This window comes from Perognathus longimembris, chromosome 3 (genome assembly GCF_023159225.1).
Source record: "Perognathus longimembris pacificus isolate PPM17 chromosome 3, ASM2315922v1, whole genome shotgun sequence".
Classification (NCBI taxonomy): domain Eukaryota; kingdom Metazoa; phylum Chordata; class Mammalia; order Rodentia; family Heteromyidae; genus Perognathus; species Perognathus longimembris.
Genome location: NC_063163.1, coordinates 112,707,510 through 112,838,364, shown reverse-complemented (window position 1 = coordinate 112,838,364; position 130,855 = coordinate 112,707,510). Strand labels below are relative to the sequence as shown.

Genomic DNA, 130,855 nt, shown 5'->3' with positions numbered 1-130,855 from the left:
TTCGCATTTCCTGGGATTCATTGAATTAAGAAATCACTGTGGTTGTGTGGTCATCTGGCCAGTTCTGGGCAGCTCTGCTTTTACTTCAGTTAAATGAGGCACACCTAAACCTTTACCTCCACAGATAGTAAAGCTCACGTGTTAGTCTGTTCTGACGCTTCTACATGAAAAATGCCTTGAGTAAACGCTTTTATTTTTTTAAATTTTTTCCAGCAGAGAGCTCGGTTGTGAATGGCGTTGTTGGCTAGCAGAGGCTTGCTGGTGTATGTGTAGCTCTGAATGTTGCCTTCGGTTTTTCCAATCTACTTAACTATGTGATTCATGCGGCAAATGAAATCAGGAAGCAGAAGAGCGTGGAAGCCAGAGTGTTGTCCAATTAATTTGTCTTCCTGACCCTTGGGTTTTATTTCTTGTGTCAGTGTTTACATTACATATTTACTGTATTTTCTGTGGGAAAAAAAAGGTTAAATAAATCATGGCAGTTTGATTCTTTTTTCTCAAGTTATTTCTATTGATTTTTGTTGTGCTTTTAGCTTTTAGATCTTCTGGAAATTGGGAATGGATGGAACTTAGCTCCCATGCCTTAGGCTTCTTCCAGCCAAGTAGCCCAGAGTCCTGTCCTGAACCCTTTGGGAAGCTCAATGAGAGTGAATGTTACTTCACCCACAGAAGAACCAAACACAGCAGAAATTCATGTTCAGACACTATGCTGAAAAGAAAAGTTCCCAGGACCATTTTTGATGCTCTCTGGATTATGAAAGTCTTCATAGAAATCCTGATCCACTTTTATTTGATATTTGGGTAATTTTTTTCCCCCATTGTGAGATGTCAGAGGAATAAAACTTAATGAACCTACTTCATACCCAACCACTTATAGCACCCATGTGATTTTGTACCCTTGGTCATTTTGCTTCCCAGGGGACCTGAAACTATTGAGTCTTGGGTTGATTTATTTCTCCCCCATGTTATCTTAGCAAAGGATGCTTTTGTTAATTTGGTTTTAGGAGTGAGACATCTACAGCATCCATTTCCTTTCTCGTGTAGAATTTCATCTTTTTCTATTTATCTTTTACTTTATGGATGAATCTCCTGAGAAGCCTTTCTGGATTTCAGAGCCCCTGTGATGACTTTATCTGGACCCTTTTGAGTGCATTGTGCCTTGAATAAATGCATAGAACTTTTTTTTGCCAGTCCTGAGGCTTGACCTCAGGGCTGGGGCACTGTCCCTGAGCTTTTTTTGCTCAAGGCTAGTGTCCTGTCACTTGAGCCACAGTGCCACTTTGAGCTTTTTCTGTGTATGTGTGTGTTTCTGAGGAATCAAACCCAGGGCTTCATGCATGCAAGGCAAGCACTGCCACTAAGCCACATTCCCAGCCCAGAGCATAGTACTTTATTGTAGGCACCTTGTAGACCTACCTCCCAAGAATGCTGTTGGCCAGTGAGAGGAAGATGTCTGTGTATTCCTTAGCTCAGCAGTTTCCTGGACATTTTGGAACTGTGCATTTTTATTGAAGAAAAGTAAAAAGACACCAAGAAATAATATTCACCTGTTCTCCATTTGGCACGGAATTCCAGATCACAGCAAGTATAACAAGTTGAGCCGGGCACTGGTGGCTCACACCTGTAATCCTAGCTACTCAGGAGGCTCAGATCTGAAGATCGAGGTTCAAACCCAACCCAGGCAGGAAAGTCCATGAGACTCTTATCTCCAATTAACCACCAGAAAACCAAAAGTGGTGCTGTGGCTCAAATTGGTAGGGCTCAGGGACATTGCCCAGGCCCCAGAGTTCAAGCCCCAGGATTGAAGAAAAAAAAAGTATAACAAGTTGTAAGTTTTGGAGAACTCAAAGGACAATGTGTGTAGCAATTCTGAACAACACAGGCTTCTGTGAGGAAACAGATTCCTCAGAGTAGCTTCTAAAAGGAGGGACAGTACTTGTACTGAATATTATTCAGTACTTGTACTGAATATTTCTGTTGCTTTGTCTTGGGAGAGCCAGATTTAACAGGAGACCTAAGGACGTCTGGATCAGAAAGCCTTTCCTGTAGATGAAAGGCGCTCCTCGGTCCTACCTTGCATGTGTCCTACTAGGAAAAGAGCTGCGTGCTGGTGGCTCATGCCTGTAATTCTAGCTACAACTCTGGAGGCTGAGACCTGAGGTTTGAGGCTCAAAGCCAGCCCGGGCAGAAAAGTCTGCAAGGCTCTTGCCTCTATTTAACCAGCAAAAAGCTGAAAGTAGAGGTGTGGTTCAAGTGCAAGAGTACCAGTCTTGAGTGAAAAAGCCAAGCAAGAGTGCAAAGCCGGCTGGGAATATGGTCTAGTAGTAGAGTGCTCGCCTCATTGTATACATGAAGCCCTGGGTTCGATTCCTCAGCACCACATGTATAGAAAAGGCCAGAAGTGGTGCTGTGGCTCAAGTGGTAGAGTGCTAGCCTTGAGCAAAAAGAAGCCAGGGACAGTGCTCAGGCCCTGACCTCAAGCCCCAGGACTGGAAAAAGATAAATAAATAATAATAATAATTGAGTTTAAAAAGACTCTGCCTGAGTGTGAGCTTTTATTGTTTTTTTTCTTTAAGTGAACCTTCAAGTATCTTCTTAAAGTACTTCAAGGTAGATGTGGTTTTAATTTATAGTCTGTCATTCTATACCTAGAGATAAGTATAAACTAAACTGGTGGCATTCTCCTGTCATCTCAGCTACGTGAGAAACAAAAAATAGGAAGATCAAGGTCCAGACTGGACCAGGCATAATGCAAGACCATATTTGAAAGACATACTTGAAGCTACAAGGGCAAGAGGTGTAGCTGAAGTGGTGTAGAGTCTGCCTAATAAGCATACAGCCCTCAGATCAAACACCAGCACCGGAACAAAGTTAATCCAGGTGACTCTGCTGGTCTCAAGAGCCTATGAGAGTGTGATTTGGGTTGGACTTCCTCCAACTAGCGTTTTCCTCAGAGCCACATCATGAACAACTTCTGTCAGTACTTGCTCTTTGCTCTCTGCCTGCCTGAAGAAGCAGTATTTGGCAGTGGGCACTCTTGGCCTTTGGCTTGTTATTTTAATTCGCACATCCAAGTTACCGAGCGAGTAGGGTGTGCTTTCTGTTTTGTTTGCGAGCAGCTCCAGCAGCATTGTGCTCGGTGCTAGAGGAACTATAGCCTGCAAAACAGCAGTTCTCAACCAGAGCTACACCAGACAGCCACTGGGGGTGCTTGTTGAAAGTTACCCCTGTGGTTAACCGCCTCAGGAATTCTGAGTTAGGAGCTAGGGATGAGCACAGATGACAAGAGTTGGGAAAGAAAAAAACAAAACACAAAAAACTCCCTAGATTTTTTTTTCCTAATATGTAGCCATAGCTGAACACTACTGCTCTTGATGTAGACTGAGAGGCAAACATGACAAAGATCAAAGATAAGTGTGCGGGCAGATTGTTGCCTTGTCTAGTTCTGACCTCTGAGCATGCATGCCTCCTCTGTTTGGACCTTCACAGGCCTCTACCTACTCAGACCTATCAAGACTTTCCTGCCCCTACCTCTAAGCCCTCTTGAGCCCCTCTTGCGAGCGGAACCATTAATATGACATTCAGATACACTGGTGTTAGCAATTCACTGCGTTTCTTCTCCCATAGGCCCTCTTATTTCAGTACATTGAAGGATAACCCATCTGGAAAAAAGAAATGACTCCGATATTGGTGATTGCGCACCTATTCAGTTCCATTGGGTGGACTGGTTGATTAGGTGGGAGGAGATTGAGCAGCTATACCTGATCTCAGGAAAACTCTCTGGCTTTCAACCTCATGGCTTAGCCTGTCCAGGTAAGGTCTGGTCCTACAGCTGCATTGATTAAGGCAAGGGACCATATAATGTGGATGGATATGAAGCCCTTTCTCCTGTACAGGACCACTAGTCTTTAAAATGTATGCAGCTCTACTTATTGAAGATGTCTGGTGAAGACACTATTTTGCCTTTATTGTTTTACTGCAGAAAGAGCTCCCAGAAGCTGCTGCCAGGAGAGAACCAGCCTCAAGTGTATTCACTCAGCCGACACAGATACCAGCTACTCTGGGGAGATGGCTGCTCCTCTTTCCTGGGTCCCTATTAACAGTGGGTCTTGGGTCTTCCTGGTATTTCCTATGGGGCGGGGGGGGGGGGGGGAGTTCCCGTTCTTTTCTTCCCAGGGAAATATTTGTGGCCATATGTAGGAAAGGAGCCCAGTTTTTCAGTACTACATTTATGAAAGAATCTTAGGAATTTTCCTCAGACCTTCCCCTTTTCTTGGACCTTTTTGCTATATTTGTATTCTTACAGTCAGCAGTTACTGTAGACTTTTTAAAATAGAGTTTAAATTTTCTATCTATTAAAAAAATTGCTTTTGTAGCTGGGTGCTGGTGGCTCACACCTGTAATTCTAACTACTCAGGAGGCTGAGATCTGAAAACCACAGCTTGAAGCCAGCCTGGGCAGGATAAGTCCGTGAGACTCGTCTCCAATAAACAGCTCAGAAAAAGCTAGAAGTGGCACTGTGGTTCAAATGATAGGGTGCTAACCTTGAGCACAAAGAAGATCAGAGATAGCGCCTGCCCTGAGTTCAAGCCCTAGGACTGGCAATCAATCAATCAATACAATTGTTTTGGCTTTGCTGCCTGACAAAGGCAAGCTTCTGTGTTGTCATAGAGGCTTCCCCTAATGTCCAGCAGAGGGCATCCTGCTCTCAGTTAAAAATTGCAGAGCTCTTTAATCCTCCTGCAACTTGTGCTTAGTATTTGTTATACTCCTGGTGTCATTTCCACTAAGTTGGGAATCTTTGAGTTGCATGTTTTAGAATCTGTATCCCTTCCCTTGCACACTTTCGTATTGCTGAATTTTCCAGCGTTTCCTAGGGAGAATATAACTTCTCAGGGTATGAAATGCCCTTCACAGCTGTGGTAGATGATTTAAGTTGACACTTCTCCGTTAATTTCAGTTCTGTTTGCAATGGCCTTGGTTTATTGTAGATCATAGGAAATGTGGGCCTTGTTGAGAGGGAGAAGCAGCCATTTGCCTGTTTTCAAGTTTTCCTTTCTTTTCCTAACTTTACCGCTGTTATCCTGCTAACATTGCCCAAGCAGGCCAGAGGCTGGATGGCTGGACCCGGGTTCGGCCTTCAGATGTTAGCATAGTGCTTGAGGGAAAGCAATGACGTTCGGCAGGGCTTGAGCCTCTGGCCTTGGAGTGCTTTTCATTGCTCCCACGCCCGGACCACGGGGAGAAGGGGCAAAATTTCAGCAGGAAGTAGACTTTGTATGTGAAAGTAGAGGATGACCACCAAGTCACACTTAGCCCTCGAGGAACAAGTTCCAACCTGTTGGTTAAATGGTGAGCAGCTCCTTCTTATTATACGACACCATCCTCTGAGCTTAACTTAAAGAACAGATGGGAACTCTGTGGGGTTTTAGCTGGTGTTTTGTTTGTTTACATGTTTTAACACTCTCTAGATTGTCTGACTTACTTTATGCAGAAATATTACCAAAAAAACAAACAAACCCAAATGCCTATTTGACCTTTGGGTTTGGGATCTCAGTGGGACAGCGCTTGCCTATCATGTTCAAGGCCCTGGGTTTTATCTCTAATACCACAAAATAAATGAAACAGTGGCTGGGCACTAGTGGCTCATGCCTGCGATCGTAGCTACTCCGGAGGCTGAGATGTGAAGATGGTGATTTGAAGCCAGCCCGGGCAGACAAACCCCAGAAGACTCTTACCTTCACTTACCCATCAAATGCCAGAAGTGGTAGATCACCAATCTTGAAACCAAAAGCTGAGGGACAGTGCCCAAGCCCCATGTTCAAGCCCTAGTATTAGTGGAACAAAAGAGAAGAAAAAGAAGAAGAAGAAAAGCATTTGCTTTATGCTAGGTATATTTTAAATCGCCTTTTCTCACAATAACCTTATAAAGTGATAGCTATTAACCTCTCTCTATAGATGGCAAAATCGATGTTGGGAGATTATATGTCTTGCTCAAGACAATTCAGGGTTCAAATCCAGTCTGGTTTCATACCCTGCCGTCCCGTACTACTCTCTGGCCCACCATTTCCTGTGCTGCATTGAGCTACCCTTGTATCTATGGTGACTTTATCTGGTGCTGATACTGGGGCTTGAACTCATAGAGCCTGGGTGCTGTCTCTTAACGAGCTTGGTCCACTGCTGGCTTTTTGGGGGGTAGGTAATTGTCTCATGGACTTTCTGGCCCTGGCTAGCTTCAAACAGTGGTCCTCCATCCTTAGCCTTGTGAGTACCTAGGATCACAGGTGCGAGCCCTTTAGAGTCCACGGCGCTCAACCTCCTTTTGGATGAAGAGGGAACCCAGGATTACAGTGATCAAGAACAGGATCTCATCAAGGGGTTCCACTCTATCACCTTAACCCACTTTCACTAGGTGGATTCTGGGAATCTACGGTTGCCTAGGAAGCACGGTGTGCGAGGCCATGCATACCATAGAGGCTTTGCAGAACACGGGAACCCCAGCTCATTCTATCCATGCCGCCATTTCAGACAGGGGACTGGTTTCTTAAAGTCCTACAAGTCAGTGTCGATTCCAGTTTCTAGTTCCAGTTGCAGCTGGGTTTCTGCTGAGCTGTGAATGGCATGGCCCAGGGACCTTGACCCTTGCCGGTCTTTTCTTAGTCCTGTGACTTTTCTCCTAACGGTGCCGCCAAGCAGAGCAGAAAAGGAAGTGTGGAAGGAATGCTGTCTTCAGGGGAGGCCACAGGGAAAAGCTTTTGGTGAGCCCTGCTTTTTTGAAGTCCGACCTCTCTCTAGCTGGAGCCTAGAAGCAATATTCCCAGCTGCTGACCGCTTCTGCCTATGTTGGCTGGGCCCAGCGCAAGACATGGTGATAAGAGGCTTACAAGAATAAGAGAGAGGGGCTGGGAATATGGCCTAGTGGTAAAATGCTCACCTTGTATACATGAAGCCCTGGGTTCGATTCCTCAGCACCACATGTATAGAAAAAGCCGCAAGTGGTGTTGTGGCTCAAGTGGTAGAGTGTAGCCTTGAGCAAAAAGAAGCCAGGGACAGTGCTCAGGCACCAAGTTCAAGCTTCAGGACTGGAAAAACAAACAAAAATAAGAGAGGGGAAGGAAATCAGGACTCTACCCTGTGGTCAGAGCAGGCCTGCACAGGGAATAGCTGGCCAGAAGTCAGTGCTGCTTCGATGTCTATAAGTGCTAGGGGTAAGACAAGCCAGTCTGTAGTGTGGGAACCAGGAGGCAAAAGGAGTGTTTGGCTCACCATTCAGTGGTATTGTGGACTAAGTCTTGTAACAGCAAAAGGTGATAGTGGAAAAAATGGTTGATATTTGAGTAAAATTTGGAGTTTAGTATAAAACAAAGTATAAGTACTATCAACTCCTCTTTCCATGTCTGTGTACCAGGTACACAGTTATGCTATCATATCCAACCAGTGTTATTAGTTGTGTGTGCCTTTTAAAGTCTTCCTTCCTTCTTTCCCTCTCTCCCTTCTGACTACTGTCCCTGAGCTTCTTTTGCTCAAGGCTAGCACTTTTGCACTTGAGCCACAGCCCACTTATGTCTTTTGGGGTAGTTAATTGGAGATAAGAGGCTCATGGACTTTCCTGCCTGGGCTGGCTTTGAACCACGATCCTCAGATCTCAGCTTTCTGAGTATCTAGGGTTCCACTGGTTCTGGGTGCTTCTCAACATGTTTGATGTACAGTTTTAGAGGAACTGAGCAAGTCTAACCCTGTCTTCCCTTTCTTCACACTGGATGAGGGAACTCCATATGCATGTCTGAACGCAGCACTTTTGGACGGGGAATGTCACCTCTCCTGAGGGATGCCTTCAGTCCCTAGCCTCATCTCAGATGTTACCTCTGGTGCTCCCTGGTCGTTAGTTTCTTGCGGGTGGAAAGCAGGGGGAAAGGGGAAAGAGTGGTGGAAATACAGCTCTGTGCCCTGATACTGTGTTGCAGTGCTTGGCTAACTTCCAGGAGTCCAGCGAGAGACGAATCTTTGCAGCCTGGCAAAAGCCATAGCTGACGGCAATCGAGTTGCTTATTGACGAACAGTTGGAGCTGTCATTTGCTTTTCCTAACAGAGGTCACCTTCAAGGACTCTTCAGGTTCTATCTGAGCAGTTGCTTGTTTATTGACATAGAAATGGTTTTTCCAGACGAACCTTTCAAACGAATGACTTTCAAATGTCACTGCGCATTAGATTCCCTAAGGAGTAAAATGTCTGGCTCCATTCTTGAGGACTCGAATTCAGCAGGTCTGGGGTGGAGGCCAGGAAGAGTCTGTGTGTTTTTCATTTTTAATCTTGGGTACTTGGTATTGAACCCAGGGCTTTTGTGTATATTAAATACACGCTGGGCGCTGGTGGCTCACACCTGTCATCCTAATTACTTAGAAGGCTAAGATCTGAGGATTATGGTTTGAAGCCAGCCCAAGCAGAAAAGTCTGTGAGAGACTCTTAATCTCTAACCACCAAAAAGCCAGAAGTGGAACTGTGGCTCAGGTGATAGAATGTCAGCTTTGAGCACAAAAGCTAAGGGACAGGTAGCTTCTAGCCTCCGAGTTTAAGCTCCAGAACTAGCACCAAAAAAAAAAAAAAAAAAGAAAAATAAATAAAATAAACCTGCAGTTTATCACGGAGTGACAACCGCAGCCCCGGGATTCTGTAGTTTTCATAGACTTCAGGGACTCGGATGGTCAGCAAACGTTCCCCCAGAACACTGCCTTAGAATTTGGCCCAGTTTTCAAAATAGCTTCTTTCTCCTGGAGTCTGCTTTAATCACTTTCTTCATAGGAGAATTTATTAGCATTGCTATGTTTATTACTTGTTTGATTCTCCTAGCATCACAGTAACTAGAGCAGGAACCAGGTGGTTAGCTCCATTTTATTGGGGTGAGGAGGCGGAGGGTGTGATTGAAGCATTGGGAAAGGTAGGTCACTGTGAGTCACAGATGGTGAGGAATGAAGTCCACAATTGATGACTCTTCAACCAAGCCATTCTCTTGGGCCTCTTTCTCAGCTGGTGATTTCATATTTAATAATAGTTATTCTGTAGGCTTCCAATTCAGTGTGCTTGGGTAAGCAAATCATATCTGAGTTTTAAGTAAGGTAGCCTAGCATCCGTGTTCCCGGTGTTTTGTTTTTTGTTTTGTTTTGGTAGCATATTGTGGCTCTTCTGAGCTTGAGCTAATATTCAGATGAAAGGTGTGGAATAGACTTCATCCGCGTCTCTCTGTGCCTGCTTCCTTTATCAAGTTGGAAAATGGTAGGTACTATAGACCTGGATCCATTAACAATGTTCTTTTCTTTTCTTTTTTTTTTTTGCCAGTCCTGGGGCCTGAACTCAGGGCCTGAGCATTGTCCCTGGCTTCTTTTTGCTCAAGGCCAGCCCTCTGCCACTTGAGCCACAGCGCCGCTTCTGGCTTTTTTGATATATGTGGTGCTGGGGAATCGAACCCAGGGCTTCATGTATGTGAGGTGAGCACTTTAGGCCACATTCCCAGCCCCTATCAATCCATTTTTTAAAAGAAAAAAGAATCCTGAAAACTTTCAGTCACCTTGTTCTTATTAAATGTTACTAAGATTTACAAATATAAACCAGGAATCTTGTCTTCTTTATTTATTATTCTTATATAGCTAAAAATTAAAAACCCAGAACCAATTTACAAATTAACTACAAACAAAACCACAAGACTAATAGTATTCAAATTTGTAATGTTATAGTAATTAAACATGACAAATGATGTCTTTCGCTAAAACTAAACCAACCCTTGCATTATGACTATGCTACTGCCTGTTGAAGCTCAACTTTATTTTATTTTTTTCTGGTGTAGGGGCTTGAACTGAAGACCTGGGCACTGTAAATGCTCAAGGCTAGCACTTTACCATTGGAACCACAGCTCAACTTGGGGCGTTTTTTGTTTGTTTGTTTTGCCAGTCCTGGGCCTTGGACTCAGGGCCTGAGCACTGTCCCTGGCTTCTTTTTGCTCAAGGCTGGCACTCTGCCACTTGAGCCACAGCGCCACTTCTGGCCATTTTCTGTATATGTGGTGCTGGGGAATTGAACCAGGGCTTGATGTATATGAGGCAAGCACTCTTGCCACTAGGCCATATCCCCAGCCCCAACTTCGGGCTTTTTGGTGGTTAATTGCACATAAGAGTCCTGTGGACTTTCCTGCCCAGGCTGGCTTTGAACCAAGATCCTCAGATTTCAGCCTCCTAAGTAGCTAGGATTACAGGTGCGAGTCACCAGCATCCAGCAAAACTCAGCTTCTTCTTTTTTTTTTTTTTTTTTTGCCAGTCCTGGGGACAGGTCTCAGGGTTTGAGCACTGTCCCTGGCTTCTTTTTGCTCAAGGCTAACACTCTGCCACCTGAGCCACAGCGCCACTTGTGGCTTTTTCTGTTTATGTGGTGCTTCATGCATTGAAGGCCAGCACTCTACCACTAAGCCACAGACCCAGCCCAAAACTCAGCTTCTTTTGAATACAACAAATGTGCACCATGAAATGATCTAATATGTTTCTCTTCTCTTTAGAACTATGCAGACAGAACCATGATGCCACTGGCTTTCATTTCTGTGTATAAAACCATGACTTCCTTTCCTTTCCCTGTTTCCTTTCCTTCCCTCTTCCCCTTCCCTCCTTTCCCCTGGCAAGTGCTAGAATATCTGAGACACATCCCCAGGCATTTTCGCTCTGGTTATGTTTGAGATAGGGTCTCAAATTTATGCCCAGGCTTGCCTAGACTACGACTTTCCTTTGTAGGATTTGATCCTACAGGGATGACAAGTATGAGCCACCACACCCAGCATTTTATTGGTTGAGGTTTTGAGAACTTTCTGTGTTGGCTGGCTGACCTCCAACTTTTTTGTGCGGATCATGGGGCTTGAACTCTGGGTCTGGGCACTGTCCCTGAGCTCTTCAGCTCAAGGCTAGCACTCTACCACTTTGAGCCACAGAGCCACTTCTGGTTTTCTGGTGATTCATTGGAGATAAAAGTCTCATGGACTTTCCTGCCCCGCCTGGCTTTGAACTTCCATCCTCAGATGTTAGCCGCCTGAGTAGCTAGAATTACAGGCGTGAGCCACGGGCACCGGGCTGACCTCCAATTTTGATCCTCCTGATTTCTGCCTCCCAAATAGGATTTCAGACTTGAACAATCCTGCCTGGTCATATTTTTGTTTTTCATTTAAAATCCAACTCTGTTCTTTTCTTACCATCTCAGAATAAATAGCACTGAAACAACATGCAAATATAGCTACTAAATCATGTGACAAAACTGATTTAAAGTACTTGTCACAATCCAGAATATGCTTATGTAGCTCTAAAAAATTATTGAAATGAAAGCCAGTTTAGTAACCCTAGAGAATGTACCCATCGACCTAACATGAGGAAACTGTTGATTCTATTGATTCTAACTATTGATGCACTAACTTTTACTATCAAAGGTTCTGTCTACTGTGTATACTGCCCAGAATCTCATGCTTTTTTTTTTTTGGAAAAAGTATGTATTCCTAATTGCATTTATTGATAATGTTGTTGTCATAAAAACCAGACATGGAAAGATATTTTAAAGCTTTCTGTCATCATGTGCAATTATCTTTCCAACTTGCTTAAGTTCCAGTCCAAAACAAAAGACAGGGCCATCCTAGTTATTTTATGCTGCTTAAGAAGGGTGAGGGGGCTGGGAATATGGCCTAGTGGTAAATCGCTCACCTCATATACATGAAGCCCTGGGTTCGATTTCTCAGCACCACATATATAGAAGAAGCCGGAAGTGGCGCTGTGGCTCAAGTGGCAGAGTGCTAGCCTTGAGCAAAAAGAAGCCAGGGACAGTGCTCAGGCCCTGAGTTTGACCCAGGACTGGCAAAAAAGAAAACAAAAAGAAGGGTGAGTAAAACGCTTTCAGTAAGAACATTTTGTGCATTGTATTTATACACGGACACGTTGAACTGGAACCCCTTTGTACAGCTAAAGACAATTTATATATATATATATTTCATGTCTATTTTAGTATGTATCTATGTTTGAGGCTTCTAGGCCTTCATCTCCTATTGTTCCCTCTTGTGGGGGACCTCTTGGAGGTCTAGAGGGGCCAATCTAGGCTTTCTTTTACAAGGCAAGTAGCCGCCCCGTCTAATTTGGAAGCATTAAAGCTTGTCCTGGTTTTGCTTGATTGTTGTACTTCTTGCATGCTAAAGAGCTAAAAAAAATTGGGAGGAAGAAAATACAACAGAAGGCACCATTCCAGTCCCAAACTGAAAAGAAACACGACAACAAGAGAGCAGCATGGCTTCAACAGCTTGCACGGGGGAAAAAATATTGACTGGGGAGTTTGGACGGCACTGTTGGTTTTCCCTCGCCGCCCGCGTTGTTTGTGTCGCGGAGCGGAAGCCAGCCACGGTTCCGCAGGGGCCGGAGGCGGCGGCGGAGGGCCCGGGCGGCGCGGGGGAGGGGCGCGGCCCTGCCCCCCTCCCCCCCTCCCCGGCCGCGGGCCCCGCCCTCACCCGGCCCAGTCCGGAGATCGCTGCCCGTCCCGCTCAGGCAGGTCCCCGGCTCCTCGGGCCACCGCGGGCAGAATGAATCCCTGCCCCTGCTTCTTCTGGCTAGGGAAAGGACAGAGGGGATCCATTCGCTTCCTCAGCCCATCCGTCTTCTGGGGTTCACACCTACAACTGCAGTGGGGGTCCGGCGGAAGCCCCCATCATCAGAAGAGGGACTCAACCCCCAAAACTTCGCACGGCTCTGGGGAGAGCCCACGCGCTGCCTGCCTGGAGGGGCGGGGCTTGTGCGCGGGGCGGGGCCTGGGCGCGGGGAGGGGCTTGTGCGAGGGGCGGGGCTCGGGTGTGGGGCGAGGCCTGGGTGTGGGGCGAGGCCTGGCTGTAGGGCAGGGCCCGGGAGCGGGGCGGGGCCTGGCTGTGGGGCAAGGCCCGAGAGCGGGGCGGGGCCTAGGCGCGGGGCGGGGCTTGTGCGAGGGGCAGGGCTCGCGCGTGGGGCGAGGCCTGGCTGTAGGACAGGGCCCGGGCGCGGGGCGGGGCCTGGGCGCGGGGCGGGGCTTGGGCGCGGGGCGGGGCCCGGGCGTGGGGCGAGGCTTGGCTGTAGGGCAGGGCCCGGGAGCGGGGCGGGGCTTGTGCGCGGGGCGGGGCCTGGCTGTGGGGCAGGGCCCGAGCGCGGGGCGGGGCCCGGGCGCGGGGCGGGGCTTGGGCGCGGGGCGGGCGACGGCGACCCGCCGTAGGAGAAAGAACATGGCGGGCGCAGCGGGTCCCGGGGCCGGCCTGGGGGCAGCGGGCGGCGATGGAGACGACTCGCTGTACCCCATCGCGGTTTTAATCGACGAGCTCCGCAATGAAGACGTGCAGGTACTGAAGTGGGGCTGGGGGGCTGCCGGGCTCCACGGGCCCGTGCCGGGAGGGGAGGAGGCCGGGCGGCCGTGGGGGTCTGAGGGAGTGGAGGGCCCGCTCGGGAGGCGGGAAGCCGCCCGTCCCGCGCCGGCCTGCGCCTTCTCCCGGCCTCCCGGAGGCGCCGGCTGCCTCCCGGGGCGGAGGGGAGGCCGGCTTCCCGCCTCGCTGCGCCTCCCGGGCCGCGCCGTGTTCCCCCCGCGGCGCTCGGGGGCGCGGGCCCGAGGGCTGCGGGGCGCCGGGGGAGCGGCTGCAGCGCCTCGGTCGCAGGTTGCCAAGGAGGGCCTCAGGTGCCGGGATGCCCGGTCCCCCTGTCCCGGCGTGGAGGGCGGGGTGGCCGGTGGATGCCCCGGCTCTGTCAGCTCCCCGGGAATTCTTCTTTGTGTGTAATCCTGCTTCATCCCGGCGCTGCGCTCTCCCTTACAGAGGACCTCAGTTCCCCGGGGTCGTCACTCGCTCATTTCTTGCCTGGGACCTTCAGGGTTTCATGGGAGAAATCTTTCTCTGCCCTCGTAATGAGTCTGACTCCTGACTTTCCTTACGAATGAAATCTAAAAGCAAAGTTATCCTCATTTTTATGCCTTTGATCTTAATTGCAGCCATTTCTTTACCCTCCTCCCATTTTCTTTCTTTTTTTTTTTAAAGCTCCGTCTCAATAGTATTAAGAAGTTATCAACAATTGCTCTAGCACTGGGAGTAGAAAGGACCCGAACTGAACTGCTGCCATTCCTTACAGGTATGTGTCCCTGTTTAAAGGACATAGGACCATATGTAGAGGCTCATGCCTGTAATCCCAGCTACTTTTACAAGGAAGATGGAGATCCTGAGGATATCTGGGGCAAAAAGTTAGCTAGATTACATCTCAGTCAATGAGCTGGTCATGGTGAGGCACTGCTATAATCCCAGCTGTATAGGAATTACAGATACGGAAGACCAGGAAGATTGAAATCCAAGGCCCAGCCGGGCATGAAAAGAGACCCTGTCTGTAAAATCACCTACAGCAAATACACTTGGAAGCATGGCTCCAGTAATAAAGTGTTTGGCCAATGAGTACAAGGCCCGGAGTTCAAACACTAGTGCCTCCACAAAAAGTAAAAGAAGGACATGGCGTTCTATTTCCCAGTGGCTTTCAAAACTTTGACTATTTGCTAGAGTTTGTTACCTACAGTATCATTAAGTACTAAATTGAATGCCAGAAACAGAACAAATGTATATAGTGATGTTATGGCTAGGTATATTCAAACGTTAACCATTTGGTTATAAGTTAAATTGGTTTGAGAGTATGAGTGTGTTACTAATTGTGTAAAACAGGTTTATTCAGGAAGGCTACTGATGGAAAGAAGGAAGACAGTGCTGTTAGGATTGTGGCTGGACATCTCATGATCTCTTCCTACTTCTGAGTGAGTGTCCCACCCGGGGCTGTCTGTGCTTGCTGATGAATACCTGCTGATTCTCCTTGGCAGATACGATTTATGATGAAGATGAAGTGCTATTAGCTCTCGCTGAGCAGCTGGGGAACTTCACGGGCCTGGTGGGAGGTCCTGACTTTGCCCACTGTCTGCTGGTGAGTACTTGGCGACTGCCTACTTCTTCTAGAACTTTATAGTATAGGCAGTATACTTTAGCCCTTTTTCGTGTGCAGATCTTGTTTAGTCATGTTAATCATTGAGAAAAAAATAATGTCGACACTTGGTATTTCTTTTCCTGGCTGAATTAAAGAACTTCTCTCTGCCTCTGTACATGTAATAGTTTAGGGGCAGGGAGGAAAAGATTTATTTTCCTGGTTATGTTTAAAAAAATTTTTCCCTCTAAAGCAGAAAGTTTTGATTTTCGTGTGTGTGTGTGTATGTGTGGATCCTGCAGCTTGAACTCAAGGCCTAGATGCTGTCCCTAAGATTCTTTTTCTCAAGGCTAGTTCTCTACTACTTAAACCACAGGGCCAGCCACTTCTGGCTTTTTCTGAGTAGTTTATTGGAGATATGAGTCTCAGACTTTCCTGCCCAGACTGGCTTTGAACCACAGTCCTCAGATCTCAGTCTCACAAAGTAGCTAGCTAGAACTACAGGCATGAGCCACCAGCACCCAGCAATATTTTGTTTTTAATTGTGTAACTTTTGCTTTTGATGAGTTCAGTTTAATACACCTTATTGGGAACCTACTGTATCAGGCACATTGTAAGTTACAATTACTGTTGAAGACCAGTTCAAAATGGAATGAAATGTCTTTATGTATAAACAGATAATTGCTGTCTAGTCTTAAGTGGAAAAATACAAGCTGTTAAATGGAAAGCTGCAACCCCATACCAGGTACTCTAGTAGTAGACAACCAAAAGGGATCCACTTTGAGTGAACAGGGAAGACTTCTTGGGATATGATGTCTGAATTAGGTTTTAAGGATGACTTGGAATTCAGCGGTTGGACAAGGAAGTGGTGATTATCGTAGCACTTTAAATTTTCTGTATGCTTAGTGTTTTAAACTTTCTACCTGATCCTGGCTCTCATGATTCATGATTCTAGCTTGACCTCCAACCATTGTATAGCACTCCAGAGATTTTCTGTGGCTAGATACCAATTGATTTATGGAGATTGGTATGTATTACCTCCAGTATATCTACATGACTTATCTATTTGGATGTCAAACTGGTACTTGAAATATAATATACCTAAAGCAGAACTCAACTTTTTCCCCCAAATATGCTGCTTTTTGCTTATCACCGTTTACTCTGTTACAGGAGCTAAAAAGCCCAGGATGTGTTCTTTTCTTTTCTTTTTTTTTTTTCCTCTCTTGGTAGTGCTAGGTAGTGAACCCAGGGCCTCACCCACGGTAAGCAAAGGCTCTCCCACCCAGCAGCATCCCTGCCTCTACTGTCCTTATCCTTCTCCTGTAGACGCTACACACATTTTACGATTGTCCCTTCCCTCCTCCCTTACTTCTAGAGTTCCATGGTCTTTCATTTAGATTACTACAGTGGCTTCCTAACTATATAAATGTTAATGATGGCTGACGTAGGAGCTTTTGACTTTACAATGGTGCAAGAAATGTTGCACATTCGGTGGGAACTGTACTTTAGATTTTGAATTTTGATCTTTTCCGGGCTCACAGTGAAAATGCCGTGAGTAGAATACTGACCTATGTGGCACAGGTGTGATCTCCAGGGTGCCGTGTGTCCAGATTGATGGTTGGTAGGTTGGGTTTCAGTGTATTTTTCATCTATTGTATTGCCAAGTTATTGTCTAGTGGACGTAATTCCACTGGAAGTTAGGAGCATCTGTAGTTGACTTCCAGTATTCCCTTCTAGCCTTGTGGATCACTGCCATGGATTCTAGAAAATTGAGACTCCATACCTTAATTGACAAACCTTCCTGCAACATGCCTCTTTGGTCTTATCATGTATCATATGCCTTTTTGGTGCTTCTTTCTCTTCACGTTGTCCTTCTTTGTTTACTTTGTGTGTGTCAGTCCTGTGACTTGAACTCAGGGCCTGGGTGCTGTACTTGAGCTTTTTTGCTCATTGTTAGCATTCTACCACTTGAGCCACAGCTCCACTTCCTTTCTGTTCTTTGAATAAGCCAGGCTCATTGTTTCCGGAAGACTGACTTCTAACCTTTTACCTCTAATGAAATGCTATTTTGAGCTTCCTGTGTCTGGCTGTCTTTCAAATAACTTCATCTCATCTCTGACTAGCTTTCCCTAACCACTCAACTTGAAAAAGCCGGGCCACTTCTATCACCTCTTTCTGTTCTTTACAGAGTGTTAGTCACCATCTAATCGTTGTTGCCTTGCTTGACTGTTGTCTTCCTCCAGTTAACTCCCCTAGAGCAAGGTCCTTGTGTGTTTCATCTGTATTCTCTATTCCAGTGCAGCAGATCACTTATTGAAAGAATGCGCTCCATAGACTTGGAAACATGAAACTTGGAATCAAAACTACTATAGTGATCAAAGGTCAATAAGAAAAGGACTTGGTTAGAAGGGAGCAGAGCTCAAATCAAGGTTCTCTGGAGTTTGGCTTTGTCTTGTAGTGCTAGACCCCTAGGCTGGTACTACATAAGAGGAAGTCGCTGTAGGCAAGGGACAGGTCATGGAAGACTTGAACAAGTAAGAACCAGGTGATATCTCTTCTCTCCTCTCACTCTCTCTCTTTCTTCTTCTGGTATCTTTCTTCTTCGTCGTTGTCATAGTCGTCGTCGTCGTCGTCGTCGTCCTCCTCCTCCTCCTCCTCCTCCTCCTCCTCCTCCTCTTGTATTCTCCTCCTCCTCCTTCCTCCTCCTCCTCTTCCTCCTCCTTCTTTCCTCCCTCTCCTCCCCCTCCTTCCCCTCCTTCTCCTCCTTTTTCTGTGATTTTGGGGTTTAAAGCAGGGCCTTGCATTTGCTAGACAAGCACTCTATCATTTGAGTCATGCCTGGCTAATGCATATCTTTTCAATGGGCCTTGAAATGCTCTGTATGAAAGGTGAGGACTATTGAGCCTTATGTATCAAGTATTTTTGAATTACCTTATTAGGCAGGTACTCATCTTTCCTTGGAGTTGTTACTCCTGCGCTCTGTAGATCAGTTTTCCAGGTGGACTTTGTATTCTAATCTTCGTAGTTTAGCATGTGCTGAATGTGTTTGGACTGAATGCAAACCCAGAAAAGCAGAACTTCAGAGAATCAGCCTGATTTTCACTTTCCAATGAACCATGTCATATTCGTTACTGATCCATCTCTAGACACTAACCCCTTTGTACTCCCCTTCTAAAGCTGCAAACTGGTCTCCTACCTTCTCTATACTCTTCACTTGCTTTTTCTGTTAGAACCTTCTGTGGGGTATATTGGCCTTGTAGAGGTTGGTTAATTAGATGGCCTATACCTGGTAGGCAGGGTCAGTTTAACCTCCAGATAGACAGCATTAGTTTAACCTCTAGCACCTATTCGCTGGTGCTCAAAAGGAATGTGGGTTCAGCGACCCGACAAGATGTTATGTGATTGTGGTGCCTGCTGGGGTTCACATTTATGTACTTGATCTTAAGGAAATACACATAATCCTTTCTGACTCTGGCTATGTGTCATTTAAACTTAGTGACTCGACTCCCAGTAATACTAATATTGTGTCAAGTCTCTTCCACAGTGTCATTAGTAGACGCCATCTGGGAATTGCCATCTGGGACATGGGATCTTGGCTTTCCCACAGAAGTCGTGTCTTCAGGGGGACTGTACCATATGTTACCACTGTGTGAACTCAAAGTAACCATTTGGTATGAAGTAGCTCGCATTCTGGTTTCATGTCCCACTCACTTCCCTTCAGTTTCACTAAAGGTGACAGTCTGTATCTAACCGGATTTACTAAGTTTTCTTTCTGTTTTTCCTTTTTGATGCTCAGCCTCCTTTGGAAAGTCTAGCCACTGTGGAGGAGACCGTGGTTCGAGACAAGGCTGTGGAGTCCCTGCGGCAGATCTCCCAGGAGCACACGCCCGTTGCTCTGGAAGCCCATTTTGTGCCTCTGGTGAAACGCCTTGCAAGTGGGGACTGGTTCACTTCTCGCACTTCTGCCTGCGGCTTGTTCAGCGTTTGCTATCCCAGAGCTTCAAATGCGGTCAGGGCAGAAATCAGACAGTAAGCCACAGGATGTTTTTAGTATTGGGGGCTGTTGTGGACTCCTAGTTGACCGTTTACATATTACTCCCTTACCAGTGAGTGGTCCAAAGTAGAATATTAGGGTTGATGCCATTGTGAAAAAAACTCCAAAAGTCATCCAGCCGAATGTACCAATTTGTATTTTTGTTTATGAGTAGAAACCTGACCGTTGATGTTGGTAAGAGGAGACTCTCACACTGTGTGTGTGTGTGTTGGTCACATATAACCCATAGCGATGCCAGGAAATACCTTCCTCATTGTCTGTTGCAGGCACTTCCACTCCTTGTGCTCAGATGACACACCAATGGTACGGCGTGCTGCGGCTTCCAAATTGGGTGAATTTGCAAAAGTTCTGGAATTAGACAGTGTAAAATCCGAGATTGTTCCATTGTTCACTAATCTAGCTTCAGATGAACAGGTAAATCAACTTGTTTTTAAGAGCTACCAGTACATTATAAACGTCTTTTTGAGGGTTTTTGGTTCATATGGCAGGATCCTCTTTGCCAAATGAGCAAAAACCTGGCCTCGTGCGTATGACTTGCTCAGTGTCCATAGGTTTCTTCCTTAACCAGACCACAGGAAAAGGAGGTGCAGGGGGCCATGTCTAAGTCAGAGTATAGAGGGTTTTCTTTTCTAGACTCATTGGAACTACATCTAGATTTTGAGCAGAGAAGTGATAGGGCATAATTTACATTTTTGGATAAGAGATAAGAATAGTGACCAGAAGGCCAGTTAGGAGACTTTTAGAGTAAACAGGGAAGAGATGATGGATGGACCTCAAGTGGTAGTGAAGAAGGAGGGGCATCTGCATGGATCGTTTGGAGGCAGAGCCAAAGCGATTTAGCGCCATTATATTAGACTAAGGGAAGAGGAATCAAGATCTAGATTTTTGACCTAAGCAATTGGGTAGTGTCATTGCTAAGACTGGAAAGGTTCTGGGAAGGGGAAAAGGGGAGGAAATTCAGCGCTTTGGAAGAGAGTGATAGTAGTTCTTTGATTTGATATCATTTAAAAAATATACAACATCTGTACTATAGCCAAGAACCTAGTTCTGCCTTTGTTGCTTGTTCATTTGGGTAGGAGGAATGAATGTGTTGAGCATGCAGTCAATTATTGTAGACTTCAGTTTTTGAAATTTCTATTTTGGAGGTCTGGAGTCACTGTGTTCTCTCTTGATTGTGTGTGTGTGTGTGTGTGTATGTGTGTGTGTATCTAATGTATCTGTGCATACACGAAATTTTTCCCTCATTTTTCCTGGTGCTCACATATTGACAGGGCTTCAGTTCCTACTTCGATGTCTATGATTTCCAAGTCTACATTCTCAACTCCTAATTTCTGATTGGGTTTTATTTGTATATTTCCATTTGGTAAAAGGATATGAGATGTCAAATTGTTATTTGGCAGTTTGTGTCTTAGTGAATTCATTAATCCCCTTCATTTTCTCTCCCTCTCTCTCTTTTTTTTTTTTTTTTTTGCCAGTTGTGGGGCTTGAAGTTCAGGCCTGACTTCCTTTTGCTCAAGGCTAGCACTCTACCACTTTGAGCCACTATTTCTGGCTTTTTCTGTTTATGTGGTGCTGAGGAATGAAACCCAGGGCTTCATGCATGCTAGGCAAGCGCTCTACTGCTAAGCCATATTCCCAGCCCTCTCTCTTTTTGTTGTTGTTGTATCTCAGAGTTAGTCTGGTTTTGCTCCAGCATTTAGACTCAACTTTTGTTGTTACAATCTTTTTATTTGTTTTGTGAATTTTGTTTTTAAACCTCAGTCTCCTGCCTCCACTCCTCTAACTGCCACTGTGAGCTGAGTAGTTTGAAAACTGAGCTTGCAAAGTGATTGTCCTTGCCCCTTTTCTCTGCTGTGATCTGTTCTTAATCACTTCTGTAAGTGTAATTTCCATTTTTACCTCTACTATAGCTAAGCTACAGATCCATCATGCATATGTTCTCTTTGGCACTTTTTGCCTTTCGTTTCCTTAGTAGAAACTCTAGCCAAGGTTATTTGCTGTTCTCCCTTTAACACCTTCGTTTCTCTTGGTCTTCACATGCCATTCTTGGTGAAAGGAGCAAGCTATTTCAGCCAGTTTCAGACATAAAGACATGAAATTACACAGGGTGTTTTGTTCCTGTTTTTGACGCGACACCTACAACAGCATTGCTTCATGTCACATAGAGCTCTGTGTGTTCCTTTAGGATTCAGTGCGTCTCCTGGCTGTGGAAGCCTGCGTGAGTATTGCCCAGCTGCTCCCTCAAGATGACCTCGAGGCCTTGGTCATGCCTACGCTTCGGCAAGCAGCAGAAGATAAATCTTGGCGAGTTCGCTATATGGTAGCTGACAAATTTTCAGAGGTAAAATCAGTGCACTGTGTATGTGTGTGTGTGTCTGTGCGCACGCGCATGTGCGTGAGCGTCAAGTGTGTGGCAGTACTGAGAGGCGAGCTCTAGGCCTCACCCTGTTGCTCAACATTTTCTGCTCACAGCTGGTGAGCCGTACTTCTCGTTCTGGCTTTTTGCTGGTTAATTGTAGATAACGGACTAAAGGATTTGTTTGCTCTGGTTGGCTTTGAACCTCGATACTTAGATTTCAGTCTCCCGAGGAGCTAAAATTATAGGTGTGAACACTGGCATTCAACAATGTAGGCCGGGCCTACAGTGGCATTTTTAAATACTAAAAAAAAGAAACAACACTTCAAATTGAAAGGAAAAAACTTCCATATTTCTGTTGTATGTAAAGTTTCTGGATTCTTTTGAATGGAAAGTATTGTAACAATATACTTGACAATTGCACTGTTTTGTTTTAAGTTAAATATAGATATAACCTGTACAACTTCTTTTTATTTTTAGCTCCAGAAAGCTGTGGGTCCTAAAATCACCCTAAATGACCTCATCCCAGCTTTTCAGAACTTACTTAAAGACTGTGAGGCTGAAGTCCGAGCAGCTGCTGCCCATAAAGTGAAAGGTTAAGGAGTTCAATTCATGTTGCTATCTTTGTTATTCAAACTTTGTCATTTTGGTACTTTTTGTCTATGTGCTGCTATTGGGGCTTGAACTCAGGGCCTTGTGCTCATACTTGACTTTTTTGCTCAAGACCAGTATTCTGCCTCTTGAGTCACATCTCCACTTTGTGCTTTTACTGGTTAATTAGACATAAGTGTTCTCAGATTGGTCTGCTGAGTTGGCATAGGAGTCTTGAATTTGTCTGCCCGGGCTGGCTTTGAACTGAACCTGGATCCTCAGATCTCAGTCTTCTGAGTAACTGGTATTACAGGTCTGAGCCATTGTTGCCAAGAGTTTGTGCTTTTTTTTTTTTTTTTCAAATGTCCATAGCTTTTTTTCTTTATCCTAGAATGTATTTCAGTTAATAGAGATGACTTCAATGTGGGAAAATGTCACATTGTAATATAAAGTTGCTCCTTTACATTTCAGACCTAACAGCCATTTTGTTTTGTTTCTAAAAGCTTATTTATAGGCTAGGTTGGCATAGTTAGTATGCAAGGGCCAAAAGACCTTAGCTGGTTTTAGACATATGATTTGCTTTAACTTACAGTTGTTAAAAAAAAAAAAGCCTAAGCTACTTATTTGGCTATACATACATGGTTCTATGAAAACACTAGTTTTTCTATTTATCTCTTTTAGAACTTTGTGAGAACTTGCCCAATGAAGGTAGAGAGACCATAATAATGAATCAAATTCTACCCTATATAAAGGTAAATGCAACTTCAATTTACTTTATTTTACTCTGCCCTATACAGAGGTAAATGTTCTTTTTTTTTTCCCCTTAAAGTTCTTAAGGGTGGACATGGAATAAATCAGACAGATGGGTTAAATTTGTTTTTTTATTGCTTATGGGTTTGTACTATTCTTACAAGGTGCTCTTTGATCCTTCTGCCTGCCATCTAGCATGTCTGTCTCATGAAGTGGTGCTGGCTTGCAAAAAAAGTCTTAACTTTTTGTTTTATTTTAGGAGTTAGTATCTGATACCAATCAACATGTCAAATCAGCTCTAGCTTCAGTAATTATGGGATTGTCTACTATTTTGGGTAAAGAGAATACCATTGAACATCTTCTACCTCTTTTTTTAGCTCAGCTAAAGGATGAGGTGAGTGGTTATAAACTCTATTGCCCTTATAGTCGTCCTTGATTTGATGTGATTTTTGGCTTGGAGTTTCACTGAAGTAGGACTGAAACATGGAAATGGGTGTAAACACCAAAACTTGAAGTTTGTGATTCTTCTTCTGGGTATGAGGTGACAGGTTCCTCAGAAAATGAATTCAAGGATCCATTAAAGCAAACCTAAAAATGTGTGTCCATCTCTTTGCTTGGATTTTGTTTTATGTTCATTTGTTCTGATATCTTTAAGGCCCATGTATCTTCGCTTAAAAGGCATTTATATTTTATTTATTTAGTGGTACTGGGATTTTGAACTGAAGCCTACTGCTTGTCAGCAGGTGTTCTTACTGCTGGGCCCTGCTTCCATCCCTTCTCTGTGCTGGTTATTTTTGAGATAGAATCGCACTTCCTGCCCAGGCACGTGCCTAAGCCTTGATCTGCCTACTTTAGGCTTCCCATCATGACCAGGATAATTGGTACACACTACTGGGTCCAGCTTTCTGGTGAGAAAGGGGTCTCAGGAACTGTTTGCCTAGGCTGGCCTTGAACCATGATTTTCCTAATCTCAGCCTCCCCTTTAGCAAAGATTATAGGCATGAGTCATTATTAAAAAATTATCTTAGAGTATCAAAAATTATAATGATAGCAAATATTTCTTGAATGATAGATATGTGCTTGGTTTTAAGTTTTTCTTATGTATTGTGAAATGAAATCCCCACAACAATTTCATGAGGTAGATCTTATTACTCCCGTTTTTCAGATGAAGACGCTAAGACACAGATAAAATAAGCTGCCCGAGATCTATCAGCCGTGGCAGATAGCGGGTGGGGCATACATGATAGGGCTCCAGAGGCTCTATGTACTCAGTATTTACTATGTTTTAAGCTGTGTGTGTGTATATGTGTGTGTGTTGCTAGAAAATAAACCCAGGTGGCCTTACCATTGAGATACACCCCAATTATATCCATTTTTTCCCTACCTATCAGTACTTTGTAGCACTTTCAAACGTTATGACGAAGAATAGTTGGCATGAATGTTTGCATGTATGATCTTTATGGAATTATTTATTTATAGTGTCCTGAGGTGCGTCTGAATATCATCTCTAATTTGGATTGTGTCAATGAAGTGATCGGGATCCGCCAGCTCTCTCAGTCTCTCCTTCCTGCCATCGTGGAGCTGGCTGAAGATGCCAAGTGGAGGGTCCGGCTGGCCATCATTGAGTACATGCCGCTGCTGGCGGGCCAGCTGGTGAGTGCGGTGCACTGCCGGAGGGCGGTGCGGATAAGGGAGGCTCGCCCGGCCAGGAGGAGGCCCAGACAGTCTGTGATTTTATTAGATGTAGGAAAGTATAGTGGTACTTACAGGATAGTTTTTATTTTTATTAGAGCATTAGCTTTTGTCAGAAAAGTATCGTAGCTATACACTCATTTCATTTTACTGCCACCCTAATCAAAGGCCGTGTATATAATAGGATGAATTTCTTTGTATGTGTACTATACATATATTTTGTAGTATTTGAAGCCAAAGAACTAATTTATGAAAAAGAAAATGAAGTATGGTTTCAAGATAAATTAGATTTGATTTTTGTTCTAGGCAGCATCTCTGGCTACCTATATTGGAAGCAAAATGTCCTTAAAAACCACTTTAACTAAATTCTGATGAGAGAGAGTTGAGGAACCACCGTGTAGATAAACTTGTAATTGATCATTACTAATTTTATGCTGATACCACTGTGCTTAACTTTTCAAAGCTAAGTTTTCTAGCCTCATCTGTTGCTTTCTTTCATTTCCATTAGATGACCTACAGTATCAGGTTTTATAGGTCCTTAGTCCTCTTGGTAGCACTTTATATCAGTGTGTTGTAACTATTATCATGTAGTCAGTGTAAAAGTGTATTGTAACTGTAGCACAATGTATCAGTGTATTGTAATTGTTATTGTGTAGTGCGGGGAGATGACTAGTGATTGCTTCTTGGGCAGGGACTGTTTGGTGTTTCATTCCTAGTGGATGCTACAGGGCCTTTCATTAATTCGCCTTGGTTGATTGTTGAATAAAAGAACAGAGGGTTTATGAGAAGCTCGCATGTCAGTTACAGCTGCCAGGAGTCCAGTTTGTATTCCTCCCATCCTTTCAGATCACAGTGCAAGGTTTATTTTTTCCCTCTCTGACCTCTGGATTTTAGTGGTGATTTTGGTCCATTTAGTTCATGAGCATGTATCTTGTGGATGTCTGCAGCATTATGTAGTATACAGTTTGAAGTGTTCTGTTCTTCAGAATAGTTGCCAAAGTTGTCACACACCCGAGAGTCAGGGGAATCATCTTGTCCCCCCTCCCGTTGTCACTCCTGGGGCTGTCACTCTCAAGGATCGCTCTGTGGGGCAGAAAACCACAGTGGCTGATGGGCCTGTTGAAGGCTGAAACAGCTGTGCTTTTTTTTTTTTTTTTTTTTTAATAAGTTTGAGACAAGGACTTGGCTGGCACTCTATCACCTGAGCCATTCCTCCAACTCCAAATACCATTTCTTTTATCCTCTGTCCCACCTCTACCTGGCAAGTCTTGCAGGGCTGCCCTACACCAGCAGTATGGAAGCGAGGCAAATGGTACCTTTGACTGGCTGATTCCTGGGAAGGGTGACATGTAGTGATCACAGATGTTTTGTCTTACAGTTTCATCTTCTTTTCATATACTCACTTTTCTTCATATGTAAAGATTTAAAATAATTTAGCCAGATTGTAAAATGGTTCTCCACTACAGATGGCCTGACCTTAGGCCAGTAAATATAAAGTAAATATGAGTAAATATACAATTAAAACATAGAAATTAATAAGGAAAACATTCACCCTGAAATAAAGAAGAGATCCTTTTTTTTTTTTTTTTTGCCAGTCCTGGGCCTTGGACTCAGGGCCTGAGCACTGTTCCAGGCTTCTTTTTGCTCAAGGTCAGCACTCTGCCACTTAAGCCGCAGCGCCACTTCTGGCCGTTTTCTATATATGTGGTGCTGGAGAATCAAACCCTGGGCTTGATATATAAGAGGCAAGCACTACTTGCCACTAGGCCATATTCCCAGCCCTGCAAAGAGATCTTTGAGAACAAATAGTCTTAAGTTTCTGTCAAAATCTGTTCATCTGTAAGTTAAAGTTACTGAAACGATTTCCAAAGCAAGGAAACTATATTTCATCTATTTAAAATACTTTGTCAGTGGTCAGGAACTTTTGTAGAATTCAAAGAATTGAAGGATTAAATGTTAGCCCCCAGAATGAAGGAGCCAGGCCAGTACCGATCAGTGTTTGTCAAGTGGTATGGAAGTCCTGAGTGAGTGGTCTGTGTAAGTGAGCTGGGGCGTGGCTTCACCCTGGACCCTCTTGCCTGGTCAGCTGGTGCCTCCTTCCCTCCCTCGGCTGTCTCCTGTTGTCCCAGAAATTCTCTTTAGTTGGGGATATATACATATATCTATATAATTGTCCTTTCCTTACTTTTTCCCTCCCTCCCTCCCTCCCTCCCTCCTTCTTTTCCTTTCTCCCTCTCTCTTACCTTCTTTTTTTTTTGGTGCCAGCACTGGGGCTTGAAGTCTGAGCTTGCACTCTCATTCAGCTTGCTTGCTCACCTGGTCCTTTACCACTTGATCTATACTTCTAGTCCTGCCTTTTGCTGTTTAATTGAAGATAAGAGTCTTTGGGATTTGTCTGCCCAGGCTGGCTTTGAACCACAAGCCTCCCGATCTCAGCCTAGCTGTTCAGCCCCCTGAGTAGCTAGGATTACAGGTGTCAGTCACTAGTGCCTCCCTTCAGTGAGGGATAGCTTGGTGTTATTTGCCTCACCCTTAAGGATTTGTTTATGATGTTAACCAAAGAGAGAAGACAACTATTAATATTATTGATGGATATTTTCCTTGGTAATTCATTTCTTACCACATTTTATTTGGCAAACTATTTACATTGCATTTCCTGCAATGTGTTTCTGACATCTAACTGCCCTATTCCACTTTGCTAGGCCTGTGCCATCTCACTTAGGCTTTTCTTTGTGTCTTTTTCTTTTTTTTTTTTGGCCAGTCCTGGGCCTTGGACTCAGGGCCTGAGCACTGTCCCTGGCTTCTTCCCGCTCAAGGCTAGCACTCTGCCACTTGAGCCACAGCACGGCTTCTGGCCATTTTCTGTATATGTGGTGCTGGGGAATCGAACCTAGGGCCTCGTGTATCCGAGGCAGGCACTCTTGCCACTAGGCTATATCCCCAGCCCTCTTTGTGTCTTTTTAAAAAATTAGCTTATATTAGTTATACAGAGAGAGGGACTTTATTGTTTGTTTCATCGTTTATTTATGTTATTTTGGAGACAGGGTCTTGGTATGTATCTCAATATATCCCATGCAGACCACAACTTTCGTTCTTCCTGCTTCAGCTTCCCGAGTGCTTGGATTATAGGCATGTGCCATGGTGCCAGGCTCTTCATGATTCCTCGCTAGTAAAATGGATTTACAGTTTGTAAATCCCATAGTATTCCATTTCCAGCTGTTTCATAAATTCCACTTGCTTGTAAGCAAATGTTTATTAGTCTTTAGGTAATCTTTGTGTAATGTAAGTAGAGAATCTTGGTCCCTGAGCTTTCGAGATGTATATTAATGGAATGTTCTGTATCCATAGGGTGTGGAATTTTTTGATGAAAAGCTGAATTCTTTATGTATGGCCTGGCTTGTGGATCATGGTGAGTAGATGATGTAATAGATTATAGTGGGAAGCCCAGGGTTTGCCCAGGTTTTACAGTACTTATCCATTTCCTTTTAGGATGGAATTCTGGTAACTATATATTTTGCCTTTACAGTGTAGTGATGCAGAATAGGTTTGAGCAAATTCACCATAGCTTTCTCTAACTACAAACTTTCGATAGTTTCTGTCACTTTTATATTTTATGAATCTATTTTCTCCATTAAATGATTTCTTTGCCTTCTTACTTATTCATCTTATTACTCTCTCTTCCTGTCTCGTTAGGTACATACTTACTTTTTTTTTTCCTTTTGGTGGGGCTGGGGGTTTGAACTCAGAGCCTGTGCTTACCAAGCAGGCACTGTACCATTTGAACCACTGCCAGCCCAATTTTGCATTGTTTTTGAGATAGGTTATCACTTTATGCCTGGGCTGGCCTGGACTAAGATGCTTTCTTTTGTCAGTGGGTTGACAAGACAGTTGCATGCTATTGAGCCCAGCTCTTGGTTGAGATAAGGTCTTGTAAACTTATACTCCTGGGCTGCCTTTGAACTACTATCTCCCAGTCTCCACCTTCCAACCAGGTATGATTAAGGCTTGAGCCACCTTGTCTGGCTATTGCTCTTTTATGTTAGGATCTTAAGCTTGCCATTGGTGTCATAGGTTGAAAAGGGATTGAATTAGATGAAAGGCCTGATGTAATTGCTGTTTAATTGAAGATGGAGTCTTTCAGGCTGATTAGATGAAAAGCCTGAGTGGTTACATGAAGCTAGGTGCCATTTGCTCAGGCCTGTAATCTTAGCTACTCAGGAGGATGAGATCTAGGGATCTAGGATTGAAGCCAACTCAGGCCAGGAGGAAAGCGGTGAGATACTGATTCCAATTAACCACTAAAATGCCTGTAGTAAAACTGTGGCTCAAGTGGAGGAGCGCTAGCCCTGAGTGAAAAAGCTAAAGGACTGCGCCTAGGTACTGAGTTCAGTCCCAGTACTGACACACACACACACACACACACACACATACATGTGCACTGCCCCTTCTGCCCTCCCTCTCCTCCCCCCCCCCCCCCCACCACACACACAGAGAATGGCTCTTCTGAGGTGAACCATGGAATGGATGGAGTGTGTTATATGGTAGAGAAGGGGCTGCCATTTCTGGTTGAGGTGAATGGAAGGCTTACTGCCTATGTCTGGCTGGTTTGGCCGTGACGGTAGGAGAGTGTGCACTCGGGATGTGGCAGATGCTTTTTTTGGTGAGGTTTCAGATGGATGCACTGTGTATGTCCTGTTTGCCAGACAGCAGTGGGTAGGGGGTGTGCCCTGTGTGCCAGGTCCTGGATCCAGACTTGGCAGCTTCGCTGTGACCTTAGACCTGTGCCTTTGAGGACTCATGTGGCACTGTCCTATGAGTCTTGGTTCCATGTTTTTGTGCTGTTTGAGCTCCCCAGTATTCTGTATGTGCTGTATCTCACCAATGGATGCATCTCTGTATATGCTGTGGCTGTCCAGTCACTCGATGAACTCCTTAAGTGCTGTGTCTAAGCACTAGATGCATGTCTGTGTGTGCTGTCCCTAAACCCTGGATGCATCTTTGCTTGTCTATGCATACTTATGCCTGGGTACTTGGGAGGAGTAGGATAACAAATTGGCTAAATTACAGGAAAGAATTGTCCTTTAAAAAGTGCGTAAGGGCTGGGAATGTGGCTTAGTGGTAGAGTGCTTGCCTAGCATGCATGAAGCCCAGGGTTCGATTCTTCAACACGACATACACAGAAAAAGCCAGAGGTGGTGTTGTGGCTCAAGAGATAAGAGTGCTAGCCTTGAGCAAAAAGAAGCCAGGGACAGTGCTCAGGCCCTGAGTTCAAGCCCTAGGACTGGCAAAAAAAAAAGTGTTTAAGCTGGGCACTGGTGCCTTATGCCTATAATTGTAGCTACTCTGGAGGCTGAGATCTGAGGATCAAGGTTCAAAGCCAGCCCAGGCAGGAAAGTCCATGAGACACTTCTCTCTAATTAACCACTTTCAGAAAACCGGAAGTGGAGCTGTGGCTCAAAGTGGTAGAGTGCTAGCCTTGAGCAAAAGAGCTCAGGGACAGCAGCCAGGTCCTAAGTTCAAGCCCCATGATGGACAAAATAACAATAATAGTATTGTGAAAAACCCAGAGACTTTTAAGAAAGGGAGACTTACCAGGTGTTTGGTTGAGTGGACATTATTGATCCAAAGGGGTGTGGTTTAATGGTGTAGCTCAGTGCTAGAGTGCTGGCCTAGTATGCTAAGTGTTCGAGGTTTGATTCCCAGCACTAGGAGAGAAGGAAAGGCTAAATTAGGGGTGGGTGGGGGAGTGAAGAGGACTTAGACAGCAGAACCTTAGCCCACACTAGGCTAGCGCCCTGCCACTGAATTTTGTCACTAGCCTGGGGAATTTCCTTTTTGCAGGAGAAAGAAAGACAGAATCAAAGGTTGATGAGTGTAGATAGAATTAGACATTCAAAGAGCCCTTTTTTACTGCTTAGTCTGACCTGGGGGTGGGGGGAGAATGGGAGAGAATGCACACGCATGTGGAAGACACAGGCAGACAGAAGAAACAAGGAGAGAAAACAGGCAGAACTATGGGGCGGTTTGCATTCTTGTGACAACAGAATTGAGAGGAGCCAAGAACATAGTAGGCATCCGGCCAGCTGTGACGATGAGTGCAGTTGAGGTCTTGGTCCAGGCTGAGCGTGTGCGTGCTCAGACGCTGGTTCCTCTGGCAGTGGGATCGTTTCCTATCGGAATGGCATTATGGTGAGAAAAGACTTGGGCATATTAAAGCGCATTAATTAGAGGAAACACACAGATGCTCTGGTTAGCACCACCGTGGAGGGAGGAGCGTGGGAGGCCTTGGGCTGTCGTGCTGGGGGTGGGGAGGGCTGGAGCAGCTCTCTGCATAGAGGATGCTTCTGGGCATTCCCCATGGGGACCGGTTGCTTCGCCTGGTGATTTTGGTCTTGTGAGAATTGGTAGTAGATTGTATAGTTATGTAGGCTGTTGCAGTTGCTCTCAGTGCCATTCATTGCCCTGCAGGTTCTATGGGCTGGGAAAGTGGCATATTTCTCATCTGGAAGCTTATTTAGGTTGTTTATGATTGGGGCTATATTGGGGTGACATTTCTGCCCTTCCTTGAGCGTTGGGCCTGCCAAGGGAGAAGGCAAAATAAACTGTCAACATTTATCTATCGCCCTTGATTTGTTACCTATGTCCAAATTTTGGGTATTTCTGGGTCTGTAAAATGATGCGATAAAGGCCTAGCTTTGTTAAGACTGCCTGCAGCAACAGATTTTGAGAGGATAGCTTAGGCCTTTATGATTTCTATCTATAAACATTTTGTGTGGAATTATTAGATATTTAGGTAGGTGTTTACTGCAGAAGACATTTGCTATCTTGTCAACCTAAACCTTTTTAATGTAAAAGGAGCAAGTTGGTCTTAAGAGTTTTTATTTGGTTAGGTTTTTGTGTGTGTTTGCTGGTACTGGGGCTTGACTTTAGGGCCTGAGTGCTGTCCCTGAGCTTTTGGGCTCAAGGCTAGCTAGCATTCTGCCATTTGAACTGCACCTCCACTTCTGGTTTTTTGGTGCTTAATTGGAGATAAAAGCCTCACAGACTTTCCTGTCCAACCTGACTTTGAACTGTGATCCTCAGATTTCAGCCTCTCTAGTGGCTGATTATAGGCATGAGCTACCAGTGCCCAGCTTGTGTGTGTGTGTGTGTTGAATTCTTCTCAGCTATTGTCTTTGACACGCCTGCCATCTAGATATCAAAAATGCTGAGTTATTGAATCTAATAATATTGAATTTAGTTACCAGTAGTATCAATGGTGTAATAATCTGAAATACTCACTGGCCATCATGTCTGAAGCTTGCTTTAAAAATTCATTGGATGCATTGTTGCTTTTCTTATCAAGTCTAACTGTAGCTTCCAAAATGCCTGCGTTCTTGCCCACTGTTACCTCTAAGCCTCCCAGGTTTCCCTATTTTTCCTTTCTGTCTTAGGAATGTTTCTTTTCCTTCCCCTCTTGTCTCTACTAACACAATGTCCTCCATAATCTTCACGGCCCACTGCAGCGCCTCTTCCCTGAAGCCTCCACACGTCCCTGGTCCCTAAACTCCTCAGCCCTCACGGTCTTTGGCGCACAGTGCCGAACTTCCTTATCACTGATCTTACTCCATGGCACTTCTTGGAGTGCCTTAGTTTTCATCCTCTGATAAGCAGGGTTGAGAGAGAGCAAGGGAAGGGGTGACACGTGACACTGTTCTAAAAGAAGTGGACTCTTGACTTACATAACTGTAACCCCTCTGTATGTTACCTTTACAATAACAATTTTTTTTTAAAAATTACAAAAGAAAAAGGTACAGTGTGCGGTGCTTTCTTTCTGTAACATGTAGTGTCTTGTAGGCACTTATAGGAGGTAATAATTGAGTATGTGTACAAATGAGCTCTTCATATCTTTTTCCTTGGGATACACGTGTTGAAAGTAATGAGAGCTTATCAGTATGAGTTGTACCTGAGCTTGCTACGTGAGATACTAGGGGTGTGTTCACAGAGGTTTGTTTTGGTCCATGTCTGATGTTGACGTCAGCAAATGCGGTTGTGCTGATAAAGTAAGTCCTATAAGAAAGTGTTCTTCACTTCCTCTGCAGTGTATGCCATCCGGGAAGCAGCCACCAATAACCTCATGAAATTAGTTCAGAAGTTTGGTACAGAATGGGCCCAAAATACCATCGTTCCTAAAGTGTTAGTAATGGCAAATGACCCCAATTACTTGCATAGGATGACCACTCTGTTCTGCATTAATGTGAGTATTACATCCTTGTTCTTGATAAATTTGGGCATTAAAGCAGTAATAAAGTAATAAGTATATTATTTACACATGTGCATTTTTTTTTTGCCAGTCCTGGGCCTTGAACTCAGGGCCTGAGCACTGTCTCTGGCTTCTTGCTCAAGGCTAGCACTCTACCACTTGAGCAACAGTGCCACTTCTGGCCTTTTCTATATATGTGGTGCTGGGGAATCGAACCCAGGGCTTCATGTATACGAGGCAAGCACTCTTGCCACTAGGCCATATTCCCAGCCCACACATGTGCATTTCTGTTTGGATGTACTGTCTTCTGTTTTGGATCTATGAACTGTACTGATTAACTTGGACAATTTAGGTGGGAGATGAGAGAAAGTGTTGATTTTTGAATTCTTGCTCAAGGTGGTGGACGTGGTTGAGAAGTTGCTATGTAGTTGTGAGTCCTGGTGGTGCTTTCTCCTCCTTTGTCCTTGCGTGCCTCATGCTAGAAACATTTTCTCATGAGAGATGTTACTTTCTTATTACACACTAACTTGTCTCACTCACTTTAGGATTTTTTTTTCTTTTAAATGTGTCATTTATTTTTCTAGGCACTGTCAGAAGCCTGTGGCCAGGAAATAACTACCAAGCAAATGCTGCCCATTGTATTAAAAATGGCAGGAGACCAAGTAGCAAATGTTCGTTTCAACGTGGCCAAATCACTCCAGAAGATTGGACCAATTCTAGATACCGAGTAAGATGTCACTACTATTCTTATTTAAAAAAAAAATGTTTTTTTTTTTGGCCAGTCCTGGGGCTTGGACTCAGGGCCTGAGCACTGTCCCTGGCTTCTTTTTGCTCAAGGCTAGCACTCTGCCACTTGAGCCACAGCGTCACTTCTGGCCATTTTCTGTGTATGTGGTGCTGGGGAATTGAACCCAGAGCCTCATGTATACGAGGCAAGCACTCTTGCCACTAGGCCATATCCCCAGCCTGTAGCCATCGTTTCTGAGAGTGTGCACTCTGCTATTTAAGTTCTACATATTTGTAGATGACTGAAGCCAGTTTTACTGCTCCTAAGTGTTACAAAATATTTTTTACTTTAACCTTTCGAAACGAGCACAGGGCTCACGGGATTGTTTCACACACTGCTCTTGAATGTTAGTGCTTTGCAGGGGGAAGTGAGGCCGGTGCTGCAGAAGCTCGGGCAGGATGAAGACATGGATGTCAAGTACTTCGCCCAGGAAGCTATAAGCGGTACGGATTCCGCTTGCCCCTCGGTGGGGGGAGTGGTGGTTCGGGGCAGCCTTGGGGATGGTGAGGGCTTGGGATGCCCCCCCAACCCCCTCCCCCCATTTGGTTGGAACTCTCTTGGTCTTCCACTCTGCTCTGTGTGGCCAGGCCGTTTTCTCAGTTCTCTGTCTAGGACCCAGAGTGGGGTTATGATTGTTATTGGCAGAAACAGTCTTTAGTTTGGACTTTAGTCTTTCAAGTTTAACTTATGATTTGCCTGGGAGAATGCAAAGATCAACGACAATGAAGCCATACAAAGAAAATGACTACGATGAGAAGCTCTTGGTCTCGTGTTTTTGGGTTTTTTTTTTCTTTTTTGCCAGCCCTGGGGCTTGAACTCAGGGCCTGAGCACTGTCCCTGGCTTCTTTTTTCTCAAGGCTAGCACTTTACCACTTGAGCCACAAGTGGATTTTTCTGTTCATGTGGTGCTGAGGAGTCAAATCCAGGGCTTCATGTATACGAGGCAAGCGCTCTACCACTAAGCCACATCCCAGCCCTTGGATCATTGTTACATGCTGAAAATTCACATAGCTTGATTTGTTCTTGAATTTGTTCTTGATTTGTTCTGTACCACTAACGTTGATTTTGTTTGGAATTTTCCAGTTCTTGCCTTGGCATAATGAGGAACAGGAGGGAAAAGCCTTTACTAAATAATTATCACAGATAATGTGTTCTTAACCTGGGAGGAGAAAAAAATGGAAAAGCTTCAAGATCTCTTCCAAGCAAATGGCAACAACATAGAAGAAATCAAATTTCAGTGACTTCTTTCTAAAGATGAAATGAGATTGCTTTTTACTCATCTCTGTTGGGATAATTATTTAAGGATTTCCTACTGACTGATACTTCCTAATTCCTGGTAGTACAGGCATCTCATGATTGTCTCCTCATGATTTTTCCCGCATCTGTTCTACTCCTGCCTCCTTGCTTCTGAATCAGGTCCCAGCCGCTGAACATGCAGAGCAGTCTGGATGGGCTTGGCCCCGTGGAGTGGAGTGGAGTGATTCTCCTACTGTTTACATATGTCTGTGAGCTCTCCATCATTCCAAAGTTCAATGTAAGTGGTTTGGAAGAATTTACTTTCTAAATTCTCTATGGGGAGATACATGGAGATGTCACCGTAATGAAAACCACATTTTCCTGGGTTCTGATGGGCTCCCGTGTCTCCCGGGAAAGGAGAATGTGGAAACTCAGGGTTAACATTTTGGTTGCTCTGCTTTTTATCTGCTTGATTTTGTCTGTAATCATGACATTGAGAAACTTGAAGTGTTGGATGTATCTTGCTGCTAATGTGTGATGCTGAGACCTAACAATTTCGATGGCTTGCCATTGTGACTGCCTTCAGTTCTCTCTTCTGAGAAACTTCCACCACGGTGCCTCCTCCTGGGCGGGAGTTGTGCTGTCTCCTGGCAGGAAGGACTGCAGTTTCGCCTTTGGGATGAGCTGGAGCCACGCCCCCGCCCCCACCCCCGCGGGGTGTCCCATGCTGCCTGGCTCTGCCCCTGCGCCCCAAACATCTCACTCTAGCTTGTGCGGAAGCCCTCAGCTCAGGTTGCGTTGCTGTTTTTTTGGCATGGGTGGTGCTGGGATCTTATTTGAAGTGTTTACTTTTCTACTTTTACAGTAAAACCTCATTCATTCCTCCTGGAATTTAAGGTAGTAAGTTGGGCTGAAGGATTCGTTGAAGCACATTAGTAGCCTGAAGAAGCGTGTTTACACACTTAACCAGTTGTGAAGCTCCCACCCACTCTGCAGTTACGTCGCTCCTTCCCTGAGGATCTCTTACGAGCTCCCATCCTTTTTTTTTTTTCCTGAATTCAGTGTACTTTTAATCCTTGAAATATAGGCATTTATATTTCATGAGCGTTCAAATGTTTTTCTTGCAAACAAATGCATGTTTTTCACCTAATCAGACTGTGTGTGGCTAACGGATTCTAGTTAATGAGGTCTTACTGTAGCATATAGTTTTCGCTCAGTGCTTCCTGTTTTGTAGTTGGGTGTTACTGTTTTGGTTTTGGAATTCATTTCATTTACCGCCTCTTTTAAATCGGCCAAGCTCTGTTTTGTTTTGTGAAGGTCCAAAGACACCTATACAACTTATTAAACAATTATACAAACTGAATTTGAGTAAATGCTTCCAATTTTGTCTTACCTTAGAAAAATAGAACAATATATAAATCAGGAATGATCAACCTGCATTGTAAATTTAAATTGCCTTGTAGTTAGGTGGCTCACACTTGCAATCCTAGCTTACTCAGGAGGCTGAGATCTCAGGATCATGGTTCAAAGCCACTCTGAGCAGAAAAGTCCCTGTGAGATTCCCATTCCCAGTTAATCATTCAAAAACTGGAAGTAGTGCAGTGGCTCAAGTGGTAGAGTGCTAGCCTTGAGCACTAAGGGGCTCAGGGACAGAGTCCAGGCCCTTAGTTCAAGCCCCACAGCCAACAAAAATAAATTATCTTGTAGTTAATTTCCATTTTATTACTTTGGGCCAAGATTAAATAATTTCCTAGGCAAAAAAAAAATGTTTCTACATTTTCATTTTACTGTTGGAAACTGTTGTTAAAAGCACTTTTAGTTTTATGAGTGCTTATTACCTACACGTTTGCTCTCATTGAATCTCATATTTGAGAGATTTGTCTAGAATTTTTTTTTGCCATTCCTGGGGCTTGAACTCAAGGCCTGAGCACTGTCCCTGGCTTCTTTTTGCTTAAGGCTAGCACTCTGCCACTTGAGCCACAGCGCCCCTTCCAGCTTTTTCTATATATGTGGTGCTGAGAAATAGAACCCAGGGCTTCATGTGTACCAGGCAAGCACTCTACCACTAGGCCACATTCCTGGCCTTGTCTAGAGTTTTGAAAGAAATTAGGGCTGGGAATATGGCTTAGTGATAGAGTGCTCACCTTGCATGCATGAAGCCCTGGGTTCAATTCCCCAGCACCACATAAATAGTAAAAGCAGGAAGTTGGGCTGTGCTCAAGTGGTAGAGTGCTAGCCTTGAGTAATTAGAAGCCAGGGACAGTGCTCAGCCCTGAGTCCAAGCCCCAGGACTGGCAAAAAAAAAAAAAAAAAAAAAAAAATTAGCATTGGAGCCATTGTGTGAATTAACCTGTGACACCACACTGGTGTGGATGGATAGAGTCCATCTCCCTTGGGCCCCTCCCCAGCCCTATGCTTTTACCTTCCTGTGCTAAGCCTAAAAGTGAGACACAGGCCTTCATTATTTCTGGCTTAAGTAGAGAAACCCCTTTTATTCCTCTCCAGAGGAATTGCGCTTTGTCTCTTAATGTGGGCATTTTGTACACGTCGTTTTCCTGTCTTGATTTCACTAGAATGTACTCTCTCGTCATTTAAGGGCTGGAGTTTCTATTTTGTACTCTCTAGCCAGTGACTGGTGGGCATACTAGGTGCTCAGTAAAATGTTCATTGCATAGATTTCTAAAATGTGCCCTCTTGATGAGTTGCATGTGGGGAAGAGCCATGAAGGCACTGGACTATCCCGTTCTACCACTGACACAAAGAATTTTCTGCTCTTAGGAAATAAGCTTTCTGTGGCCCTCTGCCAGCCCCCTGGCTTAGGCAACAGTTCCTTGTGGATTTGTCTGATTGCCTTCCTTGGACACACATTGCTGCTGTCTTTCATCCTGGCCAGTTTGTACCCATTGTTTGGCTTGTTAGGAGAGGGAAGCATAGATATACACACATCTGACAATAAGAAGGTTCATCAGCATGGATTTATCTCTGCGATTCTACAGTTGTGTGGGGTTTACCTCTCCTGGGCTTGAGATGAGATCTTCTTTCAGCCGGTGCTGCCCAGGAGATAGGAACCTGAAGATGCATCCTGTTGCCTAAGAATAAACAGATCCACGTGTGGTTTGGAACGAGGCCTCTGGAGGCCAGGGCAGCCCTCAGCTCCCGGAAGTTGCACAGTCTGGCCCCTGGGGTGCAGGCCCTGGGGGGCCTTTGCAGGACACCTTGTCCTGAATCAGCAACCTGACCTCTGAGCTGTCTTGTCCAGGCGTCCAGGATGCTTGCACACAGCCCCGAGCGCCATGCACCATTCCTGACGGTGGTCACAGTCAGGGCCTGTGGCTCTGCGCTGCCTTGCATGCAGCCATGTGTGGGGCTCAACTGAAAGGCCGCCGTGACCCTGTAGGACAAGGGGCAGCCAAACAAGGCTGGCCAAGGAACAGCTCTGGTCCACTCTGGAAGGAGCTGAATCTTTTCTGTCCAGGGCTCCAGGCTGTCAGTGATCAAGGTGTGGGGGACCCCCTTGCTGGAGTGGCCCTAGGGAAAAGCATCTGAAGCCAGGCCCCAGTGAGCTGGCTTTCCCTGTTCCCCATTCTTATAGGCAGGGCCTCCCATCGGGTGCCAGTGCCTTTAGGTGGACTTGGGGGGGCTTTGCCCAGGGCCGGCCATGGTGCTGCCTCTGTATCCTCGTTGGGGTGGCACTTCCGCTCTGCCATGAGACAGTACGTCCGGGGCTTGTGGGGTGGGTGACTTGCTGTCCAGAGCTCTGTCACTTGTGCCCCCCGGCAGAGACAGCCGTGGCGGCTTGGAGGTGTGGATGGGGTGGGTGTTGGGCACAGTTCCACCTCGTTGCCATTCCAGGTACGAGTCCTGTCTGTGGCCTCGCTTTCCGAGCGCGAGTTGAGCGGTTGGCATGGGCCGGGGCGGCCGCAGATGGGCGGTTCACACGGTAGCGCAAGGGCCTGGGAGGCTGCGCCCCCCCCCCCCCCCCCCCCGCCACACTCTAGCGGGAAGGAAGGCATTTGCACGCTCATAGCCGCTCTGGCGGGCCCGCGGGTGGGAATCGCGTGGAGCCCACGAGTTTCCTGTTCTACAGGTCCTGAGCAGTAGACGTTTTCACCTGGTGTCTAGCGTTGCTGTGCGTGCTGTCCTGGGCCTGAGCTTCCACGCGTGGACAGCTCAGGTGGCCCTGGGCGTCATGTGTACCGGGCCTCAGGTGCCAGCCCTCCTGTGTGTCCACTGCCTTGGCTTTGCCGGGGGGAAGAGACTGAGGACACCTTCCAGCTTTTAGGCCGAACTCACAGGGTTTTTGTTTTGCTTTTTGCCAGTCCTGGGCCTTGAACTCAGGGCCTGAGCACTGTCCCTGGCTTCTTTTTGCTCAAGGCTAGCACTCTGCCACTTGAGCCGCAGTGCCACTTCCGGCGTTTTCTATATATGTAGTGCTGGGGAATCGAACCCAGGGCCTCATGCATGCTAGGCAAGCGCTCTACCACTAAGCCACACTCCCAGCCCTCAGGGTTTTTAGGGAACAAGTGGTGTTTTCCTCCCAATTCAGAGCCGCTATAAGCGCGGTGCACCCCGCAGTGCGTGCGGCCCACCGGTGCGGACAGCACCGGCTGCCATTCCTCAAGCCCTTGACCAAGTCTCACGCCATCCTCACAACCTCGAGGTGCGTGGATTTCCCGGTTTCCGGTGGTCATGAGCTCCCCGTGAGGCCGGCCACGCTAGTTCCCTGAGATCGGGGCTCATGGATGGCAGGGGGTGATGTTGGTGTCCCTGAAGGAAACTGCCCCGGGGGGGGGGGGGGGGATGGAAAGGCAGTTTGTCCGTTGCCAGGCAGAGGCCTGTGTGTCAGGGGCCGAGGGGTGGGGCGGCCGAGTAAGTGATCCAGGAAGTCATCCAGTTGCAAAGCTGCCTCTTCTTAACCCCTCTCTGTCTGCAGCGCCCCTCATGCTGCGGCTGCGCAACTCCTCTGCACCGGATGACACACGCGCCCCCTGGGCGGGCCCTGCTGCGCCCCAGGAGCCGCCCCTCACCCCAGGCCCGGCCCGCGCAGCGCCCCTCCGCCTCCTCAGGTGCTGCCGGGCCTCAGTTAGGGGAGAGTTAACCCTGGATTTGTTTATGGAATCACAAAGTAGCTGTCACATGATTTTAATCAAAACACCATTTCCCTGACAACGGTGATGTCAGTCTTGTTATTGCAGGAAGGAGCAGCTGCGAGGGACATTCAGTCTCCACGCTGAGCCCAGGTTTGGAGAGTCAAATCAAGTGAAGCATCCATAAATAATGGCTGCAGACACTCGCTGGAGGCGTGCGGAGTCCGCCCGCCTCTTCCTTTCTTCTGTCTGGACAGTTTGTCCTGGACACATGTTGACCAGACCCCAGTCTCTGCACTGAGACTCAGCTCAGGCTTTTTTTTTTCTTCTCTTTTTATCTTTCTTATCCCTTGCTCTTTCTGCCCTTGCTTTACTGCTGCCTGATCCCCCCCCCCCCCATTTTCCCCAAACTCCGTCTCTGGAGCCCCTGCTGGTGCCTTGGTAGCAGCTGTCTCTAGGATCGAGACCCCTTTGATGGAGATTCAGGTGGTTGAGGTTAGCTTCTGCTGGGGCCGTCCTGCCCAAGCACCTGGCTTGTTCCTCAGATCAGGGGGTGCCAGGAGGAATTCTGAGGTGCTCAGCTCTGGATACCTGAAGGGCTTGCTTGGCCAGAGGACTGGTGCTGTTGAACCCAGAAAGACGGCAGACGGGCCCATTCCAGCCAGGGCTGACAGCAAAGGCAGAAGTTCCGAGAGGCTCCATGAGCCCCATCTGCAGAGACTCCAGCGGAAGGAATTGGACCTCAGGCCACCTAGAGGTCAGCCCCAGCCTGGTGTCAGGGCCAGCTGGAGTCGTGTCCTGGGGCTGTGGCCTTGGCCCCTCTCCATGGGGAGCAGAGCAGGCCCTGCACCGAAGACTCCCTGGGCACCCAAGGGTTTGACCTACAAGTTGAAGAATAAAGTGGCTTCTTGATCGTGGTGGGCGATTCCCTGACTCGATCTCGGAAAACCCAGAGATCCCAGGGCAAAGGTTTTGTGGTTTCACCTGTGGCAGCAAGCGGTCACCCAGGGCAGTGAGGAGGGAGTTCACAGGCACCACAGCACCTGTTTCTTCCGGCATGGAAGCAAGGCGAGCAGAATGGTCGTTTCGGGCCAGCACGGGCAGCGAGTGGTCTGGGTGTGTTTGGTTAGCTCAGTGCCATGCCAGGCTGTTCCCATCACCATGGGCGACTCGGGGCCTGTGTAAAGCGCTCTGCCTGGGCCAGTGGCTGGGCTGGGAGCCATCCCGGCCTTGAGGACTCGGTCAGGGGTCCTTGGTGACCTCGTGGATGTCCTGGCAGGGAAGGGCCGGCACCGCCCTCCTGGAGGGCCTTCCTGGCAGAGCGGCCGTTCTCTCGGGGCTCGCTCACTCTCTGCCGGCCTTTCATCCCCGAAGCCCTCCAGCGGCCTGCCCGCCCTTTGGTTCCCCTTTTGCTGACTGAATGAGGGCTTCTGTCGTGAGCAAAGGCAGGTCCGGTGGGCCGCAGCCTAGCGGGAGGCAAGGCCGTGGAGCGGGGCCTTGGCCTGGCAGGCAGGGTGTGCTTGAGGGAAGGGCTGGGCGGCCTTGTCTTAATTCACTTGGGGTTCCACCCCATCTCGCGCAGCAGAAGCGTTTGTTCCCAGGCATCTCAGGCCCCATTAGTCCATCTTTGGGGAATGAGGAGGAAAGACTGAGTCAGAAGCTTTCAGAGCCGTCTGAGTGACTCAGTTCTCCCTCATGACACTCTTTCATGCCTTGTCTCTGGGTGGATCTTCTGCCCAGCCGGCTCAGGGGGCCTGGCTGCAGCGGGCTCGGGGGGCCTGGCTGCAGCGGGCTCGGGGGGCCTGGCTGCAGCGGGCTCGGGGGGCCTGGCTGCAGCGGGCTCGGGGGGCCTGGCTGCAGCGGGCATGGCCTCCCCTGCAGGCTTCCTTCCTTTCCAGCCACCATGCTGCTTCCACCCAGGGCCTTTTCAGGCCTGATCAGTCGTCCTCAGGATGGCCGTGTTGATGAGGTCGCGGGGCCCTCTGTGGGCGTCCGCACTGTGTTCAGAGGGGTTCAGCCCCCCACAGATGGGGAGATCCGCAGTAGGAGGCTGCGAGCGCTCCCCCTGCCCACAGGTCCAGCCTCTGCGATGTGTAGTTCTTTGTCCCATGGCAGCTCTGGGTCCGAGGTGAGGGTCCAGGCCTTTCCGTGTCGTGTCCCCTCACCTGGAGCCACCCAGAGGGAGGGCAGCGTCCTGAGTGGGGAGGGGCCCCGTGATGGCCGGCTCGCTGTTCTTGCTGAGACTCTGGGGCCCCGGGCTTGTTTTTGGCAACACATGAAAAATGGGGAAATTCAGTGGCAAAGGAGAAAGTCTGCAAAACACAGGGACTGAAATGAGCTGTTTTTTCTTTTTTGGGGGGTGGGGTGGGGGCGCTGGTTGCACCCAGGACCTCAGTGCTGGCTCTTCACCTTTCCGTGCTCAAGGCAAGCGCTGGCCCGCTGCAGTGGAGCTGGAGTCTCAGGCTTGCCTGGCAGCGAAGAGCTCGGCCTCCTGCGGGGTTAGGATTAGAGGCAGGGCCAGCGGGGCCCGGCTTGGGAGGGAGGGGCGTGCCCCCCCCCCTTGGCCTCTGCTCCTCGCTCTCCTCAGCCGGGAAGCCGCCCAGGGCTCTGGCCTCAGCAGAAGGGCTTGCGTGAAACCCAATCTCAGCTCAACTTGCCAGCACGCAGCTTAATCCCACCCTTCATGCTGGGTCTGGCTCCCCAGGCAAGCGGATGTGAGCCCGGGGCACAGGGAGCCGAGGGCGTGGGCTGGGTCCAAGGGACAAGGCCGCGTGTGTGCGCGCGCCTCTGGCAGCTCCTGGAGAAGAGGTGGCAGCCGGGGACAGCGGCCTTGCCAGCCCTACCTGCGGCCCTGCGGCTGGCTCCCCGAGGGGGCGCTGGCCTTCCTGAGGCCCGGTGGGGCCCTGTCCGCGTGAGCGCCGTGTTCCCGGGACCGGGGCAAGGTGTTATTTACCCGGCTGACGTCAATGGGAACACATTATCCACCGTCCTTCCCGCAGCCCGCAGCCAGCGCCCGCCAGCGGGGCACCGGGCTTCCAGACTGCAAAGCCCACCCCAGGCCCGGGCCTTAGGGCCTGACACAGCACCCGGCGCTTACAAAAACAAGTTGCTTTTATTTTAATTCCAAGAGGGTTGGAAACATAAAAACAGTACATTTTCCTCACAGAAAATTACCCCATTTAAATGACCATTTGGAACAAACATCATTTATTAAAGTGTATTGGAGGCCATTTCTAACGAGTGACAGGGTCCACCTTCATTTTTCACATTGGAGCTATTATGATTCGCACTCAGAACACCAAAGCTGCTGAAGTCACCAGGTTGGTTTTTTTTAAGTCATTAAAAAAAAAAGCACAGGGAAAAGAACTACGATTAGATTGTTTCTCAGAAGTGACTACTCACAGATCAAATATCCAGCAAGATCATTCTCCCCCCCAATCAAATAAACTTGCCTTTTCTACAAAGTGCAATAATCTCCATCACTTTTATTTCTTAAATTGCAGCCTTCAAAGATTAGCCAGCCTCTGTTTCTCTTTTTCCTTTCAGAGTAATGAGGCAGATTTTTTTTTTTTCAGGTCCTGGAGCTTGAAGTCAGGGCCTGGGCGCTGTCTTTGAGCTTCTTTTGCTCAAGGCTAGCACTCAATCACTTGAGCCATAGCTCCACTTCTGGGGTTTTCTGTGTAGTTTATTGGAGAGAAGGATCTCATGGATTTTTCTGCCTGGGCTGACTTCAAACCTCAATCCTCAAGTTCTAGCTTCTCGAGTAGCTAAGATTACAGGCATGAGCCATCAGTGCCTGGCACATTTTTTTTTTTTTTTAAACTTGGGGTAGCAGGAAGGCCTGAGCACTTGTTTCCTCCATGGAGTAAATCTTGAAGTGATAGGTGCTACACAGCCAGTGGCAAGTCCCAACCAACTCCATCTACTACGGTGGTAACATCTTTCCATCTGGGGTCATATTGTTCCAGAAAGTTCTTATGTACCTAAAACTTCTCTCTACCCACCTCTATTTTGGCTCTGAAAGACAAGAGTGTTCAATCAAAGAATGTTACTTTTTCTTTTAATCCTAAAAGTGTCTAACGCAGACTCCGATGTGTGGGACCGTCTTCAGGATAGAGGTTGTCTGTGGTTCTGGGCGGCCCCGCCCTGGGCTTGGATCTGTGCACCTGTCTCTCATCCCTTTAAAGGAAATCACTGTGTAACCTGGAGCAAGTAAACATCTGCTGGGAACTGTGGGTTCCCGGACAGGAGGAGAGACAATCTGCTTTGTGGGGTCAGGGTATCCCTCAACTTCTTGAGTGCAGGGCGCCCTGGACGGCTGCCGTGGTCACCTGAGGCCCCCCCCTCCCCCACTGCACAGCTGTTGCCTGGAGAGTGCAGCTGTGTGGACAGCGGCCATTCTCCCAGTACCTGGCGGCAGCGGGGGCTTTGTTGATACAGCTGTTTGCCTATGGAAAGAGCCAGGTGGACTGAGCCGGATTCACGGGAACCAAAGCCAGAATTCTGCCAGTCAACCTGGTGCGTTTCCTGGCTGTCCTGCTACAAGCTCGGTGCCGTGGGCTAAGCCACCGCCACTTCCCTGTGGGAACCTCGCTTTCCTCCGTGAATGATGAGGACGGCAGCTCCCCAGCTAGTGGCACGGACGGTTGTGAGGATTACTAGGGATTAGATGTGAAAGTGCTTGGTGAGTTCATGGAAAAATAAAAGCTATGGCTCCTTTTGGATGGACAAGCCAAGTATCTGGGCAGAAACCATGAAAACCATCTTGTGAAGTCTTTGGGCGGCTATTTTCTCAATCTGTGTACCAGTATGTGCTCGAAGCTGCCAAATGAGTTGGAATCATCCAGATAAGGTATGGACAGAACATAGTGGTGCAACTAGGACGGCTGGGAGTCTTCTAGAACCAGCCAGGCTGCACTAATTATGAAGAAATGATAAAAAAAAACCCCCACAAAAACCCAGAAGTGACATGAGAGGTGCTAGGAGATGAGAGATGCCAGGGCCAGGCCCCTGCCCGAGCCCGTCCCCACCACCCGGGAGGCGCGCGGGACCCACCGGGGATACCAAGTTTTGGGGTGTCCTGTGCAGTTTAGCAATTGGCGCAGATGTTTCTGCTCTTGTATTCCACACATCACTCAGAAGATAAGTTTTGTTAAAAAAAAAATACACCGAAACTTTCAGAAGCAACAAAATGACCAAAGACCCTGCCTTTGGCACACCTGTAACTCACTGCCTGCTCTTCCCTTTCCACCTTTGATGTCCTGGCTCAGGAGCCGAGCAGCTGGGTGGCTTGGGAGCCAGCTCGGTGTAGGGGAACAAATGCAGCTGAGGTGAGCAATGGGGCTCCCCCCTGTTCCCTGGGACCAATGGCACTACCGCCGTCTCTCAAGAGGAGCAAGGTGAGAGTTATCTGGAGTGGGGATTTTCTTTGAGCCCGGAGGATATTAAGTGTCACTGTTGGTACAAAATTTAAATATAACTGAGGACAGAAAACCTGCACCGCTGTCTGCGCCTGCGCGGGGATGGGGGTTGAGCAGCCCGTCTGCGCCTGCGACCTGTGCGAGGCCTGCGCGGGGGGGGGGGGGGGAACGGGCAGTGCACCTTCCCTGGGTCCCCGGACCCTCGGCTGACCACACACCTGGGGCCCTGGACCGAAGCTGCCGGGAAGCAGCGGCTTTCATGTCCCTGCAATTTCTGGGTCTTCACCAAGCCCCCTCTCCCAGGAGCACACCCCTTTCCCTACTTCCTATAATCAGAGGTGGGAGGGCTCTGCCCTGCCCTGCCTTCGTGTAACGACCCGGCACACGGGCAACGGGGAGCGGTGGGCCCTGGTCCTGGGTGGGCAGGGAAGGGTGGGGTCAGGGGGGGCCCTGGTCATGGGTGGGCAGGGTGGGGTCAGCAGGGGTCCTGGTCATGGGGTGGGCAGGGCAGGGTGGGGTCATGGGGGGCCCTGGTCATGGGGTGGGCAGGGTGGGGTCATGGGGGGCCCTGGTCGTGGGGTGGGCAGGGCAGGGTGGGGTCATGGGGGGCCCTGGTCGTGGGGTGGGCAGGGTGGGGTCATGGGGGGCCCTGGTCGTGGGGTGGGCAGGGCAGGGTCAGGGGGGCCCTGGTCACGGGTGGGCAGGGCAGGGTGGGGTCAGCAGGGGCCGTGGTACAGTGGGCTGGGTTGCGAGGCAGGGTCTGGGCAGAAGATCCGTGGACAGCCCTGCAGCCGCCCCCCTCGCCCTCCCGGCCTCGTCCTCCCCCGGGGGGGTGGTGTGCAGAGCCGGCAAGGCACGGACAGCAGGCCCTTTCCCCGTGCAGGTGGCCCAGGGCCGGCGGGGCTGTGTTCGCCTCGCTGCTCGGCTGGGAATCGCACAATGGCTGCATTTCCCCCAACGCCGCAACACCCCGGACTTCAAGACCAACCAACCAGCCAAAAGAAAACAGTACCACACAGACTGCGCTTTTTGCTGAACGAACTTTTTACCTCACTGTTCATCTCACCCAAGTGTTTTCGGGGCAGGCTGGCTTTCGGGCAGTGCTGGCACCCACCTGTCACCCGCCGTGTGCACGCCGCCCAGGGAGCGGGCCGCTGGGCAGCTCCGTGTCCGCAGCGCGGCCTCCGCGCGGTGCCCACGGCTCAGAAGCTTCCCTGGGTCACCGGGTGGGAGCCAGAGCCTGGCTCTGCAGGCAGTGCAGGTAGTGATGGACCTCAGTGATCTCGCTTGAACTGGGAGGCAGGAGCTGGCGGCGGGATTCCGGCAGGAGGGGCTGCGGCTTCACTCGGTGCTGGTCCACACTACGGCTGGGCCAGGGCTGGGGGCGGCAGCCTCTCCATGTCCCCTCAGGCGTCACAAAATGGTTGTCAATCTGCCTAGGTCTCCTGGGCTCTGGGGGGGGGGGGGGGGGCGGGAGCTGTGGCACCATGGCAACCGGGCCGTTCCTGCAGTCCTGGGCTGCGCAGCCCACCTGGGATGTGGAAGGCCGGTTCATTTCGTCAATGCCATGGCCTGTCTGCAGTGTGATTCCGGAGAGCTTCCTCCTCAGTCTAAACAAACCAAGGCCTGGTTTATAACTGGCTTACTTCGCACAGACTTAGACAGATTAAAGATCTCAATGAAATGATCTCCCGAGCGAAGCGATGGTCTGAATTGCACGAAATCATCAGTCTTAAGCATGAGGAGGAATCAACAACCCATAAAAGGAACACAATTCATTCTTTCTGGATTTTCATTGTGACGAAATCGTAAACCGACAGTCTCTCCTGCTACCCTTTCCCGTCGCCATCCGGAGCCCAACTCCAAGCAGAAGGCCTTTGGGAAGCAGCCTGGCACCGTGGGGCGCCCCTGGAGACGAGCCAGTCTCTGGCCAGCCACGGGGCTGCTCGAGTCACCAGCACGGGCAGGGGCTGGACTGGGGGGCCACAGCGGCGCTCTGGAGACGCCCCACGCTCCCCTCCCTGCCTGGACACTCACTACAAAGAGGAAAGGCAACTGAAAGGTGTTTCTAGATGCAGCATCAGTGTGTAGTATCTGTCTTCTTGTGCTTTAAGGAAGATGCTTGTTTTAAATGCATTCATCTGCTGATAGGACAAGCCACTCTAAAGGACAGAAATTATAGGTTTTTATAAACAATACTGAAATGTTAACAGCTGGATGTCACTGTGCAAACGCCACATTACCCATTCTGTCTAGGTACGCTGCTAACTAGCCGGAGCACCCATTTTCCACTTACTTCGATGAATGAATTGTAAGGGCTGCGTTTTTTTCTACTAGAAGCGTGTGGCAGATTGGTCTGCTTAAATGGTTAACACCTCTGTGACTCTGAATATTGCTCTAATACTTTAAAATTTCACTACAAGTCAAAGCCTTAAAGAACTAATTCCTATATAGTGGAATCGGAATGCTGATTCCTACATGGTGGGAAAGAAACTTAAGAAGTGACTTCTTTGGACTTAGCACAGACAGAAATAGAAAACCTGGTTTCTATAGAAAAGGAGGACTTAACGCATGACAGGGAGAAGGCACAGCTGTACCACATCACACGGGACACAAACGCTCATTGTTTCGTGTCCTTCAAATTTCTAAGCCCTATATGAAGCTGTCCAAACAGACAAGGTAAGTTGTTGAGTCAAAGGAGTGTCTGCCCTGGAGAAGCGACGGGAGGCCTGAGTCTCCACAGAGCGTGCACAGGAAGCGCCTGGCTTCCTGGTCCCAGGCTGGAGCCCCTGGCGCCCTCCCCGCCCCGCCCCGCCCAGCTGGCCTCCTGCTCTACGGGTGAGGATCTCCTGATAGTCAGCAACCCAGGCCACTTCTGAAGAGCTGTGCAGCCTGCTCCCAGATTTCTGAGGTGACCCCGGAAACAGAGCTCCTGCTCTGCTGTTTTCTCATGGTCTTGGGGATAACCTGCATCTTTACCTAAGAACTTCTCATTCAACAACAAAACAGAACTTTATTGCCCGTGCATCAGATTCATGTATTCTTGCTTTGCCTTGAAGCAATATGTTGTTGCTTGGCTTCACAGAATTCCACTGCCTTCTTGTTTTGCCCTATGTATACTGATGCAGCACACTTCTGTTTCCTGCTTTCACCAGGTTCCCTTTGGTAAGGAACTGGTGTAATTCTGCATAAGACCTATGTCTGAAGTTGTTGACTCAAGTCAACGTGTTGGTGCCTCTCTCCTCTCTCTCTCTTGTTCTGCTTTCTAAGGGCATGCGCTTCAGCCTATAACGCTGTTCTGGCATTTGCCACAAGAGATTTTGTGGTGAGACAAAGCAGGAGGAAGAACATCCACCCCAGCCAAGCCTTCTGATTCCAGTTGGGTGACTTGATTTTTTTTCCCCATTAGGAAAAGGGCAAGAAAATAAGCTTTAGATCTGAAAGGATGGAATAAAACCAGAAGTACACAGTCTGCTTGCACTAGATCCACCTCACTTCCTGTGCTTAGATTAATTCACCAAGACATACCCATTGTGTTGTGGATCCACTGCGTCTAGCATCTCACAATCAAAAAGTCCAGGTAGGTCAGGGAGGGCCAGCGGGTTGGAGGGGCCGTCCTGCAGTCCTGAGCTCCGGGGGCAGTCTGGGCCCGAGAGGCCACTCTGCTGGGCTCCGTCCACAGGATACTGACAGGGAGTGGGATAGTCTGGCGCCGAGGAAGTGGCACTTGGCAGCTCACAAGTCTGATAGGAGAACTGTAATGGGGCCGGGGCAGCTCCCGGCTGCTGTGGCGAGGGTGGAGGTGGTGGGAGTGGAGGCTGCTGCTGTTGCTGCAACTGCGTGGGCAGCGGAGGAAGAGCCAGGGCGCCAGGCGTGGAGGGCAAGGGCTGCAGCTGCATCTCCTGGTACTGGCTGAGGAAAGGGCTGTACTGCATCTGCTCAGCAGAGGGCTCCAGGACAGGGCTCAAGGGCTGGCTCAGGCTGAACGGCGGGGGCTGCTGGGATGCCGCGGGCGTCTCCTGGTGGGCGAGGGGCAGCTGCTGACTTGGCTGAGGGTAGGAGCTCTCCGCTATCTGCATCTGATTAAAGTAGGCCTGCAGCTGAGATTGCTTCTGGAGGAAAAGTCGCTTCTGTTGGAGCCTAAATTGGCAACACCAAAGGAAAGCAGGTGAAATCTCAGCGTCAATCCACCAGCAGGCACGAGCTTCAGAACCCACTTCGTTTGTTTGAGACAAGGTCTCATTATGTAGTCCAGGCTGGCCTGGAACTCTTGGCCCTGCTGCTTCAGCCTCTCCGCAGATGTGCACTCCTCCACTTCTCTCTCCCACGCAGGGAGAGAAAGTATGGCTAGGAAATCACCATGCTGTGTTTCTGAAATGTAAGCTCATTTTTTTTACCCTGAATGCTGACTAACTTCTCAGTGCTAAGTGAGCTTGAAGGCACCTTTTTTCCCCAGGTGTGTGGGTGTTTGTGTGTTTTATCTGGCAGTCCTGGGGCTTGGACTCAGGGCTTGGGCACTATCTCTGAGCTTCTTTTGCTCAAGGCTAGCACTCTACCACTTGAGCCACAGCGCCACTTCCGGCTTCTGTTTAGGTGGTGCTGGGGATTCAGACCCAGGGCTTCATGCATGCTAGGTGAGCACTCTACCACTAAGCCACATTCCTAGCTGGGACATGTATATATTTTAAATAGACCCCTGTGTATTGCTTTTTGTGCTCTCCCTTAAGGAGCAAGTGCTTTCATTGAAATTCCTTGTGCCACCTTCATACATAGTTACAGTGCATTTTCTTTTAAGGGACTGAACTTACCTATCTGCAGAGAGGCCGGTTTCTCATCCTGACTGGCCGGAGGGAAGGTAACATAACCCTTGGCCTCTGTGTGTGACTGTAGGTTGCTGGAGCAGAGTAATTCTACCTTGGCCAAACTGCTTCTACCACCAGCAAGGCCAGCAGGCATGCACAGCAGCAAGGCAGGCGGACTCAGTGTGACCCACACGAAGTGCTTTAGGGCATGGATTCGGAAAGCCTGGGTCTAGTCACACCCCAGAGGGGAAATGCGAGGAGAAAAGGAAAACAAAGTGTACTTGGGGGCTGCTGTTGTCTGAAAGGCCCAGACTCCAGGAATGCTGGAACCGCCTCAGCAGTGAAGTTGGGAAAGACTGCATGCACAGAAGCCTATGTTCCTAGTAGAGGCAACCATGAGTGGAAAAGGAGCACAAAGCCAGCATTGCCACCAAGGTGACTCTGCTGGCCAAGGAGCTCTCACCTGTGTTCCTGCAGCTGCTGTTCCAGGCTCCGTGGTGGTTCTTTACAATAAAGCTGACAGGTGTTCTGGGCCTTTGACAGAAGGCTGGGCTTCTGGAAGAGCAGGAAAACATCTAAGTATGACCGTATGCTGTTAACCTGGGAGGTGGTCGTGAGGCTGCTCCTGCCCGGAGGGTGAAGCCAAGCGTGGCCTTAGATCCACACTGGGCCAAGGGCTGACCCTGCTCCCCGACACCCAGAAGGCTCAGCAGGCCAGTTTGCTCAGACAGGACCTACTTGCTTTCCATTTCTAAAAGTCCTCTAAGGTTTAGGGGGTTGTGGAAAACAATGAGAAAAGTGGACTGAAATCTTGATAGCCTCACCATCTGCTGAATGAACGATTCATTCTTAATGTCACTGATATTTTATCATTTTAAGAGTTTCACACACCACCGCAGACATGCCATGTTAACCTTTTGCAGACGTGAGAAAGTAAGAAGCCATGTCTCCTTTTCCTACCACTCAGCAGCACACCCCTTTCTTCTTCTGAGGGCCAAGTCTGAGCTGCAAGTGCAGTCAGACCCACCGGCCTATATGGAATAATGTGGTGTGTCTACCCTAAGTAGACACCAGCCAATCAGGTTTGTGCTGTGCTCAAAGGACGGCTCTGGGTGAATGGCAAGAAGGCGGCTCCCACCTGGAGTCGATGCTGGAGATACTGGCTTTCCAGGCTTTGCCGTGGGGAGAGCTGAGGGTGCACGCCGGCAGGGAGAGTGGAGACACTTTCCTGCTGCTGAGAAGCTTCCTCCTGACAAGCAAGATGGTGGGAAATTACAATTTGCCATGCACAGAGAAGTTTCAATTCTTAATTTAAGCATCTTTGCTAAATAACCACGAGGAAGGTCATCTCTGTGGGACATAGTGCTCCAAGCTTCTGTGCAGGCAACGCTTTGAAGGATGCTTCTCACAGAGAACTTCCATCTGCATTCCCCGTGGTCCACATGTGGCCTCGTCTGTACTTCCTCAAATCGACGACACCACGGATGTACTGCGACACCACGGATGTACTGCTAGCAGGCTCGGAATTACATTTATTGGGTGAACAGTTGCATCTATTATTTCACAAATCACCTTCAATAGTTAATAAAGTGATTTTACAAAAGCAGCGTGCGGCACGCGTCTTCTATGGGTGCTGTGACTCCTCGGGTGTCTGGGTGGTGGTGGGATCCTGTGTGATCCCGCGGGATCTTGTGTGAGTGGGCGTGTGCATTGTGCCCCGCCCGTGAGTGAAGTCTAGCTCGAGCGAGGCCTCCACTGGGCGCTGGCTGCCCAAGAGACCCAGTGGGCTGGGTCAGTGCAGCAACCAGGAATGTGGTCCCCCCCTTTCAGGTCAAATAGCCTCAGAACTGTGGTGGGAAGGGCCTAGGCACTCACCTGAGGACAAGTGGCAAGATCCTGGAGCTGAGGAGCAGCTGGTGCCAGGCTGGGATCCGCGTCAGATCCCATTTGCTCATAGAGCAACTGCACTTTGTTTAGCTCCAGAATTCCTTTGGTTCTCGCCAGATTCTGGAGATGTTGTCTAAATGCTACGATTCCTAAAACAGAGCACAAAGAACACGGTTTCACACACAGTTCTCAGCACGGTGGCAACAGCCTCTCCAGTGCTCAGACGGGGGTGTGAAAGTGAGAGGACAGGGCGCTCGCCTTGGGTGAGGGAGGTGTCCGACGCCCTGCGGCCCTCTCTGAAGCTCACGGGGGACCTGTTGTGTGCTTCACGCTTCTGGGAGCTCAGAGCCTGCATGGCTGGGTTGGTAGGTCGCAGGCTGATGAAAGGAGACGTCATACGGGGTGAGGGCTGATTGGCTAGCATGATGTCTTTCAGGGAAGGGTTGTCTTCCAGAAAGTTGAGGTCTCTCTGAGCAGATCCCATGTCATACTCAGAGTCCACACTGTCAAGGGATGGGTTGTCACTCATGGAGAAAAGCTTCCCTTTAAAAGAAAACAGAACAGATACAACCAACAGCAACAACAGTTTTGAACACAGGACACAAAGTATGATGAGTTGCGGTCTGGAAAGCAGCGAGCGGTGTCCTTCTTTACTCAGGAGGCTGAGGTAGCAAAGGCCTTTGAACCTGGGCAGCATTGCAAAGCAAGCATAGTACAAAACAAAACTCTTCTCAGGGCTGGTGCTTTGTGGTGTAGCTCAGCAGTAGAGGGTTTGCTTAGCATTCACAGGCCCTCGGTTCAATTCCCGGTGCTGCACACAAACCAACTGCATCTTTTCAGAACCCTTTTATAGGTCAACTTAAATGCCTTTACATTTAGTAGGGAAAGCCCTCCAGAAGCTGTGCCTGTAAGAACTTGACTGTTCTCAGAAGCCAGAGATTGATGAAGCTGAGCTCACCTGATGAACCCCAGAGTAAGACAGCCAACTCTCACAGGTCATCTTCATCTTGGTTAGCTGTTGGGCAGAGGCCTGATCTGCAACAGCCCACTGAATGGGCTCTGTGAAGCAATGTGACTACAAGCCAGGGCTAGGCTGCTATCATGACTGGCTGCTTCTATTGCTAGACTTGGTGACCGCTAGATGAGAGGACACAGTGAAGATTTAGCCAGGTGCTTTCCTGGACATCGTACCTGGCCCAGGCATCACTACCAGGGGGTTGGTCACTTCTGACAGGGTGTGCCGTCGCTGGCCACTGCGCGTGGCCTGGAAGGCTTCAAAGGCATGGCTGGGGTCTTCCTCGGCCTCTCCTTCGGTCTCCAGCCCTTCATCTATGGACGTCTCCATCATGTTGCTGGGCAGTGACTGGCAACCCTTCCTCACCAAGACAGGAGGCACGGGGTCCAGCAGACAGCCATTTACCTAGAGGTCACAGGGGAGCGAATGATGAGTCCTCTCTCTGTGGAGTCCTCAGAAAAACCTCCAGAGGGAAAGGTGCCAAGACTTACGGCAAATCAGAAATTAATCCAAATATTAAAAGTGCCCCTATACATTTCTAGTGACAGTATACTGATGAAAAGTAAAGGACAGTCAACTGCAGCACTAGAGACAGAAGCCCATTATGACCCAACTGGCAGTCCCATCAGGTTACTCTGAGTCATTTTTATTACAATAAACACTTTTTTTTAGTGGTTTCCAGATGAATAGGGGTATTTTAGCTTGAGGCCTAACAGGTATTTTTTTTTTTTAATAAGGGAAACAGGGAGGATGAGATTTTTTTTTTCTTTTAAGGCAAGCAATTGTCTGGAATTGCTATAATCTTGCTCTGGATAAAGCAGGACAAGGTCTCACACTGTTTCAAGACTGTTCTGGCAAGTTCTGTAGGAATGCACGGGCCACGCAGACCCAAGCATGCTAGAAGCTTGCTAGAGATCTTTTTTTTTTTCTTATATATATACATGGTTCATAGCTAAAAAGGAAAGGGTAGTCACCAACATTCTTCTAATTTTCAACTACAAAACATACTAGAAGGTTCCAGAGATACTTTTCACTTCATGACTTAAGTACCTGCCCATTCAGTTTGGTTTTTAATTGGATCTATGTGCCCAAGGAATGGAGAGTAAGAATTCTTTGAAGACAGATACCACAAAAAGAACTGAAAAAAAAAAAAATTCAAATGGCAGGCGGCCAAAGGCTTCCATTATAGAATAACAAATGACTCACAGGCCCCAAATTCCAGCAGAGGTTAATAAGCCCCAGTGCACAGAATTCTCTCCTTCCCCAGCTCACACAGTATCGACTGTTCATCCCGCAGGGAGAGCCCGGCACAGCCCGCAGCGAGCCCTCCGCCTTCCTGCACAGTTGCCAAGCGAGAGAACCACCTAATGGCCGGCTAAATGGCACACAAAAGGGAGTTGTGGTTTCCAGTTCTTCTAGCTGGTAAAAACCCCACAGAGGAGGCAATTATTTACCTCATTACCTTAACTATTCCCTAGTGGAAATCAATCCCTGGTCTCTTGTGAATGGCTGCTCAGGAGCAGCCAGCAGAGCCGCTCCACCTGGAGCACGCTGGGTAGAGCTGGCTTTCCTTCGGAGGCTGGCGTGCGCGGGTAGGAGCTGCGTGCGAGACGCAGGAAACTTTCCTCTTCTACAAACTATCTGAGGCTCGGTCTGGACAGGGAGAGCTGGAGCCTCAGCTGTTGGCTCAGAGGAGGGGCTGCTTAGCCTCAAAATCTGTTCTGCAGCCACAGCCCCTCCGTGTTTAGGTCACTGATGCATGGGCAGTTGCTTCAAAGGAAGAACACAGATACCTTCTTCCCAACCTTCCAATCTTCCCTTGGAGCAGAAAACAGAAACCTGAAATCTGGCCACCAGCGCTCATCCTCTCCTTGGGCCTTTTCCTCTTTGACTACCCTGAATAGATTCCTTGTAGGAAAGCATGGCTGAGAACTTAAGATTCACACTTCCAGGCTCCCTAACCGGCTATTCTAGTGAGTTTGTTAAGAACAGCCGTGGGGGGCTGGGGATATGGCCTAGTGGCAAGAGCACTTGCCTCGTATACATGAAGCCCTCGGTTCGATTCCCCAGCACCACATATACAGAAAATGGCCAGAAGTGGCGCTGCGGCTCAAGCGGCAGAGTGCTAGCCTTGAGCAAAAAGAAGCCAGGGACAGTGCTCAGGCCCTGAGTCCAAGGCCCAGGACTGGCAAAAAAAGAAAAGAAAAAAAAAGATTCAAGATTGTACTTAATAGAATACAAGTTTGTTTAAAAAGCCTTTCTATCCAAGGAACCACCCTACTTCTAGCCACCTGCCTATCTACAGCAGGCACACCAAAATATGCTCATCTTTGAGTAATGAGATTGTGGACAAGTCAGTTTGTCAGCCATTGCCCACAGTACCCAATCCACATTCTCATGCAGAGTTGAGCAACTCTCTTAAGACAGGCGTTGTTTGTTTTTACAGGAACACCAAATCCAAGTCTCAACTCTGACTCTCTAATGGCCTTTGGTGACCACTTCAGCACTGAAGAGTCCTGGGAGGGCATAAAATTCTTGTCTCTAATTGAGAGCAGAGATGTAATTAGCAATACAGGCAGCTACAAAGCATCTTTCAGAAAACCAAAGGGTGCTGTAGTGAGTGTTTATGAGATGGTGTGAATAACAGAACTGTATTTCTATTAGAGGTTTTGCGTGTGTGCATTTATCTATGGGCCTCAAAGAGAGAGGCAGGAGGGACAGAAGAGAGACAGCATGTTTGCAGACATAAATGAAACGACTCACAATAAGACTGGCGAATGTTTCTGGCCTGGCTGGGTGTCAGGGTGGCCCTGCCAATATGGGTGGCTACTTCCAGTGTGGCACCCTTCTTTCTACAAATGCAAATACACTAGCTAGCTTCTGTCTACATCTTTCGCAAAATCATTCATTTCCTGTCTGTTTCCTAGTTACTGTAACAATCACAAGCTTTAAAAATAGCTTGCCCTATATATTACAGCAGACAGTACCCAATCTGTGTTTCGGGCCTGATGCCCTCACAGACAAGATTTTAGCAGACTGCATTTTAATTTTGTCGGGAGAATTAGATCTTCAAAATGAATTATGCTGCCCTAATTGATGCCTACATTTCAGAACTGGACTGTAACTGTAGTTTATAAGGTTATTCCCCATGCTAGGCAACAGCGAGCAAGCAAACACTGTCTACAGAGAGGCACGTGTCCTCAGCACGGCGGCACAGCGTGCTGTGGTGGCCGCATTGCTTCTGATCTGCCGCTTAACCTCCAGCAGTTCCAGTTTCTGAAAATGGCGCCCATCCTCAAAGTCTTGTATTAGTTTGGACTTCTCTCTAATCCGCCAAGTCCTATCAATTCTACCTGTGTTGTCCAGTTGCTCCTTTTCCCTTTCTGGACCACTGTCCTATTTCAGGCCTACAGGGTCTCTCCCTCCTGGACACAGGTGTGCTTATCCTCCCATCTTGTAGCCAGTGCATGCGAGGCGACAACCAAAGCATGTTTCCTGATGCACACCACACACAGGACGTAAGCCCCCTCCCCTGATGATCACTGCTTTTTTTGGGGGGAGGGGGGCTTGGACTCAGGGCCTGAGCACTGTCCCTGGCTTCTTTTTTTGCTCAAGGCTAACACTCTGCCACTTGAGCCACAGCGCCACTTCTGGCCATTTTCTGTATATGTGGTGCTGGGGAGTTGAACCTAGGGCTTCATGTATAAGAGGCAAGCACTCTTGCCACTAGGCCATATCCCCAGCCCTGCCGACCACTTCTTTAACCCTACACTTGACCCTGAGCCACTCCCCAACACCGACAGTGCCTGCTTTAGAAAAGTGTACATGTCCTGGCTTGCCATTTCCAGATGAAACATTCGTCTTTATTCCATGCATCATCCTTTCTTTGTATGTTCTTTTCCTCAAAAAAACTAAAATCTACTCTGATTGAGATGGACCAGGAGTTTCCCAAAGTTTGCTTTTTTGCTCGAGCTGTTTCCTCCTCTGAAGATGCCTCATCCTGGTTTCCATTCACCTGCATTCTCGCCCTCTTCTCAGTTCCCTGCTCTGAAAAGCGAACTCCCAAATGGCACCAATCAAGCCTTCCTGCCTCCTTCTAATCTCATTTTGATTTATTACCTCTCTACAGGACCAATCACATATTTTATCTCCCATAGCTTATCCAGCACTTGGCAGACTCAGCATTGTCTCTACTTCCTTCTGCTCAATGGCAGCCCAGCAGACTGTGAGGCAGAATTCATATCTGATTTTTTTTTAATACCAAAGAGGTTCGAGAGGAAACTCATGTACTGAGTACCTAAAATCTGCCCCAAACATCACATTACACACATTATCTCAATCCTCACAATAATCTTATTAAGATGACATTCTCATTTTATACAGAGAAAACAGGTTCAGAGGTTAGTCTTATTGCCCAAGTTCACACAGTTTAGTTAATAGCAATTTGAATATACTCTAAGACCTACATTTCTTTTATCACACTCTGCTATCATTAATATGAATATGATTTTTTTCTCTTGCTGTTCCTAGGATTTGAACTCAGGGCTTGGGCACTGTCCTTGAACGCCTTCTGCTCAACGCTAGTAATCTATCACTTGAGCCACAGTGCCACTTCCAGCCTTTTCTGAGTAGTTCAGTGGCGATGAGAGTCTCACAAACTTTCCTGTCCAGGCTGTCTTTGTACCTTGAACCTTAGATCTCAGCCTCCTGAGTAGCTAGGATTACAGATGTGAGCCACTGGCACCCATCTAGGAATAGGATTCTTTGTTTTGCCAGTCGTGGGGCTTGAACTCGGGGCCTGAATGCTGTCCCTGGCTTTTTTTGTTGTTGTTGTTTAAGGCTACCACTTGAGCCACAGCTCCACTTGTGGCTTTTTCTGTATATGTGGTGCTGAGGAATTGAACCCAGGGCTTCATGCAAGCTAGGCAAGCACTCTACCACTAGGTCACATTCCCAGCCCCAAGAATATGAGTCTTTGAGTATCATATGATGCTAATTATATATAACACATATTAGAAGTAAAATAAACATCTGTTGTATGAGAGAGACTATCACCTTCTATATATTAAAAGCCATCAGATATACACCAATACAAACTGAACTGTTCTAATAATGTCCAAACTGACCACCACAAAGATGCTCAGATGGATCAAAAAGAAATCCTACCAATTTTGTCTAGAATGTCCTCAAATAGAAGAGAGCCTATATTAATAAAACACTCAATTCAGCACAATAGGTAACTTGTTTTCAAAATTACCATTAAAGACAAAACCAATAAAAGAAAGAAGAGGCTTCTTGAGAAGTTCCTGAGAGGTCTGTCAAGTCACACTATGTTACAGTCACACTGACGGTGAGGCGTTAGCAATGGATGCTTTAAGAATTCTCCAAAACCCCAAACAACAACAGAAAGCCTCAAAGCAACATTCCTGACTGACCGGCGAGAGTTCATCAAGCCACACAGCAAACACGGAATCTCTCAAACACATTGTACCTTTGGAGTGTCGACACATTCTTCCTCCATAAAGGCAGCTTCTGCTTGACAGCCAGGTGCTGGAAATGTAAAGGCTTCCACGTTGGGCGCCTGGGGGAGAGGGGTAGACCGCAGCAGTCTCACATTTGGTGAATGCATGGCCACCGGGAGCCCCACAGTTTGTGCCTGCAAATACATCAAGAACGGATAGTATGTGACGATTAGTACTTCCCCTATAATACACAAAATCTGGGAATCAGAGTGTTCCTGAGGCAATGAGGGCTAAGCCCTGGGATACCCCAGGAAAGATCTGCTATAATAGGTGTTAGGGAGAGTATCACCAGGAAGCAGTCTCAGTAAGACTGTACATAAATAGGCGTACGGAATTTGGGCCCCATCCCTCGACGAGAGGTACAACCTGCATGTAAGTGACAAGAAACCCAGTCTTTGTAACCACCAGTTCAACAAACATACTTATCTCTTTACTGCAATCAAATACTAGGAAAAGTATGAAGAAGAAAAAAAGTTGAGTGTGCAGGATCTCAGCACTGACACTCTGTGACCTGGTAACCACAGCACAGATGCCCTTAACCAAGCACACTCCTCATACTTCCTTGGCAAGGGTGTGCATGAAGATGAAGAAAAGCAGTTACTCGGGGGTGAAAGAAGTCTTTCTGGAACAAGGGAAATACAAACAATATAGCATGCGTGGTACCACACTGCTGATAAGAGAATGTTTCTATGACAAACTGTTGGTTGATTAATATCCTAGTGGTCATTATTGTGACCATGCCCAAACAATTCTGATGATTGTTTTTTCTTCTATACTGTGCCTAGGTGCTGTCCTTGAGCTCTTTTTGCTCAAGGCTAGAGTTCTACCACTTGATCCACAGCTCCCCTTCTGGGTTTTTGTTAGTTAGTTGGAGATTAAGAGTTTCATGGACTTTTCTGCCTAGGCTGCCTCTGAACTGAGATCCTTGAGATCTCAGTCTCCTGAGTGGCTAGAATTACAGGCCCGAGTCACTGGCACCAGGTGGGGATCACTTTTTGAACCCTGCTTATTGGCTGAATCTCTGCTTCTGACTTCCTGTTTCCCAGAACCACTGATGCCAATAGTTTTCTTTCTTCTTGTTCTATATAGGCAGACAGTGTTATGGGCTGACTTATGTTTTCCCAAAATTTCTAAGTTGAAGATTTAACCCTCAATGAGAAGGAAGGTATTTGGAGAAAGGACCTTTAAGAAGATTATGAGGGTTATATTAGGTCATAACTGCTAGTAGGGCCCTGATCCAAGAAGGTGAGACAGAGCTTTATATATAGTTCAGACTGGTCTTGATTTCACTATGCAGACCAGGCTGGCCTTCACTTCATGACCCTCCTGTGTCAGTCTCCTAAACTGTTGGGACTATAGGTGTGGATCACTAGTGGCTGCTATTCATGTAAGAAGAAGAAGAAGAGACACCAGAGACTTCTTCACAACTAACTGACATGGAAAGATTATGTGAGGCACCGTGAGAAGGGGGCCACCTACCAATCAGGAAAAGGGCCTATGCATCAATCAGCTCTTAGGAACCCGACTGTGCATTTCTAGCCTCCAGACCAGGAAAAAAGAATCTGTTTTTCAGTCAACCACTCTTGGCATTTTGTTATGGTAGCCTGAGCAAACTAATACAATGGGTTGTCTTACAGATATGGAGGGCAATCTTGAATCAACAATCAGAGAACTGTGGTGACATTTCATTCCTGTCTGCTGACCATTAAAGGGAGGTGGAAGAACTGTTAAGAGTAGTGGCTAGAGCTGACGAGAAAAAGGTGCGATGTTTTTCTAAATGGCTGCCTCAAATTAGGTGCGATGCTAATGGCATGTCACACAGCAAACAAAAATACTTTAAACCTATGTAAAACGGGAATCTTTTACTAGAATGGATGCTTGATCACTAGGGCAGAGACTGTTTCCTGAGTAATTCCCAGGCCTCAGTGGCTGACAGACAGTGGCTGGCAGACAAATGCTCTATTTGCTGAACTCAACTGCTCCTACAGGTTACCAGTCTCTAAGCAGCAATCCTTCTAAGTAGGCAATACTACTTCCATTCCACAGTCAAGGGCACAGCAGCTCAGAAACCCTGGCTTGAGCAAAGTCATTCATCCTTGTGTGGAACGCAAGGTCTGTGTAATTCCAGTTCATGTGACCTTGGCACACTGCACGCTGTTTCTTCAGTTTCTAGTCATATTAACAAGTAACAAGTGGGGCTGGGGATATAGCCTAGTGGCAAGAGTGCCTGCCTCGGATACACGAGGCCCTAGGTTCGATTCCCCAGCACCACATATACAGAAAACGGCCAGAAGCGGCGCTGTGGCTCAAGTGGCAGAGTGCTAGCCTTGAGCGGGAAGAAGCCAGGGACAGTGCTCAGGCCCTGAGTCCAAGGCCCAGGACTGGCCAAAAAAAAAAAAAAAAAAAAAAAAAAAAACAAGTAACAAGTGATCTGCACTACCTTTTTCAGCAATTAGAACATTAAAGAATTAAAACAAGTAGGCTGTACTAAAACAAAGCATTATTTATATCCACAAAAATCCCAGAAATTTGTGTTTAAATTGGATTTCATGTAACTCCCTGAGAGAAGGTCACATCTGAAGTCAGAGTAAGTAGGTCAATGAATGAAGTGAAAAGAACTTACGGTGTGTGAGTGATAATGAAAAGCCAAGCTAGCAAGCAGAAGTAGCCATGTGATACACTGGAATACCAAGCCAAATTAAATACAATCTAGGTATCTGAGGGAATTTGCTTAAAGTCTAGATAGGAAAGGATAGCATGTACAATAATAGGAGCATGTGCTCAGGAGTGATTGTTTATGTAACCCTCACCACTCCCTCACTTGTATAATGTTTAAGAATGAAGGAACTTGGCAGGGCAAGCCTGCTTCTGCACTGGGGCATTCCGGCTTCCGACCCTTTCATCTGGCTGCATGCACTAGTGGGAAGAGGCACCAGGCGCTCCATCTCACTATCACTGTCCTGGTTCGGATTTCATTTTCTCTCCCACTCTTTCTGCCTAAAAGCAGTGCTTGTGTGGCTAGGACTACATGTGAGCCTTCCTCACTGGCCTGTTTTCCTTCACATGTTCTGTGGAAGCTGATATAAAGTGTGTCAAAGAAATACAAAGTAAACATTCTTCTGCTCTTAATTTCACTTTGTACCAAGAGAGCTGCTCACTGAAATGGGTGAGAATGCCAAGAGAGCAAAGCAACAAAGCACGTTCCTCAGCCTAGACACAGAGGACTCCTCAGACCCTGTGGCCCCAGGCACTCTCCTGGGATCCCAGTCGACATGCCTTCTTGGCAGCTGAGTTAATGTTACTTCTCTGTCCACAGGCCCAGGCCCCAGAAACAGTCACCCCCATCACCTGTTTATTTACACTTATTTTATTTAAACACTCCGGTGGGGACTTAGCCTGAGTACTAAAGCACCTGTCTTGTATAGTCAAAGCCCTGAGTTCAAACCCCAGTGCCACCAAACAAATCAAAACAACAAATGCTTACATGGCATTGACTACATACCAGCTCCTGTATTATACCATAAATATTAACAAATTTTATTGTCACAACTGTTTTATCTCTATTTTACACTTGGGAAACTTAAGTAAACAAAAATCTCAAGGTTTTCTAATGTTACACAGTAGGAAGTGGCAGAATCTGGAATTTTCTCTGGAGTCTAGGTTTTAATTACTCCATGGAGCTGCCTCTCCAAACTACTAAGTCCCTTCAGGGTCTAAGTGTGAAACAGTCCTTATACTGACCCTTCTTTCTGCTTCTACCTATACCAGCTACTGTCTCCAAACCTCTTCTTGATTCATCCCATCCTTTCCAATGCTCACAGGTTAATTAGGTTATCACTTTTTTTTTTGCTTATAATGGCTTCTTTAGTTTGTTACTGCTTCCTGAATTATAAGTAAACTCCTTACATGACACTCAGAGGTCTTCATAATATGGCTTTAACTGGACAAGCTAACCTTTTATTTTCTTATACTTCAATTCAAGTGGACTACTTGCTGCACTAACTGCCCACATAACACTTCTGCTTACCTCACACAGCTTCTTCCTACCCTTCATGCTTTCAAGTCCTGCCTTTCCCCAACAAAGTCCCACACATCCGCGAAGATGTCTGAAATGCCATCTCTCCCATGAAGACTTTCTCAATCACATGTGAATCTCTCTCCTTCTTAGCTCTTCAATGGCACTAATCTTCCCTTATTCCGGTGATGGTATGGTCCTATCTCTAGCTTGTGCAGTGTGATGGCTCCGGGGAAATGACTGTCTTCATTCCCCAAATGACTTATTCCCCTTCATATCTCCATAGGAATAGCAGAAATGTGCACATGATAAATCTGCCATAAAAATTTGTTAGATAAAAAAGTTATATGAGACTGAATATATAAACTAGTGATATTCATTATTGACATGAGTAATTAAAAATAAAATATTCTTTTTTTTTCCTTTTAAGAACATTTTTATTTATTTATTTTTTGGCAGTGACTCAGGGCCTGAGCACTGTCCCTGGCTTCTTTTTGCTCAAGACTAGCACTCTGCCACTTGAGCCACAGCACCACTTCTGGCCGTTTTCTATATATGTGGTGCTGGGGACTCGAACCCAGGGCTTCATGTATACGAGTCAAGCACTCTTGCCACTAGGCCATATTCCCAGCCCACTGAAAATAAAATATTCTTTAAAAAAACACTCTGAAATAAAGTTAATCCTTAAAAGTAGGATAGTGCTTAAATGTTTGGAACTCCAGTGAATGACTGAGGCAGAAATTTCCAAAAAATGAAATGCTAAATCTTTGTACTTCACAATGAAAAATAAGTCAAACATGTGAACAGGCACATGTCCAGATGAGACTCTTGGCTAACAGGGTGTTACCTTGGCAACTGTCTGTTCAGCAATGGTGCTAGGCCGGCGCTGGCGACCGTCAAGTCTCTGCTCCACAGGAAAACTGCTTCTATGTGACTTCAGGCGCTCCACCAACAAGAAATAAATGGCAGCAAAGTGGTTATAGCTCTTGTTCTGCAAAGACTGAAAGAGAAAACCAGTGCTGAAGGCAGAGCAGTATAAACTAATCCAACCATCTCCACCTTTCTTAAAGGGGAGAGAGCAGAATCAGAAAGCAGCAAAGTATGCCTCTGGAAGGCCTAACGTTTCAAGTCTCCAATTTAGTTACATAAAGGGCGGTTCCTTTAAATGACTTGCGGGGTCCTTTTCCATGATCAGGATCCATTTGTTTACTGCACTGAGAGAAAGTGCCATCACTGTCTCATGTAGACATTCCCAATGCTGGCATATGGTCCCTATCTCTAGCTCCCAATATGGTGTAGGATCGTGAGCACTGAGCCCAGATGTTCTAATTCTACTGTCTGAATCCAAATCACTGAGAGTGAATGAATTAAAGAGAAGGGAATGATTAAAGGCTTTGAAGAACTTTCTGGAGATTATTGTGAGCTAGAGAATGACCTCTGGATACTAGATGGAGAGACACTGTCTCTCCGTTCTTAGGTAATTCTTTCCTCTTGTTTTTGCAGTCCCATCCTTTTGAAACCTTAAAAATAAACTTATTTCCCCAATTTTCATATCTTTAGCCTGCCAGCTTTTCCAGGATGCTAATGTAACAGAGAAACAACTGTTCCTTCACTTCTAATTTCACCCAGAAGTTTGCCCAGAAGCTGCACAGGGTACCAAAGATGTGCTGCGAACTCAGCAAAAACCCTGGGCCAGTGGGACCACATGCAGAGCTGCTGATCTGGATGTACTTAGAGGCCAGGTACGAAAACATTACTGACACCACAAGCAAAGGAAGAGGGCAGTTTAGCTTCGCGTATGGCTTCAGTGGGTGACAAGGAAGTGTAATCTGGTTGGTGCCTTGGTCTTTCACAGCTAACAAGGCGCATTTGATATTCTTTTGTTTGTTTGTTTGTTTGTTATGCTTCCTTCTTAGAAGCACTGTTTTTTTAATTGAGATAAATTTTATTTAGTAAATTAAATCAGTATAAATTTCTTGTTTTACTAAATTAGCAGGAGTTTTAGAAACAACATTTTTGTGAGCAGACAGCACTGCAGGAGGATGGATTTAAGGTAGCAGGATAACCATGTGCATGTAGAGGAAGGCAACTGGTTCATCACCTCACTCCACATTCAGCTAGACAAAAGACTTGAACCTGAAATGAAGAGCAACAATGCTACTCAAAAATATAACTAGACAGACACATATAAATGACTAAAACATAAACGGGAAGAGAGCTAAATCTTAGTTACAGAAGAATTCCAATTAATGCACACGCTACTCCTGTGGCACTTAATCACCACTTCTCCTGCTTCCAAGGACAAGAGTGTGGAGAGAGGAAAATACTAACTGACAGTGGAGAATTCTGGCAGGTGACAAGCCATGGCTTTCCGGCACTGTTAACAGAGGCATTAAAAGTATGTACACCCTATAAATATGTTAACTATTTGAGGAAAGCAACAAAAGCCAAGAGGAATTTTCCAGGTTCATGACTTCTCAGTTCTATGACCCCTAATATTTCTAAATCAGGACCCCACCTGTTTCTGCCTTCTGAGTTTCTCCAGTTCACAATCTCTATCCACAGGCTTTCTTAAATCTGATGCCCTCCCTTCTTGTTTCCTGTTTGACTTTCACCTTATTCCTTATCTGCACATTTACATTCCATGCAAACTAGTGTAATACTGCTATGAAACTTCATGTTTCATCTTGGAAGAAATTTCTAATTTGTGCTTGTTAAGTTTCCATCATTGCCGTTGTCTGAACCCTCTATAAATCCTCCTACTTGAACTTTTTGGCAGATGGAGCAAAGGAAGGAATTTAGACACAGAATATCAGTAAATATAAACAGAGTCTGATGTTATGGTAAGGAAACACTAAACACTATACCTAGGTGAAGTGGAGGCATGGGCTAGAAGACCAAGTTGATAGGCAGTGAGCAAGTTACTGAGTTCACAAGAGTCCTAACACATCTTTAGTCAAATCACTGGTATCTTTACCTCAATGGTCTTCTGCTGATCTATTCCAAGGCTGTGCATCAATCGAAGAACCTGCTCATTAAATTCCCCGATGGATGGCTCGTTTTCTTGCTCTTGCGAATAGAGAACAGGCCTCTGTATAGGAACTTCTATGAGCATCCACTTATGCTCCTTAATTTGGGCTATAGTTAGCCGTTTAGATGGGTCAAGAACCAACATCCTCCTAATAAGATGCTCACAATCTACAGAAAACACAATGGCACAAAAGTCATAAACCTCCTTGCATTTCAGGGTTATCCGCTTGACCTAAATGACTTTATAACAGTGTTAATCTTTTTTTTTTTGGCCATCTTAGGGCTCGAACTGTGGGCCTAGATGCTGTCCGTGAGCTTTTGTGAATGGTGTTAATCTTTGTATCCTTCATTGGAAAGTAGGTCCAATAAGTAAATGTATATATGAAAGATACTGATTTGGGGCTGGGAATATGGCCTAGTGGTAGAGTGCTTGCCTCGCATACATGATTCCCCAGCACCATATATATGAAAAGCCGGAAGTGGTGCTGTGGCTTAAGAGCTAGAGTGCTAGTCTTGAGCAAAAAGAAGCCAGGGACAGTGCCCAGGCTCCAAGTCCCAAGACCTTGGATTGGCAAAAAAAAAAAAGAAAGAAAGAAAGATACTGATTTGTCAAGTTCTCGTGGTGAACAAAAATACTTGAGAAAAACAGTAGGGTATGAGTTGATGTGGGTCTGTGTGAAATCAACTTTTCTGCTGATATTTTCTCAACTGAAAATATCTAGTTACAGACTGAGATTTTTATTTGAAATAGTCTCTCTACAACTGTACAACAGGTAAACGATACACTGATCCTGTCATATCTCTTGCTGATTCACTAAGGCTACATAGGTGAGCTGAAAGCCCTCTATGGATGAAAAACCTCTCATCAGTACCACTGAGAAAACTGTATGCAGAAAAGCATTTTCTTGAGATTACATTCAGCCAAGCACTGCTGGAGCTCTGAGCACTAGCACTAGCTCCTTCTCTGGGATGACAGCAGGCTCTCCATCATTCTCATATAAGCTAATCTCACAGAACTCTGCACTACAGGCACCAGGGCAAGGGCTTTGTATGGAATTATTTAGTGTCCCTCATGTCACCACTAGGAGAGGAACTATTGTTACTTCCATTGCTATAGATAAGGAATTGAGGAGAAATGACTCGTGGATTACAAGCAGGTCGTCTGGCTCTAGAGGCTATGATCTTAGTTACCCAAGACAATCACTTCTACTGCTAGTAGAAGCAAAAGGGTTAAGGATGAATTGAATTGGGTGCAGTGGCTCATCCCTGCAATCCTAGTAAACTGGGAGGACTGTAGTTCCAGGTCATCTCGACCAATAATGGGGACGTGTAAACAGGGGGCTAATGGTCCAGGTTTGAAAATCAATGAAAATAAAAAGGACTGGGCTGGGTAGTGGCTTGAGTGGTAGAAAGTTTTTCTAGCCAGAGCAAGACCTTGAGTTCAAACCCCAGCATCACCAAAAGTAAAGAATGAGACTAAGAAGTAAATTTAGTTGTCACTGATGTAGCAACCCAATACAAGACAGGTAGGAATTGTGACATATCAACTTAATTCTCCAGAGTTCTGCCAGTTGGCTTTTAATTAAAAAATTAATTTTGCAAACCCATTTCATACTCAAGAGTAAAATGGTTGTGAACATGTATCTATGAAGTATTCTTTCTGGAAGTCTAAAATAAACCTGGGACATTTATAGACTTGAGTGAATGGGAAGACTTGCTGCTCTTAATCTGGGAAACTTCTGTTCTCAGTTACAAGGAAGGCTTCTTTCATCTACATGGAGAGTAATTGCTTATTTCTATGGCTTTAAAAATGACTCAGTCATTTTCTTTGGTACTCTAACGCTCAGAAAAAAAAGGGGACTTTTTGCCCAGACATTTCATTTCAGCACGGATTTTGAAAAGCGCAGTTAGTAAGATGACTTTCTTACCTTCTGACATGAAATATGGAATCCGGAATCTTCCTTCCAAAACCCTCTGCCTCAAAATCGGCAGGGTGGGTCCGTCAAAGGGCAGCGCTCCACAGACAAGGACGTAAAGAACTACTCCCATGCTCTGGGGAAGAAAACAGTGTGGCACTTTACAGGGAGAACTTCAGATACTGTGCTCCTAAAAAACCCCAGGAGTCTTGAAATAATATGGATGGAAAATATCTGACATTCCCGATAAATACGAAATTATCTGAATTTGATCACGTTGCTTACTACTTTGAATTGTCAGAAGATAACACCTGTCCCTGGGTCCTAGATATCCAATTCAAGATGCTCTAATTATAGTCCAGTGGGTGGGGAAATATGAAACACTGCTATGTGCTAAGCACTACGAGGTGCTGAGATGGGCCAGGGTAGGAAGTATTTTCATTATAGATAGATGTAACCAGCAAAGTGAAGCAATACCCAAATGTCCAGCTGTGGTCCTTCATACTGCTGCCCTTCAAACACTTCTGGGGCTGCATAAGGGGGGCTGCCACACCACGTTGCCAGCAGTTCACCACTTTTAAAGAAATTTCCAAAACCGAAATCTATTGAGATGGAAATAAACGTTACTTGCATCTATGTTCTCAAACTACACTGCATTTCTCTGTAGATATTTTATAATTTGCTCTATTAACAACGTCACCTGACTCACTCAGTGAGGACTGGGAAGACATCTCTCTTGGTATGCTTCCCTGGCAACAGCATGATGACCAACAAATAGCAAGTGCTCATAAAAGTTGTTGAATGAAGGTGCATGTGAATTGAGGTTTCCTCTCAAAGACAGACTGAGTGAGGATTTGGGAAGAGACTAAATCATGGTTGCTTTTTTTGTGACAGGGTCCTGCTGTGCAAAACCAGGCTGACTTTAAACTCTGGATCCCGATGCCTCAGCATTCTGAGTAGTAGGATTATAAAGAGGCATCACCATGTCCATTTTTTAAACCACATTTGTGGACAGCCATTGTGAATTTGATAATCATAGAATTTAATTTTTTACATGGCTTATAAAGAAAGAAACAGATAGGTAAGACACAAGGAAAGGTCTGGCTGCTTATGACTCCCAGGTATCAAGATAAATAACATGAGACAACTGAGAAGATTTTCCTAAGTCCTCTATGTGTTGATCCATAGATACCCCCTACCTAACAGCTCAGAAACACATGAGCAAGACAGCCTAGCCACAAGCCGCTTGTCATTATTTATGGAAGGAGATACATAATACTTCAAACAGTTAATAGCCATCTCTCTATACTAAGGAATCATATTGAATCTGTGGCTTTTTTTCTTCTGAGTGTTACTGGAATTTGAACTCAGTACTGCTCAATTACTGTTTGTTTGCTTGGCTAGCACTGTACCACTTAAGTCATGCCTTTAGTCCTAGTTTTTGATGGCTGTTTTGGAGTCTCACAGACTTTTGAACTTTGATCCTATGGATTTTAGCCTTCCGAGTAGCAAGAATGACAGGCTTGATCCCCTGGTGCCCAGCCGGAATCTACAGCATGGATATACAGAATGCATTCTGCAATCTCTATGACCACAGGCCTAGAATACACACAAAAATTCATTGACTTTTTTGATGTACATACAAATTTACCCCCTTCGCTAAGTTTTTATATAGTTTCATGTTCTGACTGAAGAAACAAGTTGCTATTGTTTTGGAAGTTGTCATTGCACTATCTTATGTTGTCATATGTGCTTTGGGAACTGATAGGAACTGGCTCTACATCTAGCCAGGGCATAGCATTGCTGCAGAATAAGCTTTAAGAGATGCCCTCAAGGGGACTGGATCCAATCTCCATTGACAGACTGGCTTTGAGATTTGGATTCATTTTAATGAGCATTAGTTTCCCCATATGTGAAGATGCAACACTACATGACACTCGTCAGCAGGTTGTCCTGTGGTCAGTGTGCAAATGTAAACTTATACTCTCTTTGCACCTTGAGACCAGGAACACACGTGGACCTCAGGAAAACATGTTCTAAGTCCAAGCTGAATATACTTTGGCTTGCTGACATAAGACCTAGAGGCAGGCAGCAGTAACACGACTAAGAATAACCCATAACCCCCATATCACAAGTTGGAAAGAACTAGGGATGACTTCCAGTTTTACCACTTTCTAGTTTCAAGTCTCCTAGGAAGCTACTTAATGTTCCTGAACATTAGTTTCTAATCTCTACATGTGTGATAATCTCCTTTCCAGATAGGATACTTTTGAGGATTAAATGGGATGCAGGATGTAAAATGCCTGGAGCACAGATGGGAGACATTATTGCCAACTGTTGCCTTTCAGGAGGAAAAGAAAAAGTGTAGTGAGAGCCTTGGGGTTCAGGAGAGAAAGGGGCACATATACATGGTATATACATGGTGTTAAGCCTGTGAATTAACAGGATAAGGTTTGCTGGTAACTTCTCTCTTTGCATCACTTCAGTCCTTGATCTCACTTCCCCAAATGACCATCAGAATGGCCTTGTGCTCCTTAGCCTACGGCCCACTCACCATTCCTGTTACCTCCTAATCTGTGTACACACACACACACACACACACACACACACACACACACACGTTTCTAGTTTTCCAGGAAAGCTATACTCTCAAGTTAGTCAAGAACTAGCTGTTCAAATGTGATTTAAACAGGACAAGGTTAATTTTACTTAGCGAGAAGCCCAAGAAACACCTGATATAAAATGGGCAAAGGAGCTAAAGAGAGACTTCACAAGAGATAAAAATGGCAAAGAAACATATGAGGAAATGTTCAACATCCCTGGTAGTAAAGGAAATGCAAATAAAAACAACCCTGAGATACCACCTCACTCCAGTTAGAATGGCCTATACTCTGAACTCAGGCAACAACAAATGCTGGAGGGGGTGCGGGGAAAGAGGAACCCTTCTCCATTGTTGGTGGGAGTGCAAATTAGTACAACCACTTTGGAGAACAGTATGGAGGTTTCTCAAAAAGCTCAATATAGACCTACCCTATGACCCAGCCATACCACTCCTAGGCATCTATCCTGAACAGCAAGTCCCAAGATATCAAAAAAGACATTTGGACTTCTATGTTTATCGCGGCACAATTCACAATAGCCAAAATATGGAAACAACCCAGATGCCCCTCCACAGATGAATGGATCCAAAAAATATGGTACCTATACACAATGGAATACTACATAGCGATTAGGAATGGTGAAATATTGTTATTCACAGGGAAATGGTCAGAACTCGAACAAATAATGTTGAGCGAGACAAGCCTAGAACACAGAAAACAAAGGGCATGATCTCCCTGATATATGACTGTTAAGATGGGGTGATGGAGAGACAGTAGAGACCAGGTCTGTGAAACCAAAAACTGCTTGTCAAATGGTATTTCCCACAGAATTGGGTCAGCGACCCAACATTATGTAACTAAAACCAAACAACTACTCAACATATAAAGGTCAAAAATTGACCTCAGTGGAATACAATAGCTCAAAAGCTATGTATGTACGTTCATATAAGACTACTGTCGACATATTGTCTAATGTCGACATTACATTTAAAGCCCTAGGCGAATTTTCTTTGGCGTAGGCCACGTGGCTACTGTGTATGTTCTTGGTACATTGTATATTGTATATATGTCTGCCTGACCTAGGGAAGGGAAAGAAAAACAGGGTGTAAGATATCACAAGAAATGTACACACTGCCCTACTATGTAACTGTACCCTTTTTGCACAACACCTTGTCAAAAAATTTTTGTTTAATTAATAAATAAATAAAAAAAGAAACTCCTGATATAGACAGCATGAAACAGGCCCGATAATGGCTGCACATTAAACCATAATCATAAGATGTTCTTTTCCTATATGTAAGTTGAGGGCACTCCCCAAACAGCACTGTAAAGTTTCAGTGTCTCAAAGTGCCCTTACAGAGTCACTTCATTCCGAACTCCCCATACCCCAGTGGAATGAACAAAAGGGAGTCACAGGGGTTGGAGGTGTGGTTCAGGTGGTACAACACCAGCCAATGAGTAAAATCATCTGATGCCAAGTTCAAGTTCTGGTCTCGGATTAAAAAAAAAAGTCACAGGCAGAGCCCGTTGGGAAGGCAGCCTGGCTATCATGGCCTAGGGATCTCCCAGTGGCATACTTCATAGCAAGAGAGCAAAACCTAGGGGAGAATTACCATGCCTGTGTTAGGTAGTCCACTTGCAATCTTGGCTTTACAGATCTAGGACAGAGAAGGCTTCACATTTACTCATAAGAAGAGTGGCATTAAGTAGACATTTAGTTCTTTTCTCTGTAAGTAACTGAGAAAATACAATATTAAAGGAAACACTGAAGTTGGGTATGGTGTCAGAAGCCTGTACTCCTAGCTACTCAGGAAGGAGACACAGGAGAATCACAGTTTGAGGGCAACCCAAACAAAAAGTTAGTGAGATCTTATCTCAAAACAACTTGGCATTGTTGGTTGAGGCCTGTAATCTCGGGTATCTGTGAAGTAGAGGGAGGAAGACTGAAGCCTGAAGCCAGTCCAAGCAAAGCACAAAATTCTGTCTAATAAAGAAATAAAAGGGGCTGGGGATATAGCCTAGTGGCAAGAGTGCCTGCCTCGGATACACGAGGCCCTAGGTTCGATTCCCCAGCACCACATATACAGAAAAAACGGCCAGAAGCGGCGCTGTGGCTCAAGAGGCAGAGTGCTAGCCTTGAGTGGGAAGAAGCCAGGGACAGTGCTCAGGCCCTGAGTCCAAGGCCCAGGACTGGCCAAAAAAAAAAAAAAAATTTTTTTTTTTAAAAAAAAGAAAAAAAAAAAAAAAGAAATAAAAAGCTGGGTGCTGGTGGCTCACACCTTAATCCCAGATCCTCAGGATCTTGAGATCTGAAGATTGCAGTTCAAAGCCATCTGGGGCAGGAAAGTCAGTGAGACTCATCTCCAATTAACCACTAGAAAACCAGAGGTGGCCCAGGGCTCTAAGTGGTAGAGCGCCTGCCTTATGCAGAAAAGTTCAGGGACAGTGTCCAGGCCCTGAGCTCAAGCCCCACAAACAAAATAAATAAATCAATAAACTAAGAAAAATAAAAGTAAACAAAGCAAAAAGGGCTATGGCCCAAGTGATAGACCACTTGCTTACTAAATGTAAGGCTATGAGTTCAATCCTCGGTACTGACAAAAAAAAAACAAAACAAAAACAAAACACCACAGGAAGACAACACGGTCCACTCAGCTATCACAACAGCACACACACACACACACACACACACACACACACACACACACACACACACATCTAGACTCCAGAGCACCTCAGACATTGTAGTTGGAATTGCCCAATGACTGGGATAAAGAAGAACTTGGAGTCAGGCAGATCCTGATTTTCTACTTAGGCAGGTAATTGTGGGCAAGTCAGCTCATTTCACAGAGCTTTGGTATCATATTTGCAAAAGGGGGACACTACTGTTCATGAAGTTGTAAATATTTATATAAGTAGAAGAAATACACAATGCTATTGAAAAAGTACTCAGTAAACTGCTGATATCACCAATATAGTCATTATTTTACTTATCTATCTTTCCCATCAGACTCAATTCCTTGAGCAGAATGGGGGAAACAAGTCTGTATACACACCCCACAGCATGTGGGGGCAGTATACAGGTGTCCAATAAAGATTTGTTGCATGAATTCTTTGTTCTTCATCTCTTTCTCTTTTCTTTTTCTTTTTTCCAGTATTTGTGACCAAATTCAGGATCTGTGCACACAAAGCAAGGCTCTACCACTGAGCTATAGCCCCAGCCCATGTCTTTAACTCTTTTAAAAGTTTTTGTTTTTGTTTTGATTACATGGTAATCTAAGCTTTTTGAGGAAGACTTCTCAGTAGTTATATAAAGGAGGGAGGTGAAGGCAGACAACTCCCTTGCTAGAGGATGTACAGCTAACTAGTATGTGGCAGAACTAGAACAGAAGCCTGGTTTGACTGCAGAGCCCTTTTAACCACCACCTTTATGTCCTTTCCCTGGCACTGTGACTTGAAGCTATTTTGGGGGGGGGGGGAGGGTGGGGGGGAGTCCTGGGGCTTGAACTCAGGGCCTGAGTACTGTCCATGGCTTCTTTTTGCTCAAGGCTAGCACTCTACCACTTGAGTTACAGCGCCACTCCAGGCCTTTTCTATGTATGTGGTGCTGAGGAATCCAACCCAGGGCCTCACGCATGCTAGACAAGCACTCTACCACTAAGCCACATTCCCAGCTCCTTGAAGCTATTTTTGATCATTAATAACTGTCAAGTTTAAGAAGTGGCAATGGGGAAGGTATTTAAAAATAAAAGCCTTTTTATTTCTTCATCGGCACATGGATAGTTTTCTTTATTCACAGCCTACTGCTTTCTGCCAAAATTATATAATAATATATAATAAGGAACAAATGAGTGGATACAATATGAAAATTCAGGATTTGTTTCTTACTACCCTTTACTAATGGGACTACATAGTTGGCCTTCAGTATCTAAGGGGAATTGGTTCTAGGATTCCCCTCCATGCATAGAAAGATCCACAGATGTGGGGCTGGGAATGTGGCTTAGTGGTAGAGTGCTTGCCTTGCATGTACGAAGCTCTGGGTTTGATTCCTCAGCATCACATAAACAGAAGAAGCTGAAAGCGGTGCTGTGGCTCAAGTGGTAGAGTGTTAGCCTCGACCAAAAAGAAGCCAGAGACAGTGCTCAGGCCCTGAGGTTCAAGCCCAAAGGCTGGCAAAAAAAAAAAAAAAAATCCACAGATGCACAAATCCCTTATAAAAATGGTGTAGTATTTGCATACAATCTACACAACCCCTTTATACAATATATGTTATATGTAGTACCTAATATAATAAAAAAGCTGAAGAGCCAGGCAATTGTAGTTCACACCTGTAATCCTAGATACTCAGGAGGCTGAGCTCTGGAGACTGCAGTTTGAAGTCATACTGGGGAGAAAAGTTTGTGAGATTTCATCTCTGAGCAGAAAAGGCTGAGCTAGAGGTGTGTTTCATGTAAGCAAGATGAGTAAACACAGGCCCGGAATTCAAACACTGGCACTGGCAAAAAGAAAAAAAAAAAAGCTAGTAACAGACTGTGGATCACCTTGACTATATACGAAAACTGCAATTATTGTTTTCTATTCTGTATCTTGAAAATTGACTGACCTTTATCTCTCTGATAAGGACAATAACAACAAAAATATTATTACTGTCATCAGTAGATTACATAAATTACCAGTGCCCAAATATCATAGCAAATGGTCAGTGTTTGGGGAATAATGGAGCCTTGCGAAGAACAAACATGTAGATCCTGATGATTACTGTATTGTATGAACCGAGAATAGGAGAGAAGGAACATCTGCCGATCTGGTTCCTTAAGTATGGAGCTGGGCCAAAGCTGCTCTCTTTCTACTGAACTCTGTTCCTGTTCCAGTAGCACCACCATGAGCAGCCGGGAACAGAGAACACACATTGTGAATAAGACATGGAGGAAGGCTAACAGTTTGTCATTGTTTACTATTGCAAAATTACCAAATACTTTCAGGATTTTTATTTAATTAAGGAGAAAGTGCTAGGTAAACTAAGTCACTAAAAGTAAAGGACAAAAAGCAAACAAAACAATGAAACCTGTCTTCAAGCTAGGAAAAAGTAAATAATCAGGCAGTTTTTAATCTCCAGCAGTGTGTTATAATGTCTAATTTATAATTTAAAAAAGCCTCTTAGTGAGAAGCAGATGGCTTAGGGATTAAATTTATCCCCATTTCTTAAATTAACCAGTAGAATGTAGCTACCTAGCCTCGGTGAGGAGTTACATCTCCTCTGTAATTATTGGAACAGCAGTACAGAAGATCATTGCACATGCTGATTTCAAGGCACACTTCACTGCCTACCAGTGAGAAAAGGCTGTTGCACAGCTCACTTCCAAACATCAGTGACTCTCCAGTCTGACAGGAGGCAAAGAATAATCGTCACAGCAGAGAGGAAACATGATTCTGCTCACCAGTGTGAGACATGTACTTTTCCAATCAGGGAGTTCAATGGGGTAAAAAGCAAATAAATTATCTTTTCAGCCTCAATGGATAAGCGTAAGAGAGGGGAAAACCAAAGCAACCAAGCCCCCTGAGAGTTCCTCTCCGTGCTCCTGGCTTAATGTGCTGCTCCAGCTAAGTAGGATTGAAGCACACAATCTTCCTGTGCTTATTTACATACAAGGATCATTTGAGGAGGGAGGGGTATGGCTCTCTGTCTCTCTCCCTCTGTGTAGGGTTTTGAACTCAGGGCCTTGTGTTACCTAGGCAGCTCTCTACAACCTGAGCAATATGCCCACCTGCTTTTGCTTTAGTAAATTTTCCAATAGGATCTCATATTTACTGTCCCTGTGCTGGCCTGTACTGTGATTCTCCTAATAATTCCAACATAGTGGGGAAAACAGAATCAACACCCCCCGCCCCCATCACACTTTTTATTAGTTGACATGGAGTCTTGCTTACTTTTTCCTTTTTTTGTTGTTAATTAAATTTTATTGACAAGGTGTTGTGCAAAGGGGGTACAGTTACATAATAAGGTATAAGTACATTTCTTGTCATATTCTGTTACACCCTCATTTTTCTTTCCCTTCCCTAGTCCAGGTAGGCATATATACAATATCCAGTGTACCAAAATCATGTACAGTAGTCACGTAGGGTACATCAAAGGAAATTTACCTAGAACATTAAACATAACGACAACAATAGAATCCTCCTGTGTCCTTCTCTTGGAGTTGTTTTTGCTTATCCTCATCTTATATAATCATGTGTACAGAGCTGTTGAGCTATTGTGATCCACTGATAGGTCTATTCCTAGACCTTTTTATGTTTGTTTAGGAGTTGTTTGGTTTTAGATACAAAACGTAAAGTTGCTGACCCCAACATGTAGAAATAGAATTTGAAAAGAAGTTTGTTATTTTGCAGGCCTGGTCTCTACTGTTCCCACCCCCCCACCCCAACAGTCATTTATCAAGGAGACCATGCCCCTTTGTTCTCTGTGTTCTAGGCTTGTCTCACTCAACATTATTTGTTCGAGCTCTGACCATTTCCCTGAGAATACCAGAATTTCATCATTTCTAATTACTATGCAGTATTCCATTGTGTACAGGTACCGCATTTTTTGGATCCATTCATTTGTAGTGGGGCATCTGGGTTGTTTCCATATTTGGGCTATTGTGAATTGTGCCTTGCTTATTTTTTCCTAGGCTGCCCTTGAACAGGCAATGCTTCTCACTACCTTTGCCTCCATGTAGCTAGGATTACATGCATGAGCCACCTCACCCAGCACACCTTTTTTTTTTTTTTAATTTAAGTAGCAGGAGGATAACAAATGGGAGACTTTCAGTAGATATCTTTTTGATAAATATTTTCACTTCCTTCACCTTTTTCAGTTCTAGGGCATGAAACTAAAACCATATACCCAGAACCTTGTCTCAATGTCTTCTGGTCAACAGGATGGCTGTTACATGCAATAGCGTAGATAGGTAGTGAGCCACCAAATCAAACCAGAAAGGAAATATTCCTCCTGGACAAAAGATAAATGGCTTGTAATACACAGGTCAGATTAATTGGGCTAATTATATATTATGAATTACATTTAGGTTTATTAAAGAGGAAAAATTATCTAGAAGAGGTCATTTCAAATGGAGTGATTAAAATTTGTTCTTTTAAGATTTGTGCTAATAAGGCTTTAAGACTGGCAAATTAAAAATAGCCTAAGTATGTTGTTGGGTTATGTCCACTGAATTTTGGGGCTTTGATTTCACATAAGATCAATTATACACTGAACACAAATAATCATTCCTTTTTACTGAGTGTTTATGTGGTACCAGGAACTGCAATTAATAATTTATTTTATAAACAGTAAAACTAACACTACATACCAGGCACTGTTTTAAGTACATAGCAAATATTGACTTAAGTAAGAACCACTGTGAAATGTGTCATTCCTTTATTACAGATAAGGAAACAGACAAAGAGGTTGGGAAATGTGTTCAAGGTCACTGATCTAGTAAGGATTCAAACTCTGTGCTACCTACTTGTCTCTAGTAATCATGGATTTCTACAATGTCCTTCAAAGACTGATTAGGCAGTTTTCAGTAGATAAGAAACTCTGGCCCAAGAGGTTAAAACATCATCCCAAGCCCTGTTTATTTTCCGAAAACTTCCTCCAATTAGTTCATACATGTGACACCCTCTACTATAAGTATTTACTGTAAGAATTTCAGATTGGAGAATACAATCAAATGTTTTTTCAACAGCTAGGAGGAAATAGCACTGCAATGACTGAAACTACTGAAAGCTAACAGTGCTTTGCATTCAGCCTCTTACTCTGAATATCCTAATACAAGGGTTAGAGGCTCCATGATTGAGGTTATGATAGGCAAACACAGGTGTCAGGTGACTCGGTGGAAAGAGCCACAGATAATGTCTGAAGTCATTACTACAGCAGGCAGCATAAACTAGAAGCTGATCTTAAAGCCATGTTTCTGTATTCTTTAGGATGAACCATGCCTGATACTTTCATTCTCCTTCTTCCCTCCCTCCTTTTCTTTTTCTGGCAGTACTGAGGTCTGAATTCATGCATGCTTGGCTTGCTTGCTCAGCTGGTATTCTACCACTTGAACCATAGCTGCCTGAGCTGACCTCAAACCACCATTATCTGGATCCCAGACTCCTGAGCCACCAGTGCCTGACTTCTTTTTTCTATCTTATAAACACAGACAAATATGTTCATTTAGACCTATCACACTATATTTTTCAATTTTATTAAAATATAATTGACAAATAACACTTGTATATATTCAAGGTGTACAATATGTTTTGATATATGTGTATATTGTGAAATAATTTCCACATATTGTATTTCATTTAGCATAGCACAGAACCTGACATATAAAATATCTACTGAGCTGTATGTACAAAGGCTAGGAAGAAAACAAGCTTTGTATCAAAGCAAGGATAGGTGCTTCTATGTCTCAAATCACTCTCATTCTGCTTCTATAATTTCCTTTGTCTTTTCTCCGTCTATCTCTTCACTGTGACCATCAACCATAATGAGAAGAGCAGGTTAGAGCACCAGCAACCTGCACTGTCCTCTGGCCCTCTCCATCCTTCTAATCATCCATATTCACACAAATTCCTCTTCCAGACAGGAACCTGGACACAAATCAGATCACAGGTGAAGCTCTGCCACTGTGTATATTAATAAGGAACTTATTTCCCTTTCTTGTAGCCACATATAGCAGTGAGGAAACAGAGAAAGTATACTTTGAGAAAGTTTGATGTCATCTATAGCTATCTACTGTTTCTGTACACTCAGGACAATAGCTCATATCTGATCTCTATAGAGCCAGCTGCATCCCGGTTACCTGCTATTTTGATATTCATATTGTTATCCAAAAGGAGATTTTCAGCCTTGAGGTCACGGTGTACAATCTTCCGGCCATGGCAATAATCAACAGCAGACAGAATTTGCCAGAATTTTCGTCTGGCTTCAGTCTCATTTAACCGACCATGATTAGCAAGATAGTCTGTGAAAGAAGACAGAATCTGCTGTTATTCATCAAAATAAAATAACCTCAGTTTTAGCATTCAAACTTTGGGGGATATCTTGTCTTAAAAAGTTTTCTTTTTCCTGTGAACAATCAGTACTTAAGCAATTGCTGGTTTCCAGTTTTGTTTTGTTTTTAAATCTTTGGCGAAGTATTCCAATATTTCACTGGAGTTCAGATAGTGAGAAGCCAAGACTTATATCAACCAGTGATACAATAATCACAAACAACTCACAATGATTTTTATCCTAGGCACTTCCTGCTTTTTCTATTGTTGCTGAAAATTTACTGAGTACTTCTCATAATGATATTCAATGTGTACAAAATCCATGGAAGACAAGAACATGAATGAATTCTCTGACGTCTCATCAGACAAGAATTCACATTCACGAACACACAGACTTGTTCTATAAACCATTGTCATGACATATGACTATAAGCCACAGCTATAAGACAAACATACTTCTGGGATATATTAGCTGTCTTTGTGCAATGTTACAATGTTTACTAAAGCTTCTTAATTCTACATAAACTATTATATGAATTCAAAAGAACTAAAAAATATAACTCATAAGGTTTCACCTGAAGATCTAAAAGCCTCTTGACATTTTGAAGAGGAGGAAGACTAACATAAATCTTCAAAGACTTACTTAGGATACCTTTCCTACATGAGGTTAAGTTAATACTCAATTATCTTAACACATTTTCTGCTGTAATGTATGTGTTTTACCAGTTGTTAAGTTCCATGCCATTGGCCATGATCTTCCTAATATTTAGTATGAAAATTTCTAACACTAGCATGTGACATTAGAAAAACATGTTCACATTACAGAATCTCCTTTAACCTTTATAAAATCCTCTGTAACTACTACTATGATCCCCATACTGGTTTTTTTTTTTTGGGGGGGGGTAGGTCATGGGGCTTGAACTCAGGGCCTAGGAGCTGTCCCTGAGCCTCTCTGTGCTCAAGGCTAGTGCTCTACCACTTTAAGCCATAGCTCTACTTCCATTTTCTGGAGGTTAATTGGAGATAACAGTCTCATGGATTTTGCTGCCTCGGGCTGGCTTTGAACTGTGGTCCTTACCTCCTGAGTAGCTAGGATTACAGGCAGCCAGCTTGATTCCTGTACTGTTTTAGATTAAAGCTAAAGGCTGGGAATATGGCCTATTGGCAAGAGTGCTTGCCTCGTACACACGAAGCCCTCAACACCACATATACAAAAAGGCCAGAAGTGGCGCTGTGGCTCAAGCGGCAGAGTGCTAGCCTTGAGCAAAAAGAAGCCAGGGACAGTGCTCAGGCCCTGAGTTCAAGCCCCAGGACTGGCAAAAAAAAAAAAAAAGTAAATGAAAAAGCTAAGATCACAAGGATTAAGCAATTTGGCAGAATTTATATCAATGGTAAGTGAACTAGTCAATCTGAAAACAGAACCACTGATTGAACTTATTATTTCAAATGTCTTTACTATAATCTTGAAATCCTAACCATCCTCTTAGAACCCTGCTTGAACATTACCTTCACTTCAGGTCTCTGATCACTTCAAGCAGATGTAATCTTTCTTCTCTGAATTCCTTGTCCCTTAACATATCCTGTATCACACTGGGAATCTCAAACATATCACAAACATCCCAGTGCACATATGTTTATATATATACATACATACATATATGTATATATATGTATATATCCCTAATAAGTATTTTGAATAAAAGATACTTTATCCAGATAGCCAAAGGTACTTAGTGGCAAGAGTGCTTGCCTCGTATACATCAAGCCCTGGATTCAATTCCCCAGCACCACATATGCAGAAAACGGCCAGAAGTGGCGCTGTGGCTCAAGTGGCAGAGTGCTAGCCTTGAGCAAAAAGAAGTCAAGGACAGTGCTCAGGCTTCCAGTTCAAGCCCCTGGACTGGCAAAAAATAAAAATAAAAAATAAAAAAGTATATCATCTCACAACAAAGGAATATAAGCATAACTAGTCTACACCTTCTATTCATCCTACACTTTAAATGAAAACAGGCAGAATTCTACTGAGATGGCAGATCATAATAACATCTGCCCTTGCCTGTAGAGACTATAGCTGACATCCAAAGCTGTGAACAAGAAAAGACCACTTCAGAATATGGAAAATTATTAAATTATTGGTAGAAAAAATGACCAATCTATCACCAGAGAGACTATGTTCAGTAACTGTGAAGGGGCGACATGTTTATGTGCAGAATGGTAAATCACATTCTTGCTTTTATCATGGAGAAGCTAGGAGATCTAGAATGAAGGGTTGGCCCCTTGGGTCAACATAACCCACATGCTTTCCTTGAGGTAATAATTTTTACTTCTACTGAAAATGTGGTTAGTACAAAGACTGAGACTTCATCAAAACAGACAAGCCTAACAAATTCAATTTGAACAAGTGAAATCATTGCTTGTGGTATACTTTGGCAACTTAATCATGCTTCTAGAAATTTCCCTACATTAGACTGTTTGCACCTGCACGTCTTGAATCAGTTCTTGAATCAGCTATTAGGAACCACTAAAAAAAATCTTCCAAAAAAGCAAAGTAAATTTTGAGATACATAGTTCAAAGATTTAAATATTATCTACAATTGATTTACACGTTCAAGCTTCAGCAATAAAGGCTATATAGGTCAAAATTATTTATAATCCTCATATAGAAGCCAGTAAGTTGTAATATAATATAGAATGGCAGTAACAGATATCAAACAGATGAGTTCAAATATTTTAATTTCTTTAAAAAAATATAGAAGTAAAACAAATTTCAGTAATTTTTTATAGCTAGGGAAATTCCAAAATACAGTAGAACATAAGTTCTAAAATACAGTAAAAATAAGTTTTACAGTAAGAAAACTTGACTTTGAATCTTGGCTTTATTTTTCACTGGTTTGTGTTGTTGGGCAAGTTATTTAGTCCCTGATTAGTTTGGACTGCTCAGTGATAAACTCCAAGTTTTGTACTTGGTGAGATACAACTGATCTGCTCATAAATTCTACCTTCATGGCCAAGAATCCTTTGAGGGGGCTTTATTTCTGCCCTACTCTATTGGCATCTATCTATACACAGCAATTTTTGTTGTGTGAGAATATCATGCTTTCTGCAGTGTCTAACAAGACTCTAATAACTAGTTACTACACATGTATACATTAGTAAAAACCTGAAACTTCTAACTTTGAAATATTTAACAGAGCAAATCTAAGGCTTGTAAAGATTTCTATGTACAAACAATAAGATTTTGGTCCAGTTTCTATACATGTGGTATACATCTTTTAAAAAACCTCAAAGCACTTCAGATATATGAATCAGCATAAAATAAGTCATGTTGAGAGTGAAGGGAACAACAGTAGCATATATTACTGCCCCAACTGTGCTATTTTCAGGTTAATTTCATGTAACTCCCTCTTGGAATTAAATTAAGCAAGAGCGTTAAACTACTTTGTGTTTAATAGTAAGTCATCCATTTATTCATTTGTTGAATAAATACTTGAATGACTTCTTTGTGTCAAGATGTGTGGTTCTTTGCCTCATAATATTTGTCAGGAGAGAAAAAGACAGTAAGTATATTAATAAAATGCTAATGACTGGGTACAACAAATGCCAGGTATATAGCGTAGTCAACTGGAAATTACCAGGAGGTAATTTCACTGAGACAGGGCAATTGTGAGAGGCTTCTCTGAGAAGGTGCTCCTCCAGCTACTCCAAAGTGACCCATACACTGCTCATGGAACCCAAAGGACACCAAGGAGGCTAAAGCACCAAGTGACGAAAGGGGAAGCTAAAGCTGAGAAGTCCTACGTGAAAAAGCCAAGAAAGAGTGCAAGGCTATGAGTTTAAGCCCCAGTACCAACAGGAAACACAAACACAAACAAAATAACTGCTGGAGAAGTCACCTCAATAAGGCCTAAGGAGGAAGTCTGTACTTCAAAACACTGGGAGATTATTTAAGGGCAAGTAGGTGAGATAGGGGCTGGGGATATGGCCTAGTGGCAAGAGAGCTTGCCTCGTATACATGAGGCCCTGGGTTCAATTCCCCAGCACCACATATACAGAAAACGGCCAGAAGTGGCGCTGTGGCTCAAGTGGCAGAGTGCTAGCCTTGAGCAAAAAGGAAGCCAGGGACAGTGCTCAGGCCCTGAGTTCAAGGCCCAGGACTGGCAAAAAAAAAAAAAAAAAAACACAAACAAACAACAAGTAGGTGAGATACCTGACGTGATTCACATTTCAAATTATTTAGAAACAATCTCAAATTGTGAACCCCTCTTTTATAAGCTGTACAATGCAAAAATTAAAGTCCAAAATGTCAGTTATCTCGGTGGGAATAGTCTTTGATGGCTGATATGGAAGCCACAGGAAGACAAATAAATTTATGATTCATATGAGAAAAGGCTAAGTAGTAAAAACTTTAATCAGCACTTCAAGGCAATCAGAAAGGATGTCATTAAACAATACGGGCTTGTAGACAAGTTCTGAAACATCCTTTTCATATAGTTCAGGAACAATAGCTAGATTTTCTTTACTGATTTTATGTAATAATATTTTACTAACTGCCCCAGAACTGTTTTAAGGCAGTAATTAAAAAAAGAAAAATAAGTCAACTGAATAGCCTGGGAAAGTGATCTCACTCATATTTAATATTACCAGATGATGATGATGTCACATGATGATGTCACCTTGATGGCATAAAAAATTCCAGACAATTTTTCCAATAGGTATTTTCATCCCACCTATTTTTGTCATCTCTATGGAAAATCAAAATCTGTTGTGAATTATTTCTGAGTAATGAGTTTGACTGGACTAATAAATGAGTCACTCTAAACTGAACTACTGATGCTGTGTGCTATTTACTCAGTATGGTAGTGTTATGACAATATTTATAAATGCAATCTGGTCACACTTCTAACACGTTCTTTATACAGATAAATACATCCAGATAGCTATTTTGATATGCAATTATTTCTTAAAAAGGGAAGAAATGTTCTCTATGCACAATGGTTTACCAAACAATGCAATTTTTAGGAATTAGGACTCAAATGTCAAACTTGGAAATTAATATACTAATGAAAGCAGTAGACTGGTTAATTTTAACATTTTAGTTTGAATATAGAAATACTATAAAATGGGTACATTTTTAGAAGGGCTGAGAGAACAAAGCCATACTAGACTAGTTCATTCAGAAGTGGACATTAGGAACCCAAGAATATGGATTAAAGTGTGCTGAGCAGGAAGTCAATGGAGCTCTTCAAGAAAGTTAGTTCATAGTAAATTAAGGCTGTTGGGCAAATAAATTCATGAGAAGTCAAGCCCCTTAGTTGCTTAACTGTGGTTTAGGCTCACTGGAGTCCCACATAGAAAATATGATGTGAAATCACTTTTCAGTTGGGGGGGAAAGACAATAGTGAAAGGGAAAAACTAGCTGCAAAAAATAATTTTATTCATCCGTTAACCATCTATAAGTCAATTTTGGTGACAAATACATGACAAGGCTGGAGTATTTCTGTGGCAGATTACTGTTCCCATTTCTTCATCCCCTCCTCACAGCAGAATTATTTATGCATATCTTTTGTCATGTGACTTTACAGTGTCTCCTAGAAGAACAGGTGATGTGCACCCATTCCTACTTGGTCTTAGTCATAGAAAATGTGTTGCTTAGTCATAAAACTCACTAAAATTACACAATGATATCTTTTGCCATACAATCTATGATTTTGATATTCTGTGTTCCTTAACTACTACACAGACATTTGTATTACTTTCAGACATCTTTCAATATGGAAACCAATTGGCCCTGAAAAACTGCTCATGCAGACTGTATTAACTACTGGCCTCATTACTTAAGATGACATAGCCACTCCATTACTTAAGAAGACTAGCCTAAGGTTTCCTCTCAGAAGGTGGCCACCTGGGAACTTCTCTCAAGCCAGTTAACCCTTAGTCTCCTGTTTATTTCTAGGTTCACAGTTTGGAAAGGGACGCAACTGATTAGGCAAGTTCTAAAGAATGAATTATGGTTTGATTCCAGAAGTAAAGAAAGATAAAAGGCATATATGGGGGTTGCTTATGGCTAACTCCTAAGTCAAGGGAGCAATTTTAAAAATAACTCCCAAACAATAATATTGACTCATGATAAAAACATAAGGTGTAATATGTCCTAATATTACCAACAATTCAGTTTTTGGGAAATCACTTAATACTTAGAGAGTTTCTAAGTAAATATAATTAGCGTAACCTCTAAAGTTGCCTTTAGTTGAACATTAAACACTTTAATGGCCATTAACTTCATATAAAAATGTGACTTCTATTTTCCTTTTGGATGTTTTAATCTCTCACCCTGTAAGTTCTAGTAAAGAAATTCCTAGGCCACTTAAGACCTAAGGGAAATTTGATGTACTGTGTGGGTGGTTTTCCATTAAGCAGTGGGGCTTGAAAAGGACAGCATCGTATGGAAAAACAATAGAGGGCTAGAAGCCAGAAGATAGCAGATCAATTCTGAGGTCCACAAGAAGGACCAAAGTTAAATGGCTCCACCTGGGGATCTAACACAGCCTTTCTTTCCCAAGAAACCAAGATCTGAAACATCATAAAGGTACTATTAGGGTCCCAAAACAGGAGTACGCAGAAGGACAGAAGTATAATCCAATGGAAGAAGGATGTGAAATCCTAGAATCTTCTACCTATTTAACATAACTCTTTTTAACTAAAAAACTCAACTGACCATACTCATGAAAACTGCTATTGTAAGAACTTAATGACGATGACCCTGAATAACAGGGGGAGCAGGTAGAACCTTGAGCAACGTTCTTTTGTGGCCTTTAAAAGATCTGTATTCAGCAAAACAACATGATTTCATAGAGTTGGGTTTGTAGATTCAACTCTTACACTGAATGATGTCTCCACGTGGTTTAAGTAGAGTCCTGAGTGGTTAACCAGGAAAGGGATTAGCATGGGTTTCTAACCATTACTTTAGGAAACCAAACAAGCTATTACCCTGTATAGCTGACACAAAGTTTGAAGTGTCTTAAAAAAAATTAATCTGTACTTTGTTGTTGTTGTGAAAACTAGAGTTTAAACTCACAGTGGTGAGGTCATAAGTTTTATGGGTCTCCCTGTACCCTCAGATCAATAATCTAGACCTACTGAAGGTAGAACATGGTTCTAGAACACACACACAAAAGAACAATCCTCATAGTTTCTGTCAAGCGCTGATATAGCTTTCAGAGCAAGAGTTTTCTGGCCATTTTGTTGGTTAGTTAGCAGCTTGACTGTTTTTGACCTTTCTAATGTTTTCTACCCTTTGTTCCTCCCCCTCTTCTAGAAGAAGGAAAAAAGTAATTTAATAGTAAATCTATTTTGTTTTCTAGGAATTGTATCTAATTACTATGTAATGATTTAACACTGCAAAATACTAGTAAAAATAAATATGATACTTGTAATTTTGATTGTACACTTTAAAAACTGTCTACTCTGCTAGGTAGATACATCAGTGGTAGGGTGCTTGCCTCTCAGGCACCAGGCCCTGAGTTCAAATCTCATGTTAAAAATGCCACTCTAAGGAATAGGCATAAGAGTTAGTCAAATAAAGAACATTCTAATAGACTTGAACATACCTCACAATGTTTGGAGAAATTCTGGGCTGGCTCTATTTAAAATACAAAGCATTTTATGTCCTAATATTACCAACAATGCAAACAGAATATCTTATGTGCTGTTCAAATATTTGTGGATCATTATGCTCCTACATAAATAAGAATGTCTACTAATCAAACAATTTGGAAAAAGCCAGTGAGATCTGTCAATGTGTTTGGATTTGATCTGTTGAAATCCTCAAGATTTAAAACCAATGCCAGCATGGATTTATAATTCACATGCAGTGAGTTTCTGGTTCCATACTTCCTGAGTAAAATGTCATCATGAAGATGGCCAAAACTAAATCCACAGTATTTTAAGCTACTATAAATAGGTTGCAGTTTGTGCCATGGATGAAATAAAGTTTTATTTAATACAGGCATCCCTGTAAGATGTACGTAAAAGGCAGAAAAGACAGTGGGAGCTGAAGATATGAAATAAAGGTTGAAGCCTGAGTCTATAGCTAAGATCAATGAGGACAGTGCACATTAAGGAAATAGACATGTTCAAAAGGCAAATCAAAGCTGAGTGGAAAAACAATAAAGCCTAAATATAGGAGGAATTATCATAGCCAAAATATAGCAAAGGATTAACAGTTGACATGCTGTTTTAGCGGGAGGTTTTCCAATTCAGTTTATTAGTGTGTGTGTGTGTGTGTGTGTGTGTGTGTACACTTCTAATTTTAGAAAAAAGTCAAATGAAGTGGTTTTTTTTTTTTTTTTTTTGCATAGTGATCTTGATGAAGGGCTGGGAATGTGGCTTGGTGGTAGAGTGCTTGCCTAGCATGCATGAAGCCATGGGTTTGATTTCTCAGTGCTACATATACAGAAAAAAGCCAGAAATGGTGCTGTGACTCAAGTGGTAGATGCTAGCCTGGAGCAAAAAGAGGCCAGGGACAGTGCTGAGGCCCTGAGTTCAAGCCCCAGGATTGGCCAAAAAAAAAAAAAATCTTGATGAAATATAGCAATACCAAAAAGCTGTAGTTTATACAGAACTATGAATAGCAAGGCTCTTTGAGGTGATATCTAAGATAAAAGCAGACAGAAATAAATATACATGTACAACACATTTCTTTTTTGCCTCTCTATCTCCTTCTTCTAAACTTGTATCTATCAGTTTAGTTCTATTTTAGCCCAAATATGATAATGTGTAGGAGTCATGATAAAGGAATAACGGGTAGAACACTCACCTAGCTAGCATGAGCAAGGCCCTGAGTTTAGTTCCCAGAGTCACAAAAACAGAATAAATAATTAATGAAATTCTGATATTTTGTCCTCTTTTTGACTTGTTGCATGATATATTTGCTTGATATTATCTGTCAAGCACTCACCATTTATTAATAGAATGTTGAATACTTTGACCTTTTCCTTCATCTACTAACTGCTTACTCACCAATTTCACATGGATAGCTCCATGTGTCTCAAATTTAACATGCCCAAGCAGAACTTCTGATCAACTTTCCCAAGCCTGGACTGTCCTCAGTTTCCTAATGTAGTTAAGAAGCCACTCTAATTTTAATTTTACACTGTTTTTATTCTCCATGTCCAAGTCATCAAAGTTTTTGACATATGTACACATACACACACATACACACACACACACTTTTTAAGTCCAAACTTAGACTTCAACCATCAATTGACATCATCATATCAAAAAGTAGCCAACAATAGCCATTAACCAATATTGTAAAGCATGCATATTTCTCGTGAATTCTTATTTTGTACTGCTGAGACTGAACCTAAGCCTACAAACAGTTTAAACATAGTCATTATTATGCATAACTAAATTTACTTTTTCTTATTTCTAAAATCTGACTGGAGAGATCATGTAATTGTGAGATTTTCTTGTTACCCTACTCTTTTCAGGAACTGTATTAACTTCTGGCACTGCAAATCAATTATTTAAGAAATTTTACTCTAACTCTTCCATTCTCTCAAATAGTATGAAAAGATAATGCCTATATCTTGAAATGGTAACATAGGGTAGTGAATAGTTCATGGTTATTTCTCTGCAATGAGTTCTACTTTCTCCATCATTTTCTACTCTTTACTATTATTACCCCCAGGATTTCCATTCCAGTTCCAATTTTGGCCTAATAAATGTAAACTGTTTCAGAAAGTTTTTGTTTTTTTTAAAGGACAACATGAAGTTTTAACTGAACCCTTAGAAATTAATCTGATAAATAGTCATAAAGATGTCTTAAAATTGGAGATGTCAGGGCTGGGGATATGGCCTAGTGGCAAGAGTGCCTGCCTCGGATACACGAGGCCCTAGGTTCGATTCCCCAGCACCACATATACAGAAAACCGCCAGAAGCGGTGCTGTGGCTCAAGCGGCAGAGTGCTAGCCTTGAGCGAGAAGAAGCCAGGGACAGTGCTCAGGCCCTGAGTCCAAGGCCCAGGACTGGCAAAAAAAAAAAAAAAAAAAAAAAAAAAATTGGAGATGTCAGCAGTGGGAATTTAAGTGGATTTTTTTTCTAAATAAAATTATTAAAATTTTAGTATGTAAAAAGTAGATAACCTAAACTTGATTATACTGCAAAAAATTGTGTTGCTGGCTACTGATGATAATACCTTCAGCTTCTACCAGTCATTTCCAATACACAGAATACCTCTTAGTTTCTAACATAAGCACTCACTAGAAAACAAGGTGGGTTGAGACAAATCTACCATTCACAGGCCACGAAAGATTTCAACTAATTTTAGTAACTAGTCAGGTAATAATATAGTCATGATCATACCCTTAGGAAAGAGAGATCTTTGGACAAAGCACAGGATCTGAAAAGAACCCTTACATTCCTCTCTTCAGAATTTAACAGAAACCTACTGTAACCAGGATGACAAGATCTTCATGTATTTAGTAGCCTTTCAAATCTTTTTAGATCTCAAGAGAAAGCAAACATGAGGTTTGCTCCAGATCACGTCATGGTGCGTTACAGACTCACCCAGACTACTTCATGCCAGTGTGGTAGTCTGTTTACATCTTAAAGCTTCTTACTTTGCTGTATGGAACTCTCCAAGGTTCTGACACTTAGTGGTGGTCTAGTGTCCCCAGGGAGTACTAGGAAAACACAGAGATCAGAACCACTGGCTTAGTGGTTCCTAGCTACTTCTAAACCTCAACTCTAATATCTCCCAGTCAATGCGGCCTCTTCTGAAGCATTCCTTAGTCTATACCTGACCCCCTGGCACACATGGTATATCACCCACAGTATCTGAAACTATTTTTTACTTATTTCAACCTTCTTTATTTTTCATTTCTTTTCAGTCTTTTTTTTTTTAAAGCAGAGTTCAACATACTGCAGGAGAGACTTACAGTCAATATATTTGATTTGGCTAGAGTCACTGAAACAAGAAAAAAATAATCCAATGTGCAATTTCTTAAGTGTTTCTTCCCTTTTAATGCCCGAAAACCCCTGAGCTAAAAGGAAAAAAGAGGGGCTGGGGATATGGCCTAGTGGCAAGAGTGCTTGCCTCATATACATGAGGCCCTGGGTTCAATTCCCCAGCACCACATATACAGAAAACGGCCAGAAGCAGCGCTGTGGCTCAAGTGGTAGAGTGCTAGCCTTGAGCAAAAAGAAGCCAGGGACAGTGCTCAGGCCCTGAGTCTAAGCCCCAGGACTAGCCAAAAAATAAAAAATAAAAATAAATTAAAAAGGAAAAAAGAGCGCCTGCAATGTTCTGCCTGCTAACATATTTGTCTAATGGTAAGTGTGTATATGGAAGCAGAGGTAAAGGGTGGGATAATGTTTCAAAGTACTGTCAGAAATAATCCCCACAGAACTTTTGGTTTTATCTTACTCCTCCAGTTCTGTCTGCCCAACAACATTTTATGCTATCCCAATGTTTTCCTGTGATGTAAAGGGCAAGAGGAGATCTCTCCCCAAAAAACTTTGAAAGTTTTCTAAAAGAGTTTCACAGATAAATAAGGAAAGGAGCAAGGTATACAGAATTAGCTCAAATACAAAGCTGATATAAAGAACTTAAACTTTCTTAGGAATTTTGCACATACTGGATAGAGGGTGGAAGGCAATGGTATTATTACATAGTGTTTGTCAAAGACCTGATTCTGGCCTAGTTTCCGTCTACTTCTTCCCTGATGGTTAGAACACAGGCTTTGGTTACAACGCCCAGTTTTAAACCCACCATCAATCAGCTGTGTCACTATTTTTCTGTGCCTTAGTTTCTTAACTATGAAATAGAAATGGAAGACTTTAAAGATTACATAACTTAGGGTTAAATATATAAAATAAAGCCTGGCGCACAATGTCACGTGTGTGTGTGTGTGTGTGTGTGTGTGTGTGTGTGTCAATTCTAACCTTCAAAGTTCACCCTGATATTATTGCTTACTACCAGCCATATCAATCTCTTGAGGTCAAGCCTCCACTATAGCCTGGAATGTAGCAACAGTCCTATCTAGTCTCTCTGTCTCCATTCTAGTTTGTTCTTCCTACAAAAGTCAGAGTCCCCACTGAAAAACCAAGTCATGCTGTGTCACTCCTTTGCTCAAAATTCTCCACTTACTTCCAGTCTCAATATAATTATAATCTCAAATCCTCTTAGGCCTTCCATAATCCTACCCAGTCCCTGTCCCTTTCCAGGACTCCTTTCCTACCCATTGCTACCATATTCTATTCACTCTATTCTAGCCATACTGGGCTCCTACCTCAGTCTTTCAATGCTGTTCCCTGTGCTTAGATACCCACATCACTTTCTTCCTAATTTAGCTCATGTTTCTGCTTAAACCCACTCATTAGAAAGGTCTCCTTCTACTGCCAGGTATGGGCGGCTCACACCTGTAACACTAGCTATGCAGAGCCTGAAATCTGAGGATAACAGTTCAGATCCAGCCTAGGAAAAAAAGTACAAGAGACTCTATCTCCAATTAACCAGAAAAAAAAAAAACAAAACACAACAAACACCCCAGAACTGGAGGTGTGGCTTAAATGGTAGAATGGCAGCTATGAATGAAAAGTCAGGCAAGAGCAGAAGGTCTCTGTGAGGTGAATTGGTCATGAGGGTTCCATTACTCCCTTGAGAATGGGATTAAGATCTTCCGAAAAGAGGCTTTATGCAGCCTTTGGTCTCTGGCCCTTCTGCTTCCACCATTTGAAGACTCAGAATTCCTTCCTACTAGAGGATACACCTCTCACCACAAGCCATAAGCTTGGACTTCTTAGCCTGCAGAACTGCAAGAAGTGAGTTTCTAGTTGTTGTTTTTTTTAATCCGGTCTGATATATCTTACCACAACAACATAAATTAGAATAAAATAGAATATAAGAAAACAAATAAGGGCTGAGAATGTGGCTAAGTGGCAGAGTGTTTGCCTAGCATGCATGAAGCCCTGGGTTCAATTCCTCAAGGCCACATAAACAGAAAAGCCAGAAGTGGCGCTGTGGCTCAAGAGGTAGAGTGCTAGCTTTGAGCAAAAAGAAGCCAGGGACAGTGCTTAGGCCCTGAGTCCAAGCCCCAGGACTGGCACAAAAAACAAAAAAACAAATAAATGCTGTTGATATTAAAGGAAAAACCAATTTGTAAGAAAAGTCAGAGAAAGGAAAAGGAGTTGGACAACTAGCTTAGTGACAAAACAAGTCTGAATTTCATAACCTAACACTTTATTTTGAATATCAAAATTAATAACAATAAATCTCATATAAGCCCAATGTAAAACAAAATTGAGGATGAGATGTTATAAATTAGCTCAGAGCAAGATAATAACCAAATTTCAAGTATCCTTGTGGTAAATCATTATTTGAGACAAGATTATCTGCACATAACATTGATCAAGATACACTGTATTCATAAACTGCTTTGTTAAATAGTAACTCCTTTGTAAAACTACTTAAATAAAAAGACAATTATAGACAAAATCATCTGCATATGAATATTTAGGCACCTTGTTGGTAAACTGAAAAATTATATTCTCCCTAGCAAATGAATAACAAGTACCATTTAGTACGATTATTAACAGGGAAATGGTTAAAAGCAATATAACTATGTTCTTGGACAACTCTACCTTGGTCCATAAACTTGCGATCTTAGTTAAAAACTGCAATTGTCAATGTTAAAGAGTAAGTTCTCTCAACCCCTTAACAGACATTTCGAGTATTTACAAAATGCTGTGAGTTCAGCACTATGCCAGGTACTGAAGATATAAATAAGAAGTGTAAATAAAAACCACGCTTTGCCCACAAGGAGCTTAGTCTAACTCAAGAGATAGTCCTATTGGCATAAAATTAGAAAACAACCACCACAGAGATGGAGTATTGCACAGAGCCATTGAGAGGGTCAATGTAGGCCTCTCAAGCCATTTTTCCTTCAATAGCATGTATCACTGCTATTACTATTATTGTAAAAACCTTACATGTATAGCTGAAAAAAAAAGAAAATTTCCTACCCAGATTTCAAACAATAGTTGAAATAAAATTTTAAAGCAATAAAAAATAAAATAAAAATTACTGATACTGGGGCTGGGAATGTGGCTTAGCGGTAGAGTGTTTGCCTAGCATGCATGATGCCCTGGGTTCGATTCCTCAGCACCACATAAACAGAAAAGGCCAGAAGTGGCACAGTGGCTCAAGAGGCAGAGTGCTAGCCTTGAGCAAAAAGAAGCCAGGGACAGTGCTCAGGCTTGAGTTCAAGCCCCAGGACTGGCAAAAAACCAAAAAACCAAAAAGCAATTACTGATACCCACTGCCATACATAAAGAAGTTCAATATTTCAGGTTTTCTAGTAGATGAGATAAACAAAGGATGGGGAAATACACATTTTTTTATTAAACTTTTTTCTTTATTGTCAAAGTGTGGTAGAGAGGGGTTACAGATTCATATGTAAGACAGTGAGTACATTTCTTGTTCAACTTGTTACCTCCTCCTTCATTTCCCCCTCTCCCTTCCTTTTTTCCCTCTCCCCCCAAGAGTTGTGCAGCTGGTTTACACCAAATGGTTTTATAAGCATTGCTTTTGGAATGGTTTGTCTTTTTGTCCTTTGTCTCTCAATTTTGATATTCCCTTTCCCTTCCCCAGTTCTAATAACCGTATAAACAGTATCCTGGGTACTCAGATGAGATACAGTGGTAGCGGGGGTATATCCACAGGAAGGGAATACAACAGACACAAAACTAAACAAAACAATCAGACAAGAAAAACAAACAAACAAAAGGTACGGTTCCACATGGCATGTTGAAAAAAATTAAAACAGTGGTATGATTCTTGTTTCTGTGACGTGGAGTTCATTTTACTTGGCATCATCTTATGAGATCATATGGGTGTAGCTATTGGGGTATTTTGGTCTTCTACCATGACTAGCCTAATCATTTACTAGCTATTCCCTATGAGGGACACCATAGGGTTTATGTTTCTTTGGGTCTGGATCACTTTACTTAGTATGATTTTTTCCAAGTCCTTCCATTTCCTTAGGAATGGGGCAGTGTCATTCCTTCTGATGGAGGCATAGAATTCCATTGTGGAAATACACATTTTTTAAATTAAAAATTTAAACTAGACATGGTGACACATGCTAGACAGGAAGATCTGAGGCCATCCTGAGCCACGTAGTGAGATCTTGTCTAGAAAAAAAATTCTAGGGGCTGGGAATATGGCCTAGTGGCAAGAGTGCTTGCTTTGTATACATGAAGCCCTAGGTTCGATTCCTCAGCACCACATATATAGAAAATGGCCAGAAGTGGCACTGTGGCTCGAGTGGCAGGGTGCTAGCCTTGAGCAAAAAGGAAGCCAGGGACAGTGCTCAGACCCTGAGTTCAAGGCCCAGGACTGGCAAAAAAAAAAAACATTCTATCTCTAGGATAATATTTAAATATATTTAAAGGATCTACTGATACACATGACTGATTACTATGCTACAGAATAATGCCTTATATAATCTGATTATAGATTTTCTCTCAAAGGAACTACTGCAATGTACTCCAAAATCAGATTTCATACTTAAAATTACCATGCAAAGTACCTGTATCTGTAGTGGAAAATAAAACTAGTGCTTACCAGGGAGGGAGATTTTACCTCCTGTACAACATAGCCACATTCGCCATGAAGCTTTTATACAATACTGTAAAAGCATGAAGCTAGTGGGTGTGCAGATTCTTAATAAGACACGACAGATGGACATGGTTAGTGAAACATGGGTAAGAATGTGGAGAAGAGGCAGCTGATGACAAGCAGAAAAATGTACAATTCTCACTTGCATTTAGGTGTGGGGAACTAATTTAAAAGCTACTTAAGATGCCTGTCTAGAACTATAAAACAACACTCTTACAAGTCATTTACTCTGATTAAACAAGTCACAATATTAAAGAATTTATCTTTATTTGAAATAAGTCACAGTTTGGTTTTTATATAGATACAACTATAGTCAGGGTACTGCGTGACAACATCATACAACTTAGTCAAGGAGTAAGTAAAGAAAAAGAGGCAAGCAATCAGTATCTAGTATGTCTAAACTATCTGACAATGGTAAAATATTGTTTGAACAATATTGAGTCAGATCTTGGGGTGTTCTTACTGCACAAATTAAAACCTACTGCAAAGTATGTTGTGAAACAATCAGAGATTTCAACAAGTAAATAAAATGGTGAGTGGGGAAAAGAGACTTAGCCACTATAATCCTAACATCATTAGAAGAACTTCTATGTGTTTCCCCTCTCCTTTTTTCATTTCATTTATTTCATATTTCATTTCATTTCATTTCATTTATTTCATATTGAAAACGAAAATAACAAAATAGAAATACCTTAAGAGAAATCATAAAACCATTTTTTGGAGCAGAAAATATTTATTTTCATATACCTTGTCATAGTCATTTTCTACCTGAGTTATTTCTAGTTTTGCTTTACTCATAGTCTTTGTTCCTAACCTTTAATGAATTCTACCTTAAAAGTGATTTTCAAATTCTAAAATACAGACATGAATGCCAAAGAATGGTCCCTCTATACAAAAGAATAAAGCAAAGTGAAAATAAATGTTTTCAAATTAAATAAATTTTAGACAGATTTGAGAAAGAAAGACAACTCACATCCCAGAAACCTCTGAGTGGTCCTAAAATTACTGGTGGAACTTTATAGTGCTGGCAGTGGAACTGGGTTGAATCTAACTTTTACATGTTTTTTTCCCCCCCACATAAACCTGCATCTTACTGCTATAGCTGAACACTCTGCAGTACTTTAAGTTCTTGAGAAGGTTCCTTGAGAGGCAAAGTACACAACCATGTCTAGATGTTATATAATCACTACACTCAGCAAAGTTATGCTGGTCAGGGTAATATATATGCCACTGGCAAACTAAAAAAAATTCATGCTGCTAATGCAAATTAATTAATAAAGTGCTTGACATAGTATGGATATTCAATGCATCTCTGATCAATGAGTAGATGAATGTATAGACAACTGTTACTTTCATATTTATCAACTATAAGCACAAAAATTTAGCTTTTAAAAACCCACTAAGATTAGATACAAGCAGGTTTCCCATTAGAACTCATAGTCTACTTAATTCTTCCAGGTCATAATATTAATTTAAATTATCCTCATTTAATTATACTTTAAGTGAATCAAAGAATATTTCTTTCACATAGTTCAAAATACTAGGCATTTCAGCTAAGAACATACAGACTGAGGCAGCCTGACACTATCATAAAGTCTGAAGTACTCATAAAAGACAAAAGAGGGGGATAGGAATATGGCTTAGTGGTAGAGTGCTTGCCTTGCATGCATGAAGCCCTGGGTTGATTCCTCAGCACCATATAAACAGAAAAAGCAAGAAGTGGTGCTGTGGCTCAAGTGGTAGAATGTTAGTCTTGAGCAAAAAGAAGCCAGGGACAGTGCTCAGGCCCAGAGTCCAAGCCCTAGGACTGGTTAAAAAAAAAAAAAGACAAAAGAGGTCACAAGTGAAAATATCAAGTCATTTTTATTTATACAGATACAAACTAAGTTAGAAAATATAGGTTTAGGGCTGGGAATATGGCCTAGTGGCAAGAGTGCTTGCCTCCTACACATGAAGCTCTTGGTTCAATTCCCCAGCACCACATATATGGAAAACGGCCAGAAGGTGCGCTGTGGCTCAGGTGGCAGAGTGCTGGCCTTGAGCGGGAAGAAGCCAGGGACAGTGCTCAGGCCCTGAGTCCAAGGCCCAGGACTGGCCAAAAAAAAAAAAAAAAGAAAGAAAATATAGATTTAACTCTACACTGGAAGGTATAATGAAATGATTTCTAGAAAAATCATGCCTATTTTTAGGGTAAACAAAATCAAGTTCACTTTCTTTTTAGCTCTGTTGAATATAATCTTGCTTCATGCTTATTATCTTTATCTTTGTTCATTTTAGGTAATTTTATAAAAGGCATTTTTTTTCTTATTTTAAAGTTATAGTGATTTGGGAAAAACAACACCATGATCAAATAATTTATATTCTATTCTGTTATTCAACTTACTAAAAATATGAATTAGGGAAATAGGAAGCAATTGAGAATTATTATTATTATTATTATTTTTTTTTTTTTTTTTTGGCCAGTCCTGGGCCTTGGACTCAGGGCCTGAGCACTGTCCCTGGCTTCTTCCCGCTCAAGGCTAGCACTCTGCCACTTGAGCCACAGCGCCACTTCTGGCCGTTTTCTGTATATGTGGTGCTGGGGAATCGAACCTAGGGCCTCGTTTATCCGAGGCAGGCACTCTTGCCACTAGGCTATATCCCCAGCCCGAGAATTATTATTTTTAAAAATCAACAAAATGGGGCTGGGAATATGGCCTAGTGGTAGAGCGCTTGCCTCACATACATGAAGCCCTGGGTTTGAGTCCCTAGCACCACATATACAGAAAAGGCCAGAAGGGGTGCTGTGGCTTAAGAGGTAGAGTACTAGCCTTGAGCAAAAGGAAGCCAGAGACAGTGCTCAGGCCCTGAGTCCCAAACCCCAGGGCTGGCAAAAAAAAAAAAAAAATCAACAAAATGTTTATATTTTTGGATATGGACATCTAGCTTTTACTTTCCCCCAAATTAATAACTGTGCCAAAGATTCTATAACTGTACATCAGTATCATATTAGTATTTCTGCAATGGATATATAACAAGTGGGATATTTAAAAAATGACAAGCAAAGAAGCATTTATGCCTTCCAAGGGAATGTCTTTTTTTTTCATCTCTTGTTTTATTGTTATTGTAAAGGTGAGGAGCAGAGGGGTTACAGTTACATAAGTCAAGTCACAGTATATTTCTTTTTGGACACTGCTACTCCTTTCCTCCCTTTGTCTCAGTTTTTCCCTCCTATCCCCCCACCACAAACTGTATAGAGTTCACTTTCAACATAGTGTCTTGTGAGTACACTGCTACATGTGTTCACCCTTTGTTCTATCATTTCTATGTTCTTCCTCTTACCTTCCCCAAAGCAGATAAGCTTAAAAACAAGACAAAAGGTACATAAAACAATACAGCAACCAATGGGGTAAAAACGTCTTGTTTCCATTTCTTGGAGTTCATTTAGCTAAATACCATTTTATATGATAATATGCACATAGCTATTGAGCCTATGTCATCCTCTTGGAATGTCTTTTTGTAAGAGCTTTTTCTTACTGATTTCCAATGTAGAGGCTGAAATTCTCTTTACAGAACAAGTCAACTATAAATCTAATAGTAATTATATTTATGCTTTCTTCTTTTGAAAAAGCCCATAGAAAAGGAAAAGATAAATACTCAAAGACAATACAAAACAAAAAACAGGCCGAATTCACACAGTGAGACCAAAGGAGGATAGTCTTAGGAGAGGTTACATAAGGTACATTACCTTTACAATAAGAAGTAAATTTAAAAGAGAAAAGCCTAAAATTTATCTAAACTAAGGATACTAAGCTAGTTTTAGCTGCTTAGCTTATTTACAGAAGGAATGCATATTTAAGTATTCAATATTTTGCGTGGAAATGACTTATTCACTCAATCATATAATACGACATTTGGGACTAATGAACCGTTAATGTTGAGGAGATATCGCATCTGCAAATAGCTCAAATTTGTTTGTTCTTATGCTAGAAATCATATTTTTCTGAGTCTCTTCAGTCCTTATATTGACTTCTAGATGTGCAAATTATTTATATGAGTGCTCCTAGGACATTAAACTTTTAAAATGTATTTTTATTGTTATTGTAAAGGTGCTGTATAGATTACAGTAACATAAGTCAAGCAATAAGTACCTTTCTTCTGAACAGTGTACTAGGACAATTTTTAAAAAATTATAAAAGAGCTATTCCATTAACCATGAGAAAGAGAGGTAGAAAAAAGCACTAGCACTATCCTCCTTCTGTATTCACACCATCAGCACAATTCTACCACTACCATCTGTGCCTTTACAATGACTATGAATGCGCACAGTAACACAAGTGCAGACCTAGGCCTGCATGGCATGTTACCACTTACGAAATGCTCTCACATACATCCCTGTATCATCCTAATGAATGAATGTTCCTTCCTTGTTGGGTTACCTCAGCACACAAACATTATTAGCTCAAAGTAAATGATGTAAGTGCATAATAGAGCTAAGATCATTATAAGGGCCCCATGGATCTAGTTGAGTCTCTTTTCTCACTACAGCATTATACATTTCATATATTCAAAATTCCTTCATTAGGTTACCTCATTTGTAGACAAGATGATGTCTAAGCTAGGGAAAATAATTTACTAGGTACTTTCAAGAACAATACATTATTTTAGAATACAGTGGCCACCAACTAAAGTGTATGGTGTTTGATTAGCAGACTTGAAGGCAGAGTATAGATAGATACATGGGGTATGTGCAAGGATCAACAAAATGTTGTGCTCACAGATGGAGAGACAAATGCGCAGAAAAAAGAATGAAACTATGTGACACTACTCTAACCAGCTATGGTATGCTGAAATATAATAGGCGCTAGAACACTGGAACTGACAAGCTACATAACATATCAATTATAAAAGATGCATAGCCTGACAGAATTTAGGAAAGAGTAAAAAAGTATTCACTTTGCTAACAATTCAAGAACACACTGACTGAAAGACCATAATTGGTAAAGAGACACATATTCCAGCAATAAGACACTCTTGCCACTGTCTCCTGTCTAGCTGGATCTCTTCCAAAAGATCTACACTCTACAATATCTCTAAACTGGTCTGTAAAGCTATCTCATTTTTCCAAATGAAAATGTACTTATTTTTTGGAAGAATAAAAGCAGAACATACCTACTGTAAAATAATGCAACTATTGAAACATACAAGGTACACAGAACACTGGTGCTCACACTTGTAGTCCTAGCTACTCAGGAGGCTGAGAACTGAGGATCATGGCAACGCCCCCCCCCCATAACAAACAAATAAAAAAAACCTAGAGGTGGAACTGTGGTGCAAGTGGTAGAGCACTAACCTTGAGCAAAGAAGAGCTCAAGGATATCATCCAGGCCTTGAGTTCAAGCCCCAGGACCAGCACACGCGTCTGCACACACGCACGCGTGCACACACACAGAGCAAAAACCCAGAAATATATAATGTACAAATGAAAGCCCTCACAATCTCACTTCATTATACAGCTTGATTCTTATTTCCAAGTTCCCCCCTATATTAATGAAAACATATAAGTATAATACAACAAAAGCATTTATGTATAAATATATTTAATATAAAAATAAATCCATATGAGCCATCCATTATAAAGTATGGCCTGAATATCTGTGTCTCCCTGAATATTCCTATGTTGAAATCCTCAATGTGCAAGAACAGAAGGTGGGAGGCTTTGGGAAGGGATTATATCCTAAGAGTGCTATTCAACAATCAGTGCCCATATGAATGAACAAGTCACCTATTCTACCAAGTGAGGACATAGGGAGGAGTAGGTGCTACCTATGAAGAAACCAGATACACCAGACGCTTTCACCTTGGACTTAGCAGCCTCTAGAACTATGAGAAATATATTTCTGCTGCTTAGAAGTTACCTAGTCTAATTTGTTTTGTTATAGTAGCCCCAAAGAACTATGAACTGCTTCAAAGAGTAAGCATATTAAATAGTAACAATGTATCTTAAATCTCAAATGCAGACTACATATATTCTCACTTACTTTTAATCTCTTAAAAATTTTTGGGCTGGGGATATAGCCTAGTGGCAAGAGTGCCTGCCTCGGATACACGAGGCCCTAGGTTCGATTCCCCAGCACCACATATACAGAAAACGGCCAGAAGCGGCGCTGTGGCTCAAGTGGCAGAGTGCTAGCCTTGAGCGGGAAGAAGCCAGGGACAGTGCTCAGGCCCTGAGTTCAAGGCCCAGGACTGGCCAAAAAAAAAAAAAATTAAAAAAAAAAAATTTTTACTTCTTGGCCAGAAGTGGCGCTGTGGCTCAAGTGGCAGAGTGCTGGCCTTGAGCAAAAAGAAGCCAGGGACAGTGCTCAGGCCCAGAGTCCAAGCCCAGGACTGGCCAAAAAAAAAAAATTTTTTTTTTTTACTTCACATTATAAAGCTCATCAAATCCACTTACATTTTATTCCTATCATTAGTTTACATAGACCTCTTTTTAAAAATAAGAGGTCCAGAAAGTTTTTAAGTGTTATCTAGCAAAGTTGTGTAAGACTTGCAAATTAAATTTCTTATACAATGTGGACACAAAACAGCAGTTTGAGACTTTTAGTTTTCCTCATCTTCATATTCCTTCATATTCTGTTACAGGAGACACATTGTACACTTAGAATATATGTAAGAAACTAACAGGTGAAGGTAGTAGTTTCATTAAAGCAAACGGGAGCTAAGCACGAGAAATGGTGAGAGCAGTCACTCAGAAAATGAGATACATGCCATGTGGCCAATATATCGCAATATACCATGTCAGAAAAAAATGTTCTTTTTTTCTTAGCTTCTTCAGGGAAATAAAGATTTTCTTATATTTGACACAGTGACAGGCATTAAATATACTGCCTTGGTATATGTAATACTTATATTATTACATATAGTGAAGATTATTTCTTAAGGTATTATTTATGTTGCAAAAATCAAGAAACACCAGTCAAGTACCGGTGGCTTACCCTGTAATCCTAGCTACATAAGAGGTTGAGATTGGAAAGATCATGGTTTGAAGTCAGCTCCAGCAGAAAAGTTCTTCTCAATTCATATCTAGTCACAGTGGCACTTGCCTTTCATCTTAACTAATGTGGAGGCTGCATCTGGGAGCATCACTGCTGTAGGGCAGCCCTAGGAGAAAAGTCAGTGCGACTCTATCTCCATGGAGGGAAGCTGGAGAGGGTACCATGTACCTGTTATCCCAGCAAAAAAATGAAGTTGAAAGTAAGTGAACCAAGGCTCACGTGTGCTCGCAGGAAGCCCAATCCTATCTCAAAAAATAACCAGCAAGAAAGCAAGGTTGAAGGTGTAGCTCAATGGTAGAGGGTCAGCTCTACCAGTAAGCGCAAGGCTCTAAGTTTAAACCCTCGTACCACTCTCACTCCCCACAAATCAATAAATAACAGTATTCAAAAAATCATTGGTTATAATAAAAATAACAATTCTTCATATATTTATAAAGATTACCTGGATATATTTAAAAAGATAAAGGTAAAAGGCTTGTTTAACATACACAAGGTTCTAGGTCTGACCCTCAGCACCTCAAGAAATTAAAATGTAATGTACTTATTAGTTCCTTTTGTACTTATGTCCTTAATGTCCTTATTATGTCCTTAATGTACTTATTAGTTCCTCATCCAGTTACTGAGTGCCTATTAGGTGCATATACTGCATGTTGAAAATACAGAACATAAGACAGATCATGTCCTTGGGAAAACCATTATGTACCAGGAGAAAAATGTAAGCTAAGAACAATACTTTATACCAAGAACACTGTGAGAAAGTGAGTGAAAAAGGACCTCTTCTAATAGGGGGGCTTATATGATGGCTTCACAAATGAAGTGAATTGTGAACGGAACTATGAAAAACGAGAATTCTGCCTGGTAAAAATGAGGATGAGTCAATTCTGGAGTTGTGATAATAATATATTCTATCTGGTCTTATCTATAGTCTAGGCATAGAGCAAAACTTCCAGAATTTCTGAGTGATAGGGTGTCTTTTATCTCCTTTTAACCATATCAGAGTTCAACCCATTGTGATTAGAGGGTTGAAACTTTCAGCTCTGACCCTGGGCACTCAGGATGGAAGAGAAGTTGGAGATTGAGTTCATCACCAACGGCCAATGATTTTTGTCAGCTGTGCCTATGTAAAGGAACTTCAATAAAAACTCCAATTTACAAGGTTTGATGAGGTTTCAGGTTGATGACATCCACGTACAAGGAGTTGTGTGCCCAGAGAGGATATTAAAGTTCTACCCCACCAATGGCTTACATCTCTCTTCCATTTGGGTTCCCAAGCTGTACCCATTATAATAAACCATCTAATTTAAGCAAACTGTTTTCTTGAGTTCTGTCAGTCATTCCAGAAAATTACAAAACTTGAGTGGGAGTCACGGAGGACAGAAGTTCAGTTAACCCACTACTTGTTTTATGCTTGTGGAGTTTCATGCTAACTTTGTACAGTCAGTGTGAGAAGTGAACTAACTGTAGTATAGTCAATTGGTGTGGAAGAACTGGTTGGTTGGAGTGGAAAAACAATTCAGAAGAGTGATGGCATACTGACAGAGAACCACAGAGAACAGAGGACCATCCACCTTGACTTGAGGAAAGGAAAGAGGAAAGTAATAGTTATTAAGTACTACATACTTTCTTACTTGTTCTTACTTGTTCATTCCAAATGAGAATCTGAGATTCAAAAAAGTTAACTTCAAAAGTTACTTGTTAAGAGACAAAAATCTAGTTTCGTAGATCTTAATTGGCCTTATTTGCAATTCTAGAATCGGGAGAGCAGTCTGGATCCAAAATGGTGCAGAACAGTCCTGCTCCACCACATGGGCAAGTTATATTTATAGACAGAGAAGAGGAAGTGACCTACAGAAAATGGAGGTAAATGCATGATTACAGCTTGAAGTCTGTTTTATTGCAACATGATGAAACCAAGGAAAAAGTTGAGTAAATCTGGCTTTTCTTGTTTGTAGTTACTTGATTTTTACCACTTATTTTATAGATGACGTAGTAAGTGGTATACTCTCATCAATTGTGCTACAGATAGTACCTATAGTCACAGAAACAACTCTCTAAGCTGTTTTCAGGAATCTGAAGGTTCTGTTTCTAACCTGAATGATTTGAAAACACTGGTCCTTGGGCCTCGGTAAATGTCCAATGGGCACACCTTTTGGTAGCAGAGGGCTAAAATCTCCACCCTATTTTCCAAACATGTATCCTGTGAAGAGCCAAGAAGTTTGACTACACATGTGGAATGTTTCTGGTCTCCATTCTCCTTTCCCATTGCGCCTTAGACAACTCTTGTTTCTTTATTCCACAATATACTCCTCATCTCACATTTGGCTATCTGGTGAATAAATTATTTTTTGAATTCTTATATTGTGTGTGATTGGTATACTCTACAGTGGACAAAACAGGCCCAGCTGGGTAACTAACATTGGGCCACTTGTGATTGTCTGAGACTTGGCTATGTGTAATAAGGTAGGGCTGCAGTCTGTTTACGTATCAAATAGGGTACAGGTCTCAATAAAAAGAGCAGCAAACTAAACATTCAGAGTTAATCTATGGCTGAGCTGGGATAAGAATCCAAGTCTAGGGGCTGGGAATATGGCCTAGTGGCAAGAGTGCTTGCCTCGTATACATAAAGCCCTGAGTTCGATTCCTAAGCACCACATTATATAGAAAACGGCCAGAAGTGGCGCTGTGGCTCAAGTGGCAGAGTGCTAGCCTTGAGCAAAAAGAAGCCAGGGACAGTGCTCAGGCCCTGAGTTCATGGCCCAGGACTGGCCTGCCTAAATAAATAAATATATAAAGAATCCAAGTCTAGAACTCCAAAGCTCATTATTTCTTAAACAACACACACAGAGGAAAATAATGGGAAATAAAACTGGAAAAGGAGGCTATCAAAACAAACCTTAATTATCAGACAAAAAAACTACAGATTTTTAAAAAAATAGTCTACATGAAATTAACTGAAAACCAAGCACAAAATAACTGTTAAGAAAAATACTAGGCATAAGATTCGTTGGGAGGCTAATTATAAACAAAGCTAATTAATGAGGAACTAAATTAGGCAATGGAAATATAAAGTATATAAAAACAAAAATGAAAAATATTTCAAAGAAAATCTGTATGGCTAAGCAACCAACTTTTTAAAACATAGGAATAAAGAGGAGGACTCAGAATGTGACCTAGTGGTAGAGTACTTGCCTAGCATGCATGAAGCCCTGGGTTCAATTCCTCAGCACCACATATACAGAAAAGGCCAGAAGTGGTACTGTGGCTCAACTGGTAGAGTGCTTGCCTTGAAGAAAAAGAAGCCAGGGACAATGCTCAGACCCTGAGTTCAAGCCCCAGGACTGGCAACAAAACAAAACAAAAACAAAACCCCAAACAAACAAACAAAAAAGAATAAAGATGAGTCCAAGATAATTCAGTAGGATAAGAAGAATGGTTATATTGGTGAGAGAATTTTGAACAACGGAGAGTTTATTTAATATAGTGTTCTCAGTTTTTATACCTTCTTTTTCCAATATTAGGACAGAAAGGAAGGACTTGGATTTCAGGGAAATTTAAAAGCTAAGGCTAAAGATTTGAAAGGCAAAGATTTGCCTAAAAGGAGCAAACAATAAGGGCATGTATAAAACTCCTCATCTTAGGGGAAAAATGAGGTAATGATCTAAGAGAAGGAAAAGAAACCTGTTGCAGAAGAGGATTTCCAAGAAAAAAAAAAAGGAGAGTAAGGGATGGGAATGTGAGCTTGCCTAGCATGCATGAAGCCTTCGGTTCAATTCCTCAGCACCACAAACATAGAAAAAGCCAGAAGTGGCACTGTAGCTCAAGTGGTAGAGGGCTAGCTTTGAGCAAAAAAGCAGCTCAAGGACAATGCTCAGGCCCTGAGTTCAAGGACTGGCCCCCCCCAAAAAAAAGAAGTGCTTGCTAAGTTTTAAGTTGCTTCTATGAAGACAAAAAGAGTAGGCATTAAAAAGCAAATGGCAGATTTGGCCGTTAGTTTTCTGGTGACCCTTACCAGATGTTATACTGCCATTTTAATTTGTAACTCTACAGCCTACAAATGTTATCTCTGCTTCTTAATAATTGCTGATCATTTTCTGACTTTCTAAATAACTTGTATAGTACTTTCTATTAACAGTTATTACAATATATAGAATAGTAATAAGTGTGGTTAGTCCTTTACACGTCTGTAGATTCTGCTCATTTACTCTCTTGCTCAAATGCCTAGAGAAAAAGCCTATGGGCCAAATACATGTCTCATAATGAATGGGATAAAGCAGCAAACAGAAAATGCTATACTACTCAATGTAGTTTTTTAATAGCTAAACTAGATACTTCCATTTCTTAAAACTTTGATATTTAATAAAAAGCAAATCTATTTTAAAATAGCTAAACATATACAAAGAAATTATGTTTATGCTAAGTTAGTTATTTTGAGATAGTAAACTGAGATCTTACTAATTTCCTCCTTCTATATCAAATCCTGGAAATAACCAAAAAGTATAATCAATTAATAATTAGCAATTATATAAAAACTAATGGAGTTAATGGGCTGAAAACTGGGAGTACTTTGTGATCTACAATAAATTAGATGGAAGTAAAGAGGAAAATCATAGGCTAAGATCAACATGGGCCTTAAAATTAAGATTATGATCACAGAGAGAGAGAGAGAGAGAGAGAGAGAGCGAGAGCGAGAGTACACTCAGTGTTTTATTCCCAAAGGTGTACATAGGAACAAGAAAAAGGCATGGGACAATCAACAGCATTGCTAGTTCAAGTACCACTCACTGTAAGTATATTTAGGTAAAATCAGTCGGAGTTCCTACCCTGCACAACACTCCCTTCACTGTAGTTAGTGCCAGGTATGAAGTAGCTCCTCACTTATAGTACAGAATGTTAGCTTTGATCCATAGCTAAGGCAGACTGCCAATAATTTGCAGGAGATAACTGAAATTCAAAATGGAAGTTAGTAGAAAAATGGGACTGTTTGTAGCAATGTTCAATTAAAGCCATTATGCTTATATTTCCAAACATGATTTTAATAACAATTTAATTAATTCTGGTAAATCTACACCTTCCACCAAATGTACGTTCAGACTCAACTTTATTTCTTGAGATTTGCAGATATCAACTTTATAGACTCAGAAAATTACTACAAATTTCTCTACTGCAGTGGTTAAGTCACTCCTTTCTGTTCTATATCCCAGCACTGGTCACAGTAGCAAACCAAGTACACAGAATTTACCAAACATACAACTCAGATTTCTGCTCCTTGTTAGGTTGAGTGAGACACAGAGGCTCAGAAATGTTATATGGCTTGCACAAGGATGTTTACAGTACAATTTAATGGGGAAACTTGGCCTAACATACAGACTTTACTTCTGACTTTTTTTTTATAACAAAGACAGGATGAATCATGAATCACTCTTTCATATAATTACTGTTTTTCCAACTACCACGATTTTTTCAACTACCAAGATTTACATATAATCCAGTTGAATCAGATCTTCAAAGATAACTTCATCACATACATTTAATAAAAATTTCAAAGGGACAGATCTTACATTTTACATCTAAGGATAGTCTAATTTTAGCTGCCTGAATTCAGCATTTGCATACCTTTTCTGAAGAACACGTCAATTCACTATCTTCCCGCACTGACATTTACCATCTTCAGATGTGTGAAAGCAATGTTTGTTTATACATCTACACAGCAAATTATGTTCAATCAAGAAAACTCAGAGAATATGTACCTGGGATGTGATCAGAAAGGAAGACATAGGGGCAGGTCATTTTATTGCTTCCATACTACCTATTGCTTTTATACTGAAGGAAGTGGGGAGCCACAGGAATACTTCAAGCAGAAAAATGGCAAAGATGAAATCAATACTATATAGAGAACATTTTGACAAGAATATGGAAACCAGCTTAGAAAGAGGGACTAGTCTAAAGGCAGAGAGACCCTAGGCTGTGGAAATAATGCAAGAGAGAAACGATGAAGGTCAGAACTGAAGTAATGATGGAAGGAACAGAAGTGAAGACACATTTAAGCAATCTGGCATTTGAGACCCTGGTTAGTAAAGTTAACAACCAACCAACCAACCAACCACTTAAGGCCATGTTGGTTAGTGAGCAAAACCTTCAGTTTGTTTTACTCAGAATAGAAAGCAAACCAACTAATACTTTCCTAACATAATCTTCAGGCTATTAAGATAGTAACCAACAGTCATAAAAGCTGCCCTCAGGTTGTCTGAGTAACCAAGTGTCTAAAGGTATTTTGATTCAAACAAAGCCCTTTTCCAATGATCACAGCTGGCATCTTAATATGTTACCACTGAAAGGGAAAGACAGGAAATGAATCAATAAACCTCAGGCACATGCTCAGCCTGGAAAGACACAGCCTACCAAGGAGCAGAAATCTGAAAACAAAGGCCCTGAGTAATTTAATTACCAGACCGGAATCTCCTGACTGCCGGTTTAATTGTTTGAACAGTGCCCAAATTGTCTGCTGAGGTGACCACCCTATGATTTTTGCACCATTTATTACACGTGATCACATGGACAAAATGAGAAATAGTTCTAAAGAATGTAGAAACCCTAAATAACTTTCATTAATCACACCTATGATTCTAAGAAAAAAATCCAAAGTCCAAACCTTATTTTTATAAATAGCTTAGACTCTCTTTAGCAAATTCACTTTCCATTCCATATTCCATGCTATTTGATCAACAAAATAATATTCTTCAGAGATGAGCACCAAATGCTATATAAATACTGGGAAACAAAAGCTACCCAGCTTACACATATATGCTCTTATTTACCACAGCACTCTGAAAAGGTTATTTTTAGAGGGGTTTGGAAGTTAGAAGAAAGGAAGTAACAGAGGTGGTTAACTATCAGTAAGTATCCAAAAACTGTTTGGTATCCCAGAGGAAGGCAATTTTCTCCCTGGATCCAATTAGTATTTCCTCTCTCATGTTTATTTCCCAAGGAGTAAACATTTTTTTTTTCAGAAACTGAACAAAGATGTACCTCAGACTGCTTAATCTGACAGTATTCTACTATTGGCTTCACTGAGCAAACAAGGCCAAAACAGACGCCTGTACTATTCACTGAATAAGCATTTATAAAATCCTTTGTATTGTGCTAAATTCTTACTAGAAACCTACAATCTGTTGGAGAAAAAAGACAGAGACTTTAAATAGTGAAAAACAGTATAGAGATAAATTATTAGTTGGTCAGAATAATTTCATAGATTGCTTTCATAAGAAAAAAATCAACATAGACAGAACTGAAAAGGACTACTAAAGGGCTGAAAGTTTAGCTAGAACTTTTTTACAAAGCAGACTGGAAAATGTAGAGTGCAAAGGCTTTCCGGGGCTCTAGATAAACACAAGCACAGATTTTGAATTAGGAATTGACATGTTCTGTTTTGAGAACCAATAAAAAGACCAACTTTAGTCTTAGATTTCCTGAGAGATAAATATATTTTTGTCATTAGATTGGGTAAGAAATCCATTCGTTTTCTTTTCTGTGCCAGTACTGGTGCTTGAACTCAGGTCTAGGTGTTATCCTTTAGCTTTTTCACTTAAGGTTGGGAAGTTCTTCCACTTGAGCCACAGCTTTACTTCTGGCTTTTTGGTGATTAACTCGTGAAAAGAATCTCATGGACTTTCCTGCCTGGGCTGGCATGAGCTACTGGTGTCCTGTTCATCAGCCTGTTTTCAAAGTACCTTTCAAAGCCCCAAATGCTTCCTATTTCTATTGTATATAATACAGAGCCAAAGCTAAATAGTGTATCAACAGAAACTGTTACACTCACCACAGTGGACAAAACCATTTAATGCTTTCTCATTTTCCAGTCTTTAATGAAAGCACATTAAATTAATGGAATCCATCAAGATTCAATTCAATGCTTAAGGAGATCAAATGAGAGCAGATGAAATTGAAATGAGCAAAGTGACTGAGACAGAGAATCTTGTTAAGTTCAAAGAACTTTAAGAAGGTCTATAACCAGTGATCACATTAGAGTGATTATAAGTCAGACTACAGTTTTGAGCCTTAGTAATACTATGCTATATACTTGTTCTGTAACTGAGCCAATTATTTAAACTTTGTGTGCCTTAGTCTCTTCTATTACAAAATGCAAATAGTAATAGTACCCATCAACTATTGAAGAAACATCCTTTATTGTTATTGCTTTTAAGGGCAAAGTTTTGGGGGTGGGGTAGGGTGTGGAGTACACACTGGGGATAACCAGGTCCTTGTGCATGCTGGGTATAAACACTCTATTCTACTGAAGTACAATCCCAGCCTGAGTGTAATGAGTTTTGATGGCCTTGTTAAGGACCCTATTTCAAAAACAGTGAAAACTCCAAAACAATTTTAAAAGGATTAGATTTTTATTTTAAAAAGAATACTTAAGACCCCTAAAAGAAACTCTGGAAGGAAATTTTGTTCTAGAATTTACTCTAAGATAGATTTAGTTTGTTTCAGGAATATATAGATAAAATTCTGTACTCGACTATAAGAATCTTTCTAATATGACAGCTTGAAAGCTTAAAGAAAATGCTCTTAGGTCTTTATTTTCTGCCTATTTGTGGTACTGTGCTCCCTTGATAACCTTTCTACTTATATTCTCTGGTTCAGTTTACATATTATTTACATTTGAGAATTATTTTGGCATTATTCTGGTAAAACATTAGCTCTCTGTAGAAGAGGTACAATATAAATAACCATTGCTAGATTTATCTGCCTGAAAATATCCTTTCTTCATCATCATCATCATCATCATCATCATCATCATCATCATCATCATCATCACATTTTGGCTTAAAGGAGATGGCCACACTAACAAATAATCTTAAACCTCTTTCCTAACAGAAGGTCCTATACACCTTTTAACATGCTTCTTACATATATTAGAGGGGGAATTCAAAGGTATTTAGAAGACTGTGAATAAAGCAGAAGAAAATCCAGAGGCCACATTATAATCATATTAAGAGAAATGAAGGCAAACCTAAACTAATCAGCTAAAAGTGGTTTGCCTGTAAGGAGGGGATGTGGGACTGGAGAGAGCGGAAGTCTGATTATTCTGTAACAAACCTTATAGAATTTGACACCTTAAAATAGCACAAAAGTGTAAATTCTACAAAGTTGAAACTTGTAAGATAGAAAGGTATAGATTAAGTGAGAGGAAAAATGTAGAAGAAAGAGAAAGATTGACTTATTAACTGTAGCAGATGGTATAATCTGCAGTTTGGTTGCCCACACGTATGGATAACCAATAGTCCTATATGAAGAAGAGCCCCTTCACTTACTGGAGCTATCTCAGTTGCATCTTGAAAGAGTTGGGTTTTATCTAATAAGCAAGAAGGAGGCAAGTAAAGGCTACTAAATACAGTTATATTTAATATAACAGTAGTAGCATGAGGAGGTTAAACAGGAATTATACTTAAATATAACTGACTAGGAAAAAATAGGGTGTGATATACATGAGATATTCATTAATTGAGTTGGGAGGTGATGAAAGCCTAGATTAGGGTGATGACCATGGAAACAGAAGGATTCAATTTTGAGTCATTTTGCAAGAACACAGGGTATGGTTTACTGGCTAACTAAATGAAACTAAAGGAAAGGGAAGGCATGAATTAAGAAGGCAGAACTCAAGACCCTCAGCACAGAGTAGGACTAAAAGAATACTTGTAAAGTCAAATACTAATTCCAAAGTTATAAGCCTGCAAGATAAACCTTCAGATATAGTTCAAATGCATAATTCAGCACTATTTCTACATGGAGCTCTTTTTCCTTTAAGTTTCCAGTTGATTTAGAATATTTTTGGCTCAATTCACTTAAAACCTTATATGTATTTTTCACCATTTGACTAGTGCTGCCTGGACTACACCTTCATGTATATGCAGCAAATACTGATATATCAGTCTATTTACTAAAAACTGACTCATGCTATTACCTTGTTTGCAATACTACTTTCTCTGTTATTAGTGGTTGTTAATTACAGAAAATTTACATATAACTATTATGGTTATGTTAGCAAGTTAGAAATAAGTCTGTAGGTAGTGAAAAACACAATGGTTAATAATATAGACAGGCAAAAATGAAGACACCTGAACAGAAGCATTAGCAATGGGGAACAGAGAAGGGTCTTCTTTGAGAGATACTTAGAGGCTGAATGAGCAGGATTTGAAACCATCTGAAGAGGGATGAGGGAGAAGAAATCAACTGACACTTAGCTCGGATGGCTTTGTTCATGTTGAAGTCAAGTAAGGAAAGGAAAGCAGTAATTTTTCTGACAAAAGATGTGTTTTATTGGGCTAAAAACTCTATGACAAGGTCAAAGTAAATGAAAATAAATGGGACTAAATGAGCTGCAAATTCCCTTTAGAATTTTCCATTTTAAAATTGGGAAAATTATCCAAAGATTTCATCATCTCTTCAAAGATATTCTATTACTCATTATCTTCAGTGCTCAAGAAATTAACTCTACCAGAGTGGAAAATAAGATAACTGGCATCTATTCATCTGTCTTCAACAGGTTTTTTTTTTTTTTTAAGGTGATAGGATAGTTTATTATAGAAAAGAAGTATGGCAGAGAAAGACAGCATGTGGCACAGACAAGCCCCAAGTAAACTGCACAGCAGTTTCTTCTTCTCAAAGCTTTATAAGCTACTTCCCTCCCTCTCTCCCTCCCTCCCCCTCCCTTGTCCCCTCCCCCCTCCCTCCCTCCCCCCCCCCTCCCTCCCTCCCTCCCTCTATCCTTTGCTTTGCAGTACTGGGAATTGAACCTAGGATGTCCTAGAAAGTGCTCTATCACTTGACCTACACTCCTAATGCTTTTCAGACTTTTACTTGTCCATGTGTCTTCCATATTTTACATTAAAAATAAGCTTTATATGTTAAAATAAACCAAATTATGCCTCAATTTATACACAACAGTGTATAAAGCCTTAGTGGCAAAGGTCTTCGCAACAAAGAGAAACCGAGACCACTTCATTTTCATAGAAATGACACTGAACATGTAAAGCCAGCTCCAGTTTAATAAAACTATGTAGCTTAAAGTTTAAAAATATCTTAAGTGGGTAAAGACTTCAAAATCCTTCACTTGACTTCATTCCTTCTGGCAAGTATCTCCCTACTTCTTCCATTAAGCAGCAGAACTCCTTGAAAGAGTTGTGTATTTTGCTCTATTTTTGTTCTTTTTAAAAACTGACTCAATTACATAATTCAAACATACATAAAAAGCAGACGAAATCCTACAGCAAACCCCTAACATATTCATCATGTAATTTCAAGAATTAGCAAAGCATGTTCAACCTCGTTTCATCAATATACTTTCCTTTCCTATTCTGTTCTTTTAAAAAAAGTAGTGCATATTAACTGTACAAACGGGGGTTCATTATATTTCCACACATGTACCTAATATACTTTGGTCATATTCACTCCTCTTACTTGTTCTTTTAACCCCTTTCATCTAGCTTTTGTTCCAGTCACTCAACCACAACAGCTCTTACCAACTGCCAAATAACAAGGTAAACTGAGTCCTGTCAAGGACTCCTTTTCCTTATTTGCTGGTGTCTCCTCTTTTCCAACCCTTTTATGTTTGAGTGTTTCAAGGTATCAGACCTTGTTTTCTTCCATATTTATACCCAGTACTTTGGTGGTCTCTATGTGAAGAGAAATCATAATGATTTTACTTCTAAAATATATTCTGAGTTAGACTACTCTCCAGGACTCCCTCCCTAGAGAGAGTCATGAGCTTCAACTCTGGTCTGTATTATTATCTTCTGTAACAGCCTCCTACCTGATCTCCCTGTTTCCACCCCTTCCCACTCCAATCTATTCTCAACATAGCAGTGTGTGTCACAGTGATACTTTCAAAACGCTAACTCAGATGCAGTCATTTCTCAACTGAAATCTTGTGGAGAACAGTTCCCTAATTTTATTCAGGGCCCTACTCTTGCCTCCCATCTACCATTTTGACTGTAGTTCCTATCGGTCTTCCTCCTTGCACTCTGCTAGTATCCCTTAAATATCAATACCAAGCACACTGTTGTCTCATGGCCAAAAAAAGTGAGGACTGGGAATGTGGCTTAGCAACAGAGTGCTTGCCTAGCATGCATGAAGCCCTGGGTTCAATTCCTCAGCACCACATAAACAGAAAAAGCTGGCAGTGGCACTGTGGCTCAATTGGTAGAGCGCTAGCTTTGAGCAAAAGGAAGCCAGGGACAGTGTTCAGGCCCTGAATTCAAGCCCCAGAACTGGCAAAAAAAAAAAAAAAAAAAAAAAAAAGCCATAAAGGCCTGAAGGACAAAACAGACAAACAAAGTTTTAAGGTTCTTATACTGTATATGAAGTGGCAAATATTAATTGTAAGACTTTTAATACAGGCTATCATAGCAACTTAGCTAGAATCAATCAAATATCTATAAATATGTATACGTAATGAAAAAAAGTATGTTGATAAACATAAAAATAGATGAATCTCAACATAGTTATGCAGAGGGAAAGAAAGACAAAAAGAGACTATGTGATTACATGTTTATATAAAATTCTAGAAGCTACAAAAAAAAGGACCACTGGTTGTCCTGAGATATATATATAAAAAATTGGAGGATTTGAAGTTTCTTGCAAAACAATGAATACTGGATAGTAGGAATAGTTTTGAAAACATGCGCATGCATGTCAAACCCTACACATTAGAATATGTAATTTATTGTAAGTGAATTATTCTGCAATAAAGTTGTCTGAAAAACAATTTTGATGTGACAAATCACACAGGACCCTACATATTCATACACAGTGAAATCGAAGGAGGCTACTCTTAGGGGAGGAACCCAAAGACACAAGCTCTGTGCCTCTGATCATGTAAAACAGTATTTGTTCAAATGAATTTCAGGAAAACAAAGAAATGACTTTGGACTCAAATTTAGATTAAATGCCAAAAATATTTAGATACTTTCAGTACACTGAATTCATAGAGTATGTATGTATATGTGCATATACATATATGTATATAGAGATGAAAGGTAGAACGAAGAGACTTATGTAAGGGCTAGGATGAATCATAGAGGACAATTAATCAAATCCTTTCTTACTAGAATTAAAGGAACCATGTTCCAGAGAGGTTTAGTGACAAGGTTTGAGGTCTTACAATTATGATGGCCACCTCCCTCCAGTGTACAACTAATACTTCAGGGACAGTGTTAGTTAGGTCACCACTGCCATAGTAGCACTCAATAAATATCTGTTGTGATTGGTTTTCTAGAAAGAATGGTAAAAGGAAAGATAAAGGAAAAAAAAGATCTCTTGCAATATGACTGGAAGTGTCTCATCTTTGACTACCCAGTTTTCAACACAAATGAGAAAATTATACCTTTAATAGCTTAAAGAAAATTATTTATATTCTGTATTTTTAGCTTACCAAAAATCTCTCCATTTTTGGCATATTCTGTCACAAGGTACAACATACTCTTGGTCTCCATTACCTATTAAAAAACAATTCCATATTAGTCTGACAGGAAGGACAATCCTTTACCACAATGTTCTGTGGAATTACCTAAACTCAAACTATTCATAAAAGAATCTGCTTGACAATATTCTCATGCTAATATTTTTTGTGAAAAAATCCATATCTGTGCTCTTCTAAGTGTGGTGCATGGCCCAAAAGACACAGAGCTATCCAGGTGCCTATTAGAAATGCAGAATCCCAAAAGCCAGGTGGCAGTGGCTCACACCTGTAATAACCTGTAATCCTAGCTACTCAGGAGGCTTCAAAGCCAGTCTGGGTAGGAAAGTTTGTGAGGCTCTTATCTCCAATTAATCACCTGAAAACAGCCCCCAGAGTTCCAGCCCTTGACTAACAAAAAAAAAAAAAAAAAAAAAGGACAGAAAGAAAGGAAGAAAAGAAAAAGAAATAGGAAATAATAAAACAAGAACTTAGTTGATCTAAGATTAGTCTAGCAAATCTGGCAGGATGTGCTATTCCTCCTTTTATACTTTAATATTGCTACTGAGTTTTGTAATTTTAAAACATTGTTTACATGCTTTTTCACAGTTTCATTGCTTTATTTAAATTGGGTTTTCTAGATGCAGAAAGAAGTGTGTCAATTGTCACCAATTTGATTTTTCAAAATATCCTGAAGAGTTAAAAAAATGTTAATTTTGAGATTCAAGGTGAATAATTTTTAGTTTATGTCTCTGAAAGACTCTTAAATTTAAAAAAGTTTTCAGCTAGCTACTGAAAAGCTGAAAACAAATTTTGTCCTAAAATGTACATATCAGGCCCCAAACCAAAGAGCTCTTATTTATAAGTTGGGCCTAAACAAATAGTGACTCAACCAAATTATTTTAAATAATCAGAATTACCATAGTAGTTTTAACCTCAATTTAGCTATGGTCCATCAGCTATGGTGCAACTATCATTAGTTTCTTAGAAGAGTCTTTTTTAGGAATTAAAAAAAAATGTAAAGGAGAAATAATGTAAGTTTGACCTTAGAAGCCCAAGCCCCTATAGTTTTATAATTTTAAGGAATGTTTGGAATGACACATACTTAGGAGATAAATTGTTAAGTCAGTGGTCTCCAATCTTTATAAAGTGTAATTTTCTATTATAAACAATGTCTAGCCAAATACATAGGTCTGTATGCATGTTTATGCATAAACACAATTGTGAATATACATTTGTCTGGATATGCATGTACCAATGTACAAATACAGACATATAAAATATACATAAAAAAGTATCATAAACCTAAGTACAAATTCTAATATTTTTTTCTTATACTCCCAAAGACATGAGTTAATCTATTTGAGTACACAGTAGAATTAGCTACCTGAGAGGGAAAAAAAGGCCTGATTTGTAAGTCAATTTCTCTGGTATTAACACTTGTTGATTTTGAACTACTAATATGACCAGTCTCACAAGCCAGTACAGGTTGAATCCAGCATGCCATCAGTACACTTATTATACCTTGGAGGCAAAAGTCATAGGTCACCATCAACTGGGATTTGCAGTTTAGAAACTGTTTTTCAGTTTATTTCAATAAAATAGATCATTTAAAAAATGGCTTATTGGGGCTGGGAATATGGCTTTGTGGTAGAGTGCATGCCTAGCATGCATGAAGTCCTGGGTTCAATTCCTCAGCACCACATAAACAGAAAAAGCTGCAAGTGGTGCTGTGGCTCAAGTGGTAGAGTGCTAGCCTCGAGCAAAAAGAAGCCAGGGACAGTGCTCAGGCCCTGAGTTCAAGCCCCATGACTGCCCCCCCCCTAAAAAAAAGCATATTTATCTGAAAAAATAAAAAAGAGATTTGACTCTAGGTATCATAAAGTATGTAACCTCTGTATTTAATAAAACATACACAGTATGCTTTTAAAAATAAAATTATTATATCAAAATCTAGCAGATTCAAAACAGGGCATTATAAATACACAACTACAAACTTTTAAGTAACTAGCAGTTTCAGAGACAACTTAAAATTAAGCTACCACTTAGCTCCAGTATTCTAATTTTAAAATGTAAAGATAATAAAAATGGATGTATATAGATGAATGAAAGCGTATTTCTTTTACAGGTTAGAAAACATAAGAGGGAAAATTAAGATGTAAAATAGAGAACTGAGAGTAGAAAGCTATGCCATACCTGATAGAGTTTGATTATATGAGGGTGGTCTAACATTTTCATTATTTGTACTTCTCGGTAGATTTTCTCAAGATTCACTGCATCCAGTTGAGATTTATCTATTATTTTAATCGCCACCTGCATTCCAGAACACAAATAAATGCAATTAGTACATAATAGTATGTCTATTATTTGTATTATAGTATTAGTATATAACATTTTACAGTTAATAAATGACAATCAATAAATGACACCTGAGACTTTACCTGAAGGGTCCTATGAAGCTAATAATAGCTAATTTAACTTCACTGCTCACCTATTCACTTCAGGTTTTGGTTTGGTATTGTCATTAGTATGCTAACAATAACACTTCAAAGTGATTTTAGTAAACTATATTTCGCTTTCAGTAATTTTTTGTTGTTGTTGTTGTCAGTCCTGAGGCTTCAACTCAGGGCTTGGGTGCTGTCCCTGAGCTTTTTTGCTCAAAGATAGTGCTCTATCACTTTGAGCCACAGTGCCACTTCCAGCTTTCTGTGGGTTAATTGGAGATGAGTCTCACAAACATTTCCAGCCTGGGTTGGCTTCAAACCACAATCCTCAGATCTCAGCCTCCTGAGTAGTTAGGATTACAGGCGTAAGCCACTGGTGCCTGGCTTTCTTCCCCTTTTCTATTTCTAACTTGCTACGCTCAGCTTGTTTCTAACTTAACTATAACCCAAAGAACTCAAGGTCTCCCAGGAGAAATCAGATCGCTAAGATAATGTGTAAGTTTCAATGCAGTCTCAGAAGAAAAGTGGTAACTTCTTTTTGAGGTAGTAAAGTATGTGAGTTCTACGAAAGCTATTTTCATTACATTTCTGTTGTTGTTGTTGTTTCTGCCAGTCCTGGGGCTTGGACTCAGGGCCTGAGCACTGTCCCTGGCTTCTTTTTGCTCAAGGCTAGCACTCTGCCACTTGAGCCACAGCGCCACTTCTGGCCATTTTCTGTATATGTGGTACTGGGGAATTGAACCAGGGCTTCATGTATGGGAGGCAAGCACTCTTGCCACTAGGCCATATTCCCAGCCCTATTTTCATTATGTACTTGCTATTTGAGATATTATAGGACCACTTCAAAGTTAAAGAAACTTAAATAACTCTAATTAAGGGGACAAAATACAGGATTAACACTTCCTTTGGGTAAAAACTACTAGGTAAAAGGGAAGGGTATACTTGAATTGCCCCAACTTTCCTTGGGAAGGTCATGTGGAGTTTCTAGACATGCTACTTTGAAGAAAATATCTTGCCCTACAGTTCCTGAAGTGAGTCTAGATACTCAGAACTTCATTACAAACAAAAAAGATTTCATGGAGAGAAAGGAATTATGGTTTTCTGAAACTGAACATTGTATTGTCATTAGAAAACTTTGCCCACATCTCGATCATATATCATATATAACGCTAGTAAATGTTTAGATAGCAAATGAAAAAAAAGTATTACTCAATGACAGCTCCTCTGTTATATTGTTTTGGCCTCCATAATGAAAAAGTGAAAAAAAATTAAAATTGGCAGAGGAAACAGATTGGAGAGGAGAAAATGATGGGAGAGTTGAAGATGATGGGAGAGTGATTCTGATCAAGAACTGGATACTTAGATGCATATATTAAACTTTAACCCCTTGCACAACCTTTTGGAGTTTTGAAAAAATTTAAAAATATTAAAGGGCTGGGAATGGCTTAGTGGTAGAGTGCTTGCCTAGCTTGCATGAAGGAAGCCCTGGGTTCAATTCCTCAGTACCACAGAAACAGAAAAGGCCAGAAGTGGAGCTGTGGCTCAAGTGATAGAGAGTGCTACCCTCAAGCAGAAGAAGCTCAGAGACAGTGCCCAGGCCCTGAGTTCATGCCCCAGAACTGACAAAAAAAAACTTATTAATTATCCAACTAATCTTAAATGAAAACATTTTAAGTCTCATTGTTTTCAACGTGAGAAAAAATTCTTGTGACAATTCTCTTCAATTTCATCTTGGGTCACAGACCCAAGATAGATAGAAAGACAGAGTTGTAGCTTCACAATCTGCCTGTTTATAAGGCTGTTAAACAAGCATACAGCTCTCTAAAGAAAATGTACAGTATGTGTTAGCATATTCCTCGTCATAGGGTAGTCTAACTGCTCTAACAAGTAGACCCAAATGTATAATGATTCAAGCACAATGCGGGTTTCTTTCTTTCTTATGTAGAAGAACTGGATAGGTGATGTTAGTCAGTGTAAGAGGCTTTTCTATATTTAGGGTGTGGCCTCTAAGGTTACTCAGAGGGTTGTCTCTGTTCTAGCCAGCTCCCCCAAAATGGGGGGGAGGGAGGGAAGAGACTGAAGGGCTAAGCAATGCATATTATTTTGTTCATCCCATTACTTAGCACCCAGAACCACACCTACATGCAAGAGAGAAACAGGTGAAAGGACAGAAAGAAAAGCAAATGAGGGATTTTTGGTGATCAGCTAAGAATTTCTGCAACACGGCTTTCTCAACTATACAGCACTTAATTTTATAAGATGCTTTGATACATCTTATCTCATTTAGTTATCAATTCTGTGAAGTACATGGAAATAGTAGTATCTCATGAATTGATCCTAGATTCAAATATCAGCACCCCCAACCTCTAAAACATAAATGAGGTAGCAAGTCATATCAAAGTTCTAAAGCTCTAGTGAGTTGAAGGGGTGGGCATGATGGTCTTCTACTTCAAATTCAGTCTTTTTACAATTTCAGATAGACTACTAGTCATATGTTTTGGGGCAACTATTATATACCTGAGTTATGCCTGGGCTACAAAATGAAGGAGATGTGATTTCTACCCTCGAGGAATTTAAAAGGTTTGTGACTAACACATTTAATCAACAAAAAGAAGTCTTTATTTTGGAATTTCCCAAATGGTGGGTTGAAAGTCCCTAGCTTACAAAAGGGTATGTTCCAACAGTTCATTAAAGATACAGATAAATTCAGACTTCTGGGCACTTATTTTCTGTATCCTTTTTCAACCTATTTAATCATTAACATGGGACTGCATCCCTTCTACTATTTAGTTATTAATATAATATTGTATGCCTTCTGTGAGGGGCAAAATACATGTGGACACAAGGGAGTCAGGAAGACTAAGCAAGCAGGAATAGTGACTCACATCTGTTATCCTAGCTGCTCAGGAGGCTGAGATGTAAAGTATCTCAGTTCAAAGCCAACCCACACAGAAAAATCTGTGACTCCATCTTCAAAATTATGAGCAAAAAAACCCAGGCTGGAGGTATGGCTTAAATGCTAGAGTACCAACTGAGCAAGTAACCTGAGCAAGTATGAGGCTCTCTGAGTTCAAATCCGAGTTTGAAAGATAATTAAAAAATTTTGTTGTTCATGTTAATTATTCAACCCTCCCCCCCCTTTTTTTTTGCCAATCCTGGGGCTTGAACTGAGGGCCTGAGCACTGTCCCTGGCTTCTTTTTGCTCAAGGCTACACTCTACCACTTGTGCCACAGCTCCACTTCCGGCTTTTTTTCTGCATATGTGGTGCTGAGGAATTGAACCCAGGGCTTTACATATGCTAGGCAAGCACTCTACTGCTAAGCCACATTCCCAGCCCCCAATTCTTAACTGTACACACATTATCTTAGAGTAAACAATGGCAATAAAAAATAATATTCCTTTTCTTAGAAAGCCTAAATAACTATGTAACTGTACCCTTTTTGCACAACACCTTGTCAAAAAATTTGTATTCAATTAATAAATAAAATTAAAAAATTAAAAAAAGAAAGCCTAAATAAAAGGCTCTCCTCTCACTTGGAGAAGCATACAAGATAAACTAGAAAGATTATTACTATTATACAAAATGCTATAAAGTAATAAACACATTTGTTGTTCTTAATACACCTCTTCTTTTTTTGCCAGTCCTGGGGCTTGGGGCTCGGGGCCTGAGCACTGTCCCTGGCTTCTTTTTTGCTCAAGGCTGGCATTCTGCCACCTAAGCCACAGTACCACTTGTGGCTTTTTCTGTTTATGTGGTGCTGAGGAATCGAACCCAGGGCTCCATGCATGCTAGGCAAGCACTCTACTGCTAAACCACATTCCCAGCCCTTAATACACATTTTCTTGAGTACTTCTTTTTACTTCTTTTTTTTTGGCAGCAACTGGAGATCATCTCATAGGCTTTCCTAACTGGGCTGGCTTTGAATCTCAATCATCAGAGCTCAGCTGAGTAGCTAGGATTACCCTATGAGACACCAGTATTTGAATCTAAGTGAACTTTTAAAATAGAAGTATATAAACAATAAAATAAATCCTCTTTAAAATTTGACTTTTTGCAGCCTGGAAGGGCAGTAATTTCTTCTCCTTGCCAAATACTGGCCAAGATTTAAAAGGTAATATTCTTGGAAACTGTGTGTTCTTCCTAGTGAAAATTTGTGAGTACTCTTTTTCTGAGTGTTAATTTGGAATACATGCATACACACATAATATGTATATATACATATATATAGCAACAGAATACATATGTATGTTTATGTATATATACACACATATAATCACTATGAAATTGTCCTGAGGAAACAAGTTCAAAATGTACAAAACTGTCCATAAAGGAATGCTCTCTGAGACATTATCTTACAAAGCACGGGGTATAAATACACAAATGTTAGCTAACTGAAATTAAGTAAATTAAATGTAATACTTATATGCAAGAATGCTATTAGACTTTGCTTCATACAGTGTTTTCTTATACTTGGAAAAGTTAACAACATGCTAAATGAAAGCAGATTATATATGTGAATGACTGCATCCATATAAAATACATGTGAAACACTAAGAGGAGATGAACCAAATAGCCTGTTTTGAAAATAGAAGCCAGGAAGTTGCTTCTTCTTTAGGCTTTCCAACAATGGCTACTATGAGCATGTACAACTTCTGTAATTGGAAAAAAAAAACACATGTAAATGTTAGGTTGACTTTCAAAAGGAACTTTAAACATTTAGCATTGTTTTTCAGTTCAATACATCTAAGATGTACATCTTAGTCTGTAGTATTAAAGTATTTTTTAAAATTTTAAATGAAGAGTTACTACTGAAATTCCTGTGTAATTGTCTTTCAAACTCCTGACAGTCTCCAACTGGATATATTGGTTATTTCTCCTTGAAAGCTGGGAAAGTATTTTCCACCAATGTCTGTACAAAGAAACTTTTCCATAAACAACTTATTCTGAAAAGTTGGAGGCAAAAAGAGTAGAGGTTGTGGATATATTTTTTAAAAGAAAAGAAAGATATAAGGAATTCTGGAATCCAAAGGGGGCTAAGGAAATGAGTCTGCCTGCAATCAGCAGTGGGCCATAAATCAAATGTCATCATGTGAATCCAAGAAAGGCCAGTTCAGTTATTTCCAAATAAATGTTTTCTTAATAGCCTGATACTGAGAGAATCTCCCTAAGGACATAAAATCAGAACACACTAAACTCTGTTAAAAGTTAAAAAAAAATTTCTACAGAATATGAGAATTTACACAATCCTTATTTTGCACATTTCTTCTTCCGAAAAAGAGTACATGGTTTTGAGCAATATTTAGCAGAATAGTTTGCCAATTACTACTTGTCTGGTATACCAAGAAACTAGAGGACAGTTCTAACAAATCACATATACATTGTGTGACAAATATAATTTCTGTTCCAGTACACAGTTAAAGATCATACATAGGTCTACATACAAACATTAAAGATTAAGTTATTTGGTAACAAGTCCTTCTACTGTGCATTAGACAGCTACTTCTTGAAATCTGGAATATTTTGTAGTACAAGATAAACACCAAGACTAGTGAACACAGTCTAAATATTGCAAAGCAAATGATCCAAATGCATTTAAAACATGTTTGCTTCAAGAAATATTTTAATCATGATATAATATGCTCTTTTCTTTGTATTCTTGCTATAAAAATAAATTTTTCAAACTTTATTTTGATAAGCTTTTAAAAACCCCTACCTTTCAAGGCAGTAGCTTAAGAATTATATCTAAAGAGAAGAATCCTAAAATACACATAGAGCTTTTCAGTGAACCCAAGCAATTTTCAGAATGAGCTTGGTATCAGTTCTGCATTCCAGATCCTCTTAAGAGAGGCAAGGAATCTAATGCCAACATGCCACTTTAATAGGTCCATTTTCAGAGTCTCAATGAAAAGTCAGTAAGATTCCAGGCCATACAATTTACCTGAATGTACTTTAAGTAAGCAATGCAAGAGGTATGGTGTTAAGGAACTCAGTTATCTTCCAGAGACTAATCTGAAAATAACTAATGATGGTATCTCAGGGTAGTAATATTCTGGGTCATTCTTTTAATTTATCTATACTTTCAAGTTCACAAATAATAAACATGGATTTTATAATAAAAACATGTAACTCTTTCATGTAAAAATAATACTTTCTCAATAATTCCCATTCCAGAAATCTAACAGGTATTGTTCTTCCATAAAAATTTAAATAGACATATACACACAAAAAGGCTCCTTGCCAACTACTTAAGTGAAAACTGGAAGTTATATAATATTCAATAATAAGAGGAATAGTAGTAAAATAAGACACATTCACAAGGTAGAACACAACTATCTAAATGCTATAAAGTTATATACAATAAGCAAAAATGCTTCTGCATTACTATAGGTAGGAAAATGTATATTACACATACCGTGTGCTTTTACCTATAGAAAAATGTACTTAAAAAAAAAGTAGAGGGAAATGTGCCATAATGTTAAGAATAACTTATTGATGAAGGACTTATACATACACTTTGTGTACTGTTCACTTTATTCTTTGCATTTTCTATATTAAAACATTTTTTTTACTAGAAAATAAAACAAGGGCACAGTAGCTTTCCTGGAATTTTACTTGAGACAAAAACTATACAGTAAGTTAAGTGGAAAAAGTTACTTCCAAATATAGTATTAGGAAAGCAAAATACTAGTAAGGACACTGAGAGAACAGAAAACTAGCAGCCACTATTGCCTAAAGCAGTTTAACAATCTAAATGTTATTATCATTTTCCTATGATGCTAATTTTACAAAATTAGCTTCCTTAATTCATAAACCACAAACTAGTACCACAAAGCTTTTATTTAGTATTATATAGGAAACTGGACTCTACCACCGCCTACCTTACCTTTTGTGGGCAAAATTGACATAGAGATCTAACCTATCAATACCACTGTATTTCTTAAACAATGTTAAGCTATGTGATAGATTAGACCAAAGTGAAGAAATCTTTTGTCTATTCATTTCTTTCTCTTAAAATAGTAACAAATTTGGATCTCCTAAGTTCTGCAGAAAACATATATCTTTTGAGTGACACAGAACAGGAAAGAAGAAGCAATTAAAAATAAAGGATTCAATTTTCCATCATGAAGTATGTAAACTAAACCCTGAAATTTGCCTCAGAAGCAAACTGGGGTAGTGTTGTGAGAGCTTTAAGTGTTAAAAACAAAATTTAAATTGATGTTAGAAACATTCCATATGTAGAAACTTTTATATAAAAAATAATAGTCATAAGTCTGCAGATAGCATTTCCTTTATTCCATATTTTCACTGCAATTACTGTGGTATGTTAAGTAATGAGAACTTAATATAAAGTGTTAAGCTTTCACAGTTGCAATAGTTTTTAAAGTAGTTACATCTATCAAAGACTTATTTATTCAGTAAATAAAGAAAACTTGCTACTTAAAACTCAATAATAAACAGTGGTACACTTTAAGGAATAATTTTGTAAACTACATATAAAGTTCAGAGTAACTTTGTAAATTATAAAGACAGTTAAAAAACTTTTCTGTTCGGAAATTGCCAGGCCACTTCTCATTCCTCTGTCTTATTATCTCTACACAAAATTACCACCAAGGCTTACACTGTAAAATTGACACGATTTCTTTACAAAAGCACAAGGAAGGTGCAAGTATGAGCTAAAAAATCCAACTTTTTACATACATAATTTTATACACATCTGCTGCATAATGTAGGATCTGCGTATTTTTACCTGTGCCTTCAATTAAATGCATGTGATCCAACTTTAGCTGAATGCCAACCCCCCCCAACCACAAACGGTGTTACTTCACAGCGCCCCCTAGCTCACTCACTAAGAAGTACCAGTTGAAAGGAACACCATTTGAATTGTCAATCTCTCAAGTATCAGTTTACCATTAGCTCCACTTACTCAGCTCTTAAACAGATACTGTATTAATTATACTGGCCCTGGTAAATAACAGCCGGCAATTAAAACTCGGTAAAACCTATAAGCTTCTAAGAAAAAAATGAACGATGGATTTAGTATTCAACCACTAATAGAGCTCACAAGTTCTGCAGAATTTATATGTGCAATTTGATTTTCTAAGACAGCCATTTAGAAGTCACAAAAACAACCTGAAAGTGTTTCATTTTTATATAACTTAAATAGCATATGACATTTTGGCGACGGCCCTTGAGAGGAATAGAACCACTTTCTTCCTTTTCATTAAAAAAAAAAAAAGCTGGGACCAGATTAAGTCTTTGCAAAGATTGAGTTATGATCACTATAGTCATCATCACATTTAAAAAAATGAACATCTGTAAATTTATAAGAAGAAAATTTGTGACCTTGGTCTTCATGCCCCAAATAAATCAGATTTGGATCGCTTGGCGATCAGTAAAGAAGGCATACTGACATGCTCCTCTTCTTTTTGGAAACTGACACTAAGCAAAACTTCTAAGTATACAACAACTGCTAGGAAAACCACTCAAGTTTTCAAATGCCTTTCGCTAGGCTTACATAAGTGTGTGTGTGTGTGTGTGTGTGTGTGTGTGTGTGTGTGTGTGTGTGATGGGGAAGTCCTACTTCATTCTACACATTCAAAGACTAGAACACTGGTACTAAGAAGAAAAACAGGCAACAGGATGAAAAATGCTGAAACTCTAGTGGCAATTACAATAAGGCAGAATAGAGTACGCCAAACCCACTAGGTTTTATTCTGAAGAATGGTTTTGTTCCTATCGTTTTTCTTCCCCCCAAGGTATTTAATTTGCACATCTTAAAATAGAGACCCCGAGGAGAGTGAAAGAGCAGCTTGAGGCAGTTGAAGGAAAGGGGGTGGGTTAGGTAAGAACAGAGACGTGAGAAAATGTATGCGGTGCATTAGAATGTGCAAAGGATTGGGATGGGGTGGGGTGGGGGTGCGGGAGTCACCGTCAGGAAGCAGTGGAGCGGCAATCTCATGTGGTTTGTGAGGAATGCGAATTCACCGGCGGAATGCACACACCGGGTGGAGAGAGAACCCCACCACCGGTGCAGAGGCGGCCGTGACCATTCTAACCGGTCCTATTGTCTGGAGTATTCTGTGGAAATCGCTCACCCCAGAGATCAAACTAACCAGACACCAACTCAAGATACCCTGCAGGGCAGATGGAGAGAAGGACTGGTCATCAGCCCGGGGCACTCGCGGCCACCGGGACCCCCCCCTCTCCGCCCCCTTCTTCTCGGGGGCCGGGAAAGACGCCAGGGTCGGGGGCCCGCGCGCCGGCGCGCCCCCGGCCCACGGAGCCCACTCGCAAGCGGTTCCCCCCCGGGTCGGGCAGACGACGTCCGTCGGTCTCTCGGTGCTCAGTCCCGGGGACACCGAGACTTCCCCCTCCCACCGCACGGCACCCCACCCCCCAGCCGAAAGCGGGGAAGACGCGGAACTTGGGCTCCCGAGTGGAGGCCACACACCCGGTCACGGCCCGGGTGGGTGGGAGGCTCCTGGCGAGAATCCCGAGCGGCTCCCCGGTCTGGCGTCGGGGATGGAAACCCGCTCCGGCGAGCCGCGGGGAGGGGGGGGGCGGTGGTGGTGGTGTCCCGGTGAGCGGACCCCGGCGCCGCCGCGGCTCCCCCGCCGTCCCCCTGGCACCCCTCCGGGTCCGCACGGTCCCAGGCCCGCTCGCCTCGGCCAGTGGCGCAGCCTCCCCGGGTCTCCCCGCGCCGCACCGCTGCAGCCGGGCCCCCCCTCCCCTACCGCAAAAAAAAAAAAAAAAAAATCAAATCAAATCCAGCGCCTTCCCCAACCCTCGCCCCGGACGCTCCCGCCGAGCCCCGGGCCGCACCTCCGTCTTGGTGATCCGGTGCCGCCCCAGCTTCACCACGGCGAAGTTGCCCTTGCCCAGCGTGCCCTCGATGTCGTAGAACCCCACCCGGACCGGCCCGCGCTGCAAGTGCCTCGGGCCATCCGCCATGACCATGCTGGGTCCCCGCAGCTAGACACGGCGACTGGAGCGCGAGCGGGCGGCTGGGCGGCGCGGCTCGGCTCGGCTCGGCTCCGGCGACCGCCGCTCCGCTCTCGCGCCAGCGTTCCCTGCCCGCCCGCTCCGCTGGGCCCAGCCAGGCGCGCGCCGCCGCTGACGTGCGCCGACGTCAGGGGGCCGAGGCGGGGGCGGGACCAGGCCTCCATTGGTCACCATGGCGACCGGAGCACCGCCGACGTCGGCAGCTGAAGGGAGGGGCGCCGCGCGGCGCGAGCCTGGCGGGCGCGTCCCTTCCGGGTCCCGGCGCCTGCTTTCCCTTCCCCCTCCTCCCCCCTCAGATTCGCTGCCTCTAGGGGCGGGGCTCCTGGAGGCCCCGCCCCCCGCCTCCTGGCCCTCCACGGAAGGGTAAGAGCGAGCCCTGGTGGGCGGGACGGAGCGTGCACCCGCGAACTTCACCTCAGGCTCCTTTCCCGCCCACCTGCGGACCTTTCCCGCCAAAACCTCTCACCTCTGAGTCGGCTGCGCCCTAAATTTGGAAGCGACCGAGAACGGTGACTGAGTAACGCGTTGCTCATAGCCTCCTTCCTTTGTGTCTTTTCCTCCTGGTGTTGCTATTTAAATCCCTCCACTTTCCTCAGAGCAATCTTTCTGACGGCAGCCGGTTTGCATAGAGATGCACAGGATGTCTGCGTTGGAGAGACCCCGAGATGACTTCATCGGGAGACTGGGAACACCCCCTCTCCCCCGTGGGTGTCGGAGCCTGGAACCCCTGAAATGTAGGCTTTTTTTTGTTTTTTTAAATTGTTTTTTGGAGCGTGTCTCTGGGGAAAAGGGTCCCTAGCTTCTGGCACATTCCCTATTGGTGGTGACCCCGAAAAGGTTAAGAGATACTTGTCCGATTTCTTTTCAGATGACCAAGCCAGCTGCAAGGAAAGGAGGGGACCGCCCAAGTCACACAGGTGGTACTCAGGTTGGCCAGGCTAAGTCACCACACAAGTCTCTCATCTTGGTGGCCTGGGGAAACAGGAACCTGACATTTGTATACATTATATTGAGATATACTGCCCCAGGACTGCAGGTCTTAGTTCTTGAATACCATTCTCCTCACTACAGGGAACCAGACATTTCAACTCCTTCCAAGGAAGAGACGGGGAAAATATAACATGGCCTTGAAAGATCTTGAGTCAAAAAGCCTGAAGAAATATTGTGTATGTCAAGTTGGATATATCAAAAGAAAAAAAAAAAGGAGACAGCGTGAAAGTACTTCCAATTGTCACATTTCCTCACTCATTATGAGTGAATGCTTATGGTTGTGGTAGTTAAGCCAGTGGCTTACTCTGGAGGCTGAGATCTGAGGATAGCAGTTTAAAGTCAGCCCCCAGCCAGAAAGTCTGTGCGATTCTTATCTCCAATTTTAAGCTGCAAAAGTGGGAAGTGGAGGTATGGCTCAAGTGGCCACACTAGCCTTGAGCAGAAAAAGCTAAGGGATGGACAACCAGACCCTGAATTTACGCCCCAGTATTGGCTGATATGATTGTGTGCACACGCAGACACACAAAAAATGCACATAGACCCACTAAAGTTAGAATTTACCTTTTGAAATGAGAGAAAGAGAAATTGACTCATTTTTATCTGATGATTTAAATCAGATAGGCAGGGCAACCATTAACTTGCACAATCTGGGGATAAGCACTGATCTGAGAGGCCAAAAGGAAAGAAAGGGATGACAGGGACTACTAACAGCTCCTTTTGAAAAGTAGAGTTCAGTGTCATTGTGCTATAGAGAAAGGGAGGCCAGAGATGAGGAGCAGATAGGAAGGGCATTGTCAAAAATCAGCTTCATTAGGAAATTGAAAGGGAATACCAAATTTGAGAGACACAGGGTAAAAAAAGACAAACAACTACAAAAGCAATACTTGCAAAACTGTTTGGTGTAAGTGAACTGAACACCTCCGTGGGGGGGGAAGGGGGAGGAGGGAGGGGGGTATGAGGGACAAGGTAACAAACTGTACAAGAAATGTATCCAGTGCCTAAGGTATGAAACTGTAATCTTTCTGTACATCAGTTTGATAATAAAAATTTGAAAAAAATCAGCTTCATCCATGTGGAAATGCTGTGGATGTACCACTAAAAACTACTAGTAGATTGTAAATGTAACCTAAAGAATGATATAAAAACTAATTAAGAATTCTATCCTTGAATCTTGTGATTGTTTTATTTATTTCCTTGAACTAAAATATCTACTCCACCTCTTATATTTTAGCTTTATATGTTTCTTAGGTGTTTGTGATTAGCACTAACTACATAACTTGATACATTTTAGCAGATACTACTTTTATAGAATTCCTGCTTTCTCTCCTCTTTCTCTTCCTCTATACACAGACACATATATACACACACTAGAAAAAAAGGATAAATGATAAAAGAGAAAGAAAGGAGAATATCAGACAAGCCCCATCTTTTCCTTTCTGAGATCTAGTGCTTTAATTACTAGATTTTGCATTGTATGACTTTTAAAATTCAACATTTTTTTTGCCAGTCCTGGGGCTTGAACTCAGGGCCTCAGCACTGTCCCTGCCTCCTCTTCCTCCTCCTCCTCCTCCTCCTTCTCCTCCTCCTCCTCCCTAGCACTCTATCACTTGAGCCACAGTGCCACTTCTGACTTTTTCTATATATGTGGTGCTGAGGAATTGAACCCAGGGATTCGTGTATACGAAGCAAGCACTCTTGCCACTAGGCCATATTACCAGCCCCTAAAATCCAACATTTTTATTTATTTATTTATTTATTTATTTAAAAATTTTAATTTATTTATTAGTTGAACACAAATTTTTTTGACAAGGTGTTGTGCAAAAAGGGTACAGTTACATAGTAGGGCAGTGTGTACATTTCTTGTGATATCTTATGCTCTGTTTTTCTTTCCCTTCTCTAGGTCAGGTAGACATATATACAATATACAATGTATCAAGAACATATACAGTAGCCACATGGCCAAGCCCAAGAAAATTCGCCTAGGGCTTTAAATGTAATGTCTACATTAGACAATATGTCGACAGTAGTCTTATATGAACGTACATGCATAGCTTTTGAGCTATTGTATTTCACTGAGAGGTCGATTTTTGACCTTTATATGTTGAGTAGTTGTTTGGTTTTAGTTACATACTGTTGGGTCGCTGCCCCAATCCTGTGGGAAATACCATTTGACAAGCAGTTTTTGGTTTCACAGACCTGGTCTCTACTGTCTCTCCGTCTCCCTTTCTTAACAGTCATATATCAGGGAGATCATG

At 42.7% G+C, this 130,855-nt stretch overlaps 2 protein-coding genes, 1 long non-coding RNA gene and 2 other non-coding genes across 8 annotated transcripts; 2 read left to right on the top strand and 3 right to left on the bottom strand.

Annotated features, from left to right (window-relative positions):
• Positions 1-13,190: 13,190 nt before the first annotated feature.
• Ppp2r1b (protein phosphatase 2 scaffold subunit Abeta) lies at positions 13,191-36,034 on the top strand. The gene is made up of 15 exons (XM_048343827.1): positions 13,191-13,363; positions 14,048-14,138; positions 14,866-14,966; positions 18,760-18,992; positions 19,284-19,431; positions 21,203-21,358; positions 21,854-21,968; positions 22,646-22,716; positions 22,974-23,108; positions 24,194-24,367; positions 27,755-27,815; positions 32,488-32,642; positions 33,233-33,375; positions 33,787-33,878; positions 34,519-36,034. The coding sequence occupies exons 1-15, from the start codon at positions 13,250-13,252 to the stop codon at positions 34,533-34,535; spliced, it is 1,806 nt and encodes a 601-aa protein (XP_048199784.1). The 5' UTR covers positions 13,191-13,249; the 3' UTR covers positions 34,536-36,034.
• Positions 36,035-39,096: 3,062 nt separating this feature from the next.
• Positions 39,097-39,169, bottom strand: Trnaa-agc. Its single transcript has one exon. It is a non-coding gene; the product is annotated as a tRNA-Ala (tRNA).
• A 6,709-nt stretch (positions 39,170-45,878) lies between these two features.
• Positions 45,879-127,840, bottom strand: Sik2 (salt inducible kinase 2). 4 transcript variants are annotated; one of them, XM_048343819.1, is made up of 17 exons: positions 127,825-127,840; positions 127,431-127,636; positions 117,359-117,475; positions 115,139-115,202; positions 78,800-78,961; positions 67,843-67,967; positions 67,378-67,501; positions 65,397-65,617; positions 63,267-63,419; positions 58,374-58,538; positions 53,059-53,287; positions 52,126-52,410; positions 51,856-52,016; positions 51,119-51,229; positions 50,444-50,535; positions 48,707-49,318; positions 45,879-47,340 (listed from the first exon to the last, which is right to left on the bottom strand). In XM_048343819.1, the coding sequence occupies exons 2-17, from the start codon at positions 127,563-127,565 to the stop codon at positions 47,316-47,318; spliced, it is 2,781 nt and encodes a 926-aa protein (XP_048199776.1). In that variant the 5' UTR covers positions 127,566-127,636; positions 127,825-127,840; the 3' UTR covers positions 45,879-47,315. The 4 variants fall into 4 exon arrangements, with proteins under 4 accessions (XP_048199776.1, XP_048199775.1, XP_048199777.1 ...); XM_048343818.1 differs by lacking the exon at positions 127,825-127,840 and having other exon boundaries at positions 127,431-127,686; XM_048343820.1 differs by lacking the exons at positions 51,119-51,229; positions 127,825-127,840 and having other exon boundaries at positions 127,431-127,686.
• LOC125349783 lies at positions 53,663-53,793 on the bottom strand. Its single transcript, XR_007210595.1, has one exon. It is a non-coding gene; the product is annotated as a small nucleolar RNA SNORA9 (small nucleolar RNA).
• Positions 82,308-83,852, top strand: LOC125349567. Its single transcript, XR_007210535.1, has 2 exons — positions 82,308-82,947; positions 83,188-83,852. It is a non-coding gene; the product is annotated as an uncharacterized LOC125349567 (long non-coding RNA).
• Positions 127,841-130,855: the final 3,015 nt, after the last annotated feature.

What these genes read in the sequence shown, in the direction of transcription:
- Sik2 (XM_048343819.1), bottom strand. Translation starts at nt 127,565, where the DNA reads ATGGTCATGGCGGATGGCCCGAGGCACTTGCAGCGCGGGCCGGTCCGG. An exon ending in ATCAGCAGAAGACCATTGAG is followed by an intron (nt 63,420 to 65,396) that starts GTAAAGATACCA and finishes TTTCTCTTTCAG; the next exon opens with TCTTTGCAGAACAAGAGCTA. An exon ending in GTGGATCCACAACACAATGG is followed by an intron (nt 47,341 to 48,706) that starts GTATGTCTTGGT and finishes TCTGTCCTTTAG; the next exon opens with AGTGGCTTGTCCTATCAGCA.
- Ppp2r1b (XM_048343827.1), top strand. Translation starts at nt 13,250, where the DNA reads ATGGCGGGCGCAGCGGGTCCCGGGGCCGGCCTGGGGGCAGCGGGCGGC. An exon ending in TAGCTCAGCTAAAGGATGAG is followed by an intron (nt 23,109 to 24,193) that starts GTGAGTGGTTAT and finishes ATTTATTTATAG; the next exon opens with TGTCCTGAGGTGCGTCTGAA. An exon ending in GGCCTGGCTTGTGGATCATG is followed by an intron (nt 27,816 to 32,487) that starts GTGAGTAGATGA and finishes CTTCCTCTGCAG; the next exon opens with TGTATGCCATCCGGGAAGCA.